The sequence below is a fragment of the Pelmatolapia mariae genome, linkage group LG20 (genome assembly GCF_036321145.2).
Source record: "Pelmatolapia mariae isolate MD_Pm_ZW linkage group LG20, Pm_UMD_F_2, whole genome shotgun sequence".
NCBI lineage: Eukaryota > Metazoa > Chordata > Actinopteri > Cichliformes > Cichlidae > Pelmatolapia > Pelmatolapia mariae.
The window spans coordinates 24,608,007-24,752,185 of NC_086244.1; the positions used below are offsets into that span (position 1 = coordinate 24,608,007).

The 144,179-nt window shown below is 39.7% G+C and overlaps 3 protein-coding genes across 3 annotated transcripts in view; 1 reads left to right on the top strand and 2 right to left on the bottom strand.

The window, feature by feature from the left end:
* Positions 1-2,763: 2,763 nt before the first annotated feature.
* cacna2d3a (calcium channel, voltage-dependent, alpha 2/delta subunit 3a) lies at positions 2,764-120,993 on the bottom strand. Its single transcript, XM_063463205.1, has 36 exons — positions 120,437-120,993; positions 120,080-120,161; positions 93,083-93,199; positions 80,375-80,434; positions 67,233-67,395; positions 62,039-62,170; positions 60,894-61,105; positions 59,811-59,885; positions 55,709-55,798; positions 54,958-55,071; positions 48,979-49,057; positions 44,522-44,655; positions 39,137-39,208; positions 38,675-38,755; positions 37,809-37,883; positions 34,174-34,257; positions 33,994-34,065; positions 33,240-33,301; positions 33,022-33,089; positions 31,736-31,781; positions 31,180-31,277; positions 30,982-31,075; positions 30,664-30,759; positions 30,385-30,506; positions 29,513-29,590; positions 17,116-17,177; positions 16,738-16,782; positions 16,585-16,647; positions 14,304-14,374; positions 12,249-12,324; positions 12,071-12,123; positions 11,313-11,368; positions 8,867-8,981; positions 4,819-4,934; positions 3,783-3,862; positions 2,764-3,679 (listed from the first exon to the last, which is right to left on the bottom strand). Exons 1-36 carry the CDS (start codon positions 120,559-120,561, stop codon positions 3,587-3,589), a joined length of 3,261 nt encoding a protein of 1,086 aa, XP_063319275.1. The 5' UTR covers positions 120,562-120,993; the 3' UTR covers positions 2,764-3,586.
* LOC134618032 (leucine-rich repeat and transmembrane domain-containing protein 1) lies at positions 21,055-27,147 on the top strand. Its single transcript, XM_063463206.1, has 4 exons — positions 21,055-21,772; positions 23,527-23,911; positions 23,997-24,202; positions 25,718-27,147. The coding sequence occupies exons 1-4, from the start codon at positions 21,736-21,738 to the stop codon at positions 26,233-26,235; spliced, it is 1,146 nt and encodes a 381-aa protein (XP_063319276.1). The 5' UTR covers positions 21,055-21,735; the 3' UTR covers positions 26,236-27,147.
* A 19,555-nt stretch (positions 120,994-140,548) lies between the features above and the next one.
* atp6ap1lb (ATPase H+ transporting accessory protein 1 like b) overlaps positions 140,549-144,179 on the bottom strand; it is a 12,264-nt gene continuing 8,633 nt past the window's right edge. Inside the window, exons 4-7 of the mRNA XM_063464327.1 lie at positions 143,573-143,811; positions 143,344-143,394; positions 142,963-143,206; positions 140,549-142,607 (exon numbers count right to left, since the gene is read on the bottom strand). Coding sequence (XP_063320397.1) covers positions 142,371-142,607; positions 142,963-143,206; positions 143,344-143,394; positions 143,573-143,811 — 771 coding nt within the window. The 3' untranslated portion in view covers positions 140,549-142,370. The remainder of the gene's footprint in view (positions 142,608-142,962; positions 143,207-143,343; positions 143,395-143,572; positions 143,812-144,179) is intronic.

Genomic DNA, 144,179 nt, shown 5'->3' on the forward strand with positions numbered 1-144,179 from the left:
GCTGAATATGCTAATGCTGAAAAATCTCACTCAGCTTGTTTGCACAAACACAGAATGGAATGCTAAATATATGCCTGATTTGTTCTGGTTTTGTTTTTCAGCGTGTGGTTGATGAAAGTAAGCTGACTGTCTGAGAGATAATTGATGAACTTCAAGCCTGTGAATTACGGACACTCTGTTCACCAAATGTATACTGCATGCTAATCCTAACCAGAGTTCAAAAACAGTTAGATATAGTTTCTCAGCTTCTCACACTAGCTTTCTCCCATTTTCTTGCTCTTTTTTGCACACAGACACACACACACTCACACGAATATACAAAGTGTATTAGTACAGCTGGCTGTCAGGTCCTCTAGCTCACCAAGAGGTCTCTAAGTACTGAAGGCTTTTCTTCCTGTCACAGCATGGGGTAGGCAACTATTTCGTAGCGTATGTGTGTGTGTTAAGAGCGCATGTTTTCTGCTCGCTGCTCCAACCTTGGCAGCAGCGTGTCTCCTGACACCCACAGGAACAAATTTGTCTTTGGGGTCTGCTTCGGCTTTTTCCGATGTGTGAGTGCGCGGGTACATGTGAGTCGACAGGTCTGCTCATTATCACTACCATGGGCAGCAGGGAAAAAGGTGAAGGAGAGTGAAAGAGGAGGTAAACAAGGGCAGAGCTGAGGACATGATGGCGAAACTAAACACGCCATTGATGAAAGTCAAGCTACAAAAGCTCAGTCCATGTAATAAACCATTAAACCCTTTAAGCGTAGTCATGCCATCTTGCAATAAGGGCTTTCCTATCATTGTTTCTCTAAATTAAGACATTTGCTGTAGTAACCCCAATCTATGCAAGTATAACATTACACGCAGACAGTGGGTTGCAGTGCTGATTCTGCTAGTCACCCTGTGGAATGTGGACAGAATAGTGTGTGTGTGTTTTCCCAGCTTGTCTCAGCTCTGCTGTGTTGTGGTCAACGGGCCTGTGTGTGGTCCTGGTGTGGTTCAGCTGCTCAGAATCATTTCCATTTAAACATATCTGTGGTCCTTGAAGCAAACCACCACTGGTATCCACGCCATTGGAGGTAACACCGAAAGTTTTGCCCTTTGCGTGACCGCCCATGCATATTATGTTCATCGTGCATGTATGCAGAAATGCCTGAATGTGCGATTCAGCCATCGCTTGTCTTCCGATACATTAGCAAAGGAGATTTGTCTTGTGCTCAACATAATGGTGAACAGAGTTAGAGTAGCATGAGTGCTGATGGATATGTTGGGTTTGAACTTCAGGGCCCCTTTAGGGCATTGTGTCCAAGTGAGCAGTGACTCCTCTCTTAGGGGTTCCTCCCCACCTCAAACAGCAGTGCAGATTGGATCACTGGGAAGGAATGCGGATGCCCTTTTTTTCTTTTTAGAAAATACCCCCACTGTTTGTCACTTAGTTCTTCTTTGAGTGTTTCTTCTCTGACAGATGGGGATGGCTTTTTCAAAGGCTCTTCTTCAAATTAAGTTTGTCACAGTTAAAGTTAGTTTCTTTTTCCTCTTTTATTGTTTTCCCTCCCCCTGTTTCTTCCTACTTTATTAAAGTGTTTTTGTCATTGTCACCTGTGTGCATAAGCAGCTGCGTGCTGTGGGAAATTCAGAAAATAGAGTGGAAGCATTTGCAGGCATTTTTAGCATCTGAATGGCTTATGTATCCATCAGTGTGAGGGCAAAATGGCTTACAGAAAACACAGATGAACATTTATCACTCACAGGAACAAGGAAGGGGGCAACAGGGCTGCCATTGTGGCAACACCCCAGAAAGAAGAAAGCTTTCCCAAGTCTGCCTTTTGTACACACACTGGATGCACTTTCCCATAACTCATCTGGCAAACAGGAAGGAATCACAGACTGGGTTGGATGCGTGTTGACCCAAAACAGCTCCAATCCCATTATGCAGTGATAAATGACCCACAAGCAAGTCAGGGAGTCTTTGGACCAGAGAGAGAGGAAGAGAACTGGGAATGATTAAAGTCACAAAGTTCTGCTGAAGGGACGATTTCAATTAAACAGAGGAGAATAGATTAGACCACTAGGACGCTGAGAATTACCTCGCCACTGGAGCTGGAGTTTCACAGAACTGGCTAGTTGAGAGGTGGGGAAAGAGAGGGAGATGAAGCATGTCCCATTGTTGACCACAGAGACCTTGGTGTTGATATGGAGGCCACAGCAGAGCTTCCTCTGACCGGCACTGAAAACATCTTTGTTGCTTTTTATTTAAACTACAGCATAACATATGTATATGTGGTTCTCTTCGCACTACTCTAAAAATTGTGTTATTGCATGTATGCATACATGTGTGTGTCAGAAAAGTGTCTATTCCTATGCAATTCCCTGGTCTATTTCTAAGCAAATACAGATGGTTGTTGTGGTTGGTCTTCCATTCCAGTGTCGTGGTCTTTATTGTTTCTTTGAACGGGAGGATGAGCCTCTGGGGCAGAGGGGGTACATGAATGACAAAACAGTGAAACACCAGATGAACATGCAATTCCACACGCGCGCACACACACACATGGTTGCCACATCTCTGTTTATGGGGAGGTCAAAAAGCAGCCAAATATTTCCCCAGACCAAGAGCAGACACTGTATTAATCAGTCAAATCTGCCAAAAACAACAGCGCAATATATGAAAAGTAATGATTCATATTAAATCTAGTGTTTCAGCGAATATCTGCTATGCTAAGTTCCTTTCGACAACATAGCTTTCGACAACGACATAAATTTTTTTAACATCATTTTATTTCAAAAGTACATAAACAGGACCAATGTTGTTTAATAAGGCAAAGCTCAAATATTAACAACCACTCACATCAGAGGACTCAAAAATCTCATAGTCACAGTTTATGGGTACCACTTGCAAATCATAAATAAGACTCTTTTGTTACAATATATTTTTTTTATATACATACACTAGAACTCTTTTTTTTTTCTCATTGTGGAAAAAAAATATTAACAGACAGACATTTCATTACAACCCCAGCCACATATAATCATCATCAGTATTATCTGTGTTTTCTTTTTTTTAATCTTCATAAAAAGTCAAAGTTGGCCATGTGTAAGTGTATCTGTCTTTATCCATGTGGGTGTTACGTGGCTTTAATACCCAGTTCCAAGCCCAGCTACAGACCCAGCCCATTAGCTGCTACCTGAAAGGACTGAACATTGTGGCGCTAGTGTCTGTGGGTATTACTCAACCACTTGTGCAGTTTTTAAGCTACTAAGTGCATTGTCAGCATTATTACTATGTGTTTCTAAACTTTGTATCTCCTCAAAAACCTCTGCGCAGTTCACGTGATATTGTGATATTGCTAAAGCACCTTAATTATTACTACTTAGCAGCTGTATCCATTATTAATCCTTTCAAATATTTACCTTGTAGGATGGCACGTCAGGGCTAGGGACTTTGTAGGTGGTGAGTTGAAATTGGGCACAACTTTATATGGGGCAGGAGTGTTTTGTTGTTTTTTTGTTTTTTTTTTCGGTGGCATCATTGCGACTCTTTTGGATGCCGAGCCAATCCAACCCAAGTAAAGTTCTCAGTGGAGAGGCATGGTCAGCTCTGGTCACCTAGGGAACAACGCCACAAGTAGGCAGAGCAGTGTCGTAACAAGAGACTGGGTAAGATTCACAGCTCCCCCGCACTCCATTGAGTTTTCCTAGAGAAAGAGAGGGGCATTATGGGAACAGATATGTTTTATTTGAATCAGAGGTATATGAAACAGGACTTTTACTATAGTGAGTTATTGTACATTGTAATACCTCTGGGTGAAAAGGGTGGCAGGTGTCTGGGCGCCTCCTGTCCTTTTGCATCTTCAATCTTTCGCACTTCAGAGATTCATTATGTGCAGTTGGAGTTAAGGCAATACTAGAGAACATGTACACTCAGCATTACTCCTGCTGGAGTATATTTCTTGTTTGAATTCAAAAGGAATGCCTGTTTGTGAGTGGTTGGTGGAAGGAGGTTTTTCTAAAGTGCAATACTTTGTGTGTGTGTGTGTGTGTGTGTGTGTAGAGTAAAAGTGAAACAAGAGCCAATTCTGAGCGATGTTTGATGAGGTTTCTTTTGTTGCACAGCAACAGAACAGCATGCTACAGTGAGCACCCCACAACAAAATAAACACTGGTGGACATGTATACACAGCGTGACTGTAGTGCATAAAATTTCAAAGAAATGCACATTGTAGGAGAATTCAGCCAGTTATGTGGTGACAAATTAAGTTCCTTCAGTCTCCAGCCTTTCCAAGCTAGCTGTGTCTGCTGTTGATCAAGATCCAATCACAGCGTGGCATGTGACAAAGTCCAAACTCACACACACAGCCAAAAAAAAAAGTGATGTCTCATTGCCTCAGCTTTAGTTCTTGTCCCATACAGCAATTAGATCACTTACCCACAAGAGGTATAGTGTAAACAAACTTTTTACTTTAACATGTTCCTCTGAATTCATAATCAATGGAAATTAACTATAAAAAATCTAATTGTGAAAGTTATGAGGTGGAGGAGAAATGTCCTGTCTATTAAAAAGAAAACAAGACAACATTTATATTTATCTCAGCAGCAGTCTTTTGAAAACCAAAGATACTCATGTAGTTATTCAATCCCAGTACCCATTAAAGTTTGACGCAAAGTGATGACTACTAGGAGAGTTTGTTACATTTGAAGCCATTTTATGAATTTACACACTTTTTTACAGAGTAGAGTAACTGCTTTACCTAACCCTATCGCTGTTATATGTCTTGCTTTAATATCATATGTATATATATACTCACAACCTTTTCCCTCACACCTCAGTGAAGGATATACATGATTTCGATGGGGTCCATGGTGATTGGCTCAAACATGCTGCAGTCACACTTGTTGTCCACCACCACCATGAAGAGATTACTGCTGGGGATCTGCTGAATCACAAAGGACCTGCCAATCACAGCACGGACAGCCAGATAGAAAAAAAAGAAAGAAAGAAAGATGGAAAAGGAAGAGGGAACAAGAGAGAGTTGAAAGTGAGATTTGGCAAGCAGTCAAGGAGCATGGGTATGATGTAAATTTCCATGTGTGTCACAGGATTTGTGTTATGAGTCTTCACATTCTCCCCTGGCAGAGGGGAGAAGGACTCTGAAGAGACTCCACTGGATGCATGTCAAGAGTATGAAGTATCTCACCGCCAGCTGTCAATAAACATACAGAGACACAGACAGACTCACACCAGCATACACACATATATAGTTTACACACATACTTCTATAACTCACTCCATCCGCCCCTCTTCCTCGTTCTCTTCCTTTCCTTTTCTTAAGGCTTTGTTGTACCCTATCCAAGGCAAGCACCAATGAAGTGTTGCCGAATATAAAACACTCCAAAGGGAGACAAATGGGAACCACACTTTTGTGCTTACAGCTTCCCATGGCTGTGTTTTACTGGTCTGAGAGATCAGGCCTTGCCTCGGCCTCCTGGCCGGTGATTTATGGCTGTGGATAAGCTTTATTAAGAAGAGAGGTCGTAAAGATGATCTCTTCTTTCTATCACCCTTTCTTTCTTGATCTCCTGCTTCTCTGCCTTGCTCTCTTTTGCTGCAGCTGGGTGATTTATCGAATTCGCTCTGAAGCATTTATCAGACACATATGAAAACACGCACGTGTGACTGAGTGAACACACACAGATGTAAAAAATACTGTATACACAAACGCATTTTCTCAACTATTGTGAAGGAGAGCTTGAACAAAGACAGAGAGGGAGAGACCCGATAGATCAAAACAGACCCAATATGTACAGGAATATCTCCATCTTTACTTATTCAATACCATGACCAATTTAATCTGACCACAAACAGCCTTCAATCCCTGAGGAGTGCCAATCCGCTGCACTTAATACACTTATCCCAGCACGACCGGCCAAACCAAACCAAACCAACTCAGCAAACACGCCAAACCAGTTCCAATCAGGGTGAATTAGGATCTGCTGATGTTTAATAATCTGTGCTCACCCCTGCACAGCGCCGGTCCAGTCCAGCGCTGCCCGCTGATAGAAAGCAGAGCAAGTGTTTTTGGAGAAAAGACTTAAACACATCCTGACAGCACATCTGCTGGCCTTGAACATACCCAGAGCTGGGAAAGGGAGCATCACACTGCATACGAATGCACACACACCTACACACACGCACTGATGTGTATAATGTGCGCAGATACACAAGTGACAGACAGCAATGCATATCACAAACACAGATAGCGTAACAGACAATTTGCTGTTAATGTTGCCTCATAGTGCTGTGGCCTCTACATTTTGGCTGGCGGGGAGACAGACAAGGACATCCAACATGTTTCTCTGAGAAAAAATAATGGACAACCTTTCAAATGATGTGGAGACTCACGTGGGAGACAAAAGGGAAAGCTAGAGTTTGATATATAAAACTGAGAACTGTAGGAAAAGATTACGACATATGCACGGAGAGTCGGAGAAAGACTGTCTTCTTTTTAGTTTTGACAAAACATAACACATTTTACACATTCTACAGCTGAAAGGGATGAACAACTATCCCGGCTAAACAATACCTTGTTACTTATGATAACATAATGCTAATTCATGGGTGCCGGTCAAGCTCAGTTGGATGAGCAGGCGACCCTGTGCTGCGTGGCTGAGAGTGGCCAGCCCAGGTTCAAGTCTGATCTGTGGCCCTTTGCTGCATGTCTTTCCTTCCACTTTCCTGTCAGTCTTCACTGCATCTATCTAGCAAAGCTGAAAAAAGGCCAAAAAAACTATATATATATATATATTTAAAAAAAAGATAATGCTAAGTCACAATACATTTCGTAATGCTTCGCTATAGTTTCCAAGCTGGACATAGTCTCGTACATTTCATGGAAAAATCATTCCCTGCACAGGTTCGGATAAATGTATTTTTTTTTCTGTATCCAGCGGAGAATGTTAATGGTTTTCTAAGGTTTTAACAACTGCATAGCATAACCATAAATGCATGTCCAGCATGGTTTTCAGAAATATCTGTCATCACAGTTGAAAAATTTGACCAGTAATTACTGTGTGCAATTTAACTATTACTAATTCGAGTCGAAATTGCTCCAACAAAATCTCAACAAACAGATAGATGAGTTTTAAGAGGAATGCTGTCATTTTATTTCCACGTCTCCTATTACTTTAGGGGAAAAACGAGCACCGTGATTCCAATATTCTCTTTTTACACATGATTCCACTGCATGCATCTGACAGGACTTTTGTAGGGGGGGCTCTCTGGATAAGTTGATGTGAAATATGGTACGATAAGGATACTGGCACTAAAGTTGGAAAGGAAGATTATTTATAAAGAAAAAGGCAACTATTATTATAGTAATTATTATTACTTTATAATTTCTTTAAAATTATTTTAAATGCATTGGCAGAATTAAAATCCATTTTTAATGCTGAATTAAAAATGGCCAAAAGAAAACCTAACAAGAAATATGTAGTATCTTAGCAGATTAAGCAATGTCTTACTGTAACTGTACACCTGAAGCTGCTCCTTACTGGAAGTTTCAACCTCTTTCTTTTCTTTCTTTTTTTGGTGACTTGAATCTTCCCTCTTGGTTGAGAAAAAGAAAAGGAGCATGTGTCTTTGGAAGATATACAACCAGGATTATTGTCACTAATGGTCCCACTGAAGACCTTCTCCGGTTGGAGACGCTCTCTTTGTCCTGAATCTCAAGTTACCATCTAGAAAAGCTACAGATGCATTAATAAAGGTTAAATCATCTTATTGGGGGCACTTAAGTTACCAGAGCACTCGCTAGGGTTTGATGTTTCTTACGTTCTGTCACACTAATCGGGGAGTAGGGCGCACACGTACGAAATCTGACACACACATGCACACAAAGAGGCAAAATACAGTAAAGAGAGGTTTAGCAGGCAAGAGCTTAGGATATATTTCCTAGAGCATAAAGCATACACACGTGTCCCAATGAAAATATAAGAGAAAGGCTTCAGTCAGGCTGTAACTTGAAACAGATGTTTATCGCCAATAACCTCTAATACAAATATGAGCTATAAAATTCCATATAAGAGAAATAAAAACTCCATTTTACTTTGTCAAATTCATTGTGTTTTAAAAAAGATATATTTGAAGGCGGCATGTTGCTGAGCACACAGCTTGTTCCTGCTAATCCCAGCTCTGGTGTCATCATTGCAGATTATACCATTCTTCTCTGAAGCAGGCTTCTGCCATGTGTGGTTGGGTATGGGTGTCTGACTTGGTGCTATCTCTATGTATGTGTAAGGGTCTCGCTGTATCTCCAGCCACACCATAGTCCTGGCACCGAAAGCGGAGGATACCCTGCTGACCCTCTGGGGCTGCACCGACAATGGACACACATATACACAAGCACACTAAGACACACACACAGAGCTCTGAGCTCCTGGCAGTTCCACAGCTGGGAGCAATGAAGGCCCCATTGCAGGGATCCAGAGAACACCCCACAATTGCCTGACAGAAAAGCCCAAATTGTTAATGGGGACCACACTCATTTTCCCATTTTTAAAGGAAGCCTTTTTTCCACCTCTCTCCCTCATTTCTAAATGCCTCGTATTTCAAAATGCTCACTGTGTGTGTGTGTGTCTGTATCTGTGTCTCTGATGGATTACTCTGGATAAAAGCGTTTTCAGCAGACAACAAATGATTTAAATGTGCTTCTCATTATTCAGGATTATAAAGACAAAAATATGTCGCCAAGATGAGAGCTAACAGGATCATTCATTTTTCATTGTTGTTTTATGGTGGACAGTGGACAGCTGATAACCAGCGGCTCTTATTGTTGATGTCACTTGTAGCTAATTCATGTTTATGTGTCTGTTTGTGCATCCCATACTTGATGCAGCCGTCGCAGTCAATGTTGCCGGTGTTCTCTTTGATGGTCCTCTCGGAGATAAAGGCCGGGTACTCTGTGTCACACGGTACCTGCATGGTCCGACCTGTCCTCTGAGCTGCGAGGTGGGAAGAAGAAAGGAGAGAGAAGGCGGCGAGAATGAGCGAGACATTTAGCCAGAGATGGTGGAAAAACTTTGAACCACCCATTTCAAAATCAAATAATAGCTACGCAAAGAGTTACGCAAACACACAGTTAAACACACCGCGTCCATGTAAATATTCAAGTTTGAAAGAAAACAGCATTTCTGGACCAGAGCTGTCTCTTGTCCTGCTGGAAATATTTCCAATGTAAATCTAGGCCAGTCATTCTCACAGCATTGCTTGAACTTTCCTGCCACCCAGAGGTTTGAAATGACCCTGCAGAATGGTTGGTTTAAAATGTCATTAAACCCTTATTTAAAAAGGGTCGACATCATCCAAACGTAGTGTTTTCTTTTAACATAAAGAAACTGTTTAAAAGACTAGCTGAATCGCAGCGCTTTACATATCTTTGCAGAGAGGCTTGTAAACGTGGGTGATTATGTGTGTGATTTGGATGCTGTGGTTTGATTATTAAGAATCAGGAGTGCAGCACTATTCATTGTGTGTGTGTGTGCGTGTGTGTGTGAGAAAGAGTGCACTGTAAATAAACTATATGGATGTGAGAAACGCAGCCTATATGTATAAACGTCTGGGATTAGTTCAGCTTGAGAGGTTGTGTAGATTGGGTTACGGGCTGCTAAATTATGGTGTTTCAGCTGTGTGTCACAGGCCTGCGTCTTTATTGTGAAAAGATATAGAAAGTGCTAAGACCTGAGGCTAGCCAGCTGTGAAATTGTCTCGACTACTTGGTGAGCAGCGATGCCCAGCTTCACTTCATTCAGGATTAAAGTGTGCAAGGAAAGCATTTCATAGACTTTCATTTTGTGGTTCTTTCTCCCCCCTGTTTCACACACTAAATATTTTCATATTAGTTTTGGCAAGAATTAATGCTCCAATATGATGCTGCTTAGTGAGGCTTTCATTTCAAACAGGCAAACGGTATTCGACACTCCATAAAGCATGAGGAATCACAGCATTCATAGCCTGGCAATAATCATTTGAGAATGTGCGTGATTTCATGGAAGCGAGTACGAAGGAGCAAAAAAATAAAAGAGAAAGGAATGACATACAACCAGAGAAAAGGAGAAAACATGATAGACTGGGTGACAAATGAGAGAGAGACCTTTTTCTCGTGTTACCAAATGGCTATTGCCTACCACCATCACCAATATGGCATAAGACCTTACAGATCATAAGATCACATAAAATAACCTCTCTGGACACACAAAGAAAATTGTGTGTATAAAGACATGTATACAAAAACTCTGAAACGCTGAGGTCATTTGAGGTAATGGTCTGTTTTGCTTTTTTTTTTTTTTTTTTTTTCTTTTCTTGCTTTTAGGTTTTGGATTGCGCCTCTTTATTCTGTTTTTCCAGTGGTCACACTGACTCAGACCAAAAGGAAATGGAGGGGAGATGGCGAAGATGAAGACATGAGGCCAGTGGTAAGGACATTGGATGTTTATTCTGTATGCAGTGTTGTCCCCTGTGAACTCAAACATAAGTATAAAGCAGTACGTGTAACGTTTTTTTCTTTCGAAAAGAGCAACGGAATGAAAAAAAAGGAGGATTTTCAGTGAAGAATTAGACGCATTTTTAACGGCAAATCTTTTCTCTGTTTTGTGAGGCAGTAAAGATCAGACTAAGTACATGAAAAAAAATAAAAATAGAAAATCTGCCCGTATTTCAGAATTTTTCAGATACAGAAGAAGCTATTTTACAAAGTCTGAGGTAGTTTAATTCAGTTTTCCTTGTTACACAATGTGTTTTTGTTTGATTTTTCTCTCTTTTTATAGAGGATAATATGTTGTTGTTTCTAACTGTTAAAACAACTGCTCGATTATCAAATCCTTTTTTAACCTATTTTAACATTTAAAATTCAAAACAAATAAAAAATAACAAATGCACTTCAATTAGGCATTACTTAAGTGACAATATTAGTTTAAATATATGCAACAGAAATTTAAAATAAAATTCTGAGCCACTCAGTAATTCAACTCAGTCAGCTAATTAGTAAATTATTTTTCTAGCTCTTTTGATTATAATCATTAATAACCTTTTAATGACAAAGTTATTTTAAAGTTTGCATCTTGTATGTATTCTTTTCCAAATGCAGCAGATTTGTTTATAATAGATTTGAGTGTTTTTTATTAAGAACTTTAAAAAAATATAACATTACAATCATTGCAGTTTGTCAAACATTGTTATAACTGTGTTAAGACAGCGGTAGAGTGCATGTGGTTGTGTGAGTGCTGTTTAGATGGAAAGCCGGAGATCAAGCACATCCCCAAAGAGATTTTTCTTACCTTTAGCAGTGAGGTCAGAGTACCACCAGCTGTACAAGTTGAACTCAACCAGGAATCTAAATAGGGAGATGACATCAGCGATAATCATCCACTCCAACATATGCTTATATAATATGTACTGCATACTAAATGTTTTTTCTGCAAAGTAGAGAGCGTTAAATTGTGTAATTTTGCAAATTATAACTTTAAAAGTGAAAGTAAATAAATATCTACAGACAACCTCTTTTCATGTTAAGTTTCAATTACAATTTAATCTTAACTCTATACAGTTCTTTTAATTAACAGATCACTTACAACTTTCAGACTGACTATATGTACATTATAGATACTCAGTTTAATGTGGTTTTGTGCTAATTTCTACACAGTGATATCGGTTTAGCAGAAGAACAAAAATGTAAATACAAAAACACGTCTTCACTATGACAGACTGTAAAATTAATACTGACAGATCAATCCTCCCATGATGCACTGTGGCAACAACAGACCACCCAGGAAGACTCCAAAACCACAATGTGGCATCACAGGAATACCCGCACCACAGGAAACATCAGGTAGCCATTACTGCTCATGATCACCGAGGATCATGTCAACGTACACGTGGAGACACTCGTAAACAAACATACAGTTCATACTCACAAACACACATTTAATCTAAGACCAATGAGGCAATTTTTCAAGCCCTAAAAAGGACATACATGCAGCAAACTTATGTTATTAGAAACAGACATGAGACATTGTCACATACACAGAAGTCTTACATGACAAGCTCAGTCAGAATCCACTTCACAGCTGAGAAGAAAGCGAAGTAGGGCTAAAGAAAAAACAAAACAAAACAGATATCAGGCACAAATAGCACGAAACATGTAGGCCCAGCTTTGCATTGCATGGATTACAAACAAAGAGGCTGAAGAGTTTCAAAGCATTTGCAGGGCTCACGTCCAATAGCGTGCGTCCACTGTCGCTACTTTCTGAATAGACCCAACATAGAGCCTGGTAGTCATATAGAGTCACCCTGCGGATAGAAAAGATAGAAAAAACAAAATAGAGAATGAAACAGAATATCAGAAATAGAGATAAGGTAAATCATTTTAGGACAATGCAGCCCTGATAGGGTGATATAAGTCTTGATTCACACATTCTCTTTATTATAACATGCCTGTGGGGCCTTTTGGACTGCTGTGTGGGAGCAGGAAGAAAAGATCCCACCTCTGCTATAACTGCTGCTTTACCTACCAATAATATATTGGATGGATGTGGCAAGAATGAGAAAAGGAAAGCATGTGAAAGCCGAGAGCTTCCTGAGAGGTTCCTCAAAGTGATGTAGGAAGGTGGGTGAGTGTATGTGTGTGTATGTGTAGATGATTTGGGGATATTGGGGGGATATCAGAGGATTTAGAGGCTTAGTAGACCCTGAGGGTGTGAGATCTAGGTCTGTCTGGGTGAGGTTATTGAAGGCGTTTCTAACTTGCACAAACACGCACACATGCAGACACACACACGCACACACTGGACACTGTTCTTATAGCCTTTGGACAAGTTCCTGTATACTTGACAGTGCTTTGTGTGTGAACGTTTGTCCAAGTATGTGTGTGATGTCTGAGCGGGCCCAGTATATCCGCAGCCCTGGGCAATGTTCAAACCAACCTCAGTCACAGTACGGGTGACACACAGCTCTAGCACACCGCCAGGAACCAATTAGCACTAAGCCAGGCCACATAATAGCGTTAGCAGCAAATTCAGACCAGTGCAAAAATCTGTGTTTGTGCGCGTTTGCGTGGATATGTGATTACTTTATGTCAATGTGGGTGTGTACGAATACTCTTCATTTTCTCAGCATAACATCACTTTCAACAATTTTATGGATTTCTCTTTCTCTTGCTTGCTTGGAAAGATGGATAGGATGTAAAGGGAACTAAAAATAATTCCTGTGCATTTATCTTCATGTAGAGTCACGGTGCTGACCAATAAATTCAGGCTGGCAGTTGGTTTCATCTTTAAGTCGTCCACTTTAAAATGTCATTAACAAAAAAAGAAAAGGCACATTAATACTTTACAGATGGCACTGGGTTAAGACAGATCACACTGGATTCATTAGTGTTAAGATCTGAAGGCTCTGTTACTCATCACGCTAATACTTCACCAACACAAGTCATATTATTCATTCATCATACGTCGACCTCAATTCTAAACAATCCCTCTTCATCCAACATTAAATATTCAGTGAAAGCACTTGTAGGCCTGTTTGTTTTTATGGGTGGATCTGTAAACTATTTGCTGTCAGCTTTTGATGTTCATCCCTATGACATACAGGCGTGGTTGTCTACTTGTGTGATAATTTGTCACCCGTGATTTTTATACACTGAGACAGCACAGCAAAAATCTCTTCGCCCACGTCCTGCAGGCAGAGGAAAAGCCTGGCTGCAGTATTGTGGTAGAGACGTAAATGTGGCCATAAGCTTCTGTGTGACTAGATGTGCAACTAAGTTAAGATTCCACACATGACGCCACGGGGGAATTACAGTGTGTGTCTGTCTGTTTTGGCATTCCTACTCTGTGAAATTAGGAAAGGTATCCTCTTGGATTAGATTTCCAAATTAATTGCAGAATGTTGCCACCCACTGCTCTCGGCGTTTTCCAGGATACACAGCATTGCAACAAGTCTAATACTTGTGTGTGTGTGTGTCTGTGTGTGTGTGACTTCAGGTTTTGTCCTAATTCTTTTGTTTCGGGGAAAGATTTGCTGTAATCCCCTAATGGAGAACTTTGCTGAGTGAGGGGTCGGAGTTCAGCACAGAAAAGCTCAACATGATTGGCCAAGTTAAGAGCTGTCAGCATGAGGGGAGACGTGCTCTCATTCTGTGGCCTCCCTGATATTATGTACATACATTTACACACATGCAAACACTCACACTCATGCGTACACTTGAGCTGGCATGTTCAAGTACACCCTCAGACAGACACACACACACATATGCAGTTTGAAATACTTACCTCTTGAAAGAGCCCATCTGCAGAAGCTTATTCATTACAGCCCCTTCTGCTTCACCAAAAAAATTCCCGGTCTGAGAACAAAAAGAAAGACATTTCTTTAATTAAACAAGCCAGAATAAAATGTTCATTTAAATGTAAATTATAAAAAATTTAGTAGTAGATGGATCCCTTTTTGCACCCAAACCCTGGAACTAAACTTATCTTCTTTACCGACTGACCTGAAAATTATTTTAGTTTGTCAGTTCTTTTTTAAAATGTCAGAAAAGAAAAGAAAAACACCCACGGAAAACCTGCTAATCCATGTTACCATTATAAATTGTCAAAGTGATTGAAGTCAGGTAACTGTAGTGCAAAGTCAAATGACAAGTCTAGGTTTTCAAGCCTCATAATCCTGCTACATTACAAATCATTCTCCACAAAGAAACACGTAGACTTATTGAAAAAACAAAAGCAATAAATATTCCCACCAGCACGCTTAAAGGTGTGTCTTTCCTTTAAGATTACATTATCATTCTTTCCAATTGTCTCTGTATGTTAATTGTCACAAATCCTAAACGTGAAATCATGCTGGTATAGATTAGTCCTCTTGAAGTGTTTGGTTTTCCCATGGTGAGGAGCAGCTTCGAGATGCCAGTTTTCCTCTGAGACCACTGACAAACTGCTAGACAGCACTTTTGCTGATTGGAGTCACATGTTCTTTATGTAGCCAATTCTGTCATGAATCTGTGTATTGGTGAACATAGGCTGGTGTATATGTCTTGTAACACGGAAGAGATTTAGGCCCTGATCTAGTTTGTAAAAAAGCATTTTTGAATGCTATGCACTAGCTCCTTGGAAAACCTTCTGCCTGGGATTTCATTGCTGACCTAGAAAAACTGCACCATCTAACAAATTTTCTTATTTTATGTGTTTTAACCTCTTTTACTACTGAATGTTTCTCAGTCCTGAAATTATTGGATTCCTTGGTATACACAAAAATATGACATTTGCTTGCTAAAGAGTACTGTTATATATTTTCACCATTCATTCTTCCTTATTCTAATTTTCTTGACTCTGTGGGGCAGAAAATGTGACCTCAGCCCTATATAACCTCTCCCTAGTAACAAAATAACACAATAACAACCTGATAGGTTGTTTTGTTCTAGTCAAAGCTGTTCACACATTCAATGCAACATTTTATAATTCACATTGTTACCTTATTAGTCAAATACATTTTCACCATTTAACATTGTTATTAAAAAATCGTGACATTTGGTAGCCTAAAAGCTCTGCCACATCCAAATTAAGTTAAAATAAAGCACAGAAGCCTGCAAGTGAGATACGCATGAAAAGAACATGCAGGGTAAGGCAAGGGCAGTGACAGCCAGCGGACTGGTTTCTGCATGAGGCAAAGTCAGAGTGACAGCATGTCTGGTGACAGCTAAGCAGAGGGTGTAGTCTATGCGAGAGCAGCACCATGTCTTATTGTGAGCAGTCAAAGGGACAATATTATGTGTGAGATGCAGAAAGAAAATTACACCGCTCAAAAAAATTGATCATTACAGTATATTACAAAGTTAGTTAAATGCCAGTGATATCAATATATACAGTTAGGAAACATAAAGTATTATGAATTAATTTCAGCTGCTTTGGTGCAAATGAAACTTAACTGTTTGGTCAGAAACACACATGAGTAGCCTGCTGGAGGTCATTTTTTAGAGCCTTAGTGCTGCTCCTGTTCCTCCTCGCACGAAGGAGCAGATAACGGTTGTGCTGCTGGGTTGATGCCCTTCTGCGGCTCTGTCAAGCTCTTATTGTGTAATGGCCCATCTCCTGATATCCCCCCCACACAACTGGGAGTGCTGGGAGACAGCAAAACTTGTGTGACAGCACATATGGACGTGCCATCCTGGAGAATCTGGACTACCTATTGGTCTCATGCTACTAACAGTGACAAGGACACATTAACAGAAATTAGTCAGGGGGGATAAGGAGAGAGCAATGATCCAAGGCTGCTGTCTGTAAAAACCTTTCATTTGCACCAAACCAGGTAAAAATTATATACAGTAGTTAATCCTTCTTTACAGACTGATAGCCCTGAAGTATCACTGACTTGCTGTTATACTGTCATGATGTGTTCCCTTAATTTTTTTGAGCAACGGTTTTTCGAACAGGGACACACCTCCAAGGTGGAGATGACCAGGTACACGATGGATTAAATTTTCTGGTTGCAGTGAAATCAAAATGAAATGTATAACTGTGACAAAAAGAGGCTATGCAAGCTCTTTCATCCATGTCTCACCAAAGTATAGTCTTCTGCTACCAGAATGAAGCCATTGTTGTCAATTAAGTAGCAGTTAATATTCTGTAAAATAGAAATATGTGTTAGAGAGTCGTAAGAAGTCCGAATTACAAATTCACGAAGGGTTGACTGGGAAAATGAAAACAAACTGACCTCATCATCACAGCTTATGGAGCACTTCCCATCTAATGCTGCACACTGTAAAATGAAAAATGATGTTTGCATTTGCATGTGTCACAACAAATATTCAGGCTGGTTGGGAACATAAATCCCCTTTGGCAACTGAAAACCTTTAAAGACTTGCGGAATAGGAAAATTAATGGATAGTAAATTTATTGGACAGACCGATGACCTTTTGTGTAAAGTTTCAAATTGTTATTGTGGACATTTCATCAAATGTGAAATATTTTTTCAAAATTCAAACATAAACAAACATAAACAACATTAGTTACAGTTACAGTTTTTATATTGAGCTTGCAAGGTATTATTACGCATTTCACATGTGCAGAATCTGTGTTAATGCATTTGTACCTGTCTGCTTGCTGTCCAGAATTTCTTCTGAAAAAACTCCAGTTTCATCTGGATGCCCACAGCTGTAAGAGAAACAGTACAGTCACGCAGAGACAGCAGCAGGTCATGTGTGTTCTGTGTGTTGTGAAGTGCACTGTGATCTTTGTTATACACAAAGTTATCCCGCTGGCACAAGAGAATCTTAATATACACGCAGCATCAGAACGCATCATTCATTAACCTCCAATGATGAAAACAGACAAAATAGGCTACAAGGGCGAGTACGCCCCGTACCATACATGCATCAGCTTGTTTTTCTGGAAGGCTGAATGTGTAAGAGTGTCTACCATGTGTGCAGATGCCACTAACCACACTTAAAATTTCACATCATTCTAAACCAGACTTCTTTCTCTGTGGCCACATGAAATCCATTCCTCAGTCTGCTTCCCTGTTGCTATCCTGACATGCACTTCCAGAGCTGCTATACTGAGCTGCTCTCACTTCCATGAGCCACATCGCAGCAGGTCCTTAAATGCACAGATCTGACCAGAATTCCTTGCCTGGAAAAAGACACCGGCTGACATTAAATGCGTCAGCTTTTTCGGAGTTGACTACGGAAAGATTGACACATTTACCACAGGCTTTAACTTCTTCTCCTACTCGTCCTCCTCTCTCTCTACCTCATGCTATTAAGACTCAGGAGGACTAGCTTTCTCTCAGTGGGGGTTTGTCATATTTTAGGTGGTCTGTAAATCTTTAGAAGCATGTCACAGAGCTTTATCCAAAAGCAGTGCAATCAGGTAGCAAACTAAATCAAAAAGAAGGGAGCATCTAAATAGATTTAACAAACTGGATATTAAACTACAGTATGAAAGATACACTGATTGGCGAGCGTAGATGGTTTAGAGTCGCTGCTTCTCGCTGATACAAGTGTATAATTAAATATGGAAGATAGGTTTATTGAAATTCTGTCTAATGTTTTTTGCCTTTATCCAAGTAGTGTGGATATGTTTACATACTAAAGAAGGCAGCATTCAAACACTGAATAAAAAGTGTGTAACAGATTTCATTCCAAACGAAGCAGAAGTTAAACATGCGCTGCCAAAAACACCGCTACAGTTCACCAGACGCACATTTAGTCACCATTCCTTCTCATTCATTCATCCTCCTCTCCTGTTGTAGTGGTAGCATTAAAGGGAAACTGAATTTGTTTCAGCCTAATGGAAAGGCACACTTCTGTGTTTCTGTCTGATTATGCACAGAGAAACACACAGTGTAGCGTGTAGATGGGATCAAGATAATAAATATAAATAAATATAAAATGCTAATTTAAAGCATGAAGCCTTCATAGATGATAACATTTGCTTTGCATTTCTTTCAGGATAATTATGTGTTTGTGTGAATATTTAAGTGCAGCGGGGTGCTACTGCATCCTGTTTTAGCTCTTGCCCAGAGGAACAGGTGCAGCTTATCCCATCATAAGCTTTGCCAGATCCTTTCAGCGGCCCACCATTTCTACACCCACATGGAAAACCCAGGAGAAGAGTCTAATTTAAGATGCTGGGCAACAGCACTGGAAACACACGTGATGCAAAACCAGGAAGAGTCCACATCATCAAGACAATAAAAAGATCATCTTCTCTTAAAAAAAAAAAAAGAAAAAGAAAAATTAATAAAACAAAGGAAATAGTGAAAAAGGAGGTAAAGGTGTTTTTTATAACACAAAAAGATGACAAATTAGTGAATGTATATGCCAGTTAAAATGATTATGATTATTATTTTCTAATATAGAGACATTAATATGATGGCATGTCTGTTTACCTCAGAAAGAAAATCAAGTTAATATAAATCCAGTATGAATGGCAGAGGAGTTTGCTCTGTGTGAGATGGTATTAGGGGTTAAAAGTGCACTGATTTGGCTGCTACGTGGAAGCTGGCTCAGAACAAAAGCCCAAATCTGTCTCACTAATGCTCAGGAATTTTCTGTACTATGGGGGAACATTTAATTTCCTAAAGTATGATTTAAGAACTTGGGGGTATTTATGCCCTGAGCTGGGTTTATGAGTCCAAACATGAAGAGACATAAAATCCACTCTAAATCCATCCGATCACCAATCTTGTATAAGTGCAATCCCAGGCAGGGAGAGATGACAACGACTTAAAGTCCACAGGTATTTGGGGAGTCTAATAAGGATTGCGTAAATGTATATGTCCATCAGTGCAGGACTGCATCTGAATGTTAGTGCTCTTGTGCATAACCATAATTTGTTGAGCGTGCACATGCATCGAGTCACATTGCAGCGGCAGCCCAAAAAACACCTCTAGAACAAGCATGCACGCATACACAGAAAAGAGAGAGAGGAGTAGTGATTTTCACATTTGTTTGTGCATTCATCCAGCAGCAGTTCCACAGCACACGGGGTGGATCATGTCAACATCCTGCAGAATTGTCAGAGGATGAACAGAACAGGAGAATGCAGATAGTCCTCAAAGACTTAACTGACCTCTCCCTCCTGTCTTCTTGTTGCATTAGACTTGATTCACTGCTGTTCAGCAATATAAAAATACTGGAAACAGCTAGTTTCAGCCTCCTAGCAGACACCCCTATGGTATCAATTTCAAAATCCTGGATCGCCTTATTCTCAAGGTATTGCATTCACAAGATTTTCAAACCTCTGACCTCATGAGATTTGAAATCACCCATGATTTTCAGTAGACGCACATATGATAGCATTTTGAAAATCCTCGCATTTGCAAGATTTTCAGAAAACATGACCTCTGACCTTGAGGTCAAGGTCACTGAGATTCAAACTCATCCAAGATTTTTAGTAGCTAGACCTTATCAATCAATTTGAAGCTTCTGCGTTGCCTAGTTCTCAACTCATCTGATTCACAAACTTGGGCATACACGCCATCTGCCTTTAATGGCTAAAGAATAAAAAGGCAATCTGTTTTGGCTACATCGCAAACAGTTTTGTGAATGAGAAAAGATCATGCAGAAATAGCATCTATGTAGCTTCCCCTTAAGGCTATTTCCACAGGCACTGAAGCATCACAGGATATCACGTGGTCACATGGTGATAATATGTGGCATCCTAGTCAGAGGAGGATTTGTAGGACATGTTTTTTCCTCTGTTTTTTTTTAGGTAACTCGAGGAGACGTTTACACGTTACAGCACAAACACAGCAGACTGTCTGGGCATATCAACCATATGGGCTTTTAGCAAATACAAAGGTGTCATCACACATTTGAGGATGTATTTGCCTGTGTAGGCGTACAGAACCACTCCAGTGTGCAAGTGAATGTGTCGATTTGTCTTTACGTCTGTGTGTGTGTGCTCCTGCACATGAATTTATGTTTGCCAAGACTGCAGTAGTCGCTCAAGGTTAATTGAGCAAACCTTTAGTCATTTAGAACAATAATAATGAATTTAATATAAACTGGTGACACAAACTGACTTCAGGTTTAACAGTATATGACAGAACTAAAATAATTGTCAGGCCCTTCAGCAGAGGAAAGAAGGGATGTAAATATGGATGGACAGGAAAGCAAATACCACAAAGGGTATTGCAGGACTAAGCCCGCATGTAAGCTTAATCATATTTATCATAAAAAAATGATAATCTCTCCTATCCCTTCCTTTGTTCATTTTTTGCTTCTCCTTCAAGCCACCCATGTGTTTATACGAGCTTAACAGTCAATCCATTTACACGCACATACACACGCACATTAAAAAGAAAAAAAAATCCATGTAAATATATTGCAACAGTTACATATCCTAATGTGTGTGTACATGCGTATGGGTGCATTCGTGCATTCTGTGTTGCTGTGCTGGGGGCGTGTTCTGCCAGCCCTTCTGCCCACGGCTCATGCATAATACCATCCAACCATGCCACAGCAATGGGCATCCTCTGACAATGTTCGCTGCGTGCTGAAGTGTTTGAATATTTGTGTAGAGGCTGCAATCCAGATCTAATTTTGTCTTGTTCGGTTCTTGCCAGAGCAAATAGGAGGTAACGTGAATGTCAGTGAATGTGTTTGTGCTGTGATTTAAGAGGCACAGCTGTCCACTGAGAGATGACACACCATCACACTCACAAATGCAACTGGGGACAGGGAGAGCGAGGGAGCGAAAGAGAGAAAGACATAGAAGAGAGACAGAAGGACAGAGTGTTGATTTGGTTCGAAGAGCCGAAATTCAACATAAACTAGCAAGAGGAAATGTAAAAGAGAAAAAAAAATTCAACATTAGGATGCAGAAAATTACAGACAGAGGCAGAAAAAGAGGTTGAGAAATGGTAGGAGAGCAACAGGGAGAGAGAGATAAAGAGCTAGAGAGGAAGAGAGAGAGAGAGAGAGCAAGCCAGGGAGAGAGAGGCAGAGCTTTCTAACTCTAGTGATTCCCAGACTGGCTGCCTGGCTGGCACTGAGCTCTGTGCTCTAATTCACCCGATCTGATGGGGTTTCATGCCCTTGCTGCCAGTGCTGGGGGTTTTAAGAGCAACACGGGTTTCTGCTGTTGATCTTAAATCTCTTCAATTCTCACCTACTGACCATATCAGCCTACACAGATGATTACCAGGACAAGCTAATCTCAGCCTTACTGACGGCTAATGGATCTTCAACTGAAACACCAGTAAATGCAAGTGGCCCAAAGACGACTGGCAGAAATGAGAGGTAGGTGCTCCATCAGTGGAAACAGTATAAAGAGCATTTGTGTGTGTGTGTGTGTGTGTGTGTGTGTGTGTCTGTGTCTGTGTGTATTTGTATATGTAGATGGCAAGGCTGTTAAACTAGAATATTATGTAAACTGTTCCCTGACTATTGGAAAAGGGTTGCTTACGAAAGCTTTTGAATAAAAACAGTTAAATGCTCTACATTAATTTTGCTTCTGAATTTCCCCTACTTCTTGTAGCTATTTATATTGGTACCAGGTCAACTTAAAATGATGCTTGCTGTAGGTTGTGTTTGTCATGAAAAACTTCTTTGTAGGTGCTTTGGGCTGGAGGGACACATCAGAGCAAAGTGCCACTCTGTTTTGTTGATCTCATTCCACAAATGCTGTCAAAGAGCTCCACTGAGCCGCTGCTGTGTTTATGCTTGTATGTTCACTGTAAGTAGAGGACTGTTTGTGATCACATGTGACTGAATTCATTCTTGCATATGGACAGTCATTTCAGTAACAAGGATGCAATTATCACAGGTCGTTGCACTGTATTAAATCTCAACCCAGCCATGTTATGATGCGCTTTGTTTGGGGCAAGTCAAATAAAAGCTGCAAAAGCAACACCGCCAAGAGCCATTGTACCAAACGAACACCTGACATTAGAGCACCTGCGCCTGGATATTTCCACACTTGTAAAAAGTAATCCGAGAAGTCCACCAGCTAAACAAAGATAAAATGGTGCTTTCATGCTTTTAACTGCATATTAGAAAATAGAAGACTGCGTTAAAATGTGGTTTATTTAAAGAATGTAGCGGTGAGATAAAGTCATTCTGGTGCAAACTGCAGAATGTTATATGGTTCAGTTTTTTTTAATTATTATTTTTTTGCTACCTAATTCATGTTAACGTTCCTTTGTGGTTGGTTATTTATTGTGTTGTTAGCTGCAGAGTGTTGCCTAACATGATTCTGGAAATAAGTATAGGGTTTTTATGAGACTAAGCTCCTGCAGGGTAAAGACATAATTTATAAAAATATTTGGAATTGATCAGAGGAACATGGAGCTTCTATTCCTATGAAAACAGATGCGATGCAGCATATCCATCTATTCACCAGATATGTTTGCTACTTGCAAGCTAGCTACATTTACAGGCTTGGGTCGGAGCTTCATTTCATTGAGCCTCGAGCTAGTCAAGCCAAAGCTATAAATACTGCTGTAATGTTCCAGAAGGAATGGACATGAAGTTATCTCAAAGGGAATCAGACACCTAATATGTGCTGCGTATGGATTTGTGTGTGGGTGAGGGGTTATGAGGCTTTGGCAACGTCACCAAAGGCCACTGTCTAAGGGGGTGGGAGGTGGGAGTTGGCATATTAGCAGAAGGTTTACTTTCTTGTTTATTATACAAAAAACAATGCAAAAAAAGCAAAGAAAAAAGTTACATATTCAAGTCAAAAATGACACAATCCTGTATTTTGTTTTTTCCCAGATTAAAATATGTTATTTCTGTTATTATATACTACAGATATAGTGACAAATAAACTGCAAATCATCGAACGCTGTTTTATTTACATGGAGACTAGACTGTAACACTGTGGTGTGAATCAATTGCAATTATGTAACAGTACTGCAGGATATTATTGAACACTTTTTAAAGCTGTAGAATAAAGGGTTTACAGTGCACCTTCATTTCTGACACGCAGCTGCAAATATTCCACTCATACTTTTACATGTCTAATCCACTAATGTGTCCCTTTGTTTCCACAGCGATACTGGCGTGTGCTGTCCTCTCACTCCTGTCTTTGTCACATGCCTGTCCGAAGGAGTGTAGCTGCAACAGCAACACCAAAGTAGTAGACTGCCGGGGTCGAGGACTGTATGACATCCCGCGACGACTGCATCCAGACACCCAGGAATTATACCTTCAAGATAATCGCATCAGGGGGCTTGGATCAACGGCTTTCAGGGAAATACCCCTTGTTCGCATTCTCGATATATCTAATAACTCTATAACAACAATTTCGCCAACTGCACTGCTTGGGCTGAGAATGCTGCAGCGACTCAGCCTGGCTCACAACAACCTGAGGGAGCTCGATAAGCGGTTGTTTGGACCTATCCGCTCACTTTCACACCTTGACCTCTCACACAACAGGTTAGACCTTGATGCTAGAAAAAAAAGTTACATTCCCTGATTCGCATGACTCTTATTTTATTTTGTTTCGTTTCCCTTTCACCAGCCTGTGGGGTTTGCCTGGAGCCATGGGGGACAGTTTGAGGAACCTCAGCCACCTGGGGCTAGCACACAACAGGCTGACAAGATTAGATCGTTCCCTGTTGGAGGCCCTGACACACCTGGACAGCCTTGCACTACGCAGCAACCCCTGGAGGTGTGACTGCCAACTTATAGGCCTCAAACTCTGGCTGGAGACCTACCTCTTTAAAGGTCAGAACACTATTAGCTCTAGGCAGCGACTGGGAAACTTCTATAACATTTCCAAGGTTCATCCATAACAATGCCTTTCCTGCTGGGCAAAGTGCTGAATTATTGTAATATTTAATCACAGCAGTACAAGAAAATGTGGGGGAAAAGCATGGGAATAAATCTACAGCAAGCCAGAGGTCAGGATACAACAAGTGAATATTATTAAAAAGAAGAACAGAACTTTACAAAAATGTGGGATTTCAGCATAAAAAATGTCTCCAAATGAATATTCTGCTGATAATTTTTCATTGAAGAGACTATAAGCATTAACTATTAATACAGAGATTGTCATTTCCAGCTGCAATAATGTAAATCTGTATACAGTATCTCTGTTCTGGATAGAGCAGGCACAACTTAGCAGCAAGATGCCTGTATAGAACAGAGGAAGCATCAGTCAATGACAACAGATCTAACATTGATCAAGTCAGACAAAGCATGAAAGGAGGATGTGATGTGAAAGTAGGTTGCAAAGAAGCTTGCAGACAAGCTGAGCTTTACTTTGTATGTATTAAAACTTAAAGTTGTACTCTGATCTTTGAGCAGTTTGTATCATATCTCAGACTAATTATAGAGGAAAATGACTGATTTTGCACCTTGGCCAATGCAGTTACCCTTCGAAAAACCTGGAAACTCTTCTAATAGTCGTCAAACCTCGTTGTTATTAATATATACTGGGGGTACTCATGATTAAGGGTACAGGGGAGCTCATCAAATGTCATCTGTATGGGGAAAGAGTTAATGATAGTTAATTGTTTTTTTTAGTTTTTAAAATATTTAATCAGTCCGGTGTGCTTGAGAATCTACTGAACACTGTGTACTGCAACTCTTATAACTGTGGTCTTCAGCTAGACAGTATACAGTGAAGATTAAGAGTTCTTTGTTACTGTGAAACACATTATTTTCCACGCAAAACTAAATCCAGCACGCATTAGATAACAAAATTACCACTGTATAATGAAAGCCAGGCTTGCATGGAGCTGGCTGGCACGCCTACATGCCTATGTCACCCTGACATAGCTTTCATCTTAAAGGCTGAAAATTCTAATTACTACAAAACAGAACAACGAATCCAGATACAATAATGCATGCTTAACAGAAAACCAGTGGTTAATAACGCGAGCAGAGTCACAGTGTGTGACAGAGCATGCTTTACAAGAAAACAGAGCGATGAATATTAAAGAGATTTATGGTACATACAGAAGGCAGTTGACAAAGACCCATGTTACTCAGCTCTAGTGATCCAACTTCTTTTAATCACATAACACTTGCTAATGTGGCTGTTTACAGTAATATATCCTAGACTAAAAAATACAAATATAAATGAGCTAGTGTAAGCTTAGCTGATGAGTATGATTAAGGTTTTCTCTGTAAGCTGCTGCAAAGGATACTTGGTAATTAACATTAAGTTATGAACAACTGACACAACCTTTCTAACTCTGTGTTGGTCATTTCTAACTCTTAAACTCTGACCCCCAGGTGGAGTGGTAGATGAAGTGCTTTGCTCCCAACCAGAAGAAATGAAGGACAGAGACCTGCAGAAGATCCCTTACCAGCTCTTCCATGCCTGTATGACTACAAGCTACCATTACCTATTTGCCAACATACACCACCTTGAGTCTGAGAGACTACTACAAAGTCACAACCATGGCAACCACGCTCATCCCTCTAGCCATGCTCTCCACGTCCCCATGGCGATGGGGGAGGGATTTGGTGGTGGAGGTGGAGGTGGAGGTGGCATGGCAGAGTGCGAAACTAAGCAGAAGCCACGGCCCGTCAACTTGCGGCACGCTATTGCCACAGTGATCATCACCGGTGTAGTGTGTGGGATCGTGTGTCTGATGATGCTGGCTGCCGCGGTGTACGGATGCGCCTACGCTGCTATCATGGCCAAATATCAGCGGGAGTTAAAGAAGAATGAGGAACTAGCGGCAGCGCAGGGTGCAGATCACGCCACAGCAGATGAGAAGGAACCACTGGAGAACGCCATCGCCTAGGAGATGACAACTACCCTGAGACTTAAAACCTGGGCCTCAACCCTTTAACCTAATTGTCTGCGGATGTGCCACGAGTGTGCTTGTGCATGTATGTCTGCGAGAACAAAAACAAAAAAAAGAAGAGAGAGAGAGCGAGAGATTATTTATTTACGAGTATGTTCACCTCATTTCTGAGACTTGGGTAGCTAAATTCCACAGGTATCTGACTATGCACTGATTAGAAGAGTATCTTCTACTGTATGCGGGTTTGAAGGACAGGCCAAAGAATTCAAACATTCGTTTTGTCTAAGAAAAGCATATCACTGATAGGTACAAATATATTTATAATTGTGTACTTGTAGGTATAATAGTGAAGCTCTTGTATTTAAAAAAAATTTGGTTGTCGTTTGGTTGTTATTCGTAATTTTGATAACTCATAGTAGGCAGCTGCTGTCAGTTCTGTCGCATCATTGATGTGAGTGTATGTGAACGAGAATGACTCTGTGTGTTTATTTGTGACTGAGCGTGCGTGCGTGTATGTGTGAAATGCGTACTGTATGCACATATTACAGAGAAATTTTATGCGTCTGTGCCTAATAATGTGACATAGGTTTGAGGAGGAAGCGTGTTTTCTTAAAGGATATTTTTCCGACATGTGACGTTAAAAATGGGGAATTCGCTGAAGCAATAATGAAACAAACTAAAACGAAAACAACAACACAACTCGGATTCAGCCTTGTTGTTTTTCTCTTAACTTTATGAGTCTGAATTATCGTCATGCTGCACACAATCACACCCACACACAGACACACACTAAGTTTTAGAACTACAGGTTTTGAGAACAGTCTTGTTTGTGATTTTATGCTGATTTCATAATGGTAGTCATGTCCTACAATATGTATTATATATAATAAAGGGAAGCATTTTACCTGATCAGTATACTGCCAGTTAATTTGATAAGGTATGTATCCTGTCCTTAAAATATTGTTTAAGGAGGGGTCAATTTGGGGAAATTTGCCCATGCTGGAGAGAAATCAACTCATGAAATATTATTTATACATATAAAAATATTATTTTAATGTCCAAATCAGAAGAAAACAGTAACACAACTCAATGCACTGTTCTGTAACACACAGTGTAAGACCCTCAGGCGAAAATGCCACAGACAGTAGTTACAGTTACAGTGAAATGAGGGTTATCTGTGTGGATGTTTTTGCCCATGTCAGCTTAATGATCTGCTAAAACAATGGCATATCTATAACAATTTGTGACTTCCGAGGGAAACAACGGGAGATGCACATTTGACATTATATTTTTTGCGTCTTTTACTTTATTACAAGCAAAATGTCTCGGGAAGAAACAGAATTATTTTAGATCACACTGAAAATATATTTTTCCTGTGTCTATTAGAAAAAAACTATTATTATCGATTTTTGGAAAGTTAGCCATTAGAAGGGGGTTTAGATTACTTAGCACAGTGAGACAGATGAACATGCAGAAATGCTTTTGGTTTAAACGCCGTCACTTTTATGGTTTTGTGTATATCAGGGTAGAAGACTCACTGCACGTGGCTTGGGATGTGACCACAAACACTGATCCACACACAAGCGGACTGGAATACAAATGCGTGCCTATGTATGCACATATTAAAATTGTGACTCAAGTGATGTCTGCAGGGCCAGTGGTATGTGATGTCATCAGCCTGTCCTGTTAAGTTAGCGTGTTAGCGTATTCACAAGTCTACAGCTCAGTGGAGCGCAGTGCAGTGAAAACTGGCCCTAACCGCCCTACGCTAAATTTGCATTCTAGCCTACATCTCTCCTCCCATCTGACTCTCTTATATAAAATCATCCTTACAGACACCCCCTGCTGCTCTGACAAACGTGATCATCAGTGCCGTACATCAGCACCCACTCTAACAATAAGGTCTTCAAAAATTCTTGATACTGACTAGTCATTTGGATTGCTGCTGAGTAGGATTTGAGAGAATGGTGTTATCTTAAAACTACAGTGATCAAGTCAACAGGGTCAAATAATACTGTGGGCTGGTGTAAACTGTGGGCTGCTTGTGTAGCATTCTGCTGGAAACCTGATGCATACGCTGTGTGTATGCATGTGTGTCTGCGTGCGCCGTGGCAGCGCACAGACTCTCCCATCTCTGTCCTTCTGCTCCAGTGGTTTCCCCCTGGCCAAGAATACCCACAATGCACTGCTTTCATGTCAGCGCATCCAGGCACCGTGAAATAATTTTCTCTCTCACTGCCCTTTTATTTGGTCTCTTATTTTATCACTGCTAGCCCAAAAGATTTCCCTCGTGTTTCTCTCCACATCATTCTATAGCCAAACCGTTTTCTGGGATTTCTCCACTGGCATAAAGCTGGTCGTCATGTGTTGACGAGAGCGTGGACACAGATCCTTTGTCTTTGGTCCTTTGTGTATATTTTCGCCAGTGGAAAGGATGGCTATACTTCACAAGTATACTTCACTATATGTGACTAGAACAATTCATTGATTTAAAACTCTAATCTAAATGTTAAATACAGTGAGAAAGCAGGATCAAAAAGAGAATATATACAGAATCTATACCAATTACTACGAATAAACCATCACAAAACTTTCATAACTCAACTGAGCTATGCAGGATCACTGTAACACTGACTGACTCTTCTTGTGGCTTTGGGGAGAGTTAGATTATAAACAATGTTGTGTAACAAATGTCCTAAAAATATAACATAGTGACAGAGAAACCATATGTATGCCTGCATGTCTGTCCTCCTCCCCCTTTTCCCCTCCTTCCATTTATTCTGCTGCTCTTTTCCTCTGTAACTGAGATAATGGCTAACTCAACAAGAGCCACACTTCATACCATGAACTTTCTGATTGGACCAAGTTGCACTGTATGGGCGTTACATTGTGGGGCTTCTGAGTCACCAGGATGTGAGATGAGGCAGGCCACAAAGAAATCATCTAGGCTGCAATATGCTTTAAACAGACACAGAGGCATAAGAAAAAAATGCACGAAAGGCACTTAAATGCAGACTTTCAGCTTTAATTTAAAGCAGTGTTCCATCGATATGCAGTAATTAAGCATAATTACTAAAGGATGTAACAATCTCCTCTATTTTGTAAAATGCAGGGATGGGCAGGGAGTGTTTCACCTCAAAGTGGAAGAGAGGTGTGGGGAGACAAGTGTAAACTGGGAAAAATGAAGCAGTGTAAGGTTCTGTTGACGTGGATGTGCGTATAGGTGAGTGGGTGTAAAACAAAAATAAAGAAAGACACTTGAGTTCTTGCTTACCTGCAGCTATTGGTGATTTTCTCTCATCCAAAAGCTGAATAGCAGTACTGGCCAACACAACACTCTTGTTCTCTGACCCTAAAACGTGCACAAAACCGCACACAAATACAAATAACAAAGACACGCTAAGACAGAGTTCACATATCAGTCATATCATAATTCCTTATATTATTTCTGAACTGACCACAGGGAGATTGGAGAGAGGAACGCTGATCATAAATACCACAGAGCCCTATTTATGGCTGCAGCTAACTACCACAGTCCTGAGAGGAAGAGTGCATCTAAGGCAAGTCCGGCGAGTAAATAAGAGGCTTTCAGATCACTTGTATTAGCTGGCACTAATGGAAACCCTGAGGCTGAGAACAGATGAGAGCACATTCTGCCTTTGGAGGAGAAACCCTTTTCTTAGAGAAACAGTTACACTGAATATGCGTGAGGGGCTTGTGTGTATGTGGGTCTTTTTGTGACTCTGTGTGCGTCTGTATTTGTGTTCTGGGCAAGTCACTATGGAAAGGGCTGAACCTCTTCCTAATGTATCTTATTTCAACCCACAGCAATCAGTCCTATCCACAAGAACACAGCCCAGAATTAATAAGAGAGGAAGGGGAGTTACAGACGCACGGCCAGAGAAAACAGCCAAAAATGGGTGAAAGAGGGACAGAGAAAATTTCAAAGGGTCTTTTTAAAAACACATTAGTGTATTCAATTAGTTTACAAAATATAAGCTTCTTTAGAATTAAAATATAATGACTCTGTTTTTTAACTTGTGGGTTCCAGTCTCTTCAGTTTCACTAAAAAGGATTTAACAGTGCTGATGTTTCCTTAAACACAGAGACAACATCATCACCATCCAAACGAAAGTCACGACTAACCTGTGTTAAAAGGCAGAGAGTAAACAAAGGTACCAGGAACTTGTTCTGCCGCTCTCTTGTACCACAGGGGAAAGTGATCGGCATTGAACACCCCCTCTCGGTCTTCAGCTGTCAGAAAGTCTCTTAAAGCAGACGGGAAACAGATAATACAAATGACGCACACACAACACACCAAATATACAAACTGGAATCATAAACAAAGAGACAACACAAAATTCAACACAAACATCAGGTTATGTTCATGTACACACACTGTATGCGTGCAGTCAGAAAACTTACTTGCTTGTAAGTTCATCTGGCACCACAAACAGGTTAATTCTGGACAGTCCTGTTCTTGTGCCCAGGTAAGCTATCTCCACTCCTTTATCAGAATTCCTGTATGATGTGACAAATGAATATAGTAACCGGCTGTTGTGAATTCATTTTTAAGCCAAAAAAATCACCAGTAACTGTGCTAAATTATTAACATTTTAGTTGTGCAAATATGTGCTCCATATTATGGCATTTTCTATTTCAAAGAGGAATAAAATCCAATATAAATAACAACATCATTTCGGTTTTCTTTTATTTTAAAGGGTAATAAGGTAAGTGACATACTCTGACTTATTAAGCACAAGGCTGGTCCAGTAGGCTTCTAATGGGGCAGTCACCACTGCATCAAAGAGAACTTCCTGAATCAGCTCCTTGTCACCTAACAGGACAAAGGCAAAAAGGCGTATTTCCACACATAAATCTTGTTCATTAACTTGCTAATAACCATATAAAATATGGGGGCTGTAAATGAGCATAACTAACAATATAAGTGGGGTTCGTGCCCACTGAGGTACAGTTTAATTGCCTCTATCTGACTCAGGTAGCGGTGCTCTGGGTGCTCATCTGTGTTGCAGTATGTCCTGTAACATGACAAGAGAGAAAAATATGAGCATTTGTTAGAGTCATAACCAACTTTAGATCAGTTCCTTTCTTAAAGCTGTAATCGCTTTAGTTTTGGTCATATAACCCAGTTGCTTTCAGTTGCTTTTGGATTGCAAAGCATCTCCAATGAATAAAACCTGAGGTAGAAGGAAGACACTTCTTTTCATTTACAAGCATTAGTTTGAAAAGCATTTATTGTAATGTATTTAGATGTTGGTTCCCAAGCCTGGAGACCACAAGTCATCAAGTGACACAAACAATCAAGTCAAAGTTCTGCAGATCCCAGAAACTGTTGTAGAGCTGTTGTATTTCAGTTGACATCAAATCTAACTTTGATTTATTTTTATGATTTGGCAGTATATTTAGGATTTAGTCCAATAAAGATGTCCTTTGAGTAAGGGACGGGGATAAAACAGCAGCGGGAATATACTCTTACCATTCGTCTGCCAGGGCTACATCAGGATGCTCCAAGTCATGAAGTCCTGTAAAAAAGAAAACGTGAAAACTATTTGGTTCAAAACAAATACGCAAAAACACTCAATATGAAGTCATAATAATAGGGCTAGGCATCTACATCTCAACTGCGCACACTTAAACACACACCGGGGGATGAAAAATGTGTTTTTTGAATGGATGTGACAGCTCTGATTAGATCAGGAAGAGCCAAGTCATGCTCTGAGCGCTCTGTGTGATGGACATGTTTAGAGAAACACACAGACAGACAGACAGACACACACACACCACCACCACTGCATGAATATTAACATGCATGGGGTCTGACATGAAAACAGACATGCATACACGTGGAGAAACACACAAGCAGGGGCAGAAATACAACACTGTCAGGAGAAGGACGCACAACACACCTAAGGAGCCGCAAAGGGGAATATTTAACTTCCTGTGAAGTTGTGGCTTTTTAAATACATAAATCACTACATGAAAAGAAAGACTAGACAAAAATTGTCTACAGGTTTGAAGAGGAAATGGTTAAGTTAGGCCAAAGAGGAAAAGTTAGGCTACTTTGAAGACTTTACATACCCAATACATAACCAGTTTATAAAACATGATAAATGTTTACTGATTTAATCAAATTATCTAATGTAATAATGCAGTTTAAACTTCATCCAGTCATAACATCAAATGTTATTTTAACCTTCATGTAATATTAATCCCTTAATACAATAATCATAAGATTTGAAAGGGCATAGTTAATGTCAGAATCAAGCTTTTTCTGCACAAATATCACCGAGTATGGAAAAGTATTTCTTCTTGTTATTTTTTTTTTTTAAAAAGGCCGTTTTATTGGTTCTGACTAATCATTCTGCAAAGAAACTATTATACCATGCATTCCTAGAAAATTAAATCCAAATATATTTTTATTAAACATTTTTGTCTTAAAATAACTTTAGAAAGTGCATTTTTTGATTGTGCTTATGTGTTTTTATACAACAAAATAATAAAATAGTATTATTATAATACTAAAAAGCTCTCTGTGATGCTGCATTTCGTGTAGTGTTCCTCAGAGAAGCATTTAAAAACTTCCACAGTTGAGGAAATTACTTGCTGAGTACTTGTTTAATGAGAAACAGAAAAACAAAGGCCCTTAGAAGAAGAGGGATAGAGAGAGTGCAAGGGAGAGAAAAGTAGGAAAATAAAAATGAAAATAACAACAAAAACAACAACACAGAAATGAGTCAGAAAGCAAAAAGGCTGATTTCCTACCTTCCTCTACTGTGACGTTCCCCCTGAAGAAAAACTTTCCATGGCCTCTGGAAAGAGCAACCCCTAGACTAAAACAAACAAAACAAACAAAAATAAACAAAAACCCCTAAAACAAAACAAACAAAACATATTTCCTAAAAATCTGTTGTCGTTTACAGATTAACCACGGGAAAATTCAGCTTCAGTCGTTAGCTTAAGGAAGTCTTCAGGCTTCTTACCTGAAAGGAGTCCCTTTGATGTCTGTGTAGTAGTAATCATTGTGCAAAATCAGCACACGTTTCTGAAATAAAAGAGATGAATATAGTCGCTGCGTTAAACGCCAGGCGGTGATATCATTTCTTGCAATCTAGCGCCATCTAGTGGTGGAAGTAGTAAATGCTTCTGTTCGGGCTGGCAGTCCTTAGCTGCAGATGGACATCTGTTATGCAGTACATTCATAAAGAGTCTCTTGTGAGTGTCTCTGTCTCTCTCTCTATATATATAAATATAAATATAGAGAGATATTTTTTTAATTCGTGTGTGTATGTGTGTGTGGATATCTGTATTTACATACCAAATGCTTAATAATCAGCCTAATGCAAATTGCTCTTTAATATGCCGTGAAAATGTGCGAACACACATTTAACACATTCACACATATCTACACACACCTTTCTCTCTCTCTGACAGGCAAGAAGTAAAGCAGAATCAATGGGCTGCTGTTTCCCCCGTATTCAGCAACATGTGCTTTGTGGAGATAAGGGGCTCACACGCAGAGAGACACACACCAGTGCATGCACAGCAAACCAAATCAGAAACAAAATCCCTAAGTCAGTCCTGTACATCACTGAGCCAACTGTAACAACCCCTTAGCAGAGTGAATACTTACTGGTAAGTATTTTCTCTAGCTCAGCCTTTAGGACTATCTGACAAGTGCGTTGTTTGTGCGTTTTTCTGTTTGTTTGTTTTATTTCTGAACTTTGCATTTCTCACCCCTTTGTCTACACTCTTCTTCACCTCCATTGAGAAGGTCCCCGTCTTCCTGTTGACCATTGCATTTCTTAGCTAGAAAGACAAAGCGCACACACACACAGGCCCACAGTTGTGTTTGATGACACTGATTTTCAGAGCACTGCTGTCATGACACTTGATGCAGATTTACTAGTGTCTCACCGTGTCTTCCTTATCCTCCCATTCCACCTCAGACAGATCCACGCTGCTATAGTTTGGTTTTCTTCTCTTCTTGCCATCTCCATACTGGACAAACATCCCGACACACATGCACGCACAATCAGAAATACTGAAAATGATATAACAGAAAGAGTATGCCAAACTACGGCTTGTTTTATTAACAATTCTTTTGTTGTTTTGTTGTTGTTGTTATTATCAGTTATCAAAACAAGCCATTGCATTTCACATAATGAAAATGTCATCACAACTTCCAAGAAAATTTTTGTATTTTGTTTCAAATAGTCTTGAACAATAGTTGTCCAATGTTGCATGTTTGTTAAGCCACTTAGCACTGCACTGTGATCCATTCAAGCAAAAAAGGGACTAAACTCAAGGGATGAACCAGTGCTGTGTGTACATATAACATACAACTTGGCAAAGAATCTATTTTAAATTGAATCTTTACTTTGTTACTAACATGCACAAACACATAATTTATTCCCATTTATTTAGTTGAATGTATAAAAAGATAACAGAGTCTGACAGGTATAAAATACTATGTTTGCACCAACAAGGTGATTTCCAAAGCGCCACTAGCCAAAAACTTGGCATATCTTGGTATGGTGTGGATGGTGTTGCATGGTGGTTCTAGACAAAACTGTGCAGGTGACAGACCAAAGCAAACTATCTAAATCAGATGAACAGTATCAAAAAGTCATGTCCTTAAAAAACAGGAAAAAAATCCAGTGGACACCAAACACGGGACCTGAAGATAAAGAATCATCAGCAATAGTTTCAGTGGGAGGGAGGCAATCATGAAGCCATTTTACCTCTTTTCTTTCCTTAAGAAGGGAAAGAGGGAAAAAGACTGAGGTGTATAATAGCAAAAGAAGAAACTGAGACGATTAAATGAGCAAATACATGATAAATTATTACTGAACCAAAGAATTAATCTTTTGTAACCCCAACAGAAATGACTACAGAAAGAGTTTGATGAGTAGGTTGATATTGCTATCATAATTTACAGTTAAGTATGAAAGTAAACCCCGGAAGCCACCAGCCAATCTTAATTTGTTTAACTGATACAGAAGCAAAAGTAAAAATTACAGGGAATAGAGTTTTACATGGTTACTGCTGCTGATTGTTTCTTGCTTGTGGTTACTCAGTCATGCTGACAAATTACCTTTTGTCTCTGGCTTTGAAAATTAGGACTGTGCTCTAATGTAAGGAGAAGTAGCCACAGAAAGACACAGGCAAGCAAGCAACTGTTGACAAACTATCTCCACAGCTTTTTCATAATCATGTTTGCGCATGTGCAATAATAGTAGAAGCTAGTTTTTCAAAGCTACTGTAATGAAGAAAAAAAACAAAAAAAAACAGGAGTGACACAAGAGACAAGAGAAACAGAAAGCAAAGCTTCAAAAATGTAAATGTACTTTGATGTAAGTGGCTAGATAGTTTTCACTGGTTAACATACAACAAAGAGAAGATGGGAGTGGGTGGCTTAAATTGTGCAGAATATGATGTAGCTTGCAACACAGTTTCTAACAGCTTGTCTCACCAAACTACACGCATGAAAAAAGAAGAGGTTCTTTTTACTCCATTCAAATCATATCTTTTTCAATAAGTAAAGGGGTTATTTATTGAAACAGTCAATAAGTTTTCTGTTTGTTCTTGACCATCCCTTTTAATAATACGACTTTAACACCATGGCCCACTTTATTAGTAAAGAGTTTTGCTTTATTTCTTGGTCAACTTCATAATTAATAACTTCATATTTCAGGGTAACAATCCAGTAACTTGCTGGACAAAGACAGTGTTGGTAGTTTTTGCCTCTGTACACAACCACAATCAACACTTGGCTGATGTGCAGACTTTAATTCAAGGAATTTGTAAAAAAAAAAAAAAAAACAACAACATTGCATTAACAGTTTAGGAATTACAGCTATTTTTATACATTTTGGCTCTTACCAGTGTTTGGATCCTGTTTTAATTCCTCCATATTTCCATTCATGAAGACTTCTCTTGCTTGTTGCTGTCATTTTTCGATGTTGTGAAGCTGTCTTTCTAAACCATGGAAATAATTCTGTCATCATTCACTTTAGCTGACTCCTGTGGTCTTTCAGGCCTTTGGTGTTTGTTCTGTCTCTCTGACAGGTTGATTTTGTTTCTTCAGCCTAATGATGACCTCCCTCTCTTGAATTGACACATCTTTGTGAAAATTACAGCAAAAAGCTGTAAAATACAAATTCAACACTTTGAATCAGCTTCAGATGTCACGTCTGTTTCATTTGCTATGAAATAACTCGGGAATAGCTTCACATGGCCATGAAACTGCTTGTCAGTCAGTTCTCCGATTACCTCTGAGCCTCTGAAAATGCAGGTCTGTGTATAAATTCCCATAATGTTTAAACAGTCAAGCATTTTTTTGATAAAGCTGAAAGTATGCATTTCAATCATGTCTTGATTGTTTGATTTGAAATCCACTGTGGTGACATACAGAGGCAAAACCATAAAATCTGTATTTTTGTCCAACAAGCTAGACTTAGCTGTATTTGAAACTACTTTGATTTAAGAATAGTCTTCATTTTACGTACACCTATAAAAAGGTGGTGTCATCATACCTGAAGAAACCTGCTGGCACTTGGGCCAATAGCTGGATAATTTAGTCTTAATTTCACTATTCCTTTATTTAATCAAGTGCTTCAGCCTAATAAAGCACCCATTACTTCTTAAAAATTAAACCCCTTTTTTACCGTGGAACAACAGTTTATGTATATATGACTTTTATTAATCTATCAAGCGTCAGGATGCAACGCTCCAGGAATACACCACTGCTGGGTAGCTCACTGGCTTGACCACTGACCCTTTTTAAAGTGAACATTAAATGAAGGTGAAACAGATCAAAGTACTGAACTTTTTAATTGCATTTTATGTGTGTGTTTATGTGCGCGTCTGTGTTACTACTGTATGTGTGTCTACTTTTGAATCTGTCAGTGAGGACAGTCTCCCACCCCTCATTAGCTGTTAAACACTGGTCATTAACGTCTTTAATTAGACCTCTATTAAACCATCTGTCTGTCTGCCTCACTGTCTGTTCTCTGTTCTCCATCTCATCTGTTCCCCTCGCATCCATATGAGCATCTCACTCTTCTCCCCCAGTGTTACACCAAGCCTATCTGCACCTATCCTCACATTCAGCAGGTTCCTTGCTTCCCGCAGCCTCCCTCTCTTTCTACACTCTCTCCGTCCAGCTCTTGTGAGAGGAGTGGGTGAGTACAATAGAGTTAATCACAGCCATTCAGAAGCTGTATCTCTGTCTATTCACAGAACAGCAGAGGCCTGGAACATGCTCTCCTCATCTACATACCACCACGCAGCCAGCATACTCACAAGGCACACCACACAGACTAGCCACACAATTACACACCATTTTGTTAAAGTCAATCGCAATCTCAGTGTGACAACAAAAAAAAGAAAATTGGTAATTGACTTGATGTGAACTCGAGAGGGTGTATTCATCTATCCAGTACAGAATAACACATTTTCAACTTCAACCTGTGCATCCTAAAAGGGATTTTTATGGTAATAAGGGTCACACTCAGTAAACTCTGAAATGTCCTGGAGGTAATACTCACGAGTGGCCGTAAATCCGGGTGGGTGAGGATGTAACCGTTGTTGGTGATTGCAAAGGCGTAGCCATGAATGCCCAGCTAGTAGAATATGCAAAAGCACACACAAAGACACACCAAAATTATGCATAACAAATCAGTACCTAATTGTAAATCTGGTTAATCAAGCCCTTTCAGAGTCTTTGTTTTTGTGGTAAAACTGAGAACTACACAACGGGAAAGGACGACATCATTCATCATGTCATGTCTGAGCAAATAACACACTTTCAAATGTCAAAACCTTACACCCATCCAAGATTCAGATCTACAAAAGAAATCAGTGCAGGGATGTGGGTGGGAGGACATGACCAGAATGCATTAATGAACCGAGTGTAATTTCCTGTCAAACCAGGAGCTGTGACTAAGTTCATCTCTAATTTATCTGCTACTTGGCTTTGCATTCAGTTACTGTACTCTGGACTGGCTTATGTGGAGTATTTTAAGTATTATAAGGTGGGGTTTTGGACCGCTTGTGGGACTGGAGAAGTGGAGCAAGATGTTCAGAGTTCAGTGTAGAGGAGAGGGTGACTGGCACAGAAGTTGCACATCGTGTAATCAGTCTCTCCTATTTATGCAATAGCTTGCTAGGATCTGGACACCTGATGGAAACAAACAGTGGCTGTTGTAGCCATACCCAGTAAAACATCTTCGTGAGCTAAAGCTGTGTGCATGGGTATTCAGGACATTGCCAATGTGCACAAGTGTATAAAACTGCTTGTGTAAGCATTGGGAACCCTCGGTAGTCAGTGTGATAGTGTAGAACATTATTAAATAATGGCTATTCAGATCCCTAATCACGTGCAGGAAGAACTAAGTGATGCTGGATGTGGTACCTTATATTTGGGGATAGTCTTGAGCAGCTCAGAGACTGGCACATCTGTCCCAACCACCCCTAGAAGGATTCCACGGTTTCTCTGCAAGCACACAAATATACGAAAATTGGTTAGCTCAGTTTAAAAGGTTACTTACATAACAATCTTTTACAGCCGCATCAGTGCCTCAGTTTATGTTATATATAAAAATATTCAACTTGCAATGCGCTGCTTTGTCCCAATTTACAAACTGCAATCAAAGTGATATTAGCATCCATCAAATACACAAAAAAATTAACAATGATTTTACCATTTGTGTCAATTCTCTCAAAGACTAATTCCCCGTGAGTTATGGAATAACTCATGAGGAAAATTCAGTTTTTCAGTTAAGCTGTAATTTCATTTGAGACATCAAGCTTTGGAATCACGAGGGCAGTGACGGTGAATGTGTTATGAATTCTGTATCACTGTATGTGAGCTTACAGTCTCGTTCTTGGTACTGAACACTGGCATTGCCACCGTAGTCATCAGAACTGGACCTTGACCATCCTCCAACTGAGTGATTTGTGAAGCAGAAACAAACAAAAAAACAGAAAGAGCCAAAGGGAGGGAAGAGAGGGAAGGTAATGATGAAACTTCATTGTTTTTGTTACAAATTTTATGTAACCACAGAGCACATTTCATGCATCTTATATGAAACATCTTGCCTAGTCACACTGAGCAGTTTTTTCAAGCTGCAAAACATCCGTTTGGAACATAGAATTTGATGGGAATTTAGCTGAGGACCTAGTCATATCATCTTCTTCAGAGACCAACTAAACTTCCACGACATGTTTTATTCATGTTTATTATTTGCCCTAAAATATGTTCAATCAGAGTCTGCCTTTGATCTCTTGCAGAATAAGCTTATCCAAAGGCAGCGCTTCTAGTCTGGATCTGGGTATCTCCCCCCTCTAAAGACTGCTGGGATAATTATGATATTTATCTTTCTACCGGATGTCTGTATCTGACGATGATATCCATTACAGATGAAAGCTTGACACTGTTTTCTTAGGAGACTGGAGGAAGGCTTAGTACTTGAAAAATATGATCTAACCTTGCCTACCCAGAAATGTTGAATCTGTCTAAATGTCAGTGACTTATTCCATTCAGCATCAGTAATTGGATCATTAAGCAAAGAATAAATCCAAGATGAAAATCTACAATAGTTCTGGGGAACACGGAGTGGCAAAAAGCATAAAGCATGTTCTACTTACGCTGCACTAATCAAAGGAATATCATTTTTTAAATTTGTTGGACTGACTAAATATCAGCACGCATCTTTAGAAAGTACTGAATTTTATACCGACATTGTAAAAGTGCTTTCTCCAACCCCACCCTAAGGCTTTTTTTTTCTCTTTTTTACCATGAGAGATAACAGGTAATGACAAGGAAATCTGTCAGTATCCCTCAGACGCTAAGGAAAGAGGAATTAGTGGCATGAGTTTGGACAGCTGCTAAATGTAATTTGGAGTCCAATATTGGACATAGAAGGGAGAACAAAGCATACCTAGATACTGCAGCTGTAACAAGTGGCAGCTGTGCTACTACAGAATGGGATAAATTAAAGAGATATATCCAAACCTAGGTCTTTTCAATCATACTGTGCAGTATATTACTGGTCATATGGGCTGCTGTATCCCTGTGAACCCCGATAGAAGACTCTGTGTAACATGTGAACTCTTTGAGCAGAAATCCAGATTGTTGAAATTGGTAAAAATGCCCATGCTTACCCAGCATGATTGCCATGCTTTTAGGTAAATAAGAAGAGGCAGTGCATTTAAAATCCTTATTTACCCTTCCCAAGGAAGGAAAGACCTTTAGAGAAGGTAAGATACACTTTATTCAGCCCCACGGGGAATTTTTTCTCTTTGCATAACCCATCCTAATTATTAGGAGCACAGGGCAGCCAGCTTGAAGCAACCAGGCCAGTAACTTAGCATGTGTTTAGATGCTGTGTGAAATCAAAGACCTATGGTAGAGCATGAGGATTCCACATCGAAGGCCCCTGCCCTAGCCTGGTATTGCTGACTCAGGACCTTCTTGCTGTGAGAAAGTGGAAGTGGTGCTAACCCTAATCCTTAAGGGATCCTCCTTAAGTCAGAACTCACACATCTGGGCCAAATCTGCATCATCATTGCCTCTGCGAATTTATCTGTATCAGTCAGAGTAAATGAGCTGTGGAAGTTCTTTTCCCTGCTGTGGGTCAAATAATGAACGAGAACACCACTGGGCATTAATACACTTGACACCCCACTAGCACATACCCACACACACATAAATACACACACGAATACCCATCAGAGGGCTAACATACACACCCTTGGCCTGTGTTTTATGTTTCATAGTACACTTTATAATCTAGGTTGCTGTGACAAATTGCATGGAGGTAGATGAGGTGACCCCTGTTTCCTTGGAGACCAGGTTTGTGTGTTAGTGCAGGAGCCAAAGCCACCTCTGCAGACTAATTTGAGGAAACTAAAACAGACCCCATGGGAAACTGAGCTGGCACACATCCAGCACATGTTTTTACTGCACAGGTGTTTTGGGATTATCTTTGAAAGCTCTTAATTACCTCAATCAATATTAATGCTTTGCTTTGAAATAGCGGAGTTCATTTTCATCCAGCAAGACATTTTGAACATCTCCGCATTTCAGTTTATCTTCAAAAGGCAATCAGGTGCTCACAGATTCCCCATTTTTTGGTCTTCGTACTTAATCAAGTATCAGTCTCGTTTTTTTAAACTTCAGTACAAATTCCTCCTGTCACTCCCAGAACGTTTATGATTCTTTAATCTCTTATATTCTTTTTCCAACCCTCCCTACCGTTGTCCTCAAATATCTCCCCCTGACACATTCCTCTCACCCTCACCTCCCTCGCATCATCCCTGAGCTCCAGTGTCAGTTCATCCAGCAGAGTGGGAAACAAAGCCAAATGAGCCAGAGAATGATGAATGAAGCTGGTGGAACGAGGGATAGGAGAGCAAGAGGGAGCATGGCAGAAAGGAGAGCACAGGTGGAGGGAAAGAGATAGGGGGGAAGAAGCAAAGTGAAACAATAAAACAAAACAAAAAACAAAAGAAAGGTAAGATAAGAAAGACAGACTACTGGGTCGCAGTGAGAGGGAGAAAACCGGGAAAAGATAGCATGAAGGAAAGATGATACACTTCAGTCCTAGAACACAGCCAAAATGTTCATCAATTTTCTAACACAGAGCCAATCCAAGGCATTTTGCTCACTTCTTATCACACAGTATCATTATGTATGATGTTTGCATCTTTTTGTCACTGTTTTACATTCAAAGGAGTATTGTGTATGTGTGTTCATAGCACCCAGACCAGAGCAGTGTTGGGGCAATTATATGCAAAGAATTGGTACAGATTCCTCGCTAATCCCAATTATCATGCCTGAAAAATTATATCTATTTCAGTTTTCTGCTGAGCTGTTTTGATGTCAATCAGCTCGGGTCTATCACACTAACAGCACTATGTCAGACATACGGCCTGCCAGCTGTGTAATGCTACTGCTGTGCCTAGCTCACACTGATGGGGAGGCAGAGCGCTCTTTTGTTTCGCCATCATCACTGTTATGATTATAGAGCTGCTTATCTCAACCCACATACGATTCATAAATCATTGGAAAAATAAAACACTGAAAATGATAAAAAGGCATCAGAACAGATCACCCCGCCAATCATTATGGACTATTGGATTTTCACCCAGAAGATGACAAAACAGCTTATTCTGGAGAATTCTACCAAAACAAATAACACAGGCAATCTTGTTTTCACACCAAAAATCACACAGGCCAAAGAACAAAATGAAGCCTCACATTTACACACATAATCACAATGCCAGCCCAGAGATACTGGCAAAGCAAGGCTAACATAGCATCACCAGTGAAGAATGAGCGAGAGTTTGTGCACAGACGTGTGCAAATGCGAAATCAGACGTGCAAAAGAGAGCGCGTGAATGGCACCTATGACAACCATGAGGCATGGCTTCAATCAGGAAGTTGACAAACAACATATGACAACGACACATAAGAAAATGCCACGAGCCGCTATGATAGTTCATTTCATTTCACAGATATTAGAAACCAAAACGCACATGCACAAGAAATGCACATGACACACAGCAGGCCTCAACACAGCACAATGCACCAATGACCTCAAACCAGATTTTTTATTTATTTATTTTTTTTACCTTTTGTGCTTGGGGGAGCTAAAGAGAACAGATTAAGAAGGAAGAGGAGGTGAGAAGGAGGATGACGATGAGGAGGAGAGACAGGGTCAATACATTTGTGGATAAGTGTCAGAAAGCCTTTCAGTGCAATTTTCACTGAATGGAGTGCCAGTGGGCACATAAAATCCACTGACATTGAACACAACTTAAAAACAGCGACTGTCTCAAGAGAGGCGAACTTTATAGTCAAAAGGGCCACAGCAGAGAGGCATCAACACTCAAGTGCCGTATCCTCTACTGTAAGAAAACGTAAGCATTTCCTTATACGTGTTAGGTCAGTGCTGAGTGTATGTACTTCTGTGATAAATGGGAGGGATAATGAGGACAAAGAGAAACAAATGAGCACAGAAAGACAGAAAAGGGTAAAACATAAGGGATATTAAAAGGATAGTTGAGAGAAAAGAGTCTATTTTTATGTAGTTTTTTGATTGCGTGGTGGGTATTTCTAGCAGAGGGCACTTACCTTTGCCTCTTTACATGGCCAAAGCTCTCACACTCTTAATCTATACAGAAACTGTTGAAAAAAATAACTCCTGCTATTCTCTCTCCGTGTCTAAACACAGTAACTTCAGCCAAGAAGGACCAGTGTGGGTGAATCAATAATACAGCATGTTGTGTGATGATTTTGGATCACAGAGGATTCGTCCTTTTAACTCTGTTATTATCATTTGGGGGTTTTTTCGGGATGTTTGTGTCACTCAACTATAAAGGATGTACAGGAGACTAATGCACGATTTTGGTAAATATTATTATTTTTGACTGTAATTCACAATATTCACTACCTTTTTATGCTCAGTATGTGGGCCAGTATTGTGATAGAATAGGAGATTTAGAGATTGGAAACCATAGTTTTCACAGCAAAGTCCTGAACTATTCTAGACATTACCTAATGATGATACATGTGGGAACAATAAATGCCCTATGCGTTCAGATCAGACATTAAATTTACTTTACTATAGCAGCTCCCCAGTACAGTTGCGCAATGTTGCATCCATGTGAGAAGAGCCCACATAAGTGCCCTGATGAGTTAAAAGCAAATGACTGTGACTGTGACCCATCATGCTCTGGTATGATGGCATCCTCTTCTAAACCAAGCACAGTATTTCCAGTATTAATAAATCTGAAGTGAGACTTTTTCACGCGGGAAAGGTCAACTATGGGCAATGCCCCAAAAAAGATTCTCCTAAGACTGTCTGGAGTTGAAAATGCTGCAACTCACAAATGTTCTGCTCACCCTACAAAACCCCCAAGCACACACAGGAGGCTCATTTACTTAATGGGTCCATCTGCTACACATAGACTCACTTAACTCATTCACAGTCAAAGGTATAAATGCAGAAAACATTGTCAGCCCTCTGCTTGTCTTTCACCCTCGATAACTTTCATTTGGGTTGTTTAATTCATTCCCCTTCAAAATACATGTTTTCACAATACGAACTTATACAGAATGTCCTGTGGTTTATGTATACAATAATTCAGTCCATTATAGAGTTTTCTAAACCTACAACAGCCCAGTGGATACGTGAGGCTATCAAGGACCACGTGAACTGGAGTTAAGTAGCAAGCAAAGGCATATTCAACTCACAGTGCTATCGATGTAGGCCTCAGTCCAAACTGTGTCATGCTCCCGGTCAATCACCTTGGGACGACTGAGAACATGGAGATACTCCATCACGTTCTCTTGCACATCTGCCAGTGTGGAAATTTGAGTGAAATACCCTGTTGAGCAAAAAGTGGAGGAGAAAGATAAACAGAAATGAAGAATTGTTCATTCTTAATTAAAGTAGATTAATTATTTAAATTAGATCCTGCCAACAATGAGACAGCACAGGCTCAGAAGTCTAACTCACTATACTGCCCAAAAACACATGCTCTGTGTTTCTAAGCTTGTTTGAGGGTAGATCAGATGTCTGAAAAAACATTTTAGCTATATGGAGCCAGCAACATATTCCAAGCCATTGCTACTATTTTAATAATCTTGGTAACAATACAGACTAACTACATCTGGAATGCAGTGCAATGACCTGCTGTTTGCATGATGGAAACTTGGTTAAATGTATGACTAACTTTTAAAGTATCCTCCGCAAACTATTCAAGCAAGACCCAACCATCATGGGTTTTTAATGTATATGTATATGCATGTGTATCTAAATGTAAGACCAAAAATATCTCAGTTAAACTACAAGCGATTCCATCTCCCATGATGGTAATGCCATCGTTATGATACTAATGTGTATGTGAAGGAGGAAATATACTGTTATCTCAGGAGGAGGTTCAGAAAAAGCGAGAGGAAGAGAGTCAGCATTGCAGTAAGACAGAGACAGAGGACATGAAGTGACACCATGAATAAGGGAAAAGAAAAAGCCCACCACATTTTCACCCAGCTGTAAAAACAGCAAACTGCCTCCATCACCGTTGGGCATTCAAGTAGAAAATCATAGTCGGAGGAAATAGATTTTGGGGTCATCTTTCCCGGCAACAACTTTTACTCCACAGGGAGAAAGGACCTGAAGTCTAGACACAATACACAGATCTGTGATAGATGTGGCGCATCAACCCAACCCAAATATCTGATAATATGCAGAATTAATTATAAGCAAATCTTAAAACTATATCTATAGTAAAGCCCAAAATAGAATAATTAACTAAAAAATAAAATCTATTATTGAAATAAAGTGCTGATATCACATAACTGCTGTAATCAGTATATTAACAGAAATGCACTTAACTCTGAACATGACCTGGAAGTGAACCTTTACAGGTCTTTTTTTATCCTCAGAGGCATTTGGAGTTGGCTATTATTCCACCAGACGGTGGAATGAGAACACACACATACAGACGCATATCACACACAAAGCACACTGTCTAGTCTAACTGCATCGTTCATCACAGTAGTGAGTCGAGAATTACTGCTCCCTCTCAAAGGCTGAGGGTGTCCTTCGAGCTGAGCCATCAGGGCCAGGTGCCAGGGGAAGAAAAATGAAGGCTCCCAACTTTCAGTGGCATGGTACCCATGTTGTACATACAATACAGCCTCAGCAAGGTGTGGACAGGTTGAGGGCATCAATATATTTTTACATGACCTTGGTCTGGGTCATATGTAAGCCAATAAGATCCAGTAAGGTGTCCTGATTCATGAAAATAATGGATGAGGTGGAAGTGAAAAATGTATCATCGTGTAAGGAAGCGCTATCTTGGTGCACAGTTGTAAAAGTATTTTTAAACCCAACAAAACTGTAAGTTTTTGGCTTATTAGAAGGAGAGAGCTTGTCAACCTACCAAGCTGTTGCAAAGGTAGGGTAAAATAATCTAGGTGACTTAAGAAAGAATACTTAAAAATGTTGCCTTGCTTCCTGTTAAAAACGCCCTTTAAAAAAGTACTGATTACCTGCAGAAATATACCACATTTAAGAATACTCAAATGACACTAGAGGAAAACTACTCCTGCACTGGATGCAACAAGGCAAGTACTGATGTAGCTTTTAAATCTGAATAAAATTAAGATGTTAAATTGCACATGTAATAAACAATTTATAAAGGGGTGTTGATTAGCTTTGATACACATTTTGGCAAATAATTGCTAATAACATCTGAAACGACACTAAAGTTACTTGTAGACAACACTGCGATTTGTAGTGAGAATATGGAGCAGATAGAAGTAACCCCAGAGAGGAGGCGGAGGTATGCACTGGAGTAAGAAAGGATAGTCAGTAGAAAAAAGACAGAATACATGTGTGAATGACAGGGAGGTAGAAGGAAATGTGAAGACGCAAGGAGTAGAGGTAGCGAAAGGGGATGAGTTTAAATAATATCGACCGTCCAAAGCAACAAACTGCACACAAGAACACAGTGAAGGCAGGGTGTGGTGGTTATGTAACAATAAGAGTATTTGTCTTTTTTTTTCTTTTAAAAAAATGTTGCCTGATATATCAGACATATATCAGACACATGAAACATAAACAGATTTCCCTAATATCTTCTATGTGTGGTTGTTTATTTACTCATTTACGTTCTGTCCGACTGAGCTCAGATCAGCCGGTTATTTTGCTTGTGGTCATCCAAACAGGTGGTGTTTTAACAGGGAAGTTGCACAGTGCCCTCTGGTGAACAAACTATCCAACATCAACACTTGTAACATGATTGAAAAGTGTTTCTCCCAAATCTTCTTTACTTTTTACATTTTCACAGATCAGCCATCATAAATACCAATACCAATAGATCAATAAACTGGTCAATTAGAGGTCTATCGCTAAAAGAGTTACTAGTTGTGTTCAAAATGTGTTTTTAGCCATTCTTTCTTATAAGAAGTTGAAAATGTATTTGTTGATATACAAGTAAAGTGAAATGGTTGTTATTGGTTTGTTGTCATTTTTATTGTACTTAGGATGTGACAACACATTAACCAGTGGGATTGACCAACCACTGCAACAGCCCTATGGAGTCAAAAATGTATCTACCATAACTGGATAAATAATACCTTTGACCTTTACACACTCACCGCCAACCAAACGTATTCCTAGTATTTCAGGTGTAGTAGTAAATATACAGGGTGGCACGATGGTTAGCACTGTTGCCTCACAGCAAGAAGGTCCTGAGTTCAATTCCACCATCAGGAGTTTGCATGTTCTCCCTGTGTTCGCGTGGGTTCTCCCCGGGTACTCCGGCTTCCTCCCACAGTCCAAAGACATGCACTTTGTGGGGATAGGTTAATTGAACAATCTAAATTGCCCATAGGTGTGAATGTGAGTGTGAATGGTTGTCTGTGTGTGTTAGCCCTGTGACAGACTGGCGACCTGTCCAGGGTGTACCCCGCCTCTCGCCCTAGCTGGGATAGGCTCCAGCGCCCCCCGCGACCCTGAAAAGGATACGCGAAAGCGGATGGATGGATAGTAAATATATGGTAAATGCTGAGAGTTAGTGAAAACATCTAACATTATTTTACCAATACTTGCACCAGTTCTATCCCAAGAGCAGACACAAATTCCTCTGGGGTTACATCAGAGCCATCCAGCATAAAAATCTGCCAAATCAAACATGCGGCGCTACCCGCTCTGGCAACTCCTTGTGAATAAGGAAGCAACCAAAAGTAGCTTTACTTGCACTGTGACACTCATAGCATTTCCAGTCCTACTAATATTCTAGGCCATACAGAGTTTTTGACAGAAGACTGTTCTGCATCATTTCTGCGGGATGGAGAGAATGTCACAGTCATCCCCCTGAATCATCATCAGTCATACACATTAACATCTGTACTATAGCATTACACATGCACACACACACACACACACACACATACACAAATCTAAACAAACAAAATGTTTTCAGCAACCAAACAGGTCTCATGTGTACATCACATTGCTTGCAACAGCCTTGGGGCAACATGTGCATTCCCTGGTGCATGTGCACACAAGCGCACAGCCAAACAAAAATACTCATAGACTTCTGTGAGTCTCTTTTGTCTCAGGTTTTATCATCACTAATATCCTCAAAGTCACTGGATGGGTTCTCTGATATCACGTCCAAGCAACACTGTGGATGTTCTTGTATCACACATATACGCTCACATACACACACACGCTTAACACCCTTTGTGTGACCTGTGGCTTGCCTGTCTTATCTACTGGAGCCTGAGGAAATGGAGCCAGACTGTCTCTGTCAGCCACCTCCCAGCTAAATATAGATCCTGAAGGAAAGTGCTCTACGCATTAAGACAACCATGACCACACAGAAAGCTGCTCGAAAGTGGTGCATCACTATGATTAATTTGGACTTTAAGCTCAAAGAAGATGAAGTAATATGACATATCTGGCCTGTGCAACTGGAACCCGTTGCCTCCTGTCGCATACACCTGCTTATGCTGATGAGCACTGACAAACTCATCTATGCTAGTGTATGTATGCACACAGACACATGTGCCAAAAACTCCAAACAAATCCTGAGCTGCATAATGTAATACTTTTCATTCAGCTGACAGTGACACGCTGCAACTTTACCCCACCAAAACAGATTATAAGGAGAGAGAAAGTACTTTTAAGAGCCCACCTTTGTTAGCACACGCCATCCATTTTAGATTTTCTGCGAAGGCTGATTCTCGACCAATCAGGTAAGGAAATATACGGACCTGGGGAAAGAAAAGCAGATACCTCCCATCATTCATTTTAATCATATTTGATAGGGGCCGCCATGGTACCATTCAGAAGATAACACTGTCAAAGCCTGGCAAAAGACTCATTCTTTCTCATTTAGTGATTACCAAGTCCTTTCTCCTAGTTGATGATTGCTTCTTGAAAGTTTGTTGTGTTACCTTTAAATTTAAATTTTCAGTTCCAGCTATTTTTATTTATTTATTCAAGAACCTAAAAATTAAGGATGAGCAAATGCAGGCGAGTGTTTTGAAAATCTGCAATTACAGTGATTACAAAAGATAAAACGCAAATTTAATAACATTTTAATTTGAAAAAGCAAGCTTTATGTGTTCAGTACGGAGAATCTTCTTTACTCTTATGTGCCAAACCCATTTTTTTCCTGGCTCAGTTGGCTCTAGCAGCAGGTGAATTTGGCAGGTGCATGTATGAGAGTGTTAAGAGATTTGTTGCCAGATTGGACCAGATGCAAGCCTCTGGGGGCACAGCTGCTGTGCCTATTGCATATGCATTTTCCACTGACTTCCTTAACCCGACAGCATGTTTCTGTTTGTGTGTGTATATGTACTGTGTGTACTGCATATGAATGCACATGAGTGCGTAGACCTCTCAGAGTTTTAAACATGTATCTGATACAATTTTGGAAAAGTCTGAAAATTGCAAGAATTAATGCAAAAATATCATTTATGTATAGATGCAATTGACTTTTCCTGGAATATGTATGCACTGCATTCTCTATTACATTGTGTTTCACTAAAAAAGTCTTTATAAAATTAATACGTAAATTTAACACCTTGACCATGGACAGTTCTAAATTGTTCTAGACAGTTCTAGTTCTAAATTGTTTTTTTCCAGATAATGTCAGTCTGTTGATAACGGTAATATGTTTCACTGAATAAGCATAGTTGTTTGACTGTCATTTTTTAAGCACCGCTCATTATCTAGACCACAATAATCCTCTATTCATCAAATTTCAGCCATTTGACTGACACTACCAAAGTGTTATGAAAACACAACACAGCTGTTATAATCAGAATAACGCCATGTAAGACTTTGATAAAGAGGTGTCATGTAAGCTTTTCTTTGTGTGATTATGTGTTTTACTTCACTGAAAGCCAAACTGCAACAGACTGGTTATTAAATATGGACGAGGTTTACAGCTGAGTAAGGTAAAATTGAGGTAGAAGAAGAAATAGTAGAACTTGAGCCACGACATGCAATCTTTAAGATAGTTGAGTGCACAAATTTTACATACATGGAAAAAAATGCACATGCACGAAAGAACACAGACACATCAGGATATAAATACTGCAAATTCATGCACACACATACAGTATGCATAGACACTGATATGGATGTAATTTCAGTTAGTACATGTATGAATATTTTACATATTTAGCATTTAACTTAATAATTGATTCTGTCCTCCAGTGGGAACATTCACACATTTTTTTGAAAGAGTAAGTAGAAAAAGCAAGGAAAGTGTTTTGATGTTTCTGTTCAGTACTTAACAAAGTCTAAGACCTGCCAGACAAAGTGCTACTTTGAAAAACCTGGCTAATTTTACATATAGATCAACTTGATGATTTAACCTGAATCCAAATTTGCAACAAAGACAGACATGGCAAACAGAAATGGTTTGTATACGGCCACTATTCAGTAAGACTCTCAATAAACAGATACATGTATCTATATGTGCAGAAGATATTTGGTCAAAGAAGCTTTTCTGTTTGCGATTGCAGTTCGAACAGTCATTTTTGTGTGGGCACTGCTCTTCTATTTTAAGATACAGGATCTAACAAGCTTCATCAGCAAGTCTTACAGATTGATTCACAGGCTTCTCCAAGGAATTCGTTTTTCCGGTCTAGTATTAGTTTTCAACTTGCAATGAGTATGTCTCACAATTCAAATTGTGAGGCTGAGACACACTGAGACTGGCACATGAGTGCTCTTGGTATCACCAGTCTAGGTCTTAGTCAATTCTTCTCATTTACACGAGAGAGCCTAAGGATTGTCCTTTCTAGGCTGTAGTGCTGAGTAATCTCCACTCTCCAGGCAGTTATGCTTAACCGCCTAGGAAAACGAGGCACAATGTTGGCAAATGCAGGGTGATGTTGCCTTGTGATGCACTGCCAAACGGTGGTGACAGATAAGGTATAGGCAGTGCACAAAGACAATTCAAAAGCTAGCATGGTCATTGTTGTATGTAGGATAGCATATCAGTCTGTATATCAGATATACATGTGGCTCTCTGTGCAGCATCTTTCAATAGGCAGGGATGTCTTGTTTCACTTTGCCTCTCAAGGAGTTTCTACAGTTATGTCTACGGGCACACTACAAGCTCCCACATTCAGTGCAGCGCTTTGCATCCAGTGGAAATTTCCTAATAACAAATCATCTGATTCACTGTGCCCGTACAGACTTTTCAGTATATTGAAAAGGAAATAAGAGCAAAGGATACAATACTGTGACGCACTAATTAAAAACAAAAAAAAAGAAACAACAAAAAACTAATCTTGAAATGATTACAATACGTCATTGGATGCAATATAGTGCTATAAGCCTAGAGCAATATCAGCAAATACAAATTAATGGAATTTGTGCAGTCAGGCAGTCAACTCAGAATTTTTTAAGCGCATGTACACAGTGTTCAACTTTAATTGGCATTAATCTGTTCCAGCTTGGAACACCGTATTCAGTTTACATAATACACTGATGGCACATCCCAGGTTTCTGTCCCTGAGGGCAGTTCACCTGCCAAACAATTTGATCACAAATTAGCTGTCTGGGGATTTTACAACTCAGCAGGCTACAGTCTCAGGTAATAGATAGAGTTTGGCAACACTACAGAGAGGAAATTGTCAGTGTTTTAAGTCAAGGGACTCATGATTTTTCTAATCAATGCCATCGGCTTTTTTCCTCATTTTTTGAAAGGCACTTCAAACAACGCTGAGATTTCCATTTCACAGCCCTGTATGGTCACAGGATGTGCTGCATTGTGTTTAAAAGATTTTATTTGCTAGGAGAGTAGATAAGCATGTGTATGAGAGGGTGTGTAAAAAGCATGTCGGTGTTTTGTATGGTGACAGTCATCATACAGGTGTGGTTATGTTAATATTTTGTGTGATGCTGGTTTTAGTAAGTCTTTAGTAAGTTATGTTTTGCTTCAGTTTCAAAAATGTGAAGGAAAAAAAAGCTAACGTTTGACCATTAAGAGAAAATCACTTTGAAAATAATCGCTGGTGTAACAGGAAGAAAATAAATGTTTTAGACTTTTTATCACGGCTGTTATTTTTTTATGGTAATCAACCCTTTATGATCTTTTTTGTGTAACACATGCTGTCTGAATACAGACATTTATCATGTTTTTAGCATTCACATTTGCCAAAGCCTGTTTGTATAGTTGGTGCGATTCTCAACAGTGGTGAAGCTCTAAGATGGGTTGGAAGGAATCCATTAAAAAAACAGCAGTGGTGGGTGGAGGTGGAAGATTGGGGGTGGGGTGGGGGTGGGGGGGGCAGACTGAAGAGAGTGACAGAGACTGAAGACTTCTATTATCAGTGGGGCTTCTTCTAAATGGAACTATCTAGCAGCCTTGTCCCCTCTCTGCTCACTGATGTTCAGCCTTGAGGCAGGAGCTGTCGGGAGGGGAGAGCTTTCGGCAGTTTTAATACAGACTGTACCAGACATACAGAAACACAATGTGCAAGTGTGGCACTAATAGTAACTAAAAGGCATCCATAATGATACACAGAAACATCTACTCAGAGTCAGTGTTAAAATTGACTAAAAATATGTCTTAACACCAACAACTGCCTAATCTCAAAGCCCTCTCCTCTCAACCTGCATAAAAGCATTTAGGATTTACCTGAGGTAATGGAACTGTTTGTGTCTTTTAAAGTCATATTCACTTTTACAGTATGTATACTGTATATAGTGTGTGATGACAGTGAATATGTACTATTGCATTTGATACTTCTATCATTGACCTGTTAAGCTTCAAAAGTTTTCCTTTAGAGAAAAAAAAATGACCTTAGAATAAACCTTTTTTGTCTCCTCCCTCCATCTTTTCTGCGCTTCGGTTGCATTTCATGACAGGTCAGAAAGCACCACAGTAACACTGCAGGACAGCAGCAAAAGTGTGTTGTCTTTTTCAACGGGGCTATGCACTGTTACAAGTACTTCAAAAAGATCCCATACTGGATACACTCAATGCCCTCTGCTTGTCAAAAAGATTTACTGCACAAACAGAAAACAATACAGAAAAACTGTGATCTTAGTGGTCTTTTTAGATAGATTTACCAAGACAGTGAACATTTCTCAAGCAACTGTATTTCTAATTTAGTTATTTCACTAGCTGGGCCCACGTCCTCATTTTAGGTTTGACAGCGTTTTAGTAGGTAAAAGTGAATGCTTTGACATGAATTGAGCTGCGGTGTGGGGAAGGCCTCGAAGGGGACTGGCGATGGCTCCCAGGCCTGGCAGATCCCCATGCACTAAATAGAAATGAAGAAGTTAGAACATTGAGAACAAGGAGGGAGGGGGGGTGGGGCACGTAAACGAGAATGAACAGCTTGCAGAACTGGGGGAACCTATATAGATGACAACCGGAAGGAGCGTGTTTGGAGGCGAGGTCCTGCTCCTGAAATTCCGATACATAATCTCCAAAATAATTTTGCATAATTAGAAGTCATTGCCCTAACCCTGTAGAACAGTGCCCTTCTCATTCTTTCTGTTGATTTATGTACACTATATTGCCAATTCACTCACCCATCTAAATGACTGAATTCAGGTGTTCCAGTCACTTCCATTGCCGCAGATAAATAAGATCAAGCACCTAGGCATCCAGACTGCTTCTACAAATATTTGTGAAAGAATGGGTCGCTCTCAGGAGTTCAGTGAATTCCAGTGCGGTACCGTGATAGGATGTCACCTGTGCGAAAAGTTCTGTTGTGAAATTTCCTCTACACTAAATATTACACAATCAGCTATTAGTGGTATTATAACAAAGTAGAAACGATAGGTAACAACAGCAACTCAGCCATGAAGTGGTAGACCATGTAAATTGCTGACGTGCATAGTGTGCAGAGGTCGGCAACTTTCTAAAGAGTCAATCACTACAGACCTCCAAACTTCAAATTAGACATGTTGTGCGGAGTGACGAATCACACTTACAGAGAGACGGTACTTGCCTGACCTCATTGAGCCAAGTGTAAAGTTTGGTAGAGGCAGGATTATGATGCGGGGTTCAGCCTCTTAGCTCCAGTCAAAGTAAATCTTCGTGCTTCAGCATACCAAAACATTTTGAACAATTTCATGCTCTTAACTTTGTGGGAACAATTTGTGAGTTTGGTGTATAAGAACTTGACTGGCCTGCAGAAGAGTCCTGACATCTTTAGGATAAATTGAGTGCAGACTGCAAGCCTCAAAAATTCTCGTGGAAATCTTGTGGAAAGCCTTCCTAGAATAGTTGAAGCTGTTGTAGCTGAAGCTGTTATGGGATGGGGCAATATCATATTTAACCGTATGGATTAAGAATGGGATGTCAGTCAGGTTCATATGGATGTGAAGGCAGACGAGCAAATATGTCTGGCAGTATAGTGCACTTGAAAGCACATTAGATCTTAGGGGTTCCTTTTAACATTGGGTCAGAAAGACTTATGCTCTTCTCAACAGTGCGTTTAAGAAGTCATTCATAGCCACATGAGGGCATTAGTCCACCTCTCTCCACTTCTCATCAAACACTGGTATACATGGTTACATGCTCGTGAAGTTGTGACCAAAGTATAATGGGAAACTGAGATGAGTTGCCCCGAATGTCTTGGAACATATTTGCAGAATAATATGATGTGTGCGCTTGTGTGTTCTGATACACTACCTTCCTCTCTGGCCAGTTATACTTGGCAAAGATGGCATCGTATGTATCCACTGCCCCATCTGTCACCAACATAATAGCCTGGCTACACTCACTGCCCCTCCCAGTCTCATTGAACTAGACATCGGGAGACAGACAGACAGAGAAAGACAAAGAAGGAGAAAAACAGAGGGTTACTACGTGATGATCAAAGAACAAAAAGCTCTCATCCAGTCAAATGTAAATTTAACCAGTTCAATCATTAACAAACAGTTCTTCCACTTCCTTCCCATTAGAGCTTATAATGTATCATCACAAGACTCTCCACTGGATCATGGACGCTAACTGTGTTGTAACAGTGAGTTAATGGAATTATAATAGCACGCCTTCAATACGCATGCATGAACGCAAGGTAGAAGGGCTACTGTGAGATAAAATTACAGTGAGGCGTCATTATGCAGCATGTCAGTGCCTTTGTCATTTCAGGGTACGCTTTAAAAGATACATGCTGTTGAATATACGTATATTTAGATTGTGTGTCTTTGTCTTTGTCCGGATGACTGTTTGATTAATTACATGTCCATAATTAGGAAATGTCAGATCAGTAACCTGAGTCATCGAGTGCCTTGTTTACTTGGATTTTGCATGAATCAGTTGATTTAGCTATTAATTACAGCCCTAATTAATTTTATGCATAAAACTGATGTGTATGCGTGTTTGAAGAGTGCGTCTGTGTGCGTGTATGACCGTGATCATGCATGAGTGCGTTACTTACGTCACTGAGAAGATTGAAAGCCTCAGTCAGAGCTATATCCAACATCCCGATGCCTTGAGCAAACAGCTTGTCGAGGTGTTCCCGGAAATGCTGGGGAAAAGGTTTTGAGAACATTACGATCTTGCTGAAAAAAGCAGAGAACTAAAGTGACAAAACCACAAAAGGTGACAGAATTATAGGTCTTTATGAAGAAAAAACAAAGGCAGAGGCAAGAGATAACTACAAAAGCAGGGGAACAAGATGCAGAGTTATTACTTTTCACTGTTCCTATCCTAGATAATATTTTACTGAATTTGGTTTGCCATCATTTATGTGTGAAGAGTTTGCATCAATGGTCTAATGGGCTCTTCAATTCAGTCCTGAGCCAGTTTATCTGGCAAACTCCCACATTATCTTGAAGTGAAATGTCACATACTGACTGAAAAAACCATAATGACCAGTTTTCCCTTCCCTTGCTTTTAGCTCAGCGTCATTTATTGCACCGAGTATATGTGTATACATGAGTTTGTGTGTGTGCGCATCTGCTCACAGGCATGATTGTGTTACAAAGGATACATTATTTCTCTAGCAATTCATGGTGAGTTTAATGTTTTCAGCAACTGAACAGGTCTCATGTGCACATCTCATTACTTGTAACAGCCTTGGGGTAACAAATACATGGCGCATGCACGCACGCACGCACACACACACACACACACACACACACACACATACACAGTCCCCATTATCCAGTATAATCTATTTATAGATACTTAGATTCTGTAATTGGCATTTTGAACACTTCCTCCTGAGATTTGCTAAATCCAGCAACTTTATAAAACCAATTCTCCATCCATGCAGGTGACCCTTTTACGTATATCAGTTTTACCATTGGGAATAGAGGCATGATAAGCCATGAATGCAATCAGGTTTCATGATTTAGAAACAGACTAAACCTATACCCCAAAGCTACAATCCCTGCTCCCTTCCCTTTTTCTACCACTATCGTCATCTTTTCCTGTCTTTTGTTCCTTACTCATGGGAGGACCAAAGTCTCTTGGTACACAGTGGGGGGGTCATAAGAAACATAAGGCCATTTCAGAGCTTTGCCCACTTGGGAGCAAGCACGCACACACACACACACACACACACATATAATGCAAGTGCAATGTACAGATAAATGTGTATACAAAACCAACATCCACTGTTTCAAACACACCCACATCGGCAAAAACACAAGCTATCCATGGATGTGGATAAAAAGGTTAATCTGTTTCAACAAAAGGCTGTACCCTGGAGCATAGCAAACTTTACCTATTGCTTGCAAGTGTGCATGTGAGTGCTTGTGAGCTAAGATTGAAGTGATTTTTCTCAGCACAGCGGGCCATGTTCAATTCCTGGCACAGCAGTGTACTAAAGTGGCAGATTGAAAATGTGTGTGTCTGTGTGAATGCAATGCTTAATGTTCCCAACCTTTTGTCCTGAACCAAAAGGCTCAGAAATGTGCATTGCACATCAAACTTCTTCAATCCTTCAGACACCTTTGATTCTTAAAAGCGATCGTATCAGTGAAATGAAAGAAGCCAGGGTACAAGGACATTTTAATGAATAACCAAAATATCTCAAATTGCAGCTTGCTAAGCCAAAGCTTTTGATTGCCATGATAAGTTATTTAACTCAACGTGAGGACAGATGCAAATCCGATACCTGCACAAAACAGGGGCGTTGTTGAACAAAGAAGAGCAATGCGTGAAGAAGGGAGTCAAACAGGTCTGTTTCAGAAATAAATCAACAGGCACTGCGCTGCTCAAACCAATAGTTTGAAGTGGAAGTTTTCTCTTACTAAACACAAGAAAAAAACATTTCTGCTCACAAGAGTCATTTAAATCCTAAGTTCAGTCTGTTTCAGATAACAAACAATCAGTGCTTCAGATTCCAGTGTAAGTCAAACATGTTTCTATTTGTACAGAGAAAGTCCAATAGAGATGACGTTAGAGATCATCTCTTTAAAATATCTCTCTTTAAAACTACTGCACATGTGAATGACAACAAGACATGAATGACCTCCACATATTTACATACCTGTTGACATGCATATGGACAAATAAATACTATTAATGTAGTCATATTCATGTGTGTCACATGAAAACTTAATGTGGGTTTTTGCCCCAACATTTGATGTTGGGCGTGAAAAAACATATTTTCAAACGTCAGATCAGTATGTTTAAATCTCCAGTGTGACAACTACTTCTTGCCCTCAGCTGAAACAGAAGACATTAGCCTTATCTACTGCTGCAGACTGCCTTCCCCTCTCAGCTGGCTGACTCAGGCAACATTAAACTACCATCTGAAATTAAACACACAATGCTAATCCATATGCATAAGTGTACACTACAAAGTAAACAGAAACTAACTTAAACAAACCCACAGAGAATTCTGCACTACTTTCATGTAGTGCATGGAAGGCATCCATCAATCTTTGTGCTAGAAAACAGCTGTGTCAAAAAACTTTGAGAATGTAAGAATAGAGGTTAACTGAATTTTTGAAACAAACCTTTAACGGTTTTAGGAGAAACCAGATTTTTGATGTAGTCTATGCTGCATAAATCAGAGTCTCAGAGATGAAGAAGGGAATCATGCCTCAATAATAGCAGGAACTGCACCATGTTGACATGAAAATTTGAAACTACGTATGCAAACATAATGCACTCCAAAGAATAAACACTGTACTTCTCTAGCACCGGACTCCTTCGCGCTAGTCTCACTACACCAATCTGATTAGCACATCACATACATAGCTTTAAGCAAGCCCATGGTCATTGTAAGTTTATGTTAAATTTACAGTTAGGGTGCAGTTCTCATATTCTAGCTATGCTCGGGTTCAGAGCATATTTATAAGACAGGGACCATTTCAGGTAACTTTGTAATTATGAATCTGAATAAGGAAAACTTGCATGTGAATTTTCTCAGAGGTCCATTGTTGGACCTCTCCTAAGATGAACACACTCCTTTTTGCTACGACTGGGAATGGAGAAATGGTTCTTGTAAGTAACCAGTATTTAAAATCCTTGGAATTGTTAGTCTGCCTGCCTATCAGTTCCACTTGCACTTGTGCTATAATCAGCTGTCAGTTTGTGTTCTAGAGGAGGAAAATAGTGGTGCAGTCTACAGCATGGATATGGACATTACTTTTATTTTTATTGCACAAAAGAACAAGAGCAAATTGGTTTGCAAGCTGCATCCAGGACAGAAACAACTGCAATATGCTGCTAACATAACTTAGCTCTTTGCAAACACTTGCACCCACAGCTAGCATGCTAACACTAAGCTAGCCAAGAACCCAGAGAGGCGTTAAAGCTGAGTGAATACAGACGCCTTCCCAGCAGCCTACCCTGGACTTCAACAGGTAATAAACTGATGAGCAGTCAGCTGCAGCCTCCGTTTCTACCTTTTCATGGTTCTACATTAGAATAATTTTAAAGTATGTGTGCTGGTTGTCATCTTTGTTTGGTGTTGTCGGCTTTTTGTTCATACCTAAATAATATGATGATATTAGTAATACATTACTTTTTTTGAGTAAGAACCCCAACACTGATCACAATAAAGAAGGGAAAGCTCTCTCCACAATACACAAACGTTAGAGCACACAGTATACAATTAATTTGCATGAATGTAATGTCTGTAATATGCTGGTTAGAGATGGTGGTGACTCTCAAAGCGGAGCAATAATAACCCAATGAGAATCGATAAGAGGCTCAATAAGGAATCAAATAGATAAGTGATACTGATAAGAGAATTTCTAAATTTTTATTAATTCCTATTGCTACCATCTCTTGCTCAGATTATAGAATATTAGAATATTTCCTATCGTTATTATGAAGAGGACACACAAATGTCACCTCAAGACTAAAGTCCCCTTGACTCTAAAATTGCACTGAGCAAATTATAAGTGTAACTTCCAGCAGCTGAACTAAGAAATGACTGAAATAGTTGTTTTGGCCCTAAAGAAAAAATAATAAAAGTCTCAGTCTATTTAGAAAGCGTTATGCTTAAATCCTCAAACCAGGTTGGTGTAATTATGGACTCGGACCTAAATTTGTCTGTAACATTAGGAGATACTTACATCTTTATTAGTGACATCTGCTTGGACCAGAGTTCCATTCAGGCATGGTTCCACGTAATGCAATTCCTCATTGTACTGGAGAATTACACAGGTACAAAGTATTAATGTTCATTACTTTGAACCCAGCATTCAAAACGAGCTGTTTAATCTACCATGAAAAAAGCAGTGTGAAGATGTTAAAAACTTTACTCATCTGGGTGAAAACTGCACATTACACTGCACAGGATATATAAACCCTTATGTCATGATACCTATCTACCATTCAATGCCTTAAAAACAGCTAAAATTAGACTAAGAAAAGCAGTGATAGTGCATTCTTCCAAAGCAAGTAACTTTGCCCTTTTCAGTTTATGTGCATATGTGTGTGTGAATATGGTTTTTTTTTTTGTTTTACTTCTTTGGATGTGTAGACATTTTACCCCACATATCCAAATCTCGCTGCATGAGCATACACATAATTTGTTCCACCTCTGCAAATACTTTAGACAAAATAATACTATTTCCATTTTAGAATGTGTGCAACACCGTAAAAGTGACACAGTAATAAATAACAAACAAAAAGAGGAAAGAGGAAACACATAAGTCAAAATGACATATCCTTTTAAAGAGAGTCTGGGGAAACAATGTGTTTCTGCCTGATTGTCAAATCCTCTTTTTCTCTATTTTTCCAAAGAAGAGTTTTCAACATGATTAGGATATTAAATGATAATGAAAACTTTGCTCAGTGAGGAAAGCGACTGAAAGTGACTATGGAAATGTTTTGATGTGAAATCACATCAGACACACACGCACGGTCATACACACACTTGCAGAGTTGCATCACGCTGAAATACGATAACAATATTTTAGGTGCCTGAGGCTGGATCCAATCACAACTGCCTCTTTTGCATTTTAAATCTCCATTCAGCTGACTGTTAATTGGTTGTGAGCATGACAGGAGAGAAAGTTGATTCGTTCCAGCATTTCCTCTGATCTGAGAAGGAAAAGATGTGGGTCTTTGTTTTTTGTTTTGTTTGTTTGTTTTTGTGAATACATTTGCGCACCTATCCGAGTCTAACAATGTTTTCGACTGTGCAGACTTACAGCAATGATGTTAAAAAAATCGTCATCTCCAAGAGTGTCCAGTATGGAGGAAACCGTCTGCCTGGCGATAGTCAGTCTCAGGCCTTTCATGCTGCCACTTACATCCACCAGGATCACCACGTCCTTTGGAGAGGTGGCAGCCTGGATATACCATTTCCGGTTTCGACAGTCAAAAGCAATAACTCCATGCTCATCTGGCTTCCATTTGATTCCTTTAAGAATGCCACAAATCAAATAGATGCACAATGAGATGCTAAAGTACTGGAGTACTAAGAAAAATAAAGTTACCTATCTAAGCTAAGTGATAAAAAAAAGGTGGGCCAAGAAGTCATTTCTTTAAGCAACCTTTGGGATTTTGTACCAAAACATACTCTTTCTCTATCACAGTTGAATTTAACGTTGCTTTAAAAATACATTTGCCCTTACAGTATCCTGCTATGTAGAAATTCTTTTATATTAAAACATCTTTTTTTTTTTTAACTTATGTTGCACAATTGGCAGTCCCTTTAGCACCTTAGTGCAGAGTGACTGTTCTGACTAAAAATACACAGAACACTCCACAAAACACACTGCAGGGTATTTTCATGTTTTGTTTTGGGCTTTTTTCCAGTTGACAGAAAATATGATTTGATGGGTTATTTAAGCAAAGAATTGATTAATGCAGTAATGACTTTGGGGGAACTGAGGTCAGATGCTTACAGTGGACAGCTGAGGAAGCCCTATGATAACAGTGTAAAATCACTGAACATTTAACATTTTATTTTTTTAAATTTATAGTTAAAAAAGTAAAAAGTTAAGAAAACAGAAAAGTAAAACACTTTCTGTGGATTTCATCATATTCAATGCTAAATATAACATCTATCCCCCCCTTTTTGATAATGCTTCTCCTATAAAAATATTTATGCCACCTCACCTGTGTCAAATGTTTTAATTTTTTTTCTTATTTTCTTTACACAGAGTCTAATCTCGGCAAACTTCCACTGTTCTGCATTTCTACTCCCCTCTATCTTATTGCTAACCTCCATTCTCCTGCTGTCAGTTACTGAAGATTCCCATTTCTGCTTCATAAAGACAACCACTTAATTACAAAAACACAGACAGTCATCCCCAGATCACATCCATCCTTACAACAAACACACACTTACCTGGGTACTGCCTGAAAAAGCCTTTGGCACTGCCAAAGTACTGCCATATGAGTGATGGGTCTCTCTCAAAGTTATCCACAAACACTTTGTTCAAGGCCTCAGACCAGTACACTCCATTCACAATTGCGGAGTCTGAGTGAGAAAAATGGAGAGGCAGACAAACATTGAAGGGAGGAAAAAAGGTTAAATATATATATATATATATATATATATATATATATATATATATATATTGAGGTCCAGGAGGTTGGAGCATATATTCTCTGGTGCCTGCTCATTCAGTCATATCATATCACACGCTGCATGTCCACAGACTACTACCAGGCACTATTCATTTCAGAGAGATCCAGGAAAGGAGTTAGCAGAAAAACAGAGTAAAAAATGAGAGAAGAGAAACAATATTAAAAGGATGAAAAAGAGGCAGGATAGAGGAGACTGCTGAATTTTAACCCATAAAAAGTGCAATAATTATATATAGTCATGGTAAAAAGAAAGTACGCCTCTTTTCAAGTTTTATGTATCAGGACATTAAAAAAAACTCCTAGCAGGTCTTACAAGAAAGGTGAATACAACCACAGATGAACAGCAATATGCTATTATTTATTTAACAAAAAGGCCAAATGTAGAAGCAGTGTGTAAAAAATTAAGTAAACTCCATAATTCAGTAGTTTGTAGAGCCACCTTCAGCAGGCGTAACGTAAATGAATTGTTTTCTGTCTGACTTTCTCACATTGTTGTAGAGGGATTTTGTCCCACTCTTCATTACACCGTTGCTTCAGTTCATTAAGATTTGTAGGCAATTGTTCTTGCACAGCTCTTTTAAGGTCCCACTATAGCATTTCAGTGAAGCTGAATACTAGACTTTGACTTGGCACCTCTTTTTCTTTTTTCATTCTGTTGTAGATTTGCTCCTGCGCTTGTGATGACTGTCCTGGTGCGTGACCCAGTTTCAGCCAAGCTTTAATTGTCAGACAGGCAGCAACACTTTAGTATAGAGTGTTTATACTTTAGTAGACTTGAAATGACCTTGATACACAGGAGTTCATGGCTGACTCAATGACTGCAAAGTGCCCAGTTTCTGTGATTGCAAAAAAAAGGCCAAAGCTTAACTTCTCTGTTGCCCTGTTTTACAGTTGGTATGATATGTTTATGTTGACATGCTGTGTTTGACACTTGTCTTGTCTGAACATTGTTCCAGACGTCTTATGGTCTGTTCAGATGCACACTGGCCATCTAAGCTGTGCTGCAATGTTCTTTTTAGAGAGAAGAGGCTTTCTCCTGGCAACCCTTCAAAACAACTCACACTCGTTCACTCTTTTTCTATCCATTCTGTCACTAACTTTAACGTTTAACACGCTAACTGATGCCTGTAGAGTCTGAGGGGTGTTTTGCGGTTTTTCATTGAACGACCTGACCTTGGGGTGAATTTGCCTGGACCTCCACTCCTGGGAAAACTGCCTTCAACATTTTCCACTTGTGAATAAGCTTTCTCATAGTAGAATGATGGATTTAATATTTTTTGGAAATGGTCTTATAACCCTTTTCAGGCTGATGGGGAGCATTCAGCATTGCTGATGTCTTTCCTTTTTGGTATTATGTTAACACAACCCTGAATGCTCTGGAAATTTCAAAATACAATTTTACATTTTTTCAACACATTGTCACATTTTGCATCATATTTAGATTGATCTATAAACTGCCATAGCCTCTGCTTTTATAGAGGTGCTCACACTTGCTCCGGTAGTCAAATGCATCTGATTAGCCTCACTTGGATGCTCCTCTTAATTCCTATGGACATAGTGAGGGTATACTTAGTCTTTCACACACTGCTCCTGAATCTTTGTCTTAATATTTGTTAAATAAATAATGACATGGTGTAATATGTCCTGTTTTGCAGTTATTCTGAGGTTGCTGGGGACCAGATGATTTTATGTTTTGTTGATGAGTAAAACCTTACTGCTATTATTTAACATTTATGTTTTCAAAATAACTTTTTTTAATATATATGCAGTAATTTACAAACCAGTGCTAAACTGCACTTTGTCTAAGTAGTTACTGCATCCTGAATTTATACTTACAGTTATAGGCTTAGTGATATCGATTCTATAAATATCGTGCTACAATTAAACTCAGATAGCTTGGCAATTAAAAACCCAAAAGCAAAAACGACCAATTTAAGACAAAATAAGGGTTACTATATTAGTGCCAATAGATAGACAGACAAACAGAGACAGCTATGAACTTCAAGTAAGCTAAATATTGCATCAAGCTGCTAAAACTGGAAATGTGGGCTTATTCATTGCACATCTTCCACAATAACCATGTGCATCTATACACTGCATACATTATGTGCAATAGTATTTGCTTATAATGCTATCCAAATGGCAAATCCAATTACTAAACCTTCTTTTCAATTTGCAGGCTGAGAGCGTTATGAATGTACTGGTTAGAGACCAGACAGACAAGCTTATTATAGCTGGTTATTACTTGGTTCAGAAGCGGGGCGAGGAAGATGGGAGCAGAAAAGGATGAACAGACAGATAGACACAAGTGTACGGCAGGACAGACACAAAATATACCCTTTAGACAGCAATAAAAAAGACAGGAAGGCAGATAGAAAGAGCTAGAAAATTACTGGGAGACAGACAGACAAGTACCTAATGGACAAAGAGAAAGAAAAGTAGATAACAGATTCCCCATCATTGTCTACGTTGCCAGCATTGTTCTGCTGTCAACAGTCATGCCAATACGCCATGATTGAATTATTCTTCTGGAAGCTAGCACACTAAAGCCCTCTCTTGATAGTAAACACCCATCCACCTCTATGAAGTGGAGTTGAGAGGAGGCTGGATTTGATCCAGGCCATATTTACACAACAATAGTCACTTCTGGTGCAGTTTGAGTGTCTATTACAATCTCAGCTCATGATGAGGAAGGAAGTATGGGCTCTACTTCCCCATTATCTGTCATTTAAATTCATCTCAGCTAATGCACTCCACTTCAATCTAAGAAGCTGCCATGATCATGTACAGCATTGTACACTATATATACATGTTTATGTGCACAAATATTACTTTTATTATCCTGAATCACATGATTCAGGTTAATTTCATCATTCATGTTATTAGGTTACATCCACTGATCAAGGAGGAAAGCTAAATATCACGAGTAAGAAACCATGAAAGAAGAGAATTGGAAAAGCAATTGCTATGTGTATGTATGAATATACATACTGGATTTCCATACGTGGACTGTTGTGACCCCCTTTAAATGTGTGCATAGGTTTACTTCTTCCATGTCACGTTTCTGTCATTCAGCATCATAAAAATGATTGTGTGAGATATATTTTTGAAAGATGGATGTTTGAAAGTGGCAAGCTCCTTTTGCGATTAATCTCTCTCGAGAGGGGGAGAGCTCTCTGCTGCCATGGACCTAAACTGCAATTCATCACAGCTGATGCCAAACAATTTATGAAGTACAGAGGCTACAAACAGCTCTTCAGCAGCATTATGAACAGGTTGAGATGACTGTGATTGCTCACTGTGAACAGCTTTTTCATTCCAGAACTTTGCTCAGAATCATTATCAATTTAATATACTGAAGAAAAGATTACCTTCTGATTTTAGTAAGACTGTTAGACTGCCTGCTATAGATTTTTAAAAAGTTCTAAAAACTTGCATTACAATGACACGAAACACTGCGCAGTGCAATAGCATCAGATGACCCTTCAAACCTTAGATTTGTTACTAAAACTGGCCTTCTTGGATCATTTTTCATCCTCTCAGCTGCACCTGTAGCCCCAAACCTGCCCTAATATAGCACCTTGTGTTTTCCAGCACAGGGCTATTTTCTATCTGAACACCTGCGAGCCCCCTTTCTGTAAGAGCGTGGTACTTGTAAAAAAAAATAAAATAAAATATAGTGCTAGCTAGCATCCTGTAACATTAAACATAAAAAGTGCAAATCCTGCATTAAAGACATGCACATGCAATTTTCACAAAATTAAAATTTATTGCAAAAATGGTTGCAAATGCTTTAAATAATTGTACACATACATTTTCTTACTCTAAGGACATATAAAAGAGACATAAGTCTCTTTTAACAGAAAAGTGAGGCTTGAAATCTTGAAAAGCTCCCTGAAGTTCCAGTTAATATGCTGAAGTTATTGCTACCCACGAACAAATCTCGCAAAAGTAAAATCTTTAAAGCTGTGTGTGTGTATTAGCTTGTATGAATGTGTGTGTGTGTAACTCTACTCATTTGCCTGTGAATCAAATCAAAATTACTTTTGCTCTCGCTGTATCAGCCTACAAGCCTGCCAACCCCAGCTCCTAGCACTTTCATTCATTTCATTTCATTCATTCACCTCCTGTCACTCTCACTTCCTTCTTCTCTTTTTTCTACCTAGCTGCAATTAATCTGTTGCTCAGACCTTCCATCAGTCTGACTTAACCTACTTTCTTTCTCATTTACTTTCTCCCTCTTCCCTTCTCGCTCTCGCCATATAATTTCTTTGCCTCTGTTAGCTTGGTTAAGCTGACATGACATTCACAGTGTCCGCTGAGCCTTGTACAAGGCCATGACTTCTCGAGTTGGACTTAAGTGGATAGTAAATTAGTGGAAGTCTAATTATTTAACTGCTAATTAAGTCAGTGTGTGGCAGGGATGATCCAAATAGTTAAAGTTAATGAATTCAAATCTGCCTCCTGACATGCGCATCAGCTCACACACCAACTTTTTTTCTGATTCCACATTTTTAGACTAGTGTTTTTAGTCATTTTTTGTGACACAACAACAACAAAAATGATCTCAACATTTAGATTAACTGTTGAACTATAAAAATACATGGGTTTCATCCACATACCACAGCTTGTTCTGATGTTATGACCACAGGTGTGAGAGTAGGTAGGGGCGAAAAACCTAGTATCTCAAATTGTAAAACAACATTGATGTCTGAAATGCTCCAGGCCATTACTGATGTGTCACTGTCACATAACCTGATCTTTGCTGATTGGCTGGGAGAAATCCATGTGGTTCTACACCCTCACGGTGAGTCATGGGGAGGCCAATTTTGATGTCCATTTAGTTACCACATATCTTTTCTCACCCATTTAAGGGTTAAACCAAGCCAGTATTGTGCACATGCATTTTGAACATAAGCACTTTTACTTTACATTGGGGGTCGTGAACGTACCTTTGTTGTACATGTTGGTGGGCACTTGTACCACGCTGAGGTTGAGGTTGACTGACAAGTTGTTAAAATGGTCATTGGGTTGCAGGATAAATTCCCCTCCCAGCTCTACACTGTTCCCCTCCTCATCCACCTCATTGATCAGCACTGCATTAAAGTATTCATACTAGAAAGAGACAGAAAGAGAGAGAAACAGACATAAAACAAGGCACACACACAACATAACATACACAACACAGCTAAAAAGTCCCTGAAGCTGCCATACAGAGTCATGCATTTCAGTTTCGATATTCAGCTTGCCCAATCACTCAGTAGAATCCAATGTATAGAAGTACTGGGTCACTTAAAGCACTGAATCAGAAAGGAGTTTGCGTACTGTGGTAACCTGAATCCTTGGATGATCCCAGACGTGCATGTTGTTACAGTGGAAAGCTGCTGAGTTGACAGATCTCTCCTCAAACCTCTGAACACTCCCTTTCTAGCTAGATGTACTGGCTCTGGTGTATTTTTAGTACTGCGCATACTGGGGAGACTATTAATAAATCATAAAGCTGGATAAATATAGAGCACATGACTCCCAGCATCCCAAAGGCTCTTAAGTCTGAGATACCATACAGGGCAATGCCTGCAAAGGCTACAGTTAAAGCAGAACAAAAGACAACAATCAGATGAACATAGTGAAGCAAGTGAAAGAAAAACATCTCAGTGTTTACATGGAAATAAACTATACAGACATATACAGAGGTACAAAAAGCATGCAAGCTGAAACCACCATGTTTAAATGTTTATCATGACTTGATTCTATCTGTGTCACACTATTTGATACAGATATAAAAACAACAGTCTTTAGTTGTGAAACTGTGCCCAAATAAAAAAAAAGTCATCCATCCATCCTCTTCCACTTATCCTTTTCAGGATTGTTTACAAGTGTGGCCAAAAACTCCCAAGTGATGCCAAATTGATTTTAGTTGACATTCAAACCACCACCCCTATATTTAATTTAAACAAAATACAGTTTTCTTCAAAATGATTACAAATATGTGGGTCCTTAGAATAACAAATGCGTTTAAGCTCTGGTTAATTTCTTTCTTACTTGAATTGAAAAATCTATATCCTTTACTTTGTTTTTATTCTCAGTAGCAGTAGCAACACTCCCTTGGGCAGGTGTGCAGTGGCGATTACATGGCTTACAGTCACAATGATTTCTTTTGTAATCAAACAGAATAAGGTCTGAAAAGGGCTCTTGACAAAAATGAATAGCCGTTCCCTCAAGTCTAATACAAAGCCTCAGTACATGTGCTATCATTCAGAGGGGTACAGACACTCTCTGGACTTCCTGAGGCATAAGCTGTAACTGAAAAGACAGCAGACTGAGGGAAAGAGTCAATCTGTATGGAGGCAAGCACTTAGCCCATAGACCTACAACTTACCTCAGTAGGCCCTTTTCTACATGGGATGGAAGAACCCCTTGCCCCATCAACCCAGTTCTCTATTCTGGCACCAATAACCTTCATTTGGGCTAAATCTTTCTAGCGTCTCTGTGAAGCACCATCATCCCTTCAGCACAGAGCAAAACACAGATAAAGCCATCAATTAGGCTGGCAACAACAGAGCCTATCGGTGTAATTAATCAGGCCTGATTAGACTTATTAGCCTTTTATCAAGGGGAACACTGCCATTTCAAGGTGAGGGAGATCAGTGTTGCATATTCTGTTCCATATTTTTAGGCTTTTACCTGACTCTTTCTATTCCTGCATGAACACAAACTTAAAAAGATTGGTCCAAGCAATTTCATCTTTCGCTATACTCGGTTTTAGCAAGAGAAGAAAAAAAAAAACAAAACGATGAAATGACCAAAACATATGGAGCAGCAAGCAGATTAAATAAGCAAACACAACATTACAACATCAGCCACTGCATGAGATTGCATTTGTAAGCATTTAGTTACAGTACAAGTACATTAGTATGCAACTCACTTCGGGGACTTGACTTGTAAAAAAAAATCGTAGGCACATTGACCTTTATGATGTTTGGAATGCCATCTATTTTCTACATCCAGTACGGTACCTGTGTTTTTCAGTCCAACAAAATGAACAGAATTTAAATTAGCTGACTCTGACATCGGCATTTTCATTTGAGTTCTGCTGTCTTGCTTTGGGGAATCACTTCAAAATGTGCCTTTAAAGATAGAAGGAAGTGCGAGGATATTTTAAAGGGTTTTCTTTAAGCCTGTAACTATAGCCTAGTAACTCTGAAACAAACAGGCTGTTAACTAATACAAATGGAGTGAAACAGAATTAATTTTCACTGCTTAATGATAATTATAGAAAAAAAAAATCAGGAAAGGAGACGAGATGAAGCTGCTGAGAGGGACAAATAGAAAATATTAAAAATAGATATGGACTGTGCGGAACTGTGAAAGGGAATGATATGTTAGCCTGTGTTCACAGCTATATGTCATTCTAATAATGTATTATAATATATATCTTGTCTACAATACCACTTGATCAGGAACTCAGAATCTCCCTTACATTAGAAATCGAGAAATCAGGTGAGATTGTAAATGACAGCAAGATTTTTTTTTTTATTATTAATTTTTTTATTGTACTTGATCTATCTGCCTTTGGCAACTGTACCTTTATCCACTGGTAAAGAAGGTCTGAGTTCCTCGGCCACAGCACAACTGTACTTAAACCTCTCAGAGCTCTAGCTCCAGAAGAAATACATGCATTGCACAAAGACTGTATGAATGGCAGTAATGAAAATTACAACTCTTGCGTTTGTGGTTGCTAAATATTCAATCAAGTCTTCATTTAAATCATTTTTCACATGTTTTTAAATTTGCATTACTTATTGTTGATCCTGGCAAAGCAAAACTGCTGTGAACACTGTAAAAGATAATATAATATATAATATTATAACATTATTATAATATCAAATCATTTAACAGTTTTAACAAACATAAACTCCATGTTAATAAAGCAACAAGCAAAATTAAGCTATGGGGAGTTAAAAACACTCATCAGATTTCTTTGCTAGCCAACATTGCAGAGGGACTTGTAAAACCCACTTCACAGCAGAGAAATACTTGATCTCTACTTAACATGTTGAGCATTTAAGGCCAATACTAACAAAACGGGAGTTTCATTTACACAGCCCATAGATGCACACACTAATATATGGCACACAGAAGCTAAATTGACTGCACGTGCTTAAGGTAAAGCTCCATTATGTCTTCACTCTCTTCATGCTGTGTCTTTTGTACCGTTTCTATCATTCTCTCATTTACTTGCTTTTCTGCCTCTCAACTCAATTTTCCCCTTTTGTCTTCCTGCTCAGTCTGCTTCTTAGTTTCCATTGTTAGCTTGTTGTGCATTCCTCACCACCTTCTGTCTCTTCCTGGTGTTCAGCTCCCATTGGCTCCCTTCTGCATTTATGTGACTTGGCTAGTATCAGCTATATCTGCGGGAAAACTGTTGCACTTCCAGGTTGTCACAGACTAATATCTCTCCCCATCTGCCTGTTCATTCCCTGCCTATACAACAGGTGGAATTTTTTTTTAAAATCCACCTGTTGTAAAATACAAATTAGCATTATTACTATTATTATGATTAAAATATAAACACATTAAAGTTGTTTTTTTTATTTTAGTGAGTTAGTGAGTTTAGTTTATCAGTTCCCAGAGTCAGAACCAGACATGGAGAAGCTGCATTCAGCTTTTATGCTCCATACATCTGGAACAAACTCCCAGAAAGCCTCAGATCAGCTGAAACACTCAGTTTATTTAAATCCAGGTTGAAGACTCACCTGTTCTCAGCTGTATTTGAATAAAGCACCAAATCCGCACTGTTTTACTTTTAAGTTTAAATTTCAAAACTTACATTTTAACTACTGATTTTATCTAATGTTTTTTGTTTGTTTGTTTTTTTGTTTTTTTCATTTTAAATCATGCTTTTTATTTGTTTTTGTTTTTTTATGTCTCTGTAAAGCACTTTGAATGACCTTGCTGTTGAATTGTGCTATATAAATAAACTTGCCTTCCCTTGCCTTGAGTAATTGAATCTAATAAAAAGATTTGGGGTTTTAGAATACCTTTGCCTTATTTTAACTAGATCTGGAATAAAAACTGAATAACGGTGTTGTCATCCTAAAGAACTTCTAGCGATATGAGGAATGGTTGGCGTTTTCAGTTACCGAGTGCCCCATAAATGTTCAAATATGTTTGAGGTCAGGGACTGTGAAGGTTAAGTCCATAACACTCAGCACTATTTGCACTTCAACTGCCTTTAAGTGCTTCTTATGTAACGTTTTGACATACTGTATGTTAGCAGGCATTATCCTGCTGGGGATTGTATACCTCTTCATGAAGGTGGAAACCAGAGTGTGCAGCATGTCTCTGAAGACTGAAGTGCTGCTTTCTCTTTGTCAGAGTGTCGACAATTCAGTGGAAGTACCCCACTCCATAACAAACAGTTTTTCACTGTGGATTTGAAACACATTTTGTCTCATGCTTGCCTCCTTACCGTTCTGTTGCATCAGTAAATTGGATCTTTTTTTTTTACAGTCATCCACTCAGACATATTGATATGTCTTAGCCCATTCCAATTATTGGCCTCATTTTCCCTCCTGAGACATGCTTTCAAATCTGCTACTTATCCACTGAAACTACAACTAGACAGACATTTTTTTTTCTGTTGAAAATCTCTTCAATTTATTTTAAGCAAACTCTGTATCATGATAAAGTTGCAGTGATTTGATGCTTTAAATCAGTGTTGCCGCAGCGATGGGTTAATCAGATACCTTTTAAGGTTAATTGTAATTTGTAACTTCATGTCACCATTAGCAACATAATCACTGACAACAGCAAGTGTCCAGCTCCCAAGTGTAAAATTTTCTCAAGTTCCAGGTGAGCGATTGAAGCTAGTGACAATGAGAGCAGAGTATAGTTTTGGATGACATATGACCTAGTAATAAATATATTAAAGAGTTACCTAGGCAACCAGAGTGTGCAACATCTGCAAGCGACCAGCAATCAGCTAATAGGTGATGCGTGATGAGATAATCTCTTTCAGTGTGGATGCAGCTGTAGTAAGTACAGCTCTACTTGTCTGTCACTTTGTCATAGCACTAAAGAGTCGAGTAAATTAAGGTGAGTGTCATCTGATTGCAGCTCAGATGGAAGAAAAGCAACTAAAAAAATGCTCAAATTTGATTATGAAACAAAATAGAAGTGGAGAAGTGTTTCTATGTATTCTTTATGATTATTTATGATTATTTTGAGATTCCCATTGAAATTATTACTTTTTTTAAATGACATTTTAAACATTGTGACCTCTCTATATACACTTAAACAACAAAGGTTTCTTATAGAAGTGGCTACCTAGAAGACACAGAGCAACACTTAATGACGACTCAGTTGAAAGACACAATTAAAGCTGTGCATATGTTAAGTGTTAATTGTTTTGAAAAACAGAAATGAGAAAGATAAGTCACCAGAGGCAACAGCAGTTCAAAGTATAGAAAACACAATGCTTAACAAAAAGTAAAAACATAACACAGCTAATTAATCTGCTAACAAACTCATTTATATTCACAGTATGCCGTCTTTAATTTTGATTAAAATTGCACATTTTCAATAGTGCGAGAGCGAGTGTGGGTGTCTGAATGGAGTCCAGGGCAAACCATGATGTGTAACTGTGTGTGTGTGTCTCTGCATCTATGCAGGGTTCCGAGTATGATTTGAGGCTGTGCAAGTGTGTGCATGTGTGTCCAAGTGTGGGTGTCTGTGTTGAGTACGTCAATTATGCCATTCCAGCATTACAGTAAAGGAGTGCCCAGTGCCGCTAATGCAGTCCCAGATCATAGTGTTAACAACCTGATCTTTAACGCTGCGGTGCATTATGTTGAGAGATTGTACCATCAGCACCCACTCACTTAGTGTGGGACAGACAAAGAGGGAGAGGATGAATAAAGGGTTAGCAAAAGGTAAAAAGTGGAGCCTTTTCAGTTCCCTTTTTCAAAATGCAAGCCAAAAAGGATACATTTATTGTGTAATATGTACCACCTCACATTAAAATATTATTATGGCACTGAGTTTGATATAATCACACGATAATGCTAAGTGGATTTACAAAAACAATCACTTTCTGCCTTTAATTCTTTGGCGCAACTTTTGAACATATAGAACCATGAGACTGATCGCTAAGTGAAAATTAGCCTTTTAACAAATGCTCACCAACCACTTTGTTAGGTACACCTGTTCAATTGCTCATTAATGCAAATGTCTTCTGCAATTAACTAATCAGATGGCAGCTACTCAATGCATTTAGATATGTAGACATGGTCAAGTTCAAACTGCCAATCAGAATGGGGAAGAAGGGTGATTTAGGTGGAGCACATTTATTTTAGTAAATGTGCTCCAGAGTTTCTCTGGAAATTTCACAATGTTCTACATGTGAAGATTTGTGCCAATTTTGCAGGAATGTCTTACAAATAGAAGCACATAATGCTGATTTTGTCTCTAGAATTACAAAGTGGCTGTCTCTCTAACACTGGCTGCACACCATACAATGGAAACTGTGTTGAGTGTAGTATATTTCTATCAGCCCGTATTTATTTTTTTAGTTACAGATCAAGATCAGGTCAAAATATTGCTTGTCAATGAAAAAGAAACTAAAAAGCACACACTGCAAAAGTTTAATTTGCCTCCTAGAGGAGCACCGATGCAGTTTAGTACAAGCCATATATCTGAAGGCTACCATACACTTTTTGTTGATTTTAATATTTTTCCTGCAGAGAGTCAGACAGTGGATCAACAGCCTCAAGAGAAAAAGACACAACATGTGATTTGGAAAGGATTGACCATGATGCCCCACCCTCTGGTGCTCACTTTTTAATGTAATCTTGACTTAGACTCTACTCTTTTCCCCGCTCACCTCCCTGCTCTTTTTGCCACAGTTTGGAAAGGAAGAAGACTCCCAGAGTGTGAAAATGTGAGTCGAAAACAACCGGGGGCATGGATATAGGTAATCAGGGGGTAAACAAGACAGCAGATTGAGTAAATAACTTGGAGGAAAAGGCCAAGTAAGAGTTTATATGCCTTACTTGAAATCCTACTTCACGCAGCTTAAACTTTGTGCTCACCAACTTGGAGTCAAACATGTCTGGAAGTCTATAGAAGCCACATGGGGGTATAATGCACAAACACACCTCACAACAAATCTCTCACAGATGTGTTTGAGAGTTTCTATCTTGCCTTGTCAGGTGACATAGAAATTATCTGCGTTTATCTGACCTTTTCTCTTGGAGCTTGTAGAAATATAGAGGAAAAAGTCAGCTATGGTTGTTAAAAGTGATTAACAAAGTTTGTTTGCATCAAATATTTAAATCCACTTGGTTTTCTTAGTTTTAATGTTAGCTTGTGGGTAAATGTAAAAATGTACCAGTAGGTACTACTTAAGTTTATTGGTAGACAAAGCATGATGAACAAAATTGAAGACTATGCTTCCAAGTTTGATCTGCATTTTGCCTTTTGACAGAAAATAGTCCGATGCTTGCAAATAGTTTGAGGTGAGTACTGAAGTCTTTTCTTTATTCTCACTTAATAATATTCTACAGTGTTGTTTCACATTATGCTATTTTGGTATTGTTACCGAACTAACGTTCACCAATATTAATGAAAAATGTACAACCTTACATACTTCACTTTTATCAAAGTTTAGCTTGCTTTAAGCAACATGGGGTCTAACTGGCACGTGTCTTTCTCTTGATGCTCTGTGTGCTTGTTGCTGAGGAGATAGTTCAATATTACAAACCTCCACTGCCTCACTCAACAATCAACACTGTTTCTGTCTCTGTGGGGAACCTTTTTGAACCATTTTCTGTGACACTGTTAACAGAGTACTTCAGACTACTTTGTGTGCAAGTTTCACTTCAATTCAATTCAAGTTTATTCATACAGAGTCTCAAGGCACTTCATACTATAAGGTACAAAACCAAAAATCAAACAATCCCCTATAAGTGACAGTGGGAAGGAAAAACTCCCTTTTAACAGGAAAAAACCTCTAGCAGTACCAGGCTAAGGGTAGTTTACCCATCTGTCTCAACCAGTTGTGTGTAACTGTGCAATATACAATGGGTGTTCAAAGCCTAGTCTTGATTAAATAGCTATTTAAAAAAATCCTAAAATCACATAAGTGCCCATACATGTGACAGGACATCGAAGCAGGCAATACTTTGAAAACACAGGCAGAGACATGGGTCAATACATTTTTGATATTATTAAGCACGCCATCTTGGCAAATCAACAAGCAAGTGGCTACCTCTCTGCAGTCTACGATAATACCCCAGACATGGGAGTATGAGAACAAAAAAACAGATTAAGCATTTCTTTCTCACTGCTCCCTCCTGACTGGGGCCACATTTTCAGTCAACATCGAGCTTAGCAATTGGCTGTTTGTTTCCAACCTCCAAGGAAGGATTCGCTGGCTGGAGAGTGCATGGGAGACAGCTCTCTGCTTTCCTATTTACAGTACATGAGCAATGCGGGTAAAAGAGTGAGAGAGGAAAATCGCAGCAGATTACCGTGCCAATTTCACATGGAAGCAGAAGAGCTCTGGAAAGGATAGATAAGGAAATTCCTATCAAATCGCTGCCAGCCAAATATGTATCCAATAGCAATAAACCACACAAACATTTTATAATAAACTCAGAATAGTGATGGAGGAGGTTTCACCCTACAGGATGTGGTATTTTTAGCACAGCTGGCAATAATTACCATCTATTCACCATGTTCTGCAGTAAAAAGCGCTATTAGAAATGCCACCATCAGAGCAGTACAGACATGAACCATGCACACCTACACAGGTGTACACGTACAGTGCTACAACAATATACATGCATGTTCACATGCAGGTAAACAGCTTCTGCATTTCATGATCACACCTCAAGAATGCTTTCATTTCACTTTTTTGCTCAGACAATTTAAACACAATTTACAATAAAAAGAAATATGTTTATTACAGAATTTAATTTAATTACCGTAACATATTAGCCCAGTTACCCATAGATAAGCCATCAGATAAACCAAACATAGGCACGCTAACAAGCATACTGAACAAAGACAATGATCTAGTACTACCATGATGAGCCCGATAAAGAAATAGTGATTATTATACGTATGAGGTCGTCACACAATGCAAAGTCTGTCTTTGTCTGTGAAATTTAAAATTTACCAATATATTTGTTAGTACAACACAAAGTTGTCTAAATATTAGGACTGATGTCATCTCAGTGATACCTGTAAGAACAGGGTGATAATGAAAACAGGGAGAAAGATGAATAAGATAAGACGATCAGATTGAACGGCATTTAAACATTTCTTTTATAAAAATAAACAAGGTAATCATATGTGTCTTTTGATCCTCCTCTGCTGTTAGTGATCAATTAATTATTAGTTTAGAAGTGACACACAGCATGACCATGAGTGATACTGAGTTTGCTATGCCAGCAAATGGTATAAAAGAAACTGAGCTGGTGTATGAGTGTTATTACTGAAGAAACCACAGTTAGCAAAGTATGTATTTTCATTGCATGTTGAAATTAGAGTGTCTCGTGAAAACCTTTTTCAGACTCTGTGTTTTGTTTTATTTTTTGTCTTCCATAACAGGTTTTGGTGTCTGCAGCTGTTGAATATATTCCTTCCAAAATACAACAGACTTCTCAGTCAGCTTGGTTTGCATGGTGTACTGTTTGAGCAGTACTCCAGTTGGTTTCTTCAGTTTGTTTCTCATTTTGATATTAAATGACACAACCGGTACCTCGCCTTCCTCTCCAGATTTCTCTTTGTGCAACACGGTATGTCTGCAGTACCAAATCCCCGTCAGCCAAAGCAGAGGAACAGACCCATTATTCAATTCAGCAATGTGACAGACTTTATTCAAAGTGAATGTGAAGCAAGGCTGTAACCTGCATGCCTTCAGCATGCTATTCTAATGGTAAAGCACTTGTGCTTCGCATAGCTGTTTTGATTCACGGCTAGCTTTTGTAGCCATCTTCTGCCAGTTTGGGGCAATATCTGAAAAAACGTAGTACGGAAAATGTAGAGTACTCTATTTCCAGTTGTGCTACTAATGCTATTTTTGCTTTGCTCCTACCAGTGACAAGACAGAAGTCATAGTGGGCAACAATATTCTTTAGTTAGGTCAAATTACATGTTTATATTTCCTTTCTTCAGTCCCTCTCACCAGCTTCTTTTTCTTTCCCTTTGTCTCCTCTTTGTCTCCAGATACATTATATAGGTGTGGTAGTATAAGGTATCTTGATAACTGTATATCAGAAAACACAAAACTCTCAATTTACTGTTTTTGTTAGCCAGTATCAACTTCTGAAGCTAAAAAGCATTAAAGCTAAAACAAAAGGATGCTCATCTCATCACTACCAAGTAATTATCAGCATAAAGCACCACTGTGATCCCACACGATGTTATTGCATATTAAGCTGCATAGCAAACAAAAAAGACAAACCCAGTACTCCATAAATATCAAATACAAATGCACATACACATGACCACAAAAACATGCAGAACTGCAGAACTATATACAATACTTTCAACCCAGTTGCCCTTGTTTTATGAATATATTATTAGTTAAAACCATGTTAAACGGAGCGGTTTCTGTTTTTTGTTTCGTCTTCTATATGTGTGTGCATGTGTGCGCTTGGGTGTGAGCATTCTTTTAAAGCACAGTCAGAGTGTTAAATGGTGTAATTTTCCTTTACAGATCAAAGGAGGGAAATTTCAGTTTGTAGAAAAAACAAGAACATAAAAAAAAAAGAAATGACAGGGCAGAGCTGGACAACAGTCAGTGGTTAAATTTAGCAATTGATCCTCCTTAATAACCAATGACAGCAGAACACCACAGGATGTTCACTGTAATACCTTTAAAACCTGACAGAGTAAACACATACTCGCTGCTACTGCCACTAACACACATAACACGGCTGCCAAGCAATTTATAAGTAGTTTTCCAGCAAATACTCCCAAGTCGACTTAGTATCATATTTCCTCTTTAAAACTCAAGTTTCTGCTGTTGCTCCTCCTACTTTAAGAAACTTCTGAGATGTGCTAGATGCTTGAACAAACTCTGGCAAAAATATCAAGTGAACACAGCCCCGCCACATATTCAGCTATTCTGCCTCTCTCTCTTGCACACACACACAGACACACACACACACACACACACGCACACACACGCACACACACAAAATACAAAGCTGCACTCTAAAAATTAAAGCTGCTCAAATGGATTTGAGGCAGAACCATGAGAGCAGAAGCTTGGTTTGGGGGTGTGTATACAGAAATGATTAGCTGAATGCATTTGCCCAAGTCTGCAGAAGTGAGGATGGAACTCCCAGGGAGTCATTTAGAATGTGTTGAATGTTTGAGTGGGAATATGACAGAGATATAACACCATAAATAATTCATGATTTATGTTTCAGACTCAAAAGGTGTTTCCCACAGAGTATACCCAGGTATAAAAACACGACTATTATTGCTTGCTTTACATATCTATTTGACAAACTAGATATGTTTCCTCCCCCATGCAATTAAATGTTTAGTTATTATACATCTGTAGGTGCAACTGCATCATCCTTTACTGGCTCCAGATTTGTTCAACTAAAAATAAGGATTTGCAGTATAATTGCACAGAGTTTCCCCTTACCCCTCGCCCTATTGAGGGGTATTATCAGAATGTTGAAAGCATCACAGGATCTACCTGAGACAGTAGGGGAATGCCCTAGTCATACTACACACGAAAATTACAGCTGATATGGGCACATTGCAAGCCCCCATTAGAGCCGCAATTATCCTCCTGGGAGTGAAGGAAAATTCCACCTGTTGATGTGACTATAGAATGGTCGGGTGGAAAAGGTGTTACCTTTGCTTGCTCCTGTCACGTCCCAGCATGCCTTGGAAAAGCATGAGACAAATTGTGTACTATAACTCCCTGCAGTGCAGTGGTTGTTGGTCTCCACAGGGGCTGCTGTTTGTCATAGATTCTGTTCGTAATTTTTATGGATAGTTTTTCTAAGTGCAGCCGAGGGCAGAGGATGGAGGGTGGAGGATTTGATGGTCTTTGGATTTTGTCTCTGTTTTTTCGCAGACAATGTGATTTTGTTGGTTTTATCAAGCCATGACCTCCAGCTTATACTGGGGCTGTTTGCGGCCAAGTGTGAAGTGGTTTGGATTTGAATTAGCAAATCTGAGGCCAGGCATTAAAAGGGTGGAGTGCCCACTCCTACTCTGGTTTCGGAAAGAGCTGTTTCCCCAGGTGGAAGCGGTTATGTATCTCAGTTATTGCTCACAAATGAAGGAAGAGTAAAGCAGAAGATTGAGATGCTTGACAGGGACGTGGATGCTACACCAGTCTGTGGTGGTGAATAGAGAGCTGTTCATGAAAGTGAATCAAGATTGATCAAGATTAATCTCTATTCCTACCATCCCTCATTGTCACAAGATCTTGGTAGTGACCTAAAGAATAAAGATTATGGAAGGGAGTGGCAGAAATGGGGATCCTCTGAAGGGTATGTGCGCTTTGGTCATTTAGGAGGGGCTCAGAGTAAAACTGCTACTCCTTAACTTTAAAAGGAGCCAGTTGAAGAGCCAGTTTGGGCATCTGACCAGGATGCCTTTTAGGTGAAGTGATCTGGGTATGTACTGGAGGGCCCAGGGAAGACTCAGGACCCCCTTCAATAGATGTTGAATAATAATGTGGATTATAGTTGGGATAAAAGCTGTAAGTTGCATTAAAACAATGCATAGATTTTAATTTTACAAAATATGTAAATAAATTGTAACTCTGCAAAAATAGTAATCATATTTTGTTCTTTAGATGACATTAACTACATAATTCACAAAGCTGTGAGTAGAAATAAGGTTTGCTACTATTATTACTATTACTACCAAAAGTATTATTATTTCTCTATAATAACAGCAGACAAAAATTACAAACCTAAAAAACAAATGTAAACACTTATTTATAAAACATGATGCAAATTGATACTTTTTCTTTACTATTTTCATCATTAATGACTGAATTATTTAGCTAGTTGAATTGTCAGAATACTAGTGTCCAAGAGATACACACCTGTAGGTTTGGATCTTCTTCATGTTGAAGGTGAGCTTCCTCTGCTGCCTCTACCAGCCTCTACAGGAGTAGAGAAGATAAGAGAAATAGAATAGCTTGAGTAAAGAAGTGAATTGATTAGTGGGTCAAAAATAATAGGCGGAGAAACCTTCATACAGAAAAAAGCTTTACGACCAGCTTTAAAAGCACCCTCAGCACTTAGGCTACACTAAAACCCCTTAGGAAACGCACAAATACACACACACAGATAGAAGAAAGACATTTGGCTATCTCGCGAAAAGAGCCTATTTTCCTTAATGGTTCAGCGGTAGAAGTAATGACTGCCTTAGGTTCTTTGGACACTATGACAACAAACTCCTTCATCAGTTCATGCTGTTTTACACATGCACTTTTTCGCTCATAAACTCAACAACAACAACAACATGTGATGACACACGAACACACACACATACACTCCATTATCACCCTCTTGCTGTTACCGTCTGCTGTGTGTGCCTCTATGTGGGTGAGGGTATATCTGTGCCTATAAGTCATCTGTGCCTTCTTTCACCCTATCTCCCGCTAATGAGAATAATCATCCTTTGAAAAAAGCCTGTCAGAAGAAGGCAAGCTGATGCTACTGTTTGCAAATGAAATACAATCATGGAAAATTAACAATTTTAAGAGATGGAGTTTATCATATAAAACACAAAAAGCAAGAGGCCCCCTTCTATCTAATTAACAGTTTCAGCACTACTGAATGTAGAGTCACAGAAATGTTCACTCTTTCAGTTTTTGCAAACTTTTGTTTTTGTGGTAGCATAAAATTGTTAAATGCATAAAATGGTCATTTTTGCATTATCCATTTTGTCCGTTTATGCTCAGAGCTCACAAAGTGAAGAAATTAACTTAAGACAGTTTATCCATTTTTTTCTCATCCTGGACAGTGGTTCTGACACTCACTCGTCCTTGGCTTCCTTCTTTCTGCTCAGCATACAGTCTCAAGATGGTGGATTTGGGGTGAAACTCTCCATGGATGGTCAAGAGCTTTCTTTGTCTTGATGTCCGTGGCTTCTATCTCCTCCTTTGACCAGCTTATTATAGCAGTGGGGTATCTGATTGCCAGCAAGGCGTAGGTGTTGATTGCCTGGATCTTGTTCTTCCCATTCATCCCATTCGTGGTTCCCATTTGCCTGTGGGATTCCCAGGTACTTGTAGCTGTCCTCGATGTCTGCAACGTTGCCTTCTGGTAGTTCGACCCCCTCAGTTCTGACTACCTTCCCTCTCTTTGTTACCATCCAATACACTTCTCCAGTCTGAATGACATTCCGATGTAATTTCTGTTGACACTTAGTGGTGTGGATCAGTGAATCGAAGCCTCGTTCGCTCCTGGCATGTAGAGGAGGTGGCTGACAATTGCTCCATTCCGTAGTCGGTATCTGTAGCCAGTCTTGTCAATGAGTCTTGTCTTCTCACTGAGAGGGTTTAGACCTATGTAGAACAGCAGTGGGGACAGAGCATCTCCTTGGTAAATCCCGCACTTGATGGTGATTTGTGCTGTTGGTTTGGAGTTGGCATGTAGTGCTGTTTGCCATGTCCCCATCAAATTCCCGATGAACCTGTTGATTTTGTATAGTTCTAGGGATTCCAGGATGCCTGTGTCTTAGGCTTTCTTGTAGTCAATTCAAGAAGTTTGGAACCACCAGGACTCTCGGCCAATCTGAGTGATCAGGGTAGAAAGGCCTTAATCAAAAAGGTGACCAATACCCTAAAGGCCACTCTGACAGAGCTCCAGTATTGCTCGTGGAGAAAGGAGAATCTTCCAGAAGGAAAACTATTTCTGCATTATTCCACCAATTTGGCCTGTATTGTAGAGTAGTCAGTAGAAGCCACTCCAGTAAACATCACATGAAGGACTCTCAGAATATGAAAAACAAAATTCTCTGGTTTGATGACATATTGGCCAAATGATGAGTTACCCACTCATCATTTGTCCCCACAGTGAAGCATGGTGGTGGCAGCATCATGCTGTGTGGATGCTTTTCGACAGCAGGAACTGGGAGACTATCGGCGTTAAGGGAAAGATGAATGCAACAACGAACAGAGACATCCTTGCTGATAACCTGCTCCAGAGCACTCTGGAAGTCCGACTAGGCAAAGGTTCATCTTCCAACCGGACAATGACTCTAAGCACGCAGTCATGATAAAAATGGAGTGGCTTCAGGACCACTCTGGGCCTAGCTAATCCCCAGACTTGAACCCAATTAAACATCTCTGGAGAGATCTGCCAGTGCACTAATGCTGCCCATGCAACTTGATGGAGCAAGAGCCAATTTACAAAGAAAAATGGGAGAAACTGCACAAAAATAGGTGTGCCAAGCTTATAGCCTTATACTCAAAAAGACTTGAGGCTGTAACTGCTGCCAAAGGTGCTTCAAATAATTACTGAACAAAGGCTGTGAATACTAATGCACATGTCTCTTAAAAAAAATAAATTTTCAAGAATTTTAAGCATTTTTTTCTCTTTCTCATTATGGGGTGTTGTGTGTGGAATTGTGAATTGAAAAATGGACTCTCCCCTTTGACCCATTGTTCAAAGGCCAAGCAAATATTTTAACCCCACACCTCGTTAAGTGAAGTAGGCGTGTTGTGTTATTTTAATGTCTTTCAGAACACCAAACATTATTAACTAAAAAAAAAATTCCAAGTCTTGCATTAAATTCACTTAACAGATAATTTATAGATATAATGGTTTAAACCATCAGAAAACCTTAGTTATCTGCTTATTCTATGGAACTCCCCTTCAGTTGCCTGAATGGATCCATAAAACTGTCTCTGAATAGTCTTTAGCTGGGTCCACAGAATGTGAGTTGATGATTATATTTTTTGAGAATTAGCCATGCCTTAAAGAAGTTCAAAGTCCAAGGTGTTTGCCCTGCAGAGCCCAAATGAGCATTCATAATTTTACTCAAAGGTTACTCATGTTCATCTTTGCTTTTGTTACAGTTTAACAGACAGAATAACAAGCATTTATGTAACTGTAGGTTATCAGATCATTAGCATGATAAAAGTATGGCAAGAACTCCAAGTAATATTATACTCTGTCAGCACTCACTTGAATCACTCGGGTAAAACTAATATAATGTAATCGTGTATAATTAAAGTTGCTGACCTGTCCAACTCTTACACCAAGGGCTTAGGTCCAGTAATGGGTATGCCAGTGAACAATTCTTTTAATGTGTCCACATTTAGATAGCTCCAGTCATCTGTGTTAAAAATGGAAATTAACTGTTGAGAGGTCTTAGCAGTTATTCTCACTAAGTAGTCTAACTATGGCTGAGAACTGAGAACTGAAGACAAAACTTTAAGGGACCCTGGTGTTAGTAATGATGATTTAAGACATAACTGTGCCAAGCCTTACAGCCTTGATCTCTTGCCAAGGAAAATTCTTAAGAAACTAAAAAAGTACTAATTGATAGCATATACTAGCTTTTTTAACAGGTGTAGTAGATCTGCTGATATGGCTTGTACAAAGTACTGGAGGAACAGTTTAAGAGAGAAAAAGATTCTCATCCATGTGCGCATTTTTTAAAAATGAGCACAATTTGGAGTAACCTTGTTTTTTGGGGGTTTTTTTGTTCATTAAAATAAATATTGTGTTGTGAGGAGCTTTTAGAATAATTCTCTCAGTATAAAGAAGCAGGACTAGAAATTGGCTTTTCGGGCCGAGAGCAGCAGGACTGACTTTCAGGAATCGCTATTCAACACACAAACACACAGACGCACACAGCAATGCTTCCTTGTACTTCTTTCTACTGATGCACATTGTAAGTTCTTATCGCAAGTAATTTCTCTCTTTCACAGCTGGTCCTGATGTCTATGAGTTTTAGTAATAGACTTCCATTTCACATTTCCATTCAAATGGCTTTACCAGTAAAACTACTGCAATCAGCCAGCTTATTTCAGCCAGGCCATGTGCTAGTGCGTTTGTGTGTTGCGCTGCTGCTCTTGTGTGTGCAGGCAGACTGTTTTGGGAACTGAACGCTGTAATCTAGAGTCCAACCAATCATTTTCTTCACCATAGCAACACACCTGGCCATTGCATACTGTTGCATATCATTCTATGCTTCATTCTAGTTGGCTATTGATTTATGTATACATTTGTTCAACCTTCTTTATGATCTCTGAGAGGCTGAGAGAGAGAAGCAAGGCAGAAAGGACCTGGATGTCTTCTTTCTGTGTGTGTGTGTGTGTGTGTGTGTGTGTGTGTGTGTGTGTGTGTGTGTGTGTGTGTGTGTGTGTGTGTGTGTGTGTGTGTGTGTGTGTGTGTGTGTGTAAGCAACACAAAAAAACCTCAGGCAGGTACATTTGCTGAGAACTCGAGGAACAAACAAAGATAAGGACGGTGAAATAAAGGGAAGATGAAAGAGGAATGATAGAATAGCATTCTCTAAAGGTCTGATCACTTAGCCTCACACTCCCAACAAAATGTCAGTTGCTGCTTGCAAAAGCCATTGTCGATACAAACATACTTGTCAGCATTTGTGAGTGGGTAATGGTCTATTTTTGTGCGTGCGTGTGAGTGTTAATCGTTTTCTTAGCTGACACCTTGAAGTATTAGCTCCTTGACCTATTCTGCTTCTTTTGCAAATGTCAGTCCTTAAATATGTGCAAGTATGCATGTACTATATGCATCATGAGTCCATGAACTGTATGCATGTGTGTCCATGTATAGAGTTATAAGGTAACCTGAACTTCCCTCCAATCAGAATTGAGCCTATTAATCTGGTTCAGACAAAAATAATTGGATTTAAGCGTTACAAAGCATTACATTTTCTCAAGGAATACATTAAGGAATATATGGCTTGTTGTAATTTCCGCTCTACTGCACTCTACCGAACATTTAAACACTTATTTTCTACCTCTGGTAATCAGTTCTGACATATTATTAATGCAGTTTAACTTACCAAGCAATAAGATGGGACTAAAAACTCTAGGGGAAAAATAACTTGCATAGTAGCAGGGAGTCTCTCAATTGGAAAAACACATTAGAGATAAGTAGATACTCCTTACTCCTGTGAATTTCAATTCCCCCATATCACCAGGATGAACACTCCAGGTGGCGTGTTTATCTTTGTGTGCATGTTGCGTTGCTGTGGGCGTACACAAGGTAGCATGCTGTCTGATTGCATGCGTTCGTGTGTGTCTCGCAAAAATTCAAATGAGCCTGCCATGTCTTTTTGTCAATAGGTGGTCCTGCCAAAATGTATGATGCAGTTTAAAAAGAGAGGAAATTACTTTTCTTTTCAAACCATTCTGTCGAGGCTTTGGCTTGGTATGAGATGACAGTAATAATTAAACTGACACAGCAACAGCCCTTTTGCCTCTTTGAAAACACACGCCCTTATACAAGCGTGCACATTCGCAAGCTTTCACTGTTGACAGAGTAAAAAGCTACATATACAGTACTAACAAGACCTGCTATGGTAACGGGACAGGACTCTTAGTTACTAGAAAAAAAAAGATAAAATTCCCCCCAAAAATGATGGCATTTCTATTAAGAAAGATATCTGTTTTATTAAATGTAATTTGACAGTTTGGTTAGATTTATATGTTACATTTTAATTAAGATCTATTTAGATTGAGTGTCTTTAAGCTTGAGCAAAACCTTGCTTGTCTAATGGTTCCCAGATCTCTAATGTAAATAAGTGATGTCTTCCCACTGAATTAAACAAAAATTCTGTTCCCATTTCATCACTTTTCATCCCACCCACCTCCATCCGCCCCCTCTTTTTTTCTGACATTTGGACTCATCTACCCCCTTTCATTATCTGACATTGTGTGATTATGATTTGCCTAACAAAGGATTCAGTTTGTTTACACTTTCAAAAGTTCATAAACGATCCCCCTCATTTAACTGTCAGCGTGATTGGCTTATTGTTGTTCTTGCACCATGCTTGCTGTATTCTGGGTTTCCTGACGGATGAAGCCGCTGACCTTAGCAAATGCCTATCCATTATGAATGCAACACTAAAGCTGTGAAAGTTAGGCTGTCATATATAGCTGAGCTATGCTAAGAGCCACAGTCAGAGAAGCGGAGGAAGGATGGATGGGGTGGTCACATACATTATTGACTGGTAACGGAAGTCTCTGACTTTTTTTTAAGCAGTACATTAAGCCTTGCCTCAGGATGTTCCCTCCACCAAAACAGGGAGGGCAGTGGCCTGAATCTGAATGTTCTCCAGAGGTAACAAAGAACAAGACCACATCAACTACAGCTCTAAATAGACTCACATAAAAAGCACTCCCTAAGGTCCTGTGTGCTGTTGCTTCAACACACATTTGTACTTCGGAGTACAACTTAACTTCCCATTTGTCCTGTAACCATCTTTGGGAGTTAGAATTTATTGCAGAGATCTGTCCATAGAGTAGCAGAGTTGCTACCCAATAAAAAATATAAGTTAAATATCAGGATCAGAACCTATAATTTACCTATAACCTAAAATTATATCTATTTATCAGCCCTGTTTGAATTACATATTTTTCTCTAATATAATGGCATGAATAGATAAAATTATAAATATGTCCATGTGATATATACAAATAAAGTACGCTAAGCTAGTGAAGTTAAAAAAACTTGCACATACATACCTCTTTCTTGGATATAAAAGGAAATGGTAACTAAGCCTTGGCCTGCAAGTCCTACGTGTCTTGTTTCTGCCATAGTCCTGAGCTCAGGTGAGAAAGCTTGGCTTGGGACAACCCATCAATAGCACTAGGGACAGCAATTTTGTCAAACCAGCCAGGGAAGAACTGCAGAATCAACAAAATGGAAAAAGTGCCCTGTGACACTTTTACTTCTTCTCCGTTTTTATAAGTCAAATGAATGGAGCATGATGGAGAGACAGAAGGGAAACAAAATAAAAGGAAAAGTGAAAAATAGAGGGAATGACAGAGATGAAGGGACAGGGCGTGCTTTGAAACATCAAGTCCCAATAATCAATAGCTGAAAGTCCTCAGCAGTTCTGCTGACTGAAAGGGAATCTAAAGTGCAGCCCTGTTACCCGATCCCTGCACCACCTCACCCTGGTGTTTGTTTCGTGTTTCATTTTGCTTCAGTTTCTTGCTTAGGCTAAACTTTTGACTCATCTTTTCTTCTTGGCATTCACCTTAGCACATATGCATGCTCATTTCATTGTTCAAGACATGAAATCCATTAACGATTTTTTGGTGACAGGGAGGAGAAGGCCATCCACTGGCCTCGTCATTAACAGTGATCACTCTCAACAGAAATGCATGATTGAAAATAATCTTAGACTGAAGATCAATAGTGAATGAAACGACTTAACAATGGCAAAAGTGCAGTTAACTGTAGTGATCATTTAAGCTACATATTTAATTAAAAAATAGTAAAAACAAAAAAAAGTTAGAACTTTCAATTGTTTTTAACTCAGGTCAATTGAACTCAGTATTATTTATAAAGTACCAATTCACAACAACAGTCACCTCAGGGCACTTTCTATTGCAAGGTATAGATCCTACAATAAGAAGGAAACCCTAACAGGAAGAAGGCTTCAGCAACATGCTCATTAGGAATTTGATGCTAACAAGAATTTTTTTTTTTGAAAGGTGGCACATGTCATATTTAGATTGCATTGCAAGACTTTTTCTTCTAACGGTAATCAACATTTGGTGTAATTTCACAATCATTTGTGACATAGCATTCAGCTGATCATCATTTAAACTTTAGTTTTAGTTTTGTCAGTAATTTTTCAATATTCTATTGCTTAGACCAGGTCATCACCCAGAGCACACTTTTCAACACGTTTACAACTATACACGAAAATTAGTATGTAAGGGCAAATTTAAGATTTTATAAATCAATCAATCAATCAAAAAAAAAAAAAACCCAAACTTGGTGCATCATCAAAATCTACAGCTGCACCTTGAGTACATATGATGATTAGGGCTGCCACAAACGATTATTTCGATAGTCGACTAGTCACCGATTATTTTTACAATTAGTCGACTAATCAGATCATGCATTCATTGGACGTAAAACGTACAGCTTATTGCACCAGCATGCATCTGCTCTTATATTTATTAAATTTTAATGAAATGTGCAGATTGTTCCAGTGGAGTTTAATAAACTCAGCCGTTGTTCCTTGCTATCTAAAATATAACACGACACCGGAGTATATTCTCGAGCATTTCACACTTCTGATAATCAGTTGACTGCTTGACGTTTATTCAGCTGTGTAAAAACTATAACTTTAATCTCAGCCAAACCGATTTACTCAGGAACAAATAAAATACTGAAAAAAGCCAAACAATAACATTTTTAAGTTATCTAAGTGACTTACATCATGTTTAACCTGAGTAGCGAAAGACGGCGGTGGGTTTGAAAATGATTTGCCGGGAGTCCGGTGTTCTCACCGGCTCTAGTGAGCCTTGAACCCCGGCTAGCTATCGAGCTAGTGGGTAACAGACGTCTCCGAAAACGTCGGTGCGCTTTTGAAAATATGTGGTGTCTTGATAAACTGAGCAGATATTTGAAGTTTACACAGCTACATTTTCGCCTGAAAATATGTTAAACGTTTATTTGTCGGAGTCTTCGAATTTGGACAGTCTTCGTCGTGTCGCTGTAACGTAATTGGCCTACTAATGCGACCACAGGAGGATGCGGTTCCTGAATTTGGACACCAGACACAGCTTCTTCTTCTTCGAGGTTTAACGGCAGCTGGCATCCTTGTACATGCAGTGCTGCCATCTTCTGTTTCAGTCCGTTATTACACCCTTAAATCAAACTACTTATCCCTGCGTCTTTTGGGATCTTACAAAGCTTCAAACAACGCGTCGAATATTAAATTAGTCGTCGATGATTTTAATAGTCGACGTAATCGTGACTAGTCGACTAATCGTGGCAGCCCTAATGATGATAGATATTTCTTTGCCATCAAGAGGAAATTATAATTTGCTAAGCAAATAATTAGACAGACATATGATGAAAGGTTCATCCGTGTGAACCCCAAGTGAAAGTGTTTAAGTGTTAGCATCAGTTAAGACCAATTTTCCATGCTGTGCCACCATACAATTAGTATAAAATATACATTAATCGGTTATTAACTGTTAGGTGATGATCAAATGATTTTACTTATCTTAGAATATAACATATATCATTGTCATTGTCATTATTTATTTAAATAATCGGTTACATTTTTTAAAAATGTGAGTATTAAAGTCTCACCTGTTGGGAAAAACATTTTAAATCAAATTATTTCCCGCAGAGGATGAGAAATGCTAACTTCAACATTAACATTCAAACTACATTTCAGCAACAAAAAAATTAGATATCATAGGAGGTTTTACTGGCTGAGAAATTTCACTTACAAACCCATGTTTGCCTTTTATTTTTAACCTACAATGTTGCAAACTTTCTGTACTCTGCACTAGTAATCAGGTTGAGGACTTCAGAGGCATAGTTGCCACAGGTAAATGATATCAGCAGGTACAGAGCAGAGACCGAATGCCATTACAGGAGAAACAGCCCTAGCAGCAAGGCATCCACTCTGCTTTGAAGTGCATTTGTCACATGAAACACAGCCATGCTTGACTTCAAAGGGGGCATTACAATAGCTCCACGCCTTTCAACTTTGATAACAACGTGTTCACTGTTTCTTTAACCGTCTGCTGTTGCCACCATTTTCAGTCAGAAGACAAGCATTTTTTTGTTTTATTGTTTTTTTCTGGAGCGACAGAAATAGGAGAGGAATTGTGGTCTGCTAGACAATGATAATATCCAACTTCCACAGGAACTGATGAAGGTAACAGCAATTAAAAATAACAATGGCGGGCTAATATGCAAGCCACGCAAGTGTCTGTGGATTTACAGCACATATACAAAAGCTACACATGCGGACATGCAGTACATAATGTCCTTTAAAGTCTACATCGAAGAACTGTTTGATTGCCCTTTTTGTTTTCTGTATAATAGTGCAATTAAATCTGCCAAAGCAACTACAAGAACGAACTGCTCCCACCCAAAGTTTTGTTGAAGCAGTGCAAATATGAGAGGACAAAGAAAATAGACATCAACGCAATAAGACAGCAATTCAAGAATACAGACACACAAGTCAAACACAGTGATACATACATTACTGTATAAAAGGTTTCACCTGCCATAGAAGAAAGATCATATAGTAATGACAGCCATATTCACATTCAAGTGAATGCTGGGTCACTATCATGAGTTAATGAGTCTCCAACAGGGCTTTTCCTACTTTCACTCGCCAAAATGCCTGCTTTGAAAATGTTGAGTAATTTAGGTTACATTTAAAATAATATTTCTGTACCTAAATAAAAAAAAAATGTTGAAAATTAGGAACAAAATTACCGAAAAAAATCTCTCTAAGGCGCATTTAAAGACAAATGAAATCAATGGTCATACACATGCTTTTACAGGTGCATGCTTTCACAGCAACAGACGCTGTTGTCTCTCAGCAGGTGGCAGTGAGCGATAAAGAGGGGAAATCGACGTGGAGACGAGGAGATAAAACCACGTTGACGGACAGGGCAGAGCACCTGCACGGAAATTGAATCGCTGAAGCGCCACATATACTTTAGTAAAAAGCAGAGACATGGGAAGAGGCGGAGCAGAGAAGGGAGAGACAGACAAAGGAGAGAGGGATGGCTTAAGGACAGCTGTGGGAGTGCACGCTAGGCCAGACAGATGAGAGCTCTGGTAATAAAGAGAAAGTGGAGCAAGATGGGAAAGAAGAAGGAAAAAAGGAATCATCGATGTGTCCATTATATGGCTGAAACAAACAATTCATCATGAGGCCAAGACCAAAAGGAGGTGAAATGAAATTGTGATAGTGGCTAACAAAGGTTAAATTTACACCGTATTTTCCCACAGGCAAATGTTTCTTTCAAATGATTTTCTCTAACATTTTTATCTCTCTTCTTCTCAACAACTTTTTCCCTGTCTAAAAATGTACCAGGCACCCCGTGATCTTCACATCGATCCCCATAACTTCTACTTCATACAGATACACAAACACACAAACTCCCACAAAGCTGACTGAGATGTACAATTGTCAGGCATCCAGCATCCAGACAGGGACTTTCAAGAAGCCATTAACTAGCTGAACCCTCGTGTCTCCATGGATTTTACAGAATCCCAAGGAAGCACACAGACATCTGTACTGGACTCAATACATCTAATCTCTCGGTTTAGAAGCCGTTTGTAAAAGGTTAACAAGCCTCTCTGTGCGTTCGTCATAAAAATAAAATTATGTAAGCTTAATCTTCATGTGGAAAGCACATGGCATTTGGTTGAAATACAAAACAATGTTCATTATTATTAGAAAACTGATTAATTCCTTTATTTTTCATTACAGAATTTAATGACAGTAGAAATATTCAATTAGAAGCTTGCCTTCATGCCAGCAATTGCTGTATATGAGTAGGAGTGATATTTTTGAAATGCCAGATGACGCACAGCAGTTGGAAATACATAATCTTTTCTATGTCCACATATGGAAATCTGAACATTTTAAGAGTGATTATAACACTGCAAAACAAGCACCATTATGCAACCTAAGCAGGAAACGGTACCATACATAAGAAAAAAGACACAGACGTGGAAATGGCTTAATTCTATCTGCACGCCTCTCACTCACTCACTTCCTTTCAGCGTGTATCCTCTGACCAAATTCTCAGAAAAAAATCCAATTTCTGTTAACAGCACCATGTTGTCCTGATAGGATCAGTCACCTGAAGCGAGAGACCCAGCCAAAGAGGCAGCGCACTGTGGACACGCTGCCACATTGTGAGGTGCGCCTTTTACAGCACTGACAAACACAACACCAGCAAGCACGCACATACACACACAACATCCACAGACATGAAAACGATGTTGGATTAATGCACCAACAATATACAGCCATGTTTACTTAAAAATACATACTTACAGTGTCAAATAAAACATTCAAAACTACAAATGATATAAAAGCATGATTTTGCACAAGAACCATCAATACAAAAGGATCTTCATGTGTGCAAAGTTAAAAAAAAAAAGAAAAAGAAATACATATATATCATATATAGGGATGGGTATTGAAAACCGGTTCTTGTTGAGAACCGGTTCCCACTGTTTCAATTCCTTGGAATTGTTTGCCATTTTTGCAAACGATTCCCTTATCGATTCCAGTCGCCCCGAATGACGTCACCACATTGCGGAGCGTCATTTACCTGGCAGGAAACATGGCGGCTCAAACGCTAAAAAGTTTGGTTATACTTTACGAGAACGGAAGACAACAGGGCAACTTGCAATACTTGCAAGTTGCCCTGTTATCAATACCCATCCCTAATCATATACATATATAGATCAGATGGAGGTTAAAGTTAGAGGACTTGTTGGTCCTCTTTTTCACTGTGAAGTGAAGGGGCAGTGGGCAAGGCTGGTTATACTTGCACTCAGTGCCTGTATTTCAGGGGGCTGAAGTCTGTCTAGTCTGCCTTTTCTTATCACCTATTCTTGGATAGTCACTCCTTCACATATCATATCACAAAGACTTGAACATATAGAGCTAAAAAGTCTCTCTCTCTCACTCTCTCTCTTAATTTGCAGTTTTGACATCATTGTTATTTGTTGTATAGAGATAATTTGGGGGGTTTATTCAAGTTGTTTTGTGTGTGATGGATGAAAATTAACGTAGGGAAACATACCTTCATCGCCTGAGCTTTCTTGTGAAACATCTCCTCCATGTTCTCTGCCAGCCTCTTAACCAGCCGCAGACCATCGATCTCTTCCACCCGTACTGCCCGCTCAAACTCCTTGTATTTCTGACAGGAAAAAAACACACAATCATGCAATGTTCTTGTGTTTCTGACATTAGGCCACACAGTCATGTTCTGAGTCTACAGTGACCGCCAAAGTTAAACACAAAAACGCTTTCATTCCACTAAATCCTGTCAGCAGATTCTGAACAAAATATTCAGGGATATGTGTAACATGCAACACTATATGAACTCATATATATCTAAGATACTTAACACTGTTTTGCTGAAATCTTAGCTAGGGTAAGGAAAGTAAGATAATCCCACAATCTTTTAGGTTGTAATGTCTTTAAAGTCTTCAAATGATACATTATGAGTATTGAAAGCATTAACAAGAATGTATATTTTTATATGTACAGTACAGTGCAAACACACAAAGTCTTAAGCAATCTTACATTTTTTTTTATATTTTGCTAAGAAATGGGAATTAGGTACAGTGATTGATTGAAATGTGCAAATATACATGGATATATAATATAAAAGGCAAAAGCAGAGCTTGTACAATACTAATAAGCTTTAAAGTCAACATTTCATTTGAACCCCTTTACTCTTCAACACAGCCTGAAATCTCTGTTAGGTTTATATTGTTGGATTGTCATTTATGCTTAGAAATATATAACCATATATTCTTAGAGGTGTATAATCGATTGTGTAGTGACAGGATGTGTGATCCTTAGCAGTCTGCAAAGACTCTGTGTGCCTTCCAGAGCACTCTGGCATATACACACATCCTAAGGTCATGAGAGAGGTCATACCTTCTTTTACTGTTTTATGGTATGGTAAACACATCTATGTCTGTTTAAGTATAAGTGCCTTTTGTTTTGATGAACTGCTGGACTTCCAGGCCCAGCAGTTCCCCAGATTTAGGGGAGTTGTTCACGGGGTCACATCTTGAGCTCTGAGGAGGCCAGTCCACAGCTGACAGTGTTCCAGTGTACGTTTTTATATCTTGGTAATTTTGATAAGATCCCCAGCATCACTGGCTAAAATGCAGCCCCAAACCATGACAGACCCTCCACTGTGTTTTAGAGATGACTGTAGATACTCACTTTTGTACCTCTCTCCTGACCTTCTTATGAACATAGTGATGATAATTTGAACCAGAAATGTGAAAGTTGGATTCATCACTCCATAAGACCTTTGCCACTCATTTCAAGGCCATTTCAGTTCTTGTGCAATTTGGCATACCCCCGCCTGTTTCTACTCGTTTCCCTTCCCTGTCAATGATTTCTTAATAGCCATCCTTGCATTAAGACTATTTCTGATGAGGCTTTAGGAATCAGTAAATAGATCAATTGAAGGGCCAGATGCATCTCTTAGGTCCTGTGTCAGCTTTATGCAGCATTTTTTCCTATTTCTTAAGGACATGACTTTCAGATACTGTTCATCTGATGGGGATAGTTTGTTTAGGCCTGCCACTTCAGTAATTCTCCACTTGTTAAGTTTACTCAATTTTTTAAGGACACACATCACACCATGTTAAGATATACCAAATTTTCACCTAATAGCTCTTTAAGAATCATCTTGTTGGTGTAAAAATACTATTTTATGCCTGTCATGTGTTTTGTCATGTATTATTTATAGCTTTTTTCAAAGATTCAGCTAAAGAATGAAAATGGTTAGGTACAATAATTATACTGAAATTGAAAGACCTTTAAAAAGCCTGCAGAACAACTTCTGAAGACCACTTTAAATTGCAAGAAAGTCTGGCTTCTTGGAATCAAACTATAAAGATGAAGGGTGACTTAAGACTTGACTGCACAGTACTATATGCTTGTGTTAAAAGGCTATTAAAATACATATATAAGTGCACAAGTCAAAATTACTCTGGGTATTGCACATATATTTCTATATATCTACAGATATATAGATATAAAGATATATGAAGGAGGGTCTCTGTTGCCAGGAGGAGCAAGGGTAAAATTACACAGACAGAAACAATTACAATATACGATGGAGGACTAGGTACCAAGTAATAGTTTGAAGTAATAGTTTGCCAACTTCAAATTGGAACGACCACACATTAAGTGCTGATGAACACACCACTGCACTCTGTATCTGCACTTCACAAAATCACGTCATTCTGCTATAAACCTATATTAGGATGCTTAGCTTAACCAGCGCCTTAACTGGGGACAGTGACATTAAGTCTCAGTAATTCCACACCCATACATGTCACATACACATATGCAGAGCTGATCTAAGTTAGGGTGTATATCTGTACAGAGAAAAAGGAGGAAAAAAATAAAGTCATTTTTGAAATCTGTGCAAAGCTGCAGGCGGCTGTGTTTCACTCTTGGGGGATTTAACAGAAGATTACCGCCATATCAAATAGCATGCCCTCTCTAATGTTATGCCAACCTGCTTAGATGCATGCTTTAGCTACTCCTGTACAGCAACACACATGAGAAGCATAGTGAGGGAAAGAGAGATCACGGTAGGAGGAGAGGAATGAAGACAGCATCACACATTGAAGCAGCAGCTTTTGGATTTAGGCAATCATCTGAAAAACTGCAGGACACTTCAAAACAGAGGGCAATACTTGTTTCATACCAAAACTTTTAAAAATGGTGAATTTCTTTGTAGTCAAGTGTGTCAAGTCGAGAACTTAGCCAAAATGTGATGATGTGATTTCAGAGAACAAGACTTAAGACAAGTTATTTTATTGTGCATAAACTGTAGATACAATGCAGTGCACCTATTCTTTGACCTGGAATACTGGCCTAGCTACTGAACCCCAAAAAGAGATTGGATGATGGCCATGAATAGCAGAATCTTCCAGTTCTTGTAAAATAGTCCCTTACATCTGCATCAAGTGGCATATAGCCAGTGTTGGGGAGTAACGGAATACATGTACCGCCGTTACGTATTTAGAATACAAAATATGAGTAACTGTATTCCGTTACAGTTACCGTTTAAAAAGGTGGTATTCAGAATACAGTTACTTTGGTGAAATAAATGGATTACACGGCGGTACTTTCCTGTTTCATATTGTCGCGGGTCAGGATTGTTTGGGTTTGTTTGACAGCTATGTTCTGTTGTTCCAGGCGGCAGCGTTACGGTTGCCATGGTTACAGGGTGACGCTCTCTCTCTGCGTGTTTCCTGGGTGAGAGAGCGCTTTTTTGTTGTTGTTGTGCTAAGCTAAAAGGCAGAATGCTACAGGCATGGCCCTAAAGAATGTTGCCTCATGGGCAGTGTAGTCCGTGCTGCAGCGAGAATGGACTGCCATACACGTTATGTGTCTGTGAGCGAGGGAGGGAGAGAAAGGAAAAGTCCGAGCTGTCACGGAGCAAAAACGGGAGCTGGAAGCATGTAAATATAATAATAACCACCGCAGCCAAGAAGAGTGCCTGACAAGCCCAGCTGTAAGTAAGCTATTAAGACTCGACTGTACACTGTGTTCGTGTTTTCCTCCGGAAAAAATAAGTTCCGTTGGAGCAGCCTTTCAACGCCTCTCTCTGTCTCTGGCAAGCAAAGTTGACCCAGACAACAAAGTAAAGCTATTTTTCGGCTACCAGCCCGACACGGAACCCACCGTATTAGCCAGAGGTCCCTTTACTACGGTTCGGAGCCGCGGACCTTTAGTAACAGTAATAAATCACAGCAATAGTACATTCACGTAGTTGTAAACAGCATGATAATATATTAAGTAATCCAAAGTATTCAGAATACGTTACTCTCATTGAGTAACGTAACGGAATACGTTACAGAATACATTTTGGGGCATGTATTCAGTATTCTGTAATGGAATACATTTTAAAAGTAACCTTCCCAACACTGCATATAGCTAACAGAAAGACTTTGCACTTGCAGTTTTTACCCCTCAGCCATAAAAGGATGACGGGATATTGTCAACACCGTGCTAACCAGGTGGATGCCTAAGTTTGTGAAGGCAAAAACTCGAGAAGCAGGCAATGTAGGAGCTTCACGTTGATACCATAGGTGTATCTACTAAAAATCTTGGGCAAGTTCAAATCTCAGTGACCTCAACCAAGGTCAGAGGTCAGGTTTTCTGAAAATCTTTTGAATGCGATAACTTGAGAACAAAGCAACGTAGGATTTTTAAATTTGGGGGTGTCTTGGAAGATAATTCCAAGAACGTCAGTCAGTTCTGAGCTCCTTCTAAAGAGAAGGAATACTGATACATTCTTGGGGACATTCCTGGAGTACCTACATGTTTGCAACACAACAAGGTACTCACATAACTCTACCTGACTGTGTTGTGGCTAAACATTTTAAGGCATACAGATCCATATCAAACAAAGCTATTTAGTTACATCGACCTCATGTCACCAGCAACATCAAGAACCATGCTAGAGCAGTGATTCCCAAAATGTGGGCAGGGACCCCCTAATGGATCACAAAGGTACTGTGTGTGGGCCACAATAATAATAGAAATTGAATTTTAAAATTACTCACAGGTATGTTAAGTTACATATGTATATCATTTCATTTATTTATATAAAAAGTGAATTTGAACAGTTAATAGGAGGTGGTTAGTTTATGTTATTACTCATTACTCTGACCTAAATTTACAGCTCTGATATTGAAGTTTGTCTTCGGTGGCAGGTGATTCACCCATTGGCCTTAACACTTTGGATATGACTGGGTGGCAAACAACAAGTGAAGATTTTAGGTTGCGTGGGCACCATGGGATATTTTTGCTTTCTAAGGGGGCTGCAGCACTCTTGACTTTGGGAATGGCTGTTAAGTGTTACAGTCACTGGTGGGTCTGCCAAATAAGATTGAAGCCTGTGAGTTGTACCAGGTATTATAAAACACTGCACCATTTCAGTTATTCTTTTCTTTTCCCAAGTACCTGGTTGTAAGGTATACAGAGACAGAATGCACAGGGCCTTTGACCAAGACTCGAGCGTGACATTTCCCAGTAGGAGCATTAATGGGTGATCTGATTGTCACTACACTTTCTCCCAGGCTGCAGATGGATACTCCAAGACTTAGAGAAGTTCTTCAAATGGGCAATGATCTTTTGAAAAACAAAATCATGGTGTCTAGTGCCAAAGCAGGTGGAAAACACTGAAGTGCTCTCCTTCTGACTCCTATCCATCAAAGGGTAGTCAGTCAAAAGACTCACAAAGATCTGTGATTGCAGCCTCAGATTTATTTGCTTCAACAAAATGGAAAAACAAAACAAAATTGCCAGATAGATTATAGGTGTGGCTTATGCCATAGCATCTTGTGGGGCCTGTAGCAACATAGTGGGTGACATCCTAGCAACCATGGTTGTGAACATAAAGGGCATCAACATAATTTTCAGGAGGAAGTGTGGGCTGATGTGAGATAATAAAAACTGTGAAGATGGCGGGGATGGAACAAAAAAGCGTATGAACTGGCAGGAAAAGTGCACTGCCAAAGAAGGATGAACTTCAACATCTGGCTGGTTGAACTTTTCATCAGAGTCAGCGTTATCTATGATCTACGAAGTCCAAAAAACCTTCACACCCACATGCACTTGTTCCTGTGAAACGGGATCCTTGGAACACATCTGCATTAGTTACCCAAAACCCCTTGGACATGGGTGCTATCACTGGCATCGTGATCAAGTGATAGCTAAAATCTCAGCAATTTCCCTATGTCAGAATCACTTCAAAGGGCCAAATCAAAAACTACCACAATATTCAAGGTAGAAGGAAGCCCAGCATAGAACCTAGAGCTAATTTTGGCTCTACTACTGCCAGCATTGGCATCTAGACATTAACCTGGGCAAGAAACTAAAGTTCGAGGCAAAGACAATTTCACCATGGCCAGGACCAGACATAATCCCCGTGTTAACAATGCAAGATCTCAAAGAGCACATGGATGAGGCTGAGAAGAGAAAGTTCCAGACTTATGGAAGTGTGCGGTCAGCAAGGATACAAACCTGCTGGAAGCCTGTGATGGTAGGCCACAGAGCATTTGAGGGCATTCCCTTTGAAAGTGTTAACAATACTGGTTATTACTGGTGAGGGGAAGGGAAAGGCCAGACATGCTACAGAGAATTCCACAAGGTGGCTTTGGACAAAAGGGCAGATCAGATTAAGGGAAATAGCCAGAGAAATCGAGAGTAACAAGGAAATAAAGAGATGGCAGCAAGATATTTAAGGTTGAAGTTAACAAGTATAGAAATAGGATGATGGATGAGCAGAAAAATCACAGAAAGGTAATACTTCAGTGAAAATTTGTGGGAGGGTGAAATGCTATTTGTTGCAAGTGGACACAGATAGCATACACTAGGTTAAAATAACTAAATAGAGGGCATAGTGACTTGTGCAGATTATACATTAAGTATAAATCCACTAATTTCCTACATTCCTCATTACGAGCAACTTGGCACAAGGAGTGCAAAGAGGAAGTCTATATTACATATATTACACGAGTCTATATTATATTAATCAAATATTAATATTAATCAAAAACCACCTGATTAATGGTAGCAGTGATAGTGAAAAAAAATTAGAAGAGGGTCAAATTCATTAAGGTACTTTTTCAGGATCTGAGTGTCTGACTTGAGCAGGCAACTCTCCTGTTCCAAAGAAAAGGTTCTACTATTACTAGTAAGGAAGGAGAGAGATTTTAAGATGGGTTGAGCAAAGCAGAACATGAACAATGAAGGGCTACTGATAGCAAGAATTCTGGGATGTATCAGGCTCATAAAGGGAAGCAGCCAGTGTTTCATCTTAATCTCCATTTCATAGCATCAACACTCTGTTCACCGTCACACTGAATAGTCTGCGTGTCTTTGAAATGCTGCTGAAATGGTGCCTTCACTGCCAAATTAATTTGCACGCTACAGCCAGAAAGTTTCAAATTTCAAAATTCTCTTGAAATGTCCTAGTGGAGCTAACCAAAATAGCTTCTGTTTGACTGCCACAGTGGCAGAGCAAGAAAGCAAAAAGGACATAAATAAAGGAAGCAAGCAATTCTACAAAGCAATGAAGGTGTACCTAATTACATTATTTTAATGTCTGTTTAGACATTGTTTTTTCTTCAGGACTAACAATTACCTGACAATTACAACAGTCACATTTTGCATTTCCTCACTCAAACCCTAGTCCCTAACTCAACAGCACAGCTAATTAATTGTAGCCTCAAATAACATAGTCTGTGTCCAATCAAAATGACTGGCTGATGACTCAGAATCCAAATCACAGCGACCAAAACCGTATGAAAATCAGTGCAATAATCCCACTGGCTGACTGACAACTGCAGTATGGCTGAGGGACAGAGATTCAAGGTTTTAAGCCAATCCTGATTCCTGGCAGACTCTGGTGGGCTGTTAAAGCTGACAGGTCAGTGGCAGCTCACACCTGAACTGGCTTGACAAGTTTCTTTGCCAATTTCCTCCCTTTCGCTTTAGTGCCTCTCCTACAGATTCTTCTTTTTCCTATATGTTGAGCATCTCCTGCTTTTCCTTTCTTTTGCACCTACTTCCTCTCTGAAATAAAAAGATATATCCTAAGACTTTTCCATTAACAGTCATATATTTTCATCTACAGCTCCACTAAACCCACAACAATGAAAATGGCCAGAAGTGACAGATAATACACACTTCGTCGAGGTGTAGGGCAGACGCAGAGAGCCCACGGCCTGAACTAAAGCGTTTATGCATTCGTGATCATGTTAGTGTGGTCAGTGAGAATCTAACAGGGTTCAGCTTACCACAGGCAGTTTGCATCACTATGTTCAGTAAGGCTGGGCCAGAGCAGACTGGGCCCAATTAGCCTGAAGCCATCCTCTTCACATCACATCATTATTGCAGGAAGCCAACTGACATACATCCAGAAATACCATTTCCCAGGAGAACAGAAATAAATCAGTCAAAGCAGGATAGCAGTTCAATGAATGAAAAGACAACTGAGGAGTCAGGGCTTCCTTGTTGGTGAGTATTTGCTCAGTGTAACGTCTTCAACCTCGACAGAAAAAAGGCATTTAAACTACAGGGCTGCTACTATGTCCCCCAGCATTACTGGAGTTAAATTAAGTTATCTGAAAACACATTATGTTCTAACACAACAAGTTAATGCTGGAGGACCTGCTCATGTCCACTAGGATTGATGCACATCAACTAGTGATAATTGCATACTATGGTGTGACTTGCTTTGAGCACAAAGTTTTCTGTTTTCTCAAGGCTTCTGGAAAGAATAAAGTGCCAAGTTTGTGAATAAAGATAATGACCTTATTTACAATCCCAAGAGTACATGTAATAAAATAGTGAAATCAATGTTGTTATGTCAAACCTTTTGCAATCAACACAGATGTTCCATTTTCCATACAATTATTACTCTATTTTTCAATCTTTATTGTTGTCCTACCACTCACAGTTATACCTCATTGTTCTGTACACCCAGCTTTGCTTTTCTCTCTCTTCAACAGACACACGTTACAATAAAGTACCTAAAGGTTTAGTACTAAACTCTGCTACAACTGCTACATCAAGGCTGCACTTTAGCTTAAAAAATAGACGAGCAAACCTGCATGTAGACACAAACAACTACATACAAAGAGAACTTGAAAAATGAAATGTGTAAAAAAGGGTGGCTGTCACCCTAAAAATGCTTCTAGCTACTTAGAGGTCATCATTTAAAGACTGTAGGCGTTGACAGACATAATACTGGATGTGTTTGTATCTATGATTGCCATTTCATTGTGGCAAAGTGTGAAGTGATTAATGAGGGGGAAAACTTCATTCCACAGTAATACTGAACCCCAATCCCCCAAATCCCAGCTCATTTTACGCGTCACCAGAGCCCACTTTAACTTGGCCAACTCGCTCATAATCTCACAGCTGTTTGAATGCCCCCCCCCCCTTTTTGTTACACACATACACACACAGACTTGCACAAAAATGAATGCTTACACTCAAAACATCTGTGGACAGACATGAATATATGAACAAAACTTTAGCAAGAACATGTGATTTTTACTGATTACTGATTGTATGTTAACGTTATGACTCATGTCAGGGCCCCAAAAACACTACACAAGATAATGATTTTCTTTTAACAAAGCTAGAAAAATTCATATGAGAAAAAGAAAGAAGAATTTGGAAGCATGTGTTAAAAAGGCAAGTAGACTACCCTGAATTACAAGTCTATATTTGGCCACGCATTATTTGATTTTTTTTTTTTTCATTCATAAAAAGCATCCTTGTGTGTTTTGTTAGCCTCTGCATGCTTGTCTTACTACAAGTGGATGAGTCTGGTTTGATGAACAAAAGAGACTCAGAGAAGCTCGTGAATACTTGTGTTTGAGCATGTGTGTGTGTGTCTGCGTGTGTGTGAAGGACAAAGAGACCAGCGAGTCCAATTTGCAGTCTAGCGAATGTACTAAACCAATAAAATGAGCAAAGAGAAGAAAACTGGGGTTAAAACAACAAACAAAAAAACTATGCTTAAAAAACGCCATGAAAATAAGAAAAGGGTAGACGAAGCTCAAGGCACCATTACTATCGTTTTAAATACTAGTCCTGTTGTTTCTTTCATTCTGTCATCCGTAATGTCATCCTTAAAGACTTGGTAACAACATTCAATACACAGCAGTAGATGTCAAAATCAACAGCTAACACCCTCCATTCAGGTTGTGCAGAAAAACTCCCCAAATCTTCTAATGAACTTTGCTAGTGAGTGCCACCTAGACCAGCTAGTACAGCAAAATGCAACTTAATCTATGGAGCTTTTTGGAGTTTTCTTGTAAACAAACAGTGTTCAAATTCACTGTTAGTCAGCAAAATTCAATGTGTGTATCCTTGAGGTCTAACAACCACTTTTCCTCTCTTATTGGAAAATGCATTTTCGAAAGCATTTCAAAACATGCAGCACTGACGTTCACGTTCACTAGCCTGGACCCTTTTTCCTCTTAATATTTAATGGTACATTGCTGCGTCGCTAAAAGTAGAATATATAATACTGTCTATAAGAGCGGACACACCGCTGTGTCTGCATAATGAACTCTTTATGCATTCCATGCTTGAAAAATATTTTATATGTAAGAGTTTTTGGTGTTTTGGAGTATGACTGAATTTACCAATATATCAACGTCATCCCTCAAAAAATAAAATTTTAACTCTGATATGAAACATTTGCATTGCTTTTTGGACATTTCGAAACGTAGGCGATTTAATAACCTGCCGGACGTAGACCTTGGTAAATTGTTAAATTAAATCCCAGGACAGAGAAATGCAATTGGGAATTGATTGTCCTTGGGATGGAGTGCACTTTGGGCATGTTTGTGCTTTCAGGTGGTTGCGTGTGTTCTTTAATGGGAAAGTACAAGCATGTTTTCTCCTAAAATATTTTCACCAGAACAGACGTCTTGCACTGTCATCATTTAACATAAAGGGCCACAGATTCCCCAAAGCCATGTTTGTAATTACAGTGAACATGGCTCAGGGAAGAGGAGGAGACAGGAGGTGAGAACACAAGTAGAGATGAGGTGAGGAGAGGAAAAAGAGAAGTGGAAGGACCTCAGGCTGTCACATAGTTGTGGCTAATTCTGTTTGTTGCCATCATGTCACTGAGGCACTATTGAGTGTGTCTGTCTGAAGAAATGGGAGAAGAAGAGAGAGGGGTTGAGAAACTGTTTGAAACAATTGCAGCTTGACGGATGTTGCATTCTGCTCCCTGTGAAACACTCTGTATACTTAAGTAGGGGACAGAGGCGCCAGCCGAAATCCACAGCAGGAAATCACTGCTGGATCACAGGATCTCTCAGGAAACGCCAAGCCATTGCTATGCCCCCCTCCTCTTATATTCTCCCTTGTATGCCAGCCGACAAATTGTTCCCTCAAAAGAAGAGCGCTGGCCGGAGATGAAGTGGAACAATTAATTTCACGCTTGTCCTCCTTGCCTCAAAAGCATGTTGGTCTGAGTCCTGTGTCTGGTGGCACAGAGACACTCGCCAGAGATTGTAAAACACACACACACACTTACACAGATAATGTAAATAAACTGTAAATTCCAATCAAACACACATTAGTGAAAGAGATCTTTTTAAAGATCTTTTAAAAAGGCATGGATCATAAACTCCTCTTGGCTGGCTACCGCACCTTCCCTGCTGCCCCGCTTGCCGTAACCCAATCTATCAGTGGAGGCGAATGGAGAATTAATCATTACATGGACATGTCTCAAAATTCGATCAATACACTTTGAACGAATGGGGAGGAATGTGAAAACACATGCATGCAACCACAGCCTTGACAGACCACTCAGTCATATAGTGAGAAGAGAGCAGGGCCTAAAAGGAAACAGATAAGCAGCTAGCTGGAAACAGTTTTATCGTGCACAGTGGCTGTTTGGCTCCTCAACTTTCAGCACATGGCACAGCACCCAGTAAGAAGCTGAAAATGCAGTGGCAAACCAAATGGAGATTTTTATTATTTTGGGGGGTTAGAAAGTAAAGATCCTCATATCTTAGGCCATTAAAGAGGAGATAGACACACAGTAACACACTGTAACTAATAAACTATAACTGAAGGCTGTTTTGCGTTGGGCTTCATCACAATGTTCCAAATTCTGGTATTTTCTAGCTATAAATGTTCTGTTATGTCTAAACAGATACTACTCCTGTAAGTCTGTTTTAGACAGACAGACTTTAGACAGCGGGGACAACAGGCATAAATTGCACTATTGCACTATTATTATTATGATTATTATTATTATTAATTCCAAATTGGTTGCTGGTGATGTTTTAGTTATAACTAAAAATGAGATGAAGGGAATAATTAAGTGAACTACAATATGTTCATTGTTTCAGGTTTGTTGTGCTTTCCCAGTGTCCCTGAGTATAAGAAAAGGGGAAAATGGAAGGATTATCTAAATAAATAAATGAATGCAATGAAAAGGACCAAATGAATAACGTGTTATTTTTGTTTAAACTTTTTGTAAACCTCTTGAATATATGATGAGAGTCTATGCTGCAATGTTTGTGTTGCAAGACAGACACAAAGAAGCCAATATGCAAATATTTCTAGACCTGACTGTAAATTTGTTTTGACAGAATCCACAAAAAACACATTGCTTTGCTGTAAAAAAAAATTTTACTTACAGAATATATTCATTTTTGTTGTTTTGTTTTTTTCCCACAAGTCTACCACATCAAACGCAGGCCCCCAATTTTTTTGTCCTGAATTTTTGTTAGAATTTTCTTTTTAAAACTCTTTGAATTGTACCTTAAATGAGCACTTTAGAAGTAGAGATGATTAATAATGTTTTAAGTGATTCGAAATCTATAAAATGCACAGAAAGTTGTCTTGTGTTATTTTTACATATAGCTACTTCAACACAAGCAATCCAGCAGCACCTCCTGACTGTGTGCTGCTTTCATACAGTGTTTAAAAGCTGCCTGGAGGCTATTGAGAAGAACAGCTGTACACTAACACAAACACACACATAAGACCTTATGGCGTAGCTGGTAGAGATGCTCAGGAGTTTGTCCCAGGGTGCACTGCATCTGTTAGGTATGCACCATTGCCCCGCGTAGTGGGTGCCAAATCTGAGCTCTCTCTAATGACCGACATCTTTCACTGTCCTCACATGCCACACCATTGTGGTGTACCCCCAACCTACACACACACACAGAAAAACAGAAGCTCCTGGCTAATCTAAGCCAGCGTGAAAACATATCTGCCCCCAAATAATGCATTTTTGAAGAAAATGCAGCCTTTGCGTTAAACCTTATAAGTACAAGGAGTACATAATCTTCACTCTTTTTTGGGAAGCATGATACAGTTCACCAGAAGCACAATGGCACCAGAAGCAGGTCTAATCTGATCACACAAAACTGATTAATAGTCCACCACCTATCTGTACATGCTTGAATTGAGTTGGTTTCAACAAAGTCCTGGAAAATATTTTTCATGCTTAGCAACACATACAATGTGGCCTGCTGCTTCCCAATTCCACTCTATGTATTTTCACAGTCTCAGATTGATTTCAGCAGCAGCTAGCGTGAAAGTGGAATGAGAGAGCAAAACATTGTGGTGGATATATAAAGGCAATATTCATCCTTGCAAGTGGAGCTTTATTACACTTTCTGGACTGCAGTTTCATTTGAGTTTGCTTTGAAGCCCTCACAAAGAAATGGGGGGGGGGGATAAATGTACCACATAAGGCTGGCAAGAATACTGCTGAGAACGGCAGAACATTTATCAGCAGACACCATGAAGTTGAACTGAACACATAAACATAATGAACAATTTGATGTAAGTGTTGAACATAAGCTAATGATGTTGTACTGTGCTCAAATGACTGGGTTAAACAATATATACAAAGTCTACAAATCACTCCATATTTACAGTAGAAGTCTTTTGTAGGGTATCCAGTACCCTAGTCTTTTGCCAGCCTCTAAAAGATGCAGCTACCTGGGTTTGAAAAATTTGACAGATTGCAGTTGCAATGGCAAACATCACTGTCACGCTAATGTGACCTTCTTGTGTTCGTGTCCTGAAGATCTTGTTCCACATCATTTCCCAGGAGCGCACTGGGATGAGATATATGCGCATCACAGAGTAAACTGCTTTTGCTAGCATTGAGATGGTGCCTGCTTTGTCTGCTACTTGAAGAAAGGCAGTAGTGTTGGCATGCATGAAGTCAGTATATCCACACTGTTAAGTACCATGTAACCAGAATGCCGCAAACATTGTTTTAAAACATATTCATCATGTGTTTTTTAGCTCTTGTTGTTATTTGTCTTAGCTGGCAACACTGTAGCCCATGAACTTCTCACATGGACAATGAGTGGATACAGCGCAGCACCATCTATTTTTTTATATATTTATTCTATCTATATTATTCATCTATTTTATATATATGTTATATATGTTTTTCAATATAACAGCAAATCATTTTAACAAATTAAGCTTTCAAAATTGAATTAAAAAATACTACATAAAAAATATCATATAATATGAAGTGTTTGGTACAAGCATCAGCTTATTTATAGCATGATATTCAGTTTTTCTGCTCAAATATGACATAACATCAAGTTTGCAGAAATGGTGGATGCTGCAGTACAACATGCTAATGTTGCTAGTAAGTTTGTCTTTTTTTGGTTCAGCAAACCTTGGGGACCTTATATAGACACTTCACCTGAACACTTGAAAGGTCTAATAAAGTACAATTAATCTTGTCTGTAAAAATAAGTCCTTTTTTATAACTTCGCTCTGTTTCACTATGGAAACAGAGCGAAGTGTGACCAACTACAGAAGCTCCAGTGACACCACGTCTGTCTATGACTCCCCTGTCGGGCCATGATCAGGGCGCCACCCCCTCTTTTTAACACAGCCGACCCTCCTTACTCATTCTCCCTTTCTTCTTACTTTGAGCTTCCTCAGCACATCCAGACTAACTTGGTTAGCTGCTTAACAGTTCTCAGGCATCCTGTAGAAGAGTACACTGCCGAATGCAGTTTTCTAGTTCTAGTCTGGATTGTGCTGAGTCCTTCGAAAGAAGTGCACTTATAGTTACGCACTGTGGAACAGCAATCATGTCAAGGTGAGCTGTTCCAGCAGTTCCTGGTTTAAGTTAATAAGGCAGCTGATGTTTGTGTAACTCGGGCTAACACGTTACAGCGAGCCTTTCAGTGTATGGCTAGCATTAGCCTCTTAGTAGGCCAAAAGTCGTGTTAGTTTCACACTAGCTACAGGTTGTTAGTCGACCTCAGGGTTTGGGTTGCTAGCTTAATCGCTTAGCATTAGGTTGTTAGATACATTGGCTAACAGAACTCAACTAACGTGTCACAACAAGCTGAATCATGTACCGACTGGCTCGGATTGAACCCCCACTGCTAGCGCTAGCTACAAACATGTAGTGATGAGCCTGGTGTAACTTAGTCTCACCCCTTCCCATGAAAAATGGCTACGACTTCAACCACTGCGAAGTGTCCAAAACCAAAGGCCATCTCGCCCATGCCTCACATCATGCAGTGTCACAATTTCGGCAGGGACAAGCGATGTCCATCGTTTGTATGGGCACTAAACATGCCAACCCCCCGTCCACCACGAGCTGGACGGACATTAAGGAATAAGAGTCCTCGCTCTTGCCCCCATTGTTCGAGGACCTCCTCGACCAAAACATGGGCAAGCTGGGTGGCGACAACTCTGACTTCCACAACCTGGAGGACACCTTTCCTGCCCAGCAGTCTAGGCCACAAAGTGGAGCCGAAGTTGAATAAATTGGCTACCGCCAAGCTTGATATCCCAAGGCCAACAGCCCAGGATGCTATAAGGGCAGAATGCGACCTGTTTGATGGCAAGAGGCTCCTACTAGCAGCAGCTGTGAGGGGTAGGCAGAGTGGGGCCAGAATGTAGACAGGAGCGGAAGGTCCGCCAGATCAAGGTAGACCTTGCTGCAAGCATTCCTGTGCAGCAGCTGCTACAAAGAGCAAACCATCACACCCCGGAAACAGAAAAAGAAACATTCAGCCTAGCATGCCGGCAACATTCTGTGTCCCTCCTCTCTTCTCCCCCAAAGAGAAGGAAGGTGTTGGAAGGAGTAACCAAATCACTCCGAGTTCAATGTTCAGAGTCTTCGGAAGTTCCCAGTTCACCAGCAGCACTCTCTCAGTCCCCATCTCCTCTAGTTCATGGAGGGAGACTCTTGGACAATTCACACAATGTCACCAAGCTCTCCTAAGCACTTTGTTAGTGTCACCAAGTACAGGCCAGGGTCATCAGACAATTTATTGTGTTTTGGGGGTAACAAAGGAAATAAAGTGTGCATTCCTGTAACCTGGCAGTTTACCAAGGGCAGTCCCCCCCCCCCAATTTCAAAAGAAAAACAAGAGCAGATCAGAGACTCTGGTGCCGTGAATCACCTCACAGGCCTTGGTTTCACAATGAACCTGGAAAAGAGCTACTTGGAGACCGGATAGTGTACACAGTACCTGGGGTTCAGCATAGACTCCATCTCTTATCATGTCACACTTTCAGAATGGAAGATCGTATCCTTCAGTCAATGTCTCTCCCTTTTTCAGCTGGGGAAAATAACATGCGATTCAAACTCTGTCTCGGCCTCATGGCCTCGGTAATATTTGATTTGCATTTGGGGCTGCTTATGATGAGGAATTTTCAGCGGTGTATCACATCTCTACAGGTGTGCCCTCACCGCCAATCTCGGTCACAGTGTAAAAATAACACCGTTATGTATCGTGACTCTCCGGCCATGGAGGAATCCACCAGCTTTTGGTGACTCTGACCACAGATGCATCCCTGTCAGGTTAGGCTGGAATTATGATGGCTCTGGCTCACATAAATGTGCTGGAGCTCCGCACAGTGCTCTTGGCATTGAAGCACTTTCTGCCATGTCTCCGGGTGCAACATGTTTTAGTGAAAACAGACAACTCCACAGTTGCCGTAGCACATGGCTCTTCACCTTATAAGCGACTCACGTGCCAGGTATTCTATACAGGGGAACACACTGTTCGAAGAATGGAGACTGCACCTGCAGGTTATGGAGCAGATATGGCAGAGATACAGCCAGGCTTCCATAGATCTCTAAAACACAAATTGTCCACTGATTTTCTTCCTGTTAGACATAGATGCCCCGCGGTTCATGGATCCGCTGGCCCACCCATGGCCAAACACACTGCATTATGCTTTCCCCCTGCTCAGCTTGATCTCTCCAGCATTAATCAGAGTGAGGGATCAGGGGCTGTCACTAATTTTAATAGCTCCACAGTGGCCATCCAAACACTGGATAGCAGAATCATTCAGCTTCTAACGGATGAGCCAAGGCCACTCCCAATCACAGGGGCCTTCTGTCTTACGCGCACAGGGAGATACACCATCCTATCACTATCACCCACACCAGGTTGAAGTTTCTCTTAAAACTGCTCCGCTGTTGGCTCTAACCACAGCCAACCGAGTTAATGAATTACAGACTCATTCAATTTAACTCTCTTGTTTGCACATGGATCCTGGATTCACTAAAGCATGTTTGAGACCCAACCCAACCTTTGGGTGATGGATATATCATCCAGGTTATCCACAGCAGAGCTGCCAGCATTTCCCACCATCCTGGGCTTTACACAGAGATGTGTCAGTCCAATTGCTGCGAATTTCCGGCAGCAAGCTCGACTACACTACAGACATTTGTGTATTTTAATAAGCTGGATGTTGCTGCATTGTCATCCCTGGCTCAGGCATTGCTGGAATCTAGTGCCTCAGGTCCAGGATCTGAGATCCTTGAGTAGTGCTGGAGCGTAGCTTCAGAGGGCTGGCACAATCTTGGAGTGAGCTATATCTCCCATAGTGAGAAAAAGAGTGTTCTTTGATAACAGAGTGAGGTGTTTCACCAACACTTCCCTCCTTGCTTGAGCACTGCTTAGAATGAGGAGGGGCTGGTTGGCTGTGTTAGAATGAGGGGGCAGAACCCTGAGCATGGTCTGTCGTGGACAGACATGGTGTCATATGAGCTTCTGTAGTTGGTCACGCCAAGGCAATTCCCATAGTGATACACCTCACTCTGTTATCAAAGAACCAGGAATTGTGTTAAATAACCCAAAATTGTTTAGCAAGATAGAACAAAACAGCGATGATCTACCAAATGCCTTCAAAGTTTTTGATTCTGATAGCCTGCAAATATTAACTTTTTAAAGACATGCTAATTTCAGGTAGCTTAAATATGAAATAATTAGATTATTTCATATTTAAGCCACATTAATACAACTAGTACTTAAAAGCTTCTGATAAGGCATACAAAATAGCCACTTGGTAAGTGTACAAACAAGTCTTACTTTCCTCCAAGCACATCTAACAGTGCTGTACCATCAGTTCAGCATCAAGAAGGTGTTCGACCGTATATTTGGCTATTTGTTCATGACAGCATTACCTTTTATTTGCAAACAAGCAAACAGACAACAGTAGAGAGAAAATATGATCATCCACAGCCCTCAGAAAGTTTCAAAAATGGCAAATAAATTCACAACAAACATTTTGTCATATTAAAAAGATATATCACACACTGCATTGATTTCAACACACATTTATTCTGAAAGTGATAATTATTATTTCTTGTAAAAGTTTTGACATCATTGATTTAATCCAGTGTCTAACATCTGGTCTAATTCTTTAAACAATGCAATAAGCTATCTCATAGCTTATTGCATGTTCTTAATTTCATCACAAACTCTCACACCTAGTAATGGAACATAGTAATGGAATTTAAAATGGAAAATCTGTATTTCTCACTTTATGGATGTGGTGCTGCAGTCTGAGGTACTTAGTTGTGCTCTATATTATTCTGATGCCTTCTGTCTTTGTTCCATGCCAAACAACACCATGTAATCAATACAGGTCAGGATTGATTGATACTGATCCCCAGTGTCCTATGTAAGTAATCGTTTGTCACTTGCTCACTGCTCAGCATTGCCTCTATGCCATCCGCACATTAGGCACTGCTAATTTACTGTAGTCATTTAATGTATGTGTCACTATTACTGTTCCAATACACTAACACACAGGGAAGTTATAATAAATTTAATCACGTATATGCACGGGTTTTAGTATGCATATCAGACAAGATCTGTTAATAATACTCATGTGTGTTGCTACATTGCTATTCAGTTACAATTGTACTCCTCCACCCTGCGTTGTGTGCATGTGTTAGTTGCTTGCAAGTGCAGGTGAAGGTCATCATGAGGAGGGGCCACTGCTGTCCCACTGAGCCAGAGTTGGCAGCGCTCTTACAGTCTATAAGAAGTGTTGTACAAACAGGGCATGTTGAAGGACTCCATAAAGTACAGTAAAACTAAATGTGTTTATGTGGGTGTGTGTAAGTTTGCACAGCTGAAGTAGAAGCAAAAGGGGTGACTTGGGACAAAAACTGTCAGCAAGAGCACCAAGTGCAGGGCGTTGTGCTATAGCCAGCGGAACTATTTTTGCGGGTGTGGGCTTAACACTTGCTCCAAACACTGCGGTGTCCCAAGATCGGCTTCCATGTATTCTGTAGTGCTGTAGCTGCATCCTATCCATTATTAAAGCAGAGGGATGGAGGGAGTCAAGAGACTTTGAGAGAAAAGGCGAGAGGGAAGGAGAGAAGATTAACTGAGGGAGATGCAAAGAAGTGCATAAACGCATGGGTGAAAATATTGACAAAGGAAAGAGTTGACAGAAAGGTTTGGGGAAACAAAGTGACAAAAGTGAATGAAAGAAAGAAAGGAAAGTATAATGAATAAAGTAGAATTACCTGAGCATGCAGCAGTTTAGGACATATAGACACATACATGGAGGGATTTGTGATTGATGGCACAGCTGTAATGACAACGATGTTCATTTTCCTATTGACAGCATTTCTTTATAAGAGCAATCCTTACCTACAGCATGCAGGGTGGATCCAGACAAAAGGCTATGTGATTGATGCCGACAGCTGCAAATCACAGACAGTCCTTCACACGGTGCTGCGCGCGTTAATGTGCTTAATAGTACTAGTTCCGCCCCTTTACCAAGTTGGCTAATCTTTACTCTCTGTATGCAGTCAAGTCTGGTGCACGCCAGGTGAACAATCTGTCATAATTACAAAAATCTGTGTGTGTATATGCCTGCTTGCATGTGTGTGTGTGTTCATTAATGTCCTGTGCAGCCACAGTGAGATCCTCTTTATCTGCAGGGCAACAGAGGCAGAGCCAGAGCTGAGCCGCCGATGACAGATGACAGTGGATATTTATCTTCAAAGTTCACATTCATCATCCCAGCAGCACCAAGCAAACACTAGGTGTGTATATGTTTGTTTGTCCATCTTTTGCGGAAATGTCAGGAACTGGACACAAAAATTAGCTTCTTTGCAAATGCAAATCAGGAACTAAATCAAATATATATACAGATATATTTTATAAATCAACTTAGAGAGAATTTGGGGATAACTCAGTGATGTAAACCACACAACAAGCCATCAAAAAGCACTTGATTTTTCTAAGCTCACAAATACAATGTCAGCAGTTTAGCTCTTTAAGAATTTAAGTTCTTTAATCTGGTAGCAAAGGGACCTCACTCCTTGCTCCTGAGCTCTCTACAGTAAAGAAAGGGTGTTTGATTCATAGTGGCTTTTCTCAAGCTTTTCTCACCAACAAAGCACTAATTACAGTATGAGTGAGTGGTTGTGTTGGCTAAAGCGGGCCAGCTAGGACATGAAAGGATAGCAGCACAGGCTTCACTCCTGTCTGCTAACGCTGTAATTAACTCTGTGACACGACATTCCTCTTTCTTTTCCCTGCTCTTTCTCTTTCTCGCTTACACACACACACACACACACACACACACACACCTTTACATATCTATCTTTGTGAAGACATTCACAGAGGCTAGTCCTTTAACCTAACCTAAACAATCAACTGAGGCTTTGGCCAGACTGCAGGGAAATAAAATTAATTTAAGAGGGACTGTCTGTACTATTATTCACAAATAATTCTAACAGATTTATGAATCCAGACCCTTATTTGCATAAAAAGATGGACCAAGTGAGCATGATTTCTTGTAAAGCCTCTTGTAAAGCATTTTTTAAGCTAGTTGCGATATTGAGATGGGAGGGTCGAGCATATAGTTCAAGTTAATACTAGTTTGGCAACAAAGGTACATCTGTAGTGTGTATGAATGCATTGCACAGACACAGTTATCTTCTAATTATCTGATAGGGTCACAAATAAAATACTAAAATTACACTCACTAAAACTATAGCACAGGTTTCTAGGACATGGTGTCAGTGCAGGAATCTATATACTGTGTCACAGAACTGGATTAAAATAATTAAACAAGTCACCAGCGCTACAGACACGGAGTGCCTCAATTTGGCGCCAATCTCAAGTGGCCATTCAAGGAACAGCAGTTCTTGGCAGTGCAACATTGGCTTCACTTTCAGCACCGCATCTCACACTAATGACTGTGTGTTGCTGTTTTAACATAGGCTCCAGAAAGTTAGTAGCTATGGCACTATTCCCTTTATTCCACATCAGAAGATATCGCTTGTTAGATTGTATTGTTCCTTCTAGCTTTACCTATACATACTTTTTCCTGTGCCAACGGGCAATTTATTTTAGCTCAGGATGAGTAGTTTGGAGACAAAATTAGAGAAGCAAGGTGGAGATGATTTGGACATAGGTGAGAAGAAGGAGGATGTATAGTGAATATATTGAACAAATTAATATGGATTGAATATGGATTTGCCAGGCATAGGGAAAAGAGGAAAAACCCCAGAGGAGGTTCACAGATGTAATGAAGGAGGACATGTAAAGGGCTGGTGTGACAGAGGAGGATGTTATGTATAGGATGAGCAGTCCCATTAAGACTGACATATCAGTCTCAAGCTAATGGGACAACAAGACTGTGGCTTCATAACAGGATAAACCAGTGGATGATGTCACTGTAGCTACATCCATTTCTTATACTGTCTATGCCCTGAGCCAATTCTAGTCTTAACCATAACACCAAGCCTTATCCTTCAAAAAGCTGTTTGAAGGGTGTGAAAAAGGAAAAACTGAGGGAAAAGGTCCTCGCTTTTTTTAAAATGCCTTCCCCTGATCTGAAACTCAAACTGGTCCTCACAGGGGTATTCAGACCTGTCCACACACACGCATCACTTTCTCACCTCTTGCCATCTAGGAGCAGCGAAGGAGTCAAATTTAGCAAGATCACGCTTTGGTCAATGAGAACAAGTGAGGGTGGGAGAGGGAAGCGAGGAAAGAGATGGGAGGGTTAGGGGGGGTAAGGGAAAGCGGGACAGTCATCAGTACACACCCTTACACACTCCCTTCTCTCACCTCATTGCCAGCCATGCTGAACCAAACCTGACAGCTATTCAATTTTCCCAAAGCTAAATCTAATCTGCAGCCGTCTCCCCCTCACTGACACAGTGTTACACTGGAACGCCTCAGTCATCACCCACCCTTGGCAGCAGACTGGCACCATCATGCATACTTCAACCACAAACACACACACACACACACACACACACACGCACACACACACACACACGCACATGCACATAGAAATAGAAAGTCAAATAGAGGGCAAAAAGAGACAAAAATAAAAGTGCTCTTCAAAATAAGTAATAGCAATATTTTTTCTTCTGTTTTGGATAGTCAAGTGAAAGCTTACATAAGCCACAATTTTAGAAAAACTTTAGTCAACCCAAACCCCTCAGGACATTTTTCAAAGTTTATAAAACAAGCTGATAATATTCACATATCTAAATGCTGTTTTAAAGCCTTATCTACAAATGTAATTCTGAACGATAATTACCATGGCCCTTAATTTCTGCTGCTTAATAAATAATGTAGTCACAGTTATAGATACTTGTTATTATCCAATGTGTAATTTGGGTGTATTTGCAGAATTTAAACATTAAAAATCTCTCCATAAAATTCCAAAAAGAGTACTATGGCTATTGGAATACCCGTTGGGTGTATTAAGAATTTCATTCCCACTTTAGCAACTAACCCGCTGCTAACAAAGAGACCGTTTTCTTTGTAAACATAGAAATGTCCATTCATGTATGAAAAAAGGTTCTTCTTCTTTTTTTTTAAAATGAAAATTACACAACATTTGTAGAATAAATAAAAAATGCTAAATGAAATTAAAATTATATAAGTTATAGTCAGTCATGCTGTCCTCCAAATAAGCAATTAATTTGAAATGAGGGTTTAAAAATGAAATATATTTTTATATATACAGATATATATCGAATCATTTCCATTTCAAAAGTAGGCAATTAGTCATGCTGTTAAAACTGGTTAGTGTGACTAAAATTTTAATTTGAAATAAAACCATAATTTTTTCTACAAGTTGTAAAACATCCTTCAGAAGATCCCGATATAGCACTGAATGACATAAATGATCATTTGTGTTTTTATTAATGTGTTCGTTAGATTTTTGAAAGCTTATGTCAAATAAACCGCTTGGTACTGGCTTGTAATACAAGTGTATACAAAGCAGAATTTACTGATGTATGATAGCATTTAATCACATATCGTATTTGTTTTGTAAATATCAAACTGGAAAGTTTTAATTTCCAAACGTTCTTGACAATACTTCACCAAAATAAGGAGATTTAAGAAAAGCTTTGCACAGTGTGTGCTGCTGGGATGGAAACTACAAGATGAACACTGTCACTATGTATATCATATAAACACACATATTTCATCTTTCTTGAAGATTAGTCCATCCATCAATTAAATGAATTCTATTAAGATAACTGAAATAATCCCAGCAAAACAAATTTTTTGCTGTTTTTTATCCTCCTCCTTAACTTTTTCTCTCAATTTTAAAGAGACACATATGGAGCATGTTTCTCCCTGACTGGAGAACTTAACAACTATTTTCTTTTTGAGGAGCCACTTAGCTCAGTCTTATTCAACTCATTCTTGAGGATTCTTGTCAACTGACATGTCAGTGCCTTAAACCATTAAGCCCTTCTGTAGTAAGAGTAAATGATGTGGCATCGTTGTATAAAAAAACTATACGTGCACCCACACACAGACACACACACTCTTCTTCCCCACCCAAGCAAATCGGTTCCAGCGTAGTCTTGTCACACATCATTACACCTTCACGTCACCCTCTGCTCTTTTTCTCTGTGTATGTGCCTCTGTGTGAGAGATGGTGTGTGCATGTGCAACTGAGCACGCTTAACGTACTTTAGGTATGCTAACTTAACGCACACGGTGCAAGCACGTACCCTGTTGCCTACTCCTCGCTCTCAGATTCAGCTTATGCTTTTAAAAATAGGATCGCAGACGTGCATTAGGAAACTTCACACAGCCACAGTGGCAATCCTGCTGCCTGATCATTTTTCTTGGATCTTCCATTACCAAAAGGCTTGAAGTTATTTCAGCCTCGCATAATGTCCCACTTCTCTGATTCCAGAAAGCCATAACATCAGTGAGCTGAAAACTGGTCCAGCCAGCCAACAACACGCACACAGACGCAGCCATCGCAGCCAGCCTGGCTCTTATAGACAAGTTGCTCAATGATACATGAAATTAAAGATTTCAACAAAATAGCAGTGAAGAGGGTAAAACACACAGAGCTAATTCTAACTATCAGTGGGAGATGGTTAATGTGTCTCAAACAGAAATCTCCTTTCCTTTATATCTGTGTGTGTGTGTGTGACTGTGGTTACGAATACAGCTACACTGCGCTGAACATGCACCGCTAGTATGCATATGAGAAGATGAGTCGCTAATACTGGATTTGTAACAGACTGAAGGCATTATTGATCATAGCTTTTTTTCTTCTTCACACAAGCACACACACATGCGTCCTGACTGGTATAACCTTGAAACAAGAGCTGTTTCCGCTGGATATAGGAAGGGAGCGATGACGTGGGAAGGGATGACAGATCAGAACCGCAGAAGAAGGACAAAGGATAAATGTGCTCCCAACTGATTTTTTTATTCCCAACAAATCAGTGTCTTTGAACTAAAGTTGAAATTTCTCAAATAGCTAGGATTTGAATTGATGAAGCTCAAATCCTTTTGAGAATCATACTAAAAAGCCACCCATTTGAAGTCATAAACCTATTTAAAAATTATTCTAGAAATTTGTTTTTATTCTCACTGAAATTACTGAAAAGATCTATATGAATTATTTCTGGCAATATTAATTTAGTATACTAGTGTATTTGAATTAGGGCTGTTACTCAGTTAATTAAGCAGGAATTAAGTTAACTGTTGCTAGGCTTTGTACTATTAATTATGATTAACAACACTTGTGCACTTCTGTAGAATATCTCTTATTAAGGATGATTAAATAGGAAGTCAAATCAAGCATCAAATTAAAGCAGAGTCAACACAAAGGAAGTATCGAATTCAATTAGCAGCATTTTAATTTGACACACAAAGAAGCAGCATGAAGCACAATAGGTGCAACACTTTAAAAACTGTTAAAAAACAAAGTGTAAATGCCGCTGATCAGTATTTCCTCTTTATGGTACTTCTGTGCAAGGGTAATTAAGATTAGCGTACTGTTTAGATTATATTCTGTACAAAAAAGTAATTAGGAAACTTTAAAATTTGCAATTTGTCCACTAGAAACTATTTCTTTCTTCGTGCTGGTTTGATGGCGAAGATGGTGCTGAACCGAAAAAGCAGCATGTGTGCGACTCATACAGAAGTATTGTCATTTCCAAGGGAGTTTAGTTACGCTAGGGTCAGAAAGATAACTGAAGAGAGGCTGAGTCCATCTGTCCTCTGCCTAGGGGAAAAACACACACACACACACACGCACGCACACACACACACACACACACACACACACACACACACACACACACACACGTACGTTTTGGTCTTTTCTCTTCACTACCATCCTCGTCTCAGTGTACAACACTGTACATCCTTCATTCTTTCTGCTTATTTAAAAGCATATGCGCCCTCAAGGTACATGTGCTCCCTTCTCAGCATTCTTGGACAAAGGGTATTGGACTAGACTGGACACACAACATGGCATAATAGATGGGATGATGTGACTTGTTAGCAAAACTTACAGGTGTGTATGTATGTGTGCATTTACACATCCTGCACATCCTGTGGGACTGTGCAAGTGGACACAATTGCATCATAACAGTTTAGTGTGGAAAATGCACTTTCCTGACAAAGTGGTCGCCAAGTCTTTTCTTTGCTCAATTAACCCAGAGGCCTTAATTTGCATTTCATAAAGAGGTCATTACTCTGTAGGAGGGTTATCTTCTTTTTGGAGGCAGAAAAAAAAAAGATGAAAAGGGGGAACAGTTTTTATCCTGTCAAAAAGATAACACCACTCAGCTGCCTTATCAGCAGCTGATGAAATCCATGCTGTAGGCCCACGTATAACTATGTGACTGTGCACTTGAATCTTGAAACGTGTGGCCACGTACGTTGGGCGTGGAACTGTAAATGACACACGCGGCTCCCGTTTTTTTTTTTGCTCCACGTCAGACCTCCAGCTTGGCCTGTGTGACACCTTACAGCAGAGTGGTTCTTTGCACCCAGCAGAGTCCTGAGATAGTGGCCACATGTGTAACATTTTGTCTGACTGCCCACTGAGAGGTTAGTTTCAACTTGGCCTTTTATCCACTAATTATCCATTAGCCAGTTTTAACTCAAGCTTCATAAAGTGGTCCTCCATTAGGGAAATTTGCATTCCATCATAACTCAAATCTTGCATTAATGCCACAAAGCAGAGTGGAAGAGCGACGAAAAGAGATTGCAGAGAGGCATAAAAAGAGGTAAGGGGGTGTTACATGTGTGAGAAATATTCAGTTGCTTAGCTTTTTTTTTAATGCTTTTTTTCTGACAGTAAACTTTTGTGTGTGTGTGTGTGTGTGTGTGTGTGTGTGTGTGTGTGTGTGTGTGTGTGTGTGCATGAACGCAGTGCTTGAGAAATGACACCTATTTAAATGGCGTGTGTTCCGAATATGCTTTTAAATCCATGCTTACACAGTCAAAGTGCATTACTGATTCTCAAGTGGCTAAAAAGCACAGATCCTGCCGTTTAAGAGCAGAAAAGTGACATTTCTCTCAACTCGAAAATTACCCAACACCACTCAGTTTCTCTCACAAGCGTTATGTTTCACATCTACCCAACAATTCAAAAAGAAGGTATTTTTAAGCTTTTAAATAAACAGTCTGCTGCAGAATCACATAAATGCAGTTTTGGACAAAGTGAAGTTTGTGTACTGGGTATATTCACTCCTCTGTACTTCCCCAAAAATGCAAATCTTTTTTTTAAATAATAAAAAACATATTTACAGTTGTTAAAAGACTCTCTTTTAACAACCTTGTCTTTCTTTTAGTGTTCACAGAAAAGAAAAAAACCCTACCTAAGGTAAACCATCTGGAAATTTGAATATTGTTTAAAGCTTCAAGGGTGTACTTCTGTTTTGACGCCTGAAGAGTTGAGTTCTGATAATAAACCAGCTCACCTTCTGCAGCAGCTGCGACCCAGAATACTTTGCTGAGATGGACTTCATCTCCCCACCAAACGCTGATGCCCATAGCTTCACCCTGCAGATATTAAAAAATAGGCACAGTGCACACAGCCAAGCCAGAAATGAAAAAAAAAAAACAAGTTAATAAATAAATACGATTAAAGTGAAGATAAAGTTGTTTGTTTTTTGTTTGTTATATAGTGGCAAAAATATATATATACTTAAAATAAAATAACAAGACTGAAACGATGAGGACACACTGCCGGGTTTTTTTTTTCTTTGTCTTTGTATAAAGTCTTGCTTTGAAACCACTTTGAAACAGCACTTTTGTGTAAAAGGACATCTACTTACACAGATGGAGGGATGCTTTGGTGGGTTCCTCCCACCCCCGTGACCCTGATGCTTAGAGTTGAGAAAAGTAAGAGGAGCCACGTAGACCCAGCACTGAAAAGCACACCGCTCCGATCCACCTGCATCTTGGGCAAAAATAACGCCCCTACGCGCTCAGAGCGAGTTTTGAGCTTATGCTGCCACCGTAGAGATTTTTCCCTCCAGAGAATCCAAATTTTAAAATAAAAATAAAATGGGGAGCTTAAAAGTCACCTGTGCTGACTGACTAAATTATTCATGGCAACATGTCCAGCTGTTCGGCTGGCGTGGGACGCGGATGAGCGATGCGCTTTGGCAAACGGCAGAATCCTCAGCTGTGTGAGTTATCCAAAGTGCTGCGGTGTGGCCCCGCTGACCGGCGAGGTGCACCCCGCTATGAAGAGCGACGGAAAGTGGAGCTCGTGTTCACCGGCACGGAAAGTCCTCTCGATCGCTTAGATTGGCCGACCTCAGCCACGGAGAACACAGAGTGGAGGTTCTGGGGGGGAAGCGGGGAGATCATCAAACGATGCAGCGCACAAGAGCACGCCCACTCCTATTGAATGAAGCGACTGGTCTTCTCTCTCACTTTCTCTCTCTCTCCCGCACTCTGTCTGGTGCGCGCTCGGAAACACACACACACACACACACACACACACACACACACACACACACACACACAATCTGAGGAAAGGCTACAGAGGATGCCGTTGTTGTTGTTGTTGTTGAATTGCGCCATACTTAGGACTTGCCCCTGTCGTTCTCCCTGTCTTCTTCATTCACAGGCTCTAATACAGGGCTATAATAGCTATAGCCTTTAGCTTTCATGTCAGATCAAGTCATGCGCTGTATGCCCAGTTCACTGAAGCAGGAATTACTGCTAAAGTGCTGATGAAAGTGGGAGAACAAAAAAGAAAGTGTGTATGTTTAAAAAAAGACACAGTAGGAAATGGGGGTGTCTGGCCCCTTTGTAGAAGAAGGGAAGGACTAGATAAGTCTGCTCTGGCAGTGTGTGGGCATATGGGTTGTGAAAGAGGATGAGAACCCCCAGGCAACGGACCCTCTGTGATGGATCGCATTTCACATAGAAGGAAGGATTCTGGCAAACCACAGGAAGGGGATCAACACTGACTGAATAGCCTATTTCTACCCCTGCAGAGGGGTTGCTTAGAAGATTGCATGCCTACAAAAGAGTCACTGCTCAGCGACCCAGGGTCCCTGAGCAGTTATGGACTTGTATTATATTATATGTGTTTTTGGTGTTGCTGTCCCTCGTTCTCCCTGCAGGTGTATCTGGGAGCACCTTCAGGCCTGGTGGGTGTGGCCCTGCCAGGTGGTTGGCCACACCTGAAGACCATCACACACCTGCAGCTGATCAAGCCTCGTCGGAGGAGCTAATTAAGAGTGTGGTGGAGCTCTCTCCGACGCTGGATCATTGCGTGGCTTCATGTTAGTCTCTTGGCCAGTTAGTAAGTTTAGTCTGCTGCATTGTGGTGTGTCTGACGGCTGCCTCTTTGTTATCTCCCCAGGAGAAGTGTGGAGACGAGAGGGCAGCGAGCACAGGGTGCTCAGATACTGATTAGTGGGGACAAAGAACACTAACACTGGGAAGAGGACATGTCACGGGAGTCAGGAACGCACTGAGGATTTATTGTTATTTTCCATTCACTGTAAATAAATGCACTGCTTGCATTCAGAGCTCCGCGCCTGGGTCCTCCTCACATCCACACGGTTGGCCAGCGTCAACTGTGACAGTCACCTTTGACATATATGGGTCAAACACCAGTGTGAACAGCAGGCATACAAAACACCCATAATTGTCACAGAGGGAAGTCATATACAGTTAGCTTTGGGACTTTTTGTGTCCATTCTGGCTATGCGTATGACAAATTTACATAAAGTAAATTAGTGAAGCAAAAACTCTAATAGCTTGTTCTACTGACAGACATGAAGCGTTAAAATGGCATAAATGAGGAAAAAAAGTTTCATTATATGACTTTTACTTAACAGTTATGTTTATTACTTTTCCCACAGGAGTCAGGACTTTGATGTCAGGGTTTGGGACTCTACTCCATAAAAGCAATGCATTATCTTACTTAATTACTTTCTGGAGAGAGTAACTCATTACACAATTCATTACATTGCTTTTGCATTACTCCACAAAATGACCTGTGATGCCATGCCGCACAATTACCAGTTGACAATATAAAAGTTAGTAGCTTTGTATCAGCATGTGGTCTGTGCAGATGCTTGCATGGAGTCTTTTCGTGTTCAACAGTTTCTGGCCTGCAGTTTACATTTAGTTTAATGCAAACAATGTGTTACTTAACACATCACTTTGTAACTAATTATTTTGCAACACATTAATCTGAACATTGATTGGAATACCTTTGTGCTTCCACAACAAGGATGGACTGGTGTTAAGAGACTTTAATTAAGATGACTAGTAAACTGCTCAAATAAATAAATAAAGGAACATTTTTTAAATCAGATTACAACATTAAGTCAATTAAACCACTGGGATATTGATCTGGTCAGTTAAGTAGCAGAGGAGGTTGTTAATCAGTTCCAGCTGCTTTGGTGTTAATGACATGAACAACAGGTGCACTAGAAGGGGCAACAATAAAACAATCCCCAAAACAGGAATGGTTTTACAGGTGGAAGCACTTTTCCCTCCTCATCTGTTTTGACTGTTTTTTTTCACTAGTGTTGCATTTGATTGGGATCATTGTCACTACTATTAGCGTGAAACCCTACAGAGGTTGCACAGGTAGTCTAACTCCTCTAGGATGGCACATTAATACGTGTCATTACCAGAAGGTTTGCTGTTCCTCACAGGAAACTGAAGAGCATGAAGGAGATTCCAAGAGACAGGAACTTTCTCTGAGGGAGGGATAACCATGGAGGAACAGGCTAGGTAATGGGACAATGACTGCCTTTAGGTATCGGGTTCCTTCATGAGAGAAAAAACCTGTACGGTTCACACATAAGGCTGCACATTTGTGTAAATTGTGTGAATAATGCTAATGGTATTTAAATGTTCTCATGAACAGTCATAATGAAGAAACAGACGAGAATCTATCAAATTATTACAACGCAGTAACAGAAAGCCTACATTAGAAACTGGGAATGTAAATTTACAATGTATGGAGAGCCTAACAAAAAAACACATCATGGTATTAGAAATGCAGAATTCACTGCTTTTGGTGTTCAATCCATAATAGAAACTAAATGTGAGGATATTTTGGCCTTCTTTTTTTTCTATTTATATATTAGTTAGATTATAGTGTGCCGTATTTCACTTTTAACATACTGTTCTTATTTTAAAGGATGTGCAGTTTTGTTTAACACATTATTTCAGCTACAAAGTAACTGCAAAGCCTGACAGTGCAAAAACATCATTGCTCCAGTATTCTGCGTTTTTATGTTTCTCATCACTTTGCTCCCATTTCTATTAAAAAAGTGTTAATATTGTGGCAGCCCTACAGCACAAAGAAAAGACTGCTAAGGAGAAGAAATCCAACCATCATTTTTCACGAGGTAAATAGATTACCCATCACACAGAGCATCTGAAACACTCACAAGAAACCTGAACAATAAGAAGAAAATATCAGCTGTGGAAGTTGGAGTGATTTTTCTCTGTGAATGGAAGTTTTTATCCACAAGGCTAATGTCTCCCAGAGAGTTCTTGAGTGTGTTATTGTGTGTAGTAATATCACTGAGCAACTAAGTACGACCCATTCACTTAAAAGCACTGTGTGATCTGAATAACAGGAGATGCAATAGTTGGAAGGAATGACCAAGTAGAAAACAAATTAAACACAGTAAAGTCAAAGATCTGTGCAGTTTAGAGCGACAAAGCTGTAGGGTTATATTTTCTTTCTCTCTGGGTAGTTGTTATTTTCTTGTTTCCACATCTTATTTAATGCTTTGTAATTACTTACACTGTTGAGTACAATAGATTTTGTCAACTAAAGCTGCGCAAAATCACTCCCATTTCATGGATGCCATATATTACCAGGTCCCCTTAAATCCAAACCCATAGATGCAACAGCTTCTAGCCATGACACGAAAGACACAGCTTGTTAGGACAGAAGTGACATTGTTCCACTGATAATATTTATGAAATTAAAAAAACAAAATCTGGTCTAGTTACTAGCTAAGAGAAAAACATGCTTCCATATAATTCCATGCATATCAGCTAGAGGCAAACCCATGTATTTTTTCTGGATGGTTGGGGCAGCTAAAATCTGGATTAACAAGGGATTCGTTTACACAGTACAGTCAACCTTGAAAGCAATAAAGAGCATGCAGTCGCCAGGGGATGAAACTAATGTAGTGAGGAAAAACTGAAATTATTAGCGAACATAAAAAAAATAAATGTAATAACATATTTCTAGACAGTAAAGGGATAATGGGTTACATCAGAGAAAAAAAAACATAAGTCTAATGACTAAGTCTTCTCTTCCAGCCATGAAATCCCTCGTTTTGCCTCAGTGCTCCAACTTCCTCTGTTCTCGGGGCTGTAATCACACCTGATTTTACAGAGCAGAGTGTACCGTGCTGGTAGTAGATCTGTGCCTGACATTACAGCAAAGAAAAAAATAACACTGTCACATCTCCAGTCCTATTTTTGCTGTATTTTGTTATGTTGGACATATGGAAGATTTAGCACGTAAAAGCATGGTTTGTCTTGCCTCTGTAGTCCTCAGCTGACCTCGCTCTATTACTGTGTTTAAATACTAGCTGGAAACTCCCATTGACATAATAATCTACCTCTAAGATTTATGGTTGTAGATCCAGTGTCTGAAAGACTCATCTAGTTAATAATATACTGATGTTAGTGATAGATAGAAAAGTAATAAACAATTCAGATAATATTATATAAACATAAATGAGACTAAAACTCATTTAAGTATGAAAGCTTTAAAACAGTTTTCCTTTCTTTTGTCCCTAGGTTGACCTCAGGGTTACCTGTTATTCTGTGCCTCTGGCAGCTCATTGTCACCAAGGTCACGTCTCTGTACAACTGCAGAATACCAGATCAGAGGCAAGGGTCGCAGCACTGGGCAGATTGACCTGGATGTGATGATATTTCAGTGAGCTTCAGCTGGACCACATGCATATTTGCTTTTTATCATGCTCCCAACATCCTCAGGATTTTATCTGAATCTATCACCACCTCCCTCACCCGCCTCAACAACATTTAGGTGGTATTTTAGCACCAGAGTTAAAGATATGCATTTGAAAGCAATGAATAGCAGCTTGATGAAACAATACGTGAATATCTGGAAAATTGCTCCTCGAACAAAGCTTATCAAACCAACTTGTTCCCAATATAGTCACCATAGTGAGATAACTTTTCACATACACTTTATAGTGTGGCCAGAGCCTTCCCTGATGTGAGTAATGAATGGTACTTGGACTACAATTGTAAATCATAACATTTTCAGTCCAGATTATACATATTCATATCCAGATGCTTGCAGAGATTAGACTGGTCATCAGTGAGTTTATGAGTACAGACAGTGACAGGTGTAGTCCCACTGGGAATGTCATATAACAGTCTAAATAATTCTTTGTAAGGCTCAGAGTTCACCTTGCTCTGTGAATGCCTTGATTAAATGCAGTTAATAATGAGATGCAAAAAGAGCTTTCCCCCATGAGCACTGGCACAGAAATATTCTTTTTTTTTTTTTTTTTTTTTTTTTCCCCCCTGTCCCGTTTGGATCTTTAGCCATCAGAATTGTTGTCTTAAGGCCAAGAGAGATGCCAAGCGGATTTACTTTACCAAGTGGATCATCATGGCCTTGCCATATTGGTCCATTTGATTGACCTTTATTATAATTATGTATTTATTTTATTTTCGGTTGTTACAGTCGGGACAGACATGACTGGGGGATAGGACAGGGAGAAAGAATGAAAGAAAGAGGGGGAGAAAGAAAAATAGAGGGGAGAAGAGATGGTGAGAAAGGGGAGAAGAAAGAAAGAGAAAACAAACAAAACACCTGGATCACCTGTATGGAGAAAAAAAAACAGAAGAGAAAACAAACAAACAAAAAACAGCAACATAATAAATACAGCACCATCACAATAAACTAGCTAGCAGTAGATAACAGTAGATACTAAATATTAAATGTTATTGTGCAGCACGCAAGATAGACAGCGCACAATGTGCTTTGAGGTAGCAGCCAAGAAAGGTGTAGTTTGTGTCTGTGAACACCCGTGTGTACACCTGTGTGGATAAGCATGCTTGTATTCCAAAGGTTTCTCCATGTAACGATCTGCTAGGGAGTGTGGGGAGCCATAGCCCCGTCCCCCAGGGCATGAAGCAGGTATGGAGGAGATCCAGGCCCCAGACATCTAGAGGCCCCAGAGTACGAGGACCCAAGGAGGACCACCAAAGGGGGGGGGAACCGTGCCACCCTCCTGGGAAGAGCTGAGTAGAGCCCCAAACGAGAGGTCACCCAGCAGCCACAGAGCAGAGGCCAGAGGGGGTTGCAGTGGCGTGCCCGCGGGCTCTGCCGGCAGCCAGCTGCGCCAGAGAGGACCGAGCTTCAGGCCCAGAGGCCAGAGGCCTGAGGACACCCCACCCCCCGGAAGGGGCCCAGCCGGGCCACAGGCGCCAGGCCCCGCCAATCGGCCACCAGGAGTGAGCCGGTACATACATGAGTGCCCAGCCCCAGTCGACAAGAACCACCAGCACACCAACGTCTGAGGGCATCAGCCACCGGCAGGGAGTGTGGTGAGGGGAGATAGGCCTCCGTACTTCGGAGGGCCTGAGATGTTCCCATAGAGGTGGAGTCTAAGACCCAACCTGACATATAGACACAGACGAACAGGCGCACGCAGACTCAAACGTGTATTCCCACCCCCATATACACAACCAAATACTCGGCACTTACCCAACGTGTAGACAGACACAAATAGACACTGCACAGACAATCACACTCCCCAAACATACTCTATATCCCAGGTCCAGGTACCCCCGCCCCCAGAGGGGCAAGCCGCACCTAGACCCAGGCACAGAAATATTCAACTTTATTTGATGAGACTGCTGCCCCTGGAATATGCACTGTCATAGATCAAAATACCCATTGCACTCAAGATTCATGAGCTCGAGGACAAAGTGCACCAAGCTTGCAAAGGATGTACAACAAGAAATGGTGGAAGCCTTGACGTGTGCCTGGCATGTCACCTGTGTACCACCGGAGAAGGAAACATGAATGATCACTGGTCTTTCCTGCAATGCTGGAAAAAATGTGATGTGAATGAAGGTTTTTAGATGGATCATAGTAGCTGCTATAAACATAACAAAAAGTTCAGTGATTGCATGGACTCTTAAAGCTTTCCTGCAGTGCTGGTGAAAGGTAGCCTGATTTTCTAAACTAGCATCTGCTCTTTAGAAAATTACTGTGGCTGTTTCTATGTAATTGTGAAACATTCAGAAAATGTGATAAAAGGTTTTACTTATTGGGGTAATATTCTGTCAGAATCAAGAAACAGATCAATATTTATTATATGAAAGCTAAAATCTGCACTTTAAATAAGTTTATTACAGGGGGGTTAAAGGTGCAAAATGATATACATTTTAGCTTGTAGATCTAAAGTAGATCCTCTGTGTTAAAAGTTCAGCAATTCCTCCTTGGATAAGTGGAGAGTATGTATTATGGCTAGGGATTTTTCAGCTGAGAATATCTGCATAGGAGGCCTGAGGCATAAGCCGGATACAGTTAGCAGCTGCCTTCATCCCCAAAACCTCAAGAAGCAAATAATAAACTCCCGTTCAGTTATTCTTAATAATTCAGGCACTTCATTAATATTATGTGTTTTTTGTTTAATGTTTGCACTTTGTAAGACCTAACTGAACACTTTCTGCTACAAGCTCAAGTGCAGCAGGAAAACAGGGAAGAGACGCAGCAGTCGCCATTCTTTCATTTTCTTCCGACAAGCAGTCAATCTTGAAAGAAAGAAACAGCTTGTTCAGCGAAAGAAAAGAAAAAAAGTGTGAAATAAAGGGTCGAAGACATCTTGTGAAAAGCCAGAGGAAGATAATAGGGTGAAGTAACTGCTTTCTTAAATCACACCAAAGATGAACTTGTCATTGAAAAAAGAAAAAAAATCACATAATGGGACGCATATTAGTAGGATAATTGTGTTTAAAGGCATTTATACACCAGTCATTTCCTCTGGCCAGAGATAACAGTTAGAACATCGAGCTATTTTTGAGAAAGAGAAATGAGCTGATGGAATATTGTGATACTTATAATAGACAACAGAACTGCGATATTGGTGAGCTGCTCTATTGTATGTAGTTACATAAAAATGACTGTGCTGGAGAATCTGAAAGACCTGTAAGCCTTCTATATGATTCAGAAATTTGTTGATATATTTTGGCAATGGAGGGGAATCCATGTGCCTTTGTTTATAGACCATACTAAGAAAGTGAAGATGCACTATACTGTCAAAAGCATTCCCTGACCCATCCAAATCACTGAATTCAGGTGTTCCAATCACTTCCATGGCCACAGGTGTATAAAATCAAGCACCTAGGCATGCAGACTGCTTCTACAAAAACTGTGTCAATTCCAGTGTGGTACCACTGTAGGATGCCACTTTTGCAACAAGTCCAACTGAGAAAGTTCCTCCTTAGTAAATATTCCACAGTCACCTGTTAGTGCTACTAGAACAAAATGTGACTGGGGATGACAGCAACTCAGCCAGTGGTACAGAATCACAGAAGATGCTGAGGCTCACAGTGGAGAGATGTCGCCAACTTCATACAGAACCAATGGTTACAGACCTCCAAATTTCATGTGGCCTTCAGATTACCTCAAGGAAAGTGCATCAAGAACTTCATAGAATGGGTTTCCATTGCCGAGCAGCTGCAGCCAAGCCTCACATCATCAAACACAATGCAAAGAGTTGGATGCCGCAAGCCACCACTGGACTCTAGAGCAGTGGAGACTTTTACTCTGGAGTCATGAATCATCCTGCTATGTAGACAAGTCTAGGTTTGCCAGGGGAACATACTTGTCTGATCTCATTGTGCCGAGTGTAAAGTTTGGTGCAGGGGGGATTATGGTGAGGCATTGTTTTTCAAGAGTTAGTTCCAGTGAAAGGAATTCTTAATGCTTCAGCATACCGAGACACTTTGGAAAATTTCATGCAACTTCCTATTCCAACATGACTGCACACCAGTGCACAAAGCAAGGTCCCTAAAGACATGGATGAGTGAGTTTGGTGTGGAAGAACTTGATTGGCCTGGACAGAGTCCTGAGCTCAACCTGAAAGAACAATTTAGGATAAAGGAGAATCATTCCCATAAACACACTCCTAAAGCTTGTGGAAGGTTTTCCCAGAAGAGCTTAAGCTTTTACAGCTGCAAAGGGTGGGATGGCATCATATTAAACCCTATGGATTAAGAATGGGATGTCACTCAAGTTCATATGTACGTGAAGGCAAACAAGCAAATATTTCTGGGAATATAGTGTACCTGGCACTGACTAACCATGATCTTTGCATGACATACTGCAGCTCCCCACCACCAAAATTGGTAAAAGCTACAAGAACCTCAATTAGCAGAAAGTAATTAAGTCATATACTAAAACAGTGAAGCATCTTTGCAAGGAGAAATGGAGAAGGTTAGAGAGGAACTCAGAAAGAAAGAAAGAAGAATGCATGAATAGAGATTAACAAGACAAGCAAAAAAGGAATAAATAAGGAATTGAAAAACAGGGAGAATGGAAGAGATGCTCTGACGCTAAAATGCAAGGGAAAGAAGGTGCAAAAGGTCTGTAAAATGAAGGCATTGAGAGCGCAGCAGGAGTGTGGTAGGAAAGGAGAAAGATTTGGCAGGTCATATAATTTGGTATTTAAGAGTCTGTCTTGTTAGAAATCAGTGAGTGACAAATCAGCATGACTTTCCACACCTTAGGTTTGTGAGGAAATGCAAGAGTCATGCTGACTTCTCAGCTGCCGACCAGTGCACAGTAATAACCCCATAATTTTGCACAAATCTTGACATGAACGTTTAATGTCCATCAACATCTCACTATATCCCTCTATTTTTCATATCATTAAAAGTGTAATCACAGAGCAATGGAAGCTGAATACTTTTAATAACTTTGATGAATCATTGTTTGAAAACAAAGAGTAAAATCAGAAGGTTATTACAAATATTTAGAACAGCGCTGCACAGCGAAAACAAGAAGCACAGGCACATGTTCGTGCATGCATGCAGGTATGCATACTTGACCATCCATCCAGTCCAACACCTTTACCTTCTGTGGCTTTATCTCCTGATCTCATCAAACACTTCATAGTTTACACAGTTCTCACACTGGTTTCCAGATTCAACGTAAGCCTGGTAAACACAAAGAAAGTAGGGACCAGGCAGTGAGTGAGAGAGATATGCATATCATCTTAAATAACACTAATACTAAAAAGCACTATGAAAACATGCATAATTAAAGACATGCTGCCTAAAAATAGAAGACCGAAAAAGAAGGCATAAATAAGAGACGAGTCAGATAGAAGAGAGAGACAGAAAGCAACGACAGAGGAGTGATGCCCGTGGCCATGGCAATAATAAAGTAAAACTGAAGAAAAATAAAATAAAATAAATCCAACACGCAAATTGTGTGGACAGTCTGACTTCTGTATTACTGTGTAAACTTGTCAATTTACTTTCCAGTCTTCAAACAAACAGTGTGAAATGACTCAAGCAGCTGTCTGATTGCTTCAAAGAGAAGACTTGATGGGAGAGGCAACTTCATTATGTGGAGAAATAACAGGCAGCCAGAGAAGCTGTCTGCGATATTTGCATTGTTTTGTGTAGCATATTAAAAATGGTGCCAAAGTGTTACATTACATTCACAACATGTTCCCAACTGATTTGCCCAGAGCGTCCCATTCCATTTCACATTCCCCCGCCACTTCAATTAAAGAAAAAACACCTTGCTGTTACAAGTTCCCTCCTTAGCCCCATTATTCGCACTCCCTCTCCTTTATTGGTCCCATCCCTTCCATCATCAGCTTATTTCAGATATGCAATCTCCTTTTTATCTTTTTCCTGTGTCTCATTGGCCCTGCCTCACTGCACCTTATTAAAATGTATATTTTCAAATTATTCTTCAAAGGCGAACTGTTTGCCAAGAGAACCAAAGCCATGCCCCGTGTTACAGGAAATTACTCTGAGAATGAGCACAATAAGATAGCCCACCACCTTTTCCTTGCTGTGTGCTTTCTCTGTATTGTTTCAGAAACACTATGCGGTTTAGCTGCAAAAAAAGGAATAAAAGAAAAAAGCTGAGTGACTCAACAGTATATAGTTTTAATCATTACATCACAGTTTATCAGCGTTTCTTCATATTTTGAAATGCAGCCCATGCACTTGGCACAACTGTCAAAGCAGCCTATTTTTAGCCTTTAATAATAAGAGAAAAATCTATCTCTAAACCACACATTCTGTAACCCAAATGTGTTTCTTACAAAAACAGCCAAGCATATCTTTAGATAAAATGACTTAGCTACTGTGGAGCAGCACATAGCGGAGCTCCTCTGATCCACCCTTGGACTGTTTATTTGTTTAAGCCCCATAGTCTACGCTGTCTTGTTGATAACCAACTCATTTGCAATGATAACATGCCCAAGAGGCGAAAATGAGGCCATTCACCACGGCTGTGCTGATAGCGGATGAGGAACTCAGAAGCCGTGATTGGCTTGACTGTGATGTTCAATTAATAGTCGACTCACCGAGTGCTAACGCACATCAAAGTGCCCCATTGGGCCAAATCAATGATTGACAGAGCAGAATAATCCTGGCACTGAGGTGCTGAGCTATGTTATCTCTAACACAGTGGACACACCAAACAAGTAATATACCGAGAAAAATGTCGGGGGGAAAATGAAAATTTTGAATATAGAAGAAAGAGGAAGACTGGATTGTCTATAGTCAGCCATTTTTTAAACAGGACGCTGTCATCCAGGTCTGACCCCAACAAGTCTTGTAAAAAGCACATGAACAGAGATTCATATAAACATCCAACTTTACCCACCTTCCATCTTCAGTGTCTTCCAATCTCTTGTGCAACCAGAATAAAAAGCAGCTTAGACAGTGGGACCCTGCCACAGTTTGGCTGCAACAAAGGAATTGCATGGAGTACCCTGTGGGCCTGTGCTTTCTGGCTGGCAGCTTTACATATAAAACAGGCAGGCCTATCTGTCTCTGCACAGGCTGCGGCCACAAAGTCCGAATCCCCAGCTTTGAACACTCTGAGGATCCTGGCTCTGGAGTTCTGTACAGGGTGAGATTAACAACAAACACTAAACATTACTCTTCTGCTCATGTCTCAAAGAAGAAGGGAAAACACAAATTGCTGGGAAGTTTGGTCAAATAAAAGTCTCCGCTTCGCTCTGAGCACACATAATTTTTTACCGTGTCCTTCAAAGTGACTGATAAATCTTTGTCATTCTTCCTTGGATAATTTTATGCTGCATTTGTTAAATTCAAGTGCTAAAGTGTTAAATTCAAAAAAAGATTTAGTAGTAGTGTCTTGCGTGATAGTGCCATGCAGATTGATGGGGTGGTTACAGTACGAGTTGTTATCATGGACCACATGGTGCTCTCAGCCTTTTAAATAAGTGTTTGGATTTCCGCTTTACAATGGATTTCATAAAGGATCACAGTTTGGGCAAAAACTCGTGCTTTTTAGATGGTTAATTAGGCGTTACAGCATAGCCAAAAAATAACACTGAGATGCAAGTCAACACTGACATCTACAGCATGTTATATGAAGCTACACTTCACTAATGACAGGGAAGCCAAAATATGGTTCATCAGTTAATTCAATTTATGTATTAATTTAAGCTTTCTGATAATCAAGATACCTGAGAAAATAATATTACCATGCCCCCGTTTGATTTTTGCAGTGATGCTCTGGTTGTGTCTTGTGTTATGAATCTGCTTCAGTCCTTTCCATTGTAATTCCTGCTAATGCCATTATCACCATTCTTCGTTTCATATCATGTAGCAAATAGTCCTAATTTAGCATCTTCCTGTTCCTTTGCCGACACACTGCTGAATGCATATCTAGACTGACCCCCAGTGGATGTGATATAAAACAACATATTCAGTGCATTCATTACAATCACACAGTCACAGATTTCCTCATTCTATAACAGTGCATCATTTCATGTGTCTGTTGGCTACAGCGCATCAGTAAAAAATCATATCTGCAGCACATCATAAAATTAGTTACCCCACTGCAGTGGTGTCCAAGAATCTCGGACCATATGGGAAAAAAATTATTGGAATATTTCATTATTTATAAACATTTCAAAACACAGGAAGTTATTGCAAATAAAACTGAAAAGGAAATGTTACATGCCTCAAGTTGTGTCCCTTCCACTGAAGAAGTATCCAGATAAAACTTAGTGAAATTTCATCTACTTACAGTGCCGTAGAAAAGTGTGTGTGCTCCCCTTCTTTATTTTTATTTTTTTAATTTTTCTGCATATTTATCATACTTGCATGTTTCAGATAAAAAAACAAAGTTTAATATTAGACAAAGATAACCTGAGAAAATGCAAAATGCAGTATTTAAATGCTGATTTCATTTAATGAGGGGAAAAAAGATATTCAAACATAACTAGTCCTGTTTAAAGAGGTAATTGCCGCCTCATGGCAAATCATGTATTAACTGTGATTATCCACATTATTTTGAAAGGGTTTAATTTCACTAGCCACATCCAACCACGTCTGATTACTGCCAGACTTGTTGAATAAAGAAATCACTCAAACAGAACCAATCTGACAAAGTGAAGTAAGGAAAAGATCTCACAAAAATATCACATCATGCCTCGTTTTAAAGAAACAGCTGAGAAACAAAGCCATTGACATCTATCAATTTGGAAAGGGTTACAAAGCCATTTCTAAGGCTTAGGGACTCAGTGAAACACAGTGAGAGCCATTATCCAAAAATGTAGAAAATCTGGAACAATGGTAAACCTTCCCAACAGTTGCCGGCCTACCAAAATTATTCCAAGAACACTTTGTCGACTCATCCAGGGGTTCATCACACTCATAAGTTAAGGCCAGTGTTCACGATTCAACAATAAGAATTAATTCTTATTATATTCAACTTTTTTTTCTTTTTTCTGTTGCCCAAATTGTAGAAGATGTGTACAGTCGGGGGTTAAAGTGTGATTCAGCAGGTCGGGGAACCCTAAAATTGTTTATAGGCTTTGTGTGGGGAAAAGAAACTTAACTCACAATAATTTTTATTGAGCGCTCCAGTACATATGCTTAGTGTACAGGCTGTGATCAGCTGACCTGCTGTTCTATGTGTATTTACACAACTAAATTAAACCAGTTGTTAGCAGACGTGTCATTAGTTGTCGTGGCTGATTTCCATCCTCTACACTGACAGTACACTGTTTATGCTGTCTTTATACGTATTGGACTGTATAAAGTTCGTATGAAGGTGGAATTTAAGCATCATCAGCTGAAATTCATATGAATCTCTGCTACACTTGATGTAACCCAACTCTGACCATAAAACCACAGCAGTCACACACTATTCTCTAAAGTGCTGAATTCATCACAGTACAGCAAACTAACCTGCAGAGTATTTTTAATGCAGCCTTTAAATAGCAGTTAGTCTGCCTCAGTTTGACTTGCAGCATGTTTCACAACATAAAAAAAATAATAATGTCACGTACAGACCAATGACTGTAGACCCAACATCTGATTTAAAAACATGAGGCCGTGTAAGCTTGTAATGTATCAAATCCCACTGAGCAGTCCTTACCTTTAAATCTAACCTCTCTTCTTCCTCTCCATCTCTGAGTGAAGTTAGCCCTCTTTCTTTTATCTCCCAGTGAAAAACAGCAGCAGGACCTTTAGCTAGCAACACGCTGCACACAAGCAGTTTGTGTGTTTGCTGATGTTTGTTGAGCTGATAGAAACATTGCATTTGAAATTACCTGACACTTAAAAAAGTTACTCCTCCTCTGCTCCTCTTCAGTAGCGCTAGGCTAGGTAGATGCTGAAGTACCACAACCGCAACTTATGGACACCTGCAGTCGTTCACGTAGTGTTGTTCAAAAACAACAACAACAAAAGCGTCCCACTTTGAACCCCTGACTTTGGCACTCAGCATCTCTTTTTATTCGACATTCTCTGGTGATTAATACAGGAACAGGACTCCCTTTCATGTGTTACTGTTTAGGCTCAGATGGGTTTGATGTTTGGAGGCTGGCAGTGACAAAATTCTAACTTGTTAAAGAAAAAGTAACGAGCCTGTTTTGAAGATGTAAGGAGTAGAAAGTACAGATATTTGTTTAAAAATGTTGGGAGTAAAAGTAAAAAGCAATCAGAAAATAAATACTCAAGGAAAGTACATGAAACATGAAAATTGTACTTAAGTATCTCTGTTGTGGACTGATTTGACAAAAGTTGAAGTTTTTGAAATGTTTGAGTTGCATAAAACTAACATTGAATTTCATAAAAAGAAATCATTCCAACAGTCAAACATGGCGGTGGTAGTATGATGGTCTGGGGCTGCGTTGATGCCTCAAGGCCTGGATGACTTACTGTAATTGATAGAACCTTGAACTCTGCTCTCTACCAGAAAATCCTGCAGGAAAATATCCAGCCATCTGTTCAAGCCTTGAAGCTCAACACACATGGGTGATGCAGCAGGAAAATGATCCAAAACACACCAGCAAGTCCACCTCTGAGTAGCTCTAAAATACATAGTGAATGTTTTGGAGTGGCCTAGACAAAGTCGGAACTTAAATCCGACCAAGGCATGAAATTAAATAGGCTGGTCAACCTTAAAAACATTTTGATCAATCTTAAAAACCCTCCATTGTGGCTAAATTTAAAAAATTCAACAAAGAAGAGTAAGCCAAAATTTCTCCACAGTAATGCGAAAGACTCATTGTCAGTCATCCAGTTACCGCAAATGCTTGCACAAGCAGTTAGAGGTTAGAGGTCGTATAGGGCCAGGTAGGTTTGGATAGCTAGTTTTTGCTTACTAAATGAAATCATTGCTGAAAAACTGCATTATGTATTTACTCAGAAATCAAAATCAGGAAGAAATGAGGAAGTGGGCACTGTAAAAGTGGCTTTTTAAAATGAATCAACCAGCAGTCACTGTTCACTGCTCACCCGCTTCTGGAGTTAATGTTTATTTTAACATTTTGCTCGGATTGTAACCTGATGCTTTCTTGACTTTTGTGAATAATATATCAGCAGTAAGACCCATTATTAAGAGTATTCTGGTATTCTTTTTCAAATGCAGTACCAAGGATTTGACCACAAGATGTCAACATTTTTCCACATAAAAACAATCCCTTGATGGCAATTTAGTGTGTTCATTCTATCATTATTGTACAGGAAGTAATGCATTTTACTTGTAAAAAGTAAGTTTTTTACCCCACATTTGACTCAAGAATACTTTGGTATACAGTGATCATGGTAAACTCAGTGACTGCAAGGTGCCCAGGTCCTGTTGCTGCAAAACAAGTCCAAATCATCAGCCCTCCACCACCATGCTTCAGCTTGTTTGTGACAATATGCTATGTTTGATTTTCACCAAACATGGTGTTGTGTATTATGATCAAACAGCTGCACTTTGATCTTGTTTGTCCAAAGAACAGAAGTCTTAAAGCTTGTTCAGATGCAGCTTTGCAAACCCAAGGATGTGTCCATGTTCCTTTTAGAGGGTAGAGGCAGCTTTTGCTAGGCAAGGCAAGGCAAGGCAAGGCAAGTTTATTTATATAGCACAATTCAACAACAAGGTGATTCAAAGTGCTTTACAGAGACATTAAAAAACAAAAACAAATAAAAAGTATGATTTAAAATTGATTAAAAAAAACAGTAGATAAAATCAGAACAGTAAATAAAATTAGTAGTTAAAATGTAAGTTTTGAAATTTAAGCTTAAAAGTGTGGATTTGGTGTTTTATTCAAATGCAGCTGAGAACAGGTGAGTCTTCAACCTGGATTTAAATAAACTGAGTGTTTCAGCTGATCTGAGGCTTTCTGGGAGTTTGTTCCAGATATATGGAGCATAAAAGCTGAATGCAGCTTCTCCGTGTCTGGTTCTGACTCTGGGAACTGATAAAAAACAGGATCCAGATGACCTGAGGGATCTGGAAGGTTCATACTGGGTCAGGAGGTCACTGATGTATTTTGGTCCTAAACCATTCAGAGCTTTATAGACCAGCATCAGAACTTTAAAGTCTATCCGATGACAGACAGACAGCCAGTGTAAAGACCTCAGAGCTGGACTGATGTGGTCCACTTTTTTGGTCTTAGTGAGGACTCGAGCAGCAGAGTTCTGAATTAGCTGTAGTTGTCTGACTGATTTTTTAGGTAGACCTGTAAAGATGCTGTTACAGTAATCAAGCCTACTAAAGATGAATGCATGGACTAGCTTTTCCAGGTCCTGTTGAGACATCAGATCTTTTATCCTTGATATATTCTTGAGGTGATAGTAAGCTGATTTTGTTATTGTCTTAATGTGTTTTTCTAAGTTTAGGTCTGCATCCATCACTACACCCAAATTTCTCGCCTGGTTTGTGGTTTTTAGGTGTATAGGTTGAAGTTCTCTGGTGACCTGTAATCGTTTTTCTTTGGCACCAAAGACTATTACTTCAGTTTTGTTTTTGTTTAGCTGGAGAAAATTGTGGCACAACCAGTCATTAATTTCCTCAATGCATTTACCAAGAGCCTGTACAGGGCCTCGGTCTCCAGGTGACATTGTGATATATATTTGTGTGTCATCTGCGTAGCTATGATAGTTTATTTTGTTGTTCTTTATAATCTGTGCCAGTGGGAGCATGTAAATGTTAAACAGAAGGGGTCCCAAGATGGAACCTTGGGGAACTCCACATGTGATACTTGTCTGCTCAGATGTGAAGTTACCTATTGATACAAAGTATTTCCTGTTTTCTAAGTATGTTTTGAACCAGTTTAGTACAGTTCCTGAAAGACCTGCCCAGTTCTCCAGTCGTTTGAGTAATATGTTGTGGTCAACTGTATCAAATGCTGCACTGAGATCCAGTAAAACTAAGACTGACATTTTTCCACTGTCTGTATTCAGACATATGTCATTAAACACTTTGGTCAGAGCGGTTTCAGTGCTGTGGTTCTGTCTAAAACCTGACTGGAAGGCATCATAGCAGTTATTCTGTTTTAAGAAGTAATTGAGCTGTTGAGAAACTGCTTTTTCAATGATCTTACTTAAAAATGGGAGATTTGAGATCGGCCTGTAGTTGTTCATTTGTGTCTTGTCAAGATTATCCTTTTTCAGTATAGGTTTTATTACAGCAGTTTTTAGTGGTTCTGGGAACACACCTGACATTAAAGAGAAGTTGACGATCTGTAACAGGTCTGACTCCAAAGTCTTTGAGACCTTTTTGAAAAAACTTGTTGGCAGGACATCTAAACAGCAAGAGGAGGAGTTCAGTTGACCTAAGATGTCCTCCAGGTCTTTGCTGTTAATAGGGTGAAACTGTTTGATGGTGTTTAAACAGTTTTTCGGTGGACACAGTACATATCCTGAATCTGCTGTTGATGTACCAATTGCTTGTCTAATCTTTTGGATTTTGTCTGTGAAGAATTTGGCAAAGTCATTGCAGGCCATGGTCGAATGAAGTTCAGCTGCCACTGACACAGGAGGGTTTGTTAGCCTGTCAACTGTAGAAAATAAGACCCGAGCATTATGACTGTTTTTGGTGATGATGTCAGAGAAGTAGGACCTCCTTGCACTCCTCAGTTGTAAATTATAATTGTGAAGCCAAACTTGTTTAGTCTTTTTATAATTTTATGGTCATGAATTTTTAAATGTAACATGCTAACTGGGGCCTGCATAGTCTGAGATGTAGCTGTTTGGAATTGCATGGTCTGACCTTGGGGTGAATTTTCTGGGACATTCACTCCTAGGAAGATTGTGGCACATCTAAGGCCTCCAACCAGCAAACTACCAAAATTTACTTGTGATCACAATTTATTATGATTAGTTACTTAAGTGTATTGAGGCAGTATGTGTTTTCGTTGTTTTTTACAGGAATGCAGAGTCCTGTGAAACAATTTATTTCCCTTTAATGTCATGTTGTCTCACACTTTCAGTCCCTCTGAACTAGAATGAATGAAATGAACTATAAGTCTAACAGGGTACAAAACACCAAACTTCAAGAATGACCACAAAATAAAAACGACTGACGTTTTAACAAAAAATTTAAATTCTTCAAGCATAAGTATTGTTTTCTCTCCTGTCCAATTTTGTATTTGCTGGCATTTAGATGTGTAAACACTTGACAGTTCTGTCTGATGTCTGGTCAATTATGTGTCGTTTGTTTGCTTCAGTGATACTTTTTTAATTATATATATTTTTTTTTATCTCCGTAGACTTAAAAAGCAACAGTGTGTTTCAACAAGAACTTTATGCACTGACCCAACCCATGCACCACATCTTGAAATCTACATTTGTGATGCTATACTGCCACTGTCAAGTGCTAGCTGATAGAATCACTTGTTGCCACTAGGTGTCTCTGTAGCATTTCAGCTGCTATGGGTGATGTTAAGGGCTGAAAATATTATTTCATAATTATTTATCATCAAGGAGAGTCGTATTATAGCCAAGTCTAGTCTGAGGCAGGTGGGTGAATAATTTAATGTGAACTCTGTTAAAATATTTCAAACTGTGGAAACAGAGTTATCCTGTGAGTTCATCTTTTCAAAAGCATCAAAGGCAGAAAAGAGAACTGGCTTGAGATTGCAATTTAACTCATAGCTACGATTGCCTTGGATGTTTCCACGAAGGAATTTTATTGGATATCTGCCGGCAGGTAAGACATTTTAGGTCAGAGAGAGGTGAGAGAAGAGAGCAGATGGCACACAGGAGGGGGGGCCTGGCGCCCGACCTGGACACTGTGCTGGAAAACTGAAATTTGAATAACAGTTAACAAGATGAACAAAATGTTTGAAACAATATTATGCAGTCAAGTTACCAAAAAGAAAACATGATAATATTTTGAATATGTGTATTGATGTTTCTAAGTGCAGCAAACTGCTTCTAATATAAACACAACAGACTTTTTTTTTCCTCTGAATATCTTTTATTGTTCAATCTACATCAGTCTGTGCTTAGACAAACTGCCTCCAATCTTTTCATAGTTTGTAGGATACATTTATGACCAAAGAACACATTTCACACTGCTACAGATTGACAGAACTGCCATATTGAATGTTAAGATATCTATTTACTGTCATGCTGAGTGTTTTTATCAGAAGTAATGACTTACTGATGCTGTTACTGCTGCTAGTGTGGCATCTGGCATTATAATGGCATCTATGAGTCCTGATGGATGGACGGCATTCCATAGCATTGTCCTTCTATGGTAGGAATTTGCACTGTAATTTACAGTTTAATGAAACTGGACCTTACATCCTCGAGCCCAGCGTAAAACAAATAGACAAACAATGTAATATGTTAATCCCTTGTCGTAAAAATCATATGCATTGACACTTTCACCAATCCTTGTAGCACAATGTCTTACTTGCACCTATGCTTATTACTTGTGCAGTATTTGAAGATAGTAAACAGCTATGATCGTATAGAGATCTTAAAGTATCTACAGCTTTGTATATCCTTTTGGTTATGAGGATTAGCATAGTCATCCTGTACCTAATAGTATTTCATGATTACAATGTATATAAAAAAAGACCTCCGCAGAGTGACACTTTTGTACATGTTGTGTGTCTCTTTTTTTGTTTTGTACATAGCTGTAATGGTTAGCTTTTATTTTCACATTGTCTTATTCTGTCTCTCACCATAATTTATGGCAACTCCTTTGTAGCTTCACTTTGGCAGTCAAATCCAGTGGTGCAGATGGAGGACCCGTGGCCTCCCCTGGTCAAACAACGAGAGTCGTTTCATCCCAAGACCCGCGTTCCTGCCAAGCCCTAAGACGGGCCGTCTTGTGCAGCATAGTTCCTTGTAGAGTCTTTGAGTTTGTGGTTAGTGCTTTCGCAACTAACCAATGTTGTGCTAGTTGGTAGAAACCCCCTTATCTTGCTGGTCTGTTTAAAGGCCATTTCACAGTTAAGTCCCAAGCAGCAGTCTTGTTCAGGGGCAGGGTGAGAGATGCCAGAGGCTCTGAAGGGCCAGTAGTGTTGGCACATTCACTCCAGTCACTCCGATGCTAGACCAGTGATTCCTGAAATTTCCCTTTGCTTACCAGTCCAAAGCTTTTCAAGCTCCTTCTACTTCATGCCATATCTGATTATTTTAAGCTGCAACTTAAGCCAGCCTCTCTGTAATCCTCATTATTAGGAAACACTGCACTAGCCAAAGTAGACTTTTCAGCATGTAGCTAATACGGCTATCTCTGCTATAAAACTGGCTCTTTGAAGTATTTTCTACAGCAATGTCAGACAAAGTTTTGTCATAAAAGCTTGTCGGCCATGTAGTACATACATTTATACATCTGATGTTAGCTGTATTAGCTACAGCTGGTAGGCTGATAAGGTGTTTAATAGCTGACTGGGGTAAAGAACTGTATACACTGTTGCCCTTCAGGGCCCCGGGACAGACCTTGACCTTTGACATCAGGGTCATGAGCCATCTCTGTGAGAGGCTTGAACATCCACAGGCTTCGTTCAAAATATGGACGCCAAGATGCAGGTCAATGAGGAAAGAAGAAAAAGTATCCCACCACGGTCTACATTTACTTAAAGCAGTTAAGACTTAGAAGGTTTTCATATGAACAGGCAAAGTTGTCATTTTGTTAAACAAATATTCAGTGGAGGATACTTTTTCAATCTTGTAGTCCCTTGTGCTCCCCTCAGCCTTGCTTCTCAGCTTTCTCTCCCCCGCCATCTTCTGGCTCTTCGCTTTCCTTCACAGACTGTTTTTGTCTGGCAACTCTGCCTCTGGACTACGGGGGAAGTAGACTGTGGCTTTGTGCTCCTCGTAGCGGTCGATGTGCTTGAGGTGTACCACCATATGCAGGGCATAGGCTAAGACGAGGAGCAGAATCAAAGATGTCACCAAGCCCATAAGGATGGCTGGTGTCAGGAAAGTAGCACAGTCACTGGCCGATGCAAACTTGTCTGACTGAACATTGAAGGCCTGGATCTGGAAGAGCAAAGAGAAGCCAGAAAGATGAGATTAGGCTGAACTAAAGAGGACAACTGGCTCTTACTGGGCTTACCAAGCATAGAGAAACTGGGCAGATGGACAGGTTGAGACAGCCTAAGCAGATGGCTAAACAGACAGAGTGGAAACAGACTGACAGTCTGCCAAACAGGCAGGAAAAGGACAGACTGACTGACCTATGGCCAAACAGGCGTAGCACAAAGGCAAAAAGCTGGCAAACACAGATACATGCACACCTATAGAGACCAGGACAAACAATGATATAATAGCAAATGTGCAGACATTATTAGAAGAGTTACACAACAAAGGCTGTGCCCTTTGTGCGACAGTATACCTGGAAATCAGTGAACGTGATGTGCCAATTAGCAGATGTGTCAGTGTGGGAGCTGGGCACTAGCAGGGTGTCGTATTTGTGCAGGCTGCTGACGTGCTGGCAATGGTAGGAGGAAGTGGCAGGAGCGTAGACCTCGCTGGCATTGAATGTAGCCTCTTGGGTCCAGTTGTAGTGGATGTGGACGCTGTCTAGTGTGAACCAATTTTGACCAGCTGCCTCGTAAAAAGTATTGGACATCTGTAGTCTGGTGGAGGACACAGTTCAGTTTGTTAGATGTACAGTCCACACACGACCACTTACGCTGTAAACTGTACGTTCTAATACAAAAATAATGTTGAATGTGATAAATAAAATGTAAGAAGTTAGTCAGTGTGTTTTTACCTTATTACAAGACCTCGCAAGTCCTCCACGTCACCAAACTTTAAAGAAAGCCTTTGGCAGAAAAAGACCAAAAGAAACGTACACATTTAACACAGAAACCCAGAGGAACTGTCAGTGCATTTTTTAAGATCTTCTTTCTACTGCCTTGTCTGATAGCAAGGTTCTGAAATATAATGTATCATGTATAATGTTAAAGCAACTGCGCAGTAAGAGGTCCTCGGTGACTTACGTAGCTTTCTCTTTGGTGCAGATGGAGCCTTTAGTGTCCACAGGTGAGTTAGGGTTAAAGACCCTTTCAGTTAGATCAATAAAGGTGTGGTTCCTGTAGCGGATTGCGAGTCGCTTTGCCTTAAACAGAATGCAAGTCTTCCCGTTGTAAGACACACTCAGCGGGCCATAAGGCCCCATCAGAGACTGGAGCAGCTTCCTCTTACTGTGAGACATCCCAGGATGGTGCCAGTTAAAAGGCTGCCAACATATGAAGAAAGTCATTAAGCACAGGATCAATTTAAAAAATGACAGTATATCTGCAGAAAAAGCACAAGTAACTACACTTTTGCATTCCCGGCTTCTTCCTTCTACGCTTTTCTATATGTGCTTTTTTTCAAAGGCTGGAAGTGGCTGTGACAGTGTGTTCAGTAAATAAGTTAATCTAGAAATCAAAAGAATTTCTATTTGTTCTTGCTGAAGCCAATAAAAATAATAAAATATTCTGTAACCTGTGATTACATTATATAACATGACCCAAACAATTCAACAGAGTAATCCACTTATTCATTGTAAAATCATCTAAACGAAACGGTATAACGTTTTGCTTTTTTTCCCTTCCATAAAAG

Excerpts from the sequence above, each read along its gene's own strand:
- LOC134618032 (XM_063463206.1), top strand. The coding sequence starts at position 21,736 with ATGCAAGTGGCCCAAAGACGACTGGCAGAAATGAGAG. Across the intron at positions 21,773-23,526 it reads ACGACTGGCAGAAATGAGAG|CGATACTGGCGTGTGCTGTC; the intron begins GTAGGTGCTCCA and ends TTGTTTCCACAG. Across the intron at positions 23,912-23,996 it reads CTTGACCTCTCACACAACAG|CCTGTGGGGTTTGCCTGGAG; the intron begins GTTAGACCTTGA and ends CCCTTTCACCAG.
- cacna2d3a (XM_063463205.1), bottom strand. The coding sequence starts at position 120,561 with ATGCAGGTGGATCGGAGCGGTGTGCTTTTCAGTGCTGGGTCTACGTGG. Across the intron at positions 120,162-120,436 it reads CAAAGCATCCCTCCATCTGT|GGTGAAGCTATGGGCATCAG; the intron begins GTAAGTAGATGT and ends TAATATCTGCAG. Across the intron at positions 31,076-31,179 it reads GCACGAACCCCACTTATATT|GTGACAAGGAGCTGATTCAG; the intron begins GTTAGTTATGCT and ends TTGTCCTGTTAG.